Source organism: Neofelis nebulosa, chromosome 3 (assembly GCF_028018385.1).
Source record: "Neofelis nebulosa isolate mNeoNeb1 chromosome 3, mNeoNeb1.pri, whole genome shotgun sequence".
Classification (NCBI taxonomy): Eukaryota; Metazoa; Chordata; class Mammalia; order Carnivora; family Felidae; genus Neofelis; species Neofelis nebulosa.
Window position 1 is genome coordinate 168,489,725 of NC_080784.1, and position 144,179 is coordinate 168,633,903.

The following is a 144,179-nucleotide window of genomic DNA, read 5'->3' on the forward strand; positions in this document are numbered from 1 at the left end:
AAGTAACTTCCGTGGTTTTTACATGCGGTTCACCCTGAATCTGGTCAATTCCAGGTAGTGGTGGGGTGATTAATGAGACCGCCAAAGACCTCCACCCCAGTTGGCTTCAGTGGGAAGCAGGGATTGAGGAAGGCATAAAGGTAGAAGATGGCTGGGCAGAGCGAGACTGCTTTCCACCACCACCACTGTCTTCGTCTGTACAGTTGTTCAATCTGCCAGAGGCTTCTGGTTGCCATGGTAACTGTTGGGCTCTGCTGCAAACTCAAAGCAGAGCCTCTGAAGTTAGGTACCAAACACTGGAGCTCCACAAACGCTAAGCCAACTGGGGAGGGAGCAGAGAGCAAGGACTAACCATGTAATAGGTCTCCAACTCCTATGGCTAAGAGGACCTTTTTAAAATAGAATTTTTGCTTATGTTTTTGTAAAATGAGATTGTTCTTGCCGGGGATTATTCATGAGCATCATTTTTGGTGCCCTGGGAGAGGCGACTGCCAATCCTCTCACTCATAAGGGCAGCGGAAGGGGGCGGGGGGTTGGAAACGTGATTACCAGGAATGCACCAAGCCCGCTCATTCATTCATTCAATTATATATTCAGCATCTCCCGAGAGCTCATCTGTGCCGGGCATTGTGCCAGCTGCTGGGTCTGCGAAGAGAAACGAGACACCGGCCGACACTCCAAATTACCAACGATGATTAACAAAAAATAGCAGAACCTTCGTGAGCCTGGGGAAACGGATTAGGTACTGCCTTCCCTTGGAAGGCAGATTCAGAATCCAAACGCGGGAGAGAAAAAGGCAGCAGCCCCCGAAATAGAGTCAGGCAGGAGGGAAGGTCAGGGGGAAGAGGGAGACTTCTTTTCCCAGGGAGGGAATCTGTCAAGGCCACTCAAACGTTTCTCCAAGGCTGCGTGAGAGAAGAGGTTTGTTTTTCTTTTGGAAAGACGGAGCCCTTTTCCCTACTGGGCTCCGATTTCTAGTAGGAGAAGCCCCGCCTCTCAGGGCCGGAGATTGGCCCAACTCGTTCTCAGATAATTTATGCCAGCATCCTCTCGGTCTTATTGGCTCCCCTGCTCCATTCCGCTGGGAGTCGCATCCTACCTGGTTGGGAGGTGTACTGCCTTCCCACACTCTCCCTTCTCGTACTCACTCACCCGGCTGCTGCTGAGGTGGGAGAAAAAGTCCTGGCTGGGAGAACTGAGCGGAAAAAGCAATCCTGATGGGTTCTTGGAAAGCTGCTCTCTTCTCCCCTTTTCTTTTGTGGAGCCAAAGTAGAGTGGTGAGGCTGATGTTCTTGTTACTGACCCTGCATTTGGGAAACTGGTGAGTACATTCAAGGACTTGAAACTATTCTGTGGTATCCACCCCCTCCCCCCTCATTTCTCTTTCTTAGAAAAAAAAAAATCATTCTAAGTTAAGTAATTTGCATTCCCCTGGGCACAAGTGCGATCTTTTACCGTCCTTTTATTTTCCGATTAGATCTACTTGTTTTCAGATAGAATGAAAGGAACCTATGTGTGAAAGCGCAGAGGGGAGTTGAGTTTGGGTTTGTTTTGTTTTGTTTTGTGTGACTTGCCACAGTGGAAACTAGTAAAGGGTCAGTTACTGGGAGCAGGGAGGGGGAGTAGAAATGATTTTGCTACTAAATTTAGTGAATGGATGTCACTGATGAACTTTCTGGATAATTCTGCATTTTAAAGAGAAAGTTATTTTAGAAACTTGTTACACAACATGGTATGCATGATGCTTTTCTATAAAGTAACGTTGATTTTTCCCTTATCTTTTTTTTTTTTTTTTTGGTATTCTGGAAAAACCAAAGTTTTATATCAAGAGAGATTATACATATGGCTTAAAAATCTTTTGGGTTTGAGGGTGTGCTATATTTAATTTGGAGATAACCATGTATATTTTATTGAGGTATGTAAATAATTTTTATTTTAATTGGTTGTCTACAAGTAAGAAAAAAATGTATGGATGTGAATGTGGTGTGTGTGTGTGTGTGTGTGTGTGTGTGTGACAGAGAAAGAGAGACAGAGAGGCAAAGAGAGAGACAGTAGCATCCCCAAGCCTCCAATTTAACAGGAACAAGACTTGAGCTTCTTGGATTGTAATATCTTCCAATAAAACTTTGAAATAATTCTGGTAGAAAAATAAAATGGTCAGGTATAGAGGAGTAGTGGCTGAATGGAATTAAAATATATTAACAGACACTATTTAGGTCTTGGATATACAATACATATCATGTAAATGTATTTTGTATAAATACATATTTAAAATTATATTATTATATTATGTTATCCTGTTTAGAACTCCAGAATAAAATCACTATGCAGATGGAAACATGCCTCTATACTTGTGTCATTACTGAAATAAATTATTATGATGATTAATTTTAGTATATAGCTAGAGTGAATATTGTTGTCATTACCAGCAGATAGAACAACTGTATTTTCTCTCCAAAAACAGGAAATGGATTAAGCTATACTAAGCAATATTAGGCTTGTCAGAAAATGTTTGACATGCAATGTTTTTTTTAAGTATTGCAGTTTTAGTTTATTTACCTTTTTCCCTTAGAAACTTAAATGTTCTGCATGGGCACAAACATACTACCGACTAATTATTTGTGGTATATAAGTTGTACCATGATGGCTTATTTCTGTGAATATATTATAAAATTATAGGAGATATTTTGATAGATCATGTATCAGTGTTTTCACGAATCTTCATAATACTACAAATGAATCTGTGTTCTCATAAGTAAAAACAAATTTACCCAGTGGCTTTCTGAAATAACAACCTGTATGCTCCTTTACCTTTGTAAGTAGGACTTTCCCTTGCAACCTAATAGGCTGATCCTTAAAGGACATACCGTCTATCTACAAAGATGTTTTATTTAAGTAATATCTTTTGTTTTTGAGGATATTTACATTGCAATCCTCATAATTTGCTCCAGAAGTCTCTTCACGCTGCTCAGAATTAAAGAGTTGTGCAGTGTAGTTGACAGGGATGGGTTCTAGAAGTCTGGAGACATGATCACCTGTGTCAAGAGTCCCTAACCTCCTTGAACAGGTTCTTCATCTAGGAAATGAAGGGTGGTTTGAGATCATTAATGATTTCTACACATTCTCGTAGTCAATATGTTTACTATTTGAACTGAAACTTAAAATACCTCAGTGGTTGCTCTACTGGGTTTTCTTTGCAGTTTTCAAGAGTGGAATTCTAATTGAAATTCCATGTACTTTGTTTTACCTTATGTATGAGTCAGAGAGAAGGCTTATGCAGTTAAAATTATATATAGATAAATAATTATATATAGATATATATAGATAGATAGATATAGATATATATAGATAAATAATATGTATATATAAATAATTCATTTTATCACAAGACTACAGATAATTTGGATTATTCTGGCCAATAAATAAAAGAATATTAAAAAATAAAGCTATATATTGCTGTTATAATTAGCTCTCAGGGCCTCCATAATGAGAGTTTGTGTCTTCACTTTAAAGTAGCTACAGTTGTGGTGAAGTTTTCATCCTTTTAATATTTAGTTGGAGATAATTGGTTTCAGCATGTATAAACCATTTACATTCATATTTCCTTCTCCCTTTCTCCTTCTTTTGAGGGGCCTTTCTAAAACTAATCACAGTTCTGTTTTTAAGAATTTTGATATGCTGGTTTCTAAAATAAATCTTTAGAGTCATCTATTTGGGGATTTACCAAATTGGGGGTTATTATTTCTTATATCTAATCAGAAACAATAGCTTGCTTCCTCATTAGTTTCCATCAAGTGCACAGAGAAGAGACACTATATTGATTTTTATATTGCTGAACTCTGAAAGCCTATCCTCTTATTGTAACTAAAAGCTGTAGTCATGGTACCTGTGTTTCATTCTCTGTGAGGCTCTATGGCATCTTGATAAGTTGGTTAAAATCTCTTAAGCCTGATTTGACTTATTTGTAATGTTGAGAAAAGCTAATTATAATCCGATTTTTAACAAGAGTTGAAAAAGTAGTCGGAGGTTTTAGTTGTTTTAAAAAGTAATTTATGATAAGCTTTGACTAAGAAGTTATATTCCGGAAGAGCCCAGGGAAAATAACTTGTTTTGTTTTTTTTTTTTTTCAAACAATTTCATGAGTCAATAATCATACAGTTTAGCGTTCAGTTGCCCAAATGAAAATATTCAAATACATTTGCTTTATAAGATATATTATTTTCAAGTAATTTCAGTAATATATTTTATGGAGGTACTAGTGAATGATTTTTCTTTAGGCATTTACATTTTTGACTTAATTTTCTAATACAATACAATGCAAACCTGAAGACAAAATTACTGAGTAATGATATTCCATGATCATAAAATATTCAAAGAAAGACTAAGAGACAAATGCTTTTGAAGCTAAAATGCAAATATCATTATTGATAAATCTCTTGTGTTTAGACTCTTTTAGTTATGCCCTTCTTCCATTTTATTCCATAATATATTATGAGACACGCTTTTGCCTAAGCAACAAAAGGACATGTTTGACTTTTCATTCAATCATTAAATAGGCTAACCTAATATTTTATAGTTATATAAAGGTGATTAAAATTTGTCTAAGGAAATATTAATGAAGGCAGGGTCCCAAAGGAGAGGAGCCAAGGTAGGGTGGAAAACCAAAAAAAAAAAAAAAAAAAAAAAAAAAAGGGCTCTTAAGATTTATTTATTTAATTATTTATATCAAAATATAATAAATGACTGCCATGAGAGAATGAGGAAAGGTGGGCATAAATTAAATGTATGGACCTCAAGAGAATAATTCACAGGTACACACGGTACCAGTTGAGAATCCTGGACTTGGCCATTAGAATGTAAATCCTAGTTTTAGCTCCACCATTTCCCACTAGGGTGATTTCAGGAAAATCTTTGAGACAGAGTCCTCATTTGTGAAAATAGAAATGACACTCTCCTTTCCAGCTTGTTTCAAGACCAAGAGAGAAAATTTGTGCAAAGTACATAGCATTTAAAATTTTAACTGAAAAGATATAACGATGGATATTCTGGGAATTACAGTGATTCTAGTATAATTTATACTGGTTAAAGTTGTCTCAAGTACGGTAAAGTCCTTCAACCCTTATGCATTATTAGGTATCTTTGGGATTCCAGTGAGATCATTCATAATTTCGTTCAACAAATACTTCTTGAATGCCTGTTACATGCCAAACAAAGTGCAACGTGCTGTGTTTGCAGTGGCAAATAGACTAGATATGCGTACAACCTATATGCAGCTTTTACTCATGGTAACGCCTGGATTTATGGTATTAATCAAAGCAAAACATCTTATAGTCACAATAAGGAAATATATACTCAGAAGGCCAATGATAAACAGAAGAGTCTGCTGTTGGAACAGATCTCAATCAAGGAAAGAGAATTAAAGAGCCAACAGATTTCTCACCAGCCATACCCGAAGGGGGAAATGTCTCCAGAATTCTAAAGCCACATGTTCAACATAGAACATTATACTTAGCCAAATTACCAATCAAGTATGAAGGGAGAATAATATTTGCTTCTATTATTCTCCCCGTTTTACAGATGGGAAAACTGGGGCACAGCAATTTTTAAACTCGCTAAACATCTTGCTAATAAGTGCTGAATCCAACACTCAAATCCATGTAATTCTATGCCCAGAGCCTGCATTCTTAACCACCACACTTCTCAGATTACAAATGCAATTTAAGTCAAAGCAATTAGCATGACTGTAGATGGAGGGGGGAAGAAAGGAAGAGAGGAATGAAAAGAATGATGAAAAGAAAGGACAGACCATGCAGTTGATGGAAGCATAGTAAGTATAAAAATTTGTGTCGCTATCACATAATCTGGAATACTATGTATAGTGCCAGATTAATTATTTTAAGAAAACCTTTAACAAAGTGGAACACTTGATCTAGAAAAAAACACCATAGGATAAAGAGTTAATAGCAAGAATTTGGAATCCAGAAAAGGTTTCTTGAGGACTCGGAATGGCAACTTATTTTTAAGGATGCTAAATAAAATCATGGTTGAATTTATTACACATAGGTATAATAGACATACCATCACTGACTAGTGGAAGCTACGTGAAGTCACATTTTCTTTCAACACAAAAGGCCTCTAACAAAATTATGGATGCCTTATCACCAGACTTCTTCAAGCAGAAGCTTGTTAGAGTTCTTGTGCTCTGTGGGAGGCAGATGAAATTTATGTCTCTTTCTATTTTTAAATATCTCAGAATCTAATTCTATCTACACTAAAATAGTGTAACCAATTGAAGCCTCATGTTTCAGGAAATAGTCTTAGCTATTAATTCACTCAGTAAACATCTATGGAGCATTAGCACTCATTCAACAAATATTTACTCAGGGCCCACGGCGTGTTAAGCAGAGTTCTGACAGCTGGAGATGCACTGGTAAGTAAGACAGAATCCTTGCCCTAATAACATTTGTGTCCTGTGTATGGGGCATATATGGAACAGAATATATGCTCAATGTACAGAACAAAGAAGGCAGAGTCCCTGTCCTCAGTGAACCTGCATTCTGGTAGTTTATGTTGATGATAAAATGCTATATAATTGGTATTCCGAATTCTAGATGAACTAACTATAGTGCGGACATCATAGAGGCTGGCATCAACTGCAACTCTGGGAAAGGACTCAATGTCATGGGCATAAGTTTGGGTCAGTATTAGTGAAGAAGAAAGAGTGGGAGAGACAGAGAGTGAGAACATTTCCTTAGTAACAGTTCTTTTTGAAAAACCTTCAAATTGTCAGAACCGGAATGACTAGAAAGATATTTTTCTTGTTTCAGTTCTACCCATTTGTATTCTCTTCTTTTTTAAGTGAATGGTCTGAGAGGATCCTTATGTCAATGAATATATTTTAATTTCTCATTTTGTGATTCTAAGAGTTAGGGAAAAAAGGTATATTTTTCTGCGTTCAGAGGAACTCATTGCCATATCTTTATTCCACTCGATTTTAAGATATTTTAATATGTTTTATAATTTAATAAGCTTCAATATTATGCCTCCACTTTGTAAAATTTTTAGCAGAATTATAGATTCTATCTGATGCATAAGAACATCAAAGGCGTAGAGAATGTGAGTGTCATGAAGAATTGTACTGTTTCTATTGTATGTTCTCTCAGGGTCTATGTATATAAATTCGAACAATAGAGAATTTGGTGTTAATTTTAATATACTTTTAACCCAATGGTCACTTTTTTAATAGATTATAATGAAAATTATGGTTTATTTTCCTTCTTGTAAGAATATGTTTTCTTTTTATTCTGGCAGGGCAAACTTCATCTAATAATTCTTTTTTCGATAATTTCCTATAAACTCCCATACTGATTCTTCTATTTAGTTATGAGGATTTTAACCTCATACATGTGAACTATGGGATTCTGATTAAAACTTCATTAAATTTACAAGCTAATTTGGGGATTATATATTAACGGTAGTGTCTTGTAGCAAAAATATATACTTTGCCTTTGTGTTTTGTTTCTGTTCCGATAGTCTTCTGTTTTTTTTCACATAAGACTTGTACCTTCCCTGTTACGTTTCCTCTTACTAATTTTATGTCAATTTTATAAGTCTGACAGTAGTACTAGTATCAGAAAGTTACTTTGTTCTTTGAAATTAATTTTATATTAGGTTAGCTACATTAGTAAGTTCTATTAAGGCCAATGATTTTTGTTTTCATTTGTTTTCTTGATTCACTTTAATTTTACTTGCAAACAGCAAGATGGGCTCGAATATTCTTTCCATTCATTCAGTGAATTTTTTTTGTGGGACACCTACTGGGTGTCAGGCACTGGTCTGGGTGCCAATGATAGAACATTGAAAACCTTAACCGCTGCCTTCAAGGAGTTTAGGGATGTCCATAAATAAATAAGGTAGTTAAGAGGCCCCTGGGTGGCCCAGTCGATTTAGCGTCTGATTTGGGCTTGTGTCACGGTGTTGGGGTTCATGAGTTTGAGCCGCGTCAGGCTCTGTGCTGACAGCTCGGAGCCTGGAGCCTGCTTCCGATTCTGTGTCTCCCTGTCTCTCTGCCCCTTCCCTGCTCGCACTCTGTCTCTCTCTCTCTCTCTCCAAAATAAACATAAATAAATAAATAAAGTAGTTAATTAAGATGCAGTGTGGTCAATTTTATGGGAGAATTAGATACTGGACACTTTGGAAACAGAGTGGAACACACTTAATGTTCCAGGTTAGGGTCCCTTCTCCTTCCTCAAATTTCCTAAGTATTCCTCTTTGTGTGTGTTAAGTGATGAGTCTTACATTCTCTTGTGCTAAAAGGAAAATCATAGAATTGAGTGGGCTATCATTTCACCTCTCTAAACCTCCGAAAGTTCAGATCTGTAACCCTGTTACCTACCAGGCTTTTACTTCTTCTGCTTCCCTACTAACTTGTACAAACAATAAAAATGATTCAGAGCTGCAATTGTAGAAGGGAGCTTTGTCTAAAAAAAAAATTAGCGGCTAGAATATAGAGGAAAAAAGAAAGCAAGAAAATTCGCTTTTTTAGTTTACTTTCATTTTCTTTGAATTTCAGATCTAAAATCAATATCTAGTCTCTAAAAACTAGCTCCTGTAGGCTTTGGCATTAGGATATCTCCTACTCAGAAACATGAGAACAGGTATGTTTCTTTCCTGGAACTTATCACTTGTCTTATGCTTATAAAAACATATTTGAAATTTATAAACAAAGGCTAATCTGTCATGCATAACAGATCACAGATGAGGCCTGGCTTTGAAGTATCATCTTGACCCTCTAAACAGATTAATGGAAGAGTTTTCCCCAGGTGTCAGAACCAGGGCATTTGAAGTCACCTTTATATGCACTATATACAGGGTGACTATATAATTTATCATCCAAATTAGGTCATTTTGTGAGTAAAAGTGGGTGCAATTATTATTCTAGGACAACAGATAGAAACCACGGCCATCCTGGGCAAACTCTGATGAATGTTTAGCCTATGTATGAAAGACAGGTTATATTACTTGATTGACTGGCTATAGACCTATATTATTTTTCTCTGTCTCCTTGAAATTATCAAGGAATCTCTGATTCCTTGAAATTATTATTCTATAAAGATGATATAGCATATATAGCATTACAATTCTGTTTGTAATTCTCCTTATAATTATAGGGTATAGCATACTTTGGTTTACTTAGTCTGTTTGAATTATTATTAGTTCAAAGCTTTTGCTTGTTTTATTAAGAATAGTAATAACTCATTAGAGTAGTTTTTCACAAACAGTAAGTATATAAACTGATCGATTTGTATAATGTATTAAAATAGCCTAGTAAAACAAAAACAAAAACAAAAACAAGAAAACCCAACACTGATGTATGTGACTCAAAATTTTTCTTTAGTAAATAGTTAGCAGTGTCAGTTAAAAAATATGTGGGAGGCAGAAGCTTTGGAGAAGCAGATACCAAGCTGAGATTAGACACGTAAGAGAGTTTTTAATTTTTTTTTCTTACATTTATTTATTTTTGCGAGACAGAGAGAGACAGAGCATGAGCAGGGGAGGGGCAGAGAGAGAGAGGGAGATACAGAATCAGAAGCAGGGCTCCAGGCTCTGAGCTGTCATCACAGAGCGGACGCCAGGCTCAAACTCATGAACCACGAGACCATGACCTGCGCTGAAATCAGATGCTCATCCGACTGAGCCCAGGGGCCCCAAGAGATTTTTGAGAGAAATGCCTATGTAAGGTAAGCAGGAGGAAGTGGACATAAGGAAAGAGAGGCTTCAGATAATAATGGAAGTCTGACACCTGTGAACACGGGGGAGAAAGAAAGTTTGTGTCAAAAGAGTCTCAGACTTCTAATCAAGTTTTGCGCAGGCTAGTGAGAATTGTCTCACATAAGCTGCCCTTTAGAGGAGTCCCTGGTCCTGTAGGAATGGAGCTATACAACTAGGATTTCTACTACGTTCAGTTATTGCTACGAGCCCCCCAAGGGAACCTTGGGTCTCCTGTAGATGCAGGTCTGGTCCAGAGGGCCGGCAGCTGGGCCATCAGTCAACCACGTTCCCATGGAGGGAAAACTGAGGAGTGAATTTTCATGGCTGCCCCTGCTGTTTTCTTGGCAGAGTATAAAGCCCCGCTTCTCTCTATAAAACGCTCTGTTGAATTACTTAGGTTTATGATTAGAAATTTATTTCCGAACACTATCTGATGTATAGGGAAAGGCAGTTCATTTTTTAGGTAGGCGTTAATGACAAATTAACTCCTTTTCATGTCTTTGTATTATAAAATTCCTCAGAAAGGTCATAGCATACTATTAATATACAAACAAAATTTAATTTTCTATAGCTCCACTAGTGTAGAATACTTAGAATACTCATTATGCAGCTTTCCCACCAAATCTTCAGCCATTTTATACATAGGCTTTGAAAAAAGCAAATTGTTATATGTTATATATAACATTAAATCATGAAAATAATGTTCTATTTTTTACAGACGGTTCAATCTGTATGGTACATCAGTCAAATGGGTACAATCAATCAAATCAATCAAGTGGGTACATTCATTACATCATAGGGCTCTATAATTATTTACTTAAATATCCTCTTAGTATTTAAAATTTGTGCTATTTAAAATTTTTTTAACGTTTTTATTTATTTTTGAGACAGAGAGAGACAGAGCATGAATGGGGAGGGGCAGGGAGAGAGGGAGACACAGAATCAGAAGCAGGCTCCAGGCTCTGAGCCATCAGCCCAGAGCCTGACGCGGGGCTCGAACTCCGGACCATGAGATCGTGACCTGAGCCGAAGTCGGACGCTTAACCGACTGAGCCACCCAGGTGCCCCTAAAATTTGTGCTATTATAAATAATACTGTAATAAATATCTTTATATGTTATGGCTTTCTGTGTCATTTGTTTAAATAGGTTTCTCCTTTATTAAAAAAATAAGATAATCTAGATCAGTAAAGGAACTTTGTCTTATTTTCAGGACTTAGCACATTTGTAGTACATGATATTTACTCTATAAATGAGTTAAAGCATTGGATTGGAAGTTGAGCACACATGTTAGAAAGTCTTTTTCATCAGAGCATGTGTTTGTGATTCCTTGAAATTATTATTCTAACCCTTTGGAATTCAAGGATGGAGATTAAGCATCCTATTCATGCACAATCCAAATATACTAATTACTTACCGTAAGAGTTGCTGTGTTCTTATGAATTAGAAAACTCACAGTCCAACCACCCTGAAATTTTTAATGAAGATAAAATGTGATGATATTATGGAAAATTCAAAAAAAAAAACCAAAAAACAAAAAAGAAAAAAAGTGAGAGAGACAAAACAAGTCTTCAAATTAATCAATATTCCTGGTTCTATTTTTTAAAAGGGTGTATCCTGGAAATTCTAGGAATTTATTTTTTCTTATCTGTAAAATAGAAACATTAATATTTATTTCATGGGATTACTCTGGATTAAATGACATAAAATGTGGAAAGAACCTAGCACACAATTACTAAAACATGGTAAGAACTTAATGATGCACTATAGGTATTCAGTAGTTGATAGTAACAATAAAAATGTCAATCATTAAGATAATAATTATTAAAATTTTATACTCAGTGGTCTAAATGTATTTCCACTAACTATAAAATTATACTTAGTTAAATTATTTAAAAGAAGTACTTGAGCATGAGTCAAGAAATTCTCAGTGTTACCTAAGAAAATCATACTTCTTTCCCCTATGTGAATAGTCACTCAACATATGTAAACATTACAAATATCCCCCAGCCTGTGAAAGATATCGAGACATCAGATCAACTATGTGAATTATTTTTAAAATTATGACAAGTACTTTTTAATCACCAAAATAATACCAATAAGGTCTTCACATACTTAATGAATATTCCGAAGGTAATTTAGAAAGCTTGGAGGGAAGATACAGAAAAATTAACCATAATGAAATTTCCTTTCTATTAGTGCCAAAAATGAGGACAGTTAGCTTTGTGATAGCACTGAGAGTCTCATATTACCTTCAAGCCAGCTGGGAAAAGAGGACTATAAATCACTATGAACTTGTACTTTGGGATTATCAGGACATTGCTACTGTTAAAAAATAGAAAAGGCTTTTTTTTTTTCATGGAAACTTCCATTTGACTACAATCATATTTCAAAGAAAGATCGACTGCTTCTATGTTCAGTGGCCTGCTTCAAACCACCAGATGTTTCACTCCATAAACTGGGAGTTTAAGCGAAATGGATGCTCTAGAATTTGGGTTGTTGCCAATATCTTAGCAATTCTAATTGGATAAGATAATGTTCCTGGAGGACACACCAGCAGGGACTCTTAATACTTCACTATTTTTAGTGATTTCGTTTATGAATGAATGTAGGTGTGTGTATATTTCATTGAGAGAAAATAAATTATTTTAAAGATGATCATATAGCTAGATTTCAGTAGTGTATACTTTTTGAAGTTAAATACAGCAATACAAATAATATAAATGGGTGCTTCATTGAAAACCTGTTAACTAAATGTACCATTGGAGTTTACGTAGGAATTTAAGTTGTATACAGTGGTAATAAAGTACCCCCAAATCTCAGTGGCTTACAACACTCAGTGTTTCTCACTGAGGATGCATGTCCCTTGTAGATCAGCTGTGGCTCTGTCCGTGTTGCCTTCGCTGTGGGAGTGAAGTAATGGAGTAGCTTCTACATGTTTCTGGTCATTTGGCAGAAAGACAAGAGAGATATGATGAACTGTGCTCTGACATCAAATCTGCTCCGTAGTGATGCAGGCCACATATATTCCATTAGCTAAAGCAGACCACAGGGCCACCCCTGAATTCAGTAGAACAGGGAAGTACAATCCTCCAGCAAGGAAGGAGCATTTCAAGTCACATGACCAAATTAGAAGTCAGTGGAGTGAGTATAATTTTCTGACAGGAAGGAGAGAAGAAATACTGAGAATAATAGTCCTCTCCATTATCTGTTGATAATAACCATCAATAGAATTACAATGGAGAAGAAATGACTAGTCGATACTTTAAAGATGAAGTTTTCATTTATAATGTTAATTTGTACTCATTAAGAATAAAAAGGGTGGATGTTAATTAAGCTTATTGTGGTAATTATCTTTAAATATACATACAATTATGTTGTACACCTTAAATTTGTACTATAATATACATTGGTTATATCTCAATCAAACTGGAAAAAGGTTTTAAAAGATAAAGAGGGGGAAGGCTGCATTAGCGAAGATGTTTTAGGTCCAAAGCAAAAGAAATCAAAATGGATAGTGTGGAAAATTAAACTAAAGATACTGAGATAAATTTGCATGTTTACTGCTAGAGGGAAGCCTATCTCTGAAATATTTGGAAATAACTGATGTATTTTGGATTTACCTAATTTCACCAATGTGTTTATCCTTTTGACCCTTTTTCACTGGAAGGCTGAGATTTGCTGGAGTAGGTGTTAAGTCTAGGATGATCATACTCATTTGAGGATGGCATTCTTTATGAATAATGAAGAGTAGTTTGTTAATTCTGATGAATTGTAGATGAATATCTATATTGCTGCATTTTCTACCACAACGCAGGATTAAGCTGCATCCTTATGCTTGTTAAACACAGGGGTGTAGTAGGAAGCATTAACTGAAGAGTTAGTTAGGACTTGTTTTTCAGTTTTCCTAATAAAAGTGAGTTTGTGCATTGGCTAGTTCCCTACTGTCTTCAGTTATCTCATTTACAAAATGAAAGCAATGGTGTTATTTGGTTTCTAAAGTTTCACTTCTGTTCATAAAACTTGATAGTCGTGTCCCCCTACATATATGTCAGGTGAGTCACCCATTCAAGATTTGATGACAAGACAATCTTTGAAAAAGTTCTTAGAATATGATATCTAGGTTCTTCTGAATTGAAAGAAGAGGCATAGATGTATTGAATACTTTTTCCTTTATTCTTCTTTTCTACACATGAATTTTTAAATATCTCACTACAGCAATTATTACAACTTTTCCTGTATTTATTTACCTTTTAATTTTTTGGGGGGATGTGTTGTGATTGAGTCACCATAAACAGTTGTGCAGATTCTATACTGTGCAAATCTAAGACCATCATTCACATTTCCAGTGCATAATCTCTATGACCTTAAATGACAACTGTGGATGTGGTCAAGATTTAACTTATTATTTAAAAATTATGTGCTACACTTCTTGTACTGAATTCTTAATTTTTGAGTATTATTATATCAGCATGATTCATCTGAAGAAAGTATCAGTCTTACTGAATGTAAAATATTTTTAATGCTTTTTTTCTCCTCTTACTATTTCCTAACAAAGAAATAAGAATTATGATTATCTTAAACTGTGTTTTTAAGTACACAATTTGTTGAAATTTCTATCATTTTTGAATTATTTAGTGTTGATAAAGTGGATGACGAAGATGATGAGGATTTAACAGTGAACAAAACTTGGGTCTTGGCACCAAAGATTCATGAAGGAGATATAACACAAATTCTCAACTCATTGCTTCAAGGCTATGACAATAAACTTCGCCCAGATATAGGAGGTAAGTTTGAATTATCTGTTTGGGATTTTGGTGACTATGAAAATCTTATTTACTGATGTCATTTTAATCATGTAACTCATATTCCTTGAGTGTCTGATGTATGTCAGAGACTGTTAAGTTTGATAATTTATTAGTTAAATTGGCAGTGTTAAGAATTCACAGTCTGATGTGGGAAGAAAGACATAAATATTTTTGATATAATTATTTTACAACTGCTACAATAAAGAGTACAACAGCAAAGTTTTGATAAAACTGCCTGAAAAGCTGAGAGATATTTCCTAAAAGAGATTATTTGAAAGGTAGGTAGGGATCTAGTTTTGTGCCCGTGCAGCACTGTTTTAATTAATGAATTCTAAGCCAGTAATAGTGCAGGTAATCTTACTTTGTTCTTCTCAGTCATTTGTATTTAAGTGTAAGTTTTATAATAATTAACTTCTAAGTGCCCCCCATGACTTTTTTAAAACAAACAAAAAATATAGATCAGCCAACATTTTCATTGGGATTGCATTAAATCTATGGTCAATATAGAGAAATTGAAATCTTTACCGTATTGAATTTTTACCATACCAAGTTCATAAGCATCATCCCTCTCTCTCTCTCTCTCTCTCTCTCTCCATATATATACACATATGCATGTATGTATATATACATATATATATATATAATACACATATGCATATATACATACATGCATATATATACATATATACACATATGCATATGAATATGTGTATATATGTATATATATGTATATATGTATATATATGTATATATAGTTTCCTGTGAAGAAATGTTGAATATATTTTACTAGATTTAATTCTATATATTTGGATTTTGTGTTGTAAGTGTAAATACATTTTTAAAAATTTATTTTCTAATTTTACATTAGCAATATATATAAAAATGGCTAAATTGCATATTTTTTGTCTTCAGAAGCCTTGTGAAATTTCTGTATCAATTTTAATCATTTATTGTTATATTCTTCTAGATTTTCTATAAAGATAGTTGACCATTACAAATAATTACTGCATTGCAAATAGTGTCTACTTTGCAAATAAAGAATATTTTACTTTATTTCCAAAATTATGCTTTTTTTCATGCCATGTTGAATTGGGTAGGACTAGAGTACATTTTGAATAGTCTTGGACTGTTCCTGGTATCAGAGAGAGCAATTCATACTTCACTATTAGGTATGATTGCTGTAGGATTCTTTTTTAAGATGCTTGTTAGTTTCTCTTATTTGCTAGAATTCTTTTTTTCCTCTATGTTTTGAATAATTTCTGTGCAACCACTGAAACAATCATATTGATTGTGTTTTGCCCTTTATTCTACTTATTGTTTGTTCTATAAGTAGCTTTGTCTGATTTTTAAAACTTTGCAGTTCTGTAACAAATACCAGTTGGTTGTGATATGGTAACTACAAAATATCACTAGATTCAATTTGATGCTATTTTGTGTTGGAATTTTGTATCTGTTCATGAAAGACATTAGCCATTTATTTTTACTTTCTTTAATGTCTCTTTTAGTTGCAGAACTGAGATCATGATAGCATCTACAAATGAGTTATGGTTTACCTCCCTTTTCATCTCTGAGTTTATCTAAAATGGATGATATTATTTCCTTAAATATTCAGGAAAATTATTTGGGGAAGTCATGCTGGTCTAGAGTTTGATTTGGGAAAAAATTTTTAACAGTTCAATTACTGTATTTTATTTTTTTAATGTTTATTTATCATTTTATTTTGAGAGAGAGAGAGAGAGAGAGAGAGAGAGTGCAAGCACAAGCGGGGGAGGGGCAGAGAGAGAGAGGGAGAAAGAGAGAGAGAATCCAAAGCAATCTCCACGCTATCAGCACATAGCCCAACTCAGAGCTTGATCCCACAGATCATGAACTGAGCCCATATCAAGAGTCAGACGCTAAACCAGCTCAACGGAGTGTGAGCCATCCAGGTGTGCCGGTTGGTTCAATGAATTTAATAATCAGGTTTAGTAGGCTGAACCTCTTAAGGAATATAAATTTTCAAATTTACTAGTGTTAAGTTGTTTCATAATAACATTTGCGATATTTTTTGTATTTAAGATCTGAGGTTTTTTCCCTTTTTTGTCATTTCTTTTTTTAAAACTTTTAAAAGTGTTTATTTATTTTGAGAGAGAGAGAGAGAGAGAGAGAGAGAGAGAACGAGAACGCACAAGTGAGAGCCAGTATGTGAACAGGGGAGGGGCAGAGAAAGAGGGAGAGGTAGAATCTCAAGCAGGCTCCATGCTGTCAGTGCAAAACCAAAACTGTATCTCATGAACCACGAGATCATGACCTGAGCCGAAATAAAGAGTCAGACATTTAACTGACTGAGTCACCCAAGTGCCCCAAATATCCATGTATTTTTATTTTATATTTTGAAATACCAAAATTCACTCTTATTATCAAAGTGTTTAAAAGCAATTAGTTTTTACCATCAAATTATCCCATTTGTTATTCTTTACTTTCTTCAGTACTGTGTCCCCATTTAGAAAAAATATTCCTTACAGTGTTTGTTTTGGTGTAAATTTCAGGGCAAAAAATTACTTCTGTTTTTACATGAAAAATATTTTCATGTTGCCTTCATTTGAATGATATTTTCAGTTAACATTTAAACCCAGGATAGTTGCTGTTTCCTTTTCAAATTTTATAAACCTTACTCCATTTTATTCTATATTCTATTATTTCTGTTGAAAATCACTTTTCAACAACAATGTTGCTGTTCTAGAAATAAACTATCTTTTATCTCTGCAGGTTTTTTTTTTTTGTCTTTGGGTTTCTGCAGTTTTATGTAAGGTCCCCAGACTTTTTGTTTTGTTTTTGGTATTTGGGAGAGTTCATAGGGCTTCTTGAATCTATTTGTTGGAATCTTTGATTGCTTTTGGAAAATTCTTGGTGAATATTTCTTCAAATATTTTTTCTATGTCAATTTCTTTGTGACTCCATTGCACATATGTTTGACGTTTTCCCTAAGTCTTTTTTTTTAAATTAATGTTTATTTTATTTTTGAGAGAGAGTGGGGGAGAGAGTGTGAATGGTGGAAGAGCAGAGAGAGAGGGAGAGAGAGAATCCCAAGAAGGCTCTGTGCTGTCAGTGCAGAGCTCACTGTGGTGCTCGACTCCATGAACCATGAGATCATGACCTGAACCAAAAATCAAGAGTCAGAGGCTTAAGTGACTGAGCCACCTAGGTGCCCCTCATTCTCTTTTATTATTGGCCTCTTTTCTGGATCAATAATTCTTACTTGCAGTATTTGCAAATGATTTTTAAAGTATTTCAAGTATTTATCAAATTTGCCATCTTTTTATCTATTTTCTTATACATATTAGCTGTAATTATTTTAGTCTTTGATAATCACAGTATCTTGATCACTTGTGTAACTTTTTAACAAATTTCTTTTTCATTTTATATCTTGGTTTAAGTTGATTTGCTTGTTTCATTAATTGTATGTTAATTTTTTATTGAATGCCAGTAGAGTATATTAAAAATAATGGAGACTTAGATGATGTTATTTCCTTCCAGAGAGGATTCTAATTTTGTTTTAGTAGTCAAGTTAAGGAAATTGCCTTTATTTGGCCCAAACTGGTGTATTTCTTTTTGTAAAACTTTGCTTTTCCTCAGGGCATAACCATTTGAAGTGTTTCCACTGACAGCCTGGGGTTTGTACTAGGAACCCCTCTCCTTGATGGCCCCACATATGCCAGAAATAGCTGAAATCTCTACATATTATTTTAGATTCTGATTTATATTTGGTTTCTTAGCATCACACTGTGCATATGCACAATTTAGGAGTTAGTAAATACCTTGAGGAGAAATTGCAGGTAGAATGTTTGATTAAATTCTTCTCTGTTGGTTCCTTTTTTTCTTTTTTTAATATGAAATTTACTCTCAAATTGGTTTTCATACAATACCCAGTGCTCATCCCAACAGATGCCATCCTCAATGCCCATCACCCACTTTCCCCTCCCTCCCACCCACATCAACCCTCAGTTTATTCTCAGTTTTTAGGAGTCTCTTATGGTTTGCCTCCCTCCCTCTCTAACTTTTTTTTCCCCTTCCCCTCCCCCATGGTCTTCTGTTAAGTTTCTCAGGATCCACATAAGAGTGAAAACATATGGTATCTGTCTTTCTCTGTATGACTTATTTCACTTAGCATAACACTCTCCAGTTCCATCCATGTTGCTACAAAAGGCCATATGTCATTCTTTCTCATTGCCAAGTAGTATTCCATTGTGCATATAAACCACATTTTCTTTATCCATTCATCAGTTGATGGACATTTAGGCTCTTTCCATAATTTGGCTATTGTTGAAAGTGCTGCTATAAACATTGGGGTACTAGTGCCCCTATGCATCAGCACTCCTGTATCCCTTGGGTAAATTCTTTGAAGTGCTATTGCTGGGTCAGAGGGTAGATCTATTTTTAATTTTTTTGAGGAACCTCCACACTGTTTTCCAAGAGCGGCTGCACCAGTTTGCATTCCCACCAACAGTGCAAGAGTGTTCCCATTTCTCCACATCCTCTCCAGCATCTATAGTCTCCTGATTTGTTCATTGTAGCCACTCTGACTGGCAGAGAAGTCATAGCTGTTTGGACAGACATTAACTTCAATTTTTGTTTCTCCAGCCCAATGCGCCAGATGCAAATTCTAAGCCATTTCTGTGCAGTAAAACAGCAAATGCACCAATGGGGAAAAGTGGCCAGCATAATGTAGAGCTTACATCACTGCATTTCCATTCCTTCAAGGAAATTGTTGCATCAAATCCTGATTTTGTTAGCTGCTGTGTGATTCTTTCAATAATTTTAAAATTTTTAAATAAATTTTATAGTTATGTTCATTGGGGAGATTAATTTGATACCAAATATTTATCACAAGAAGCAGAAAACTGTAGTTCCATTTTACTTATCATACTTCACTATTATTAGTTGATTGTCTGTTTTCTTCCAATAAATAAATTCCCTGAAAGTAGAAATCACCATATCCCTAGTTGTTAAAGCAATGCCTGAAGCATAAGGTTCACTTAATATTTGCTGAATGTATATTTTCTGAATAGAAGCCAGTATGTAAAGTCTTTTTTTATTCCATATGTAGGTATTTTGATAGCTGTATTTCATCAATTTACATTTTAAGTATATTATTTCAGATCAAGATACGGGCTTTCAAATTCTATGTACATCTGTGACATCATCACTTTGCTTAGTAGTGTAGATTAAACATGCCCCAAGAACCTTGATAATCGTACCATGCACAGTGGCACTTTATCTGTGTACCTCAGAGTATACATAATGAATAGCTGACTTGTTTAGGTCACCTTTGCAGGCATTCCTCTCTGTCCAGAGTTTCATTGCTATCTTTACTCTTCATTGATGCTATGAAAATTTATACAGTCAACTTATTGAGGACTTCTAAGCTTAATGGCAAATTAACATTAAAAAGTTGTCTAATTCTAGTGAATTTTCAACTACTCTATGTTGAATCTTCTTTTTTTTTTTTTATTTCTTAACAACTATTAGGGTAGAGTCTATGGCTTTCCAAGGAGTTTTAGTGATTCAAATAGTTTGAGCTAATCTAAAAATTAATATCTGAACAGAATCAATGCCATCACTCTCCTAGGTCATGGGGTAGGCAAGTGCTACTAGAGAGGAACTTGGTGGGGTGAGGTGGTGAGGAGGTGTGATCTGCTCTTTTATTCCATCTGCTTAAGTCTTTGAGGTTTCTAGTGATGGGAACATGCAGGAACTACCAAGGGGGATGGTCTTCCTGTTCATTTCATTGGGTGCAGTTGAAACCTTTGTCTTGTTAGTTTCCACTTCATTTCAGGCAAATCCTAATTAGCCCTTGATATCCTTTGAGAGGCATTTGTATAAATAACATCGTTTATGAGTAGGAGGGTAGGATTGTTTTCTGTTGTTTGTTCATAGGCGTTTTATACTGTTTACTTCCTTGACCTGGGAAACCTAGATGGTTCTACCTTTCACCAGCATTAGCCCTTCCATCAGTAGATATGAGATGTGTGCTGCTGGTGCACAACTTTCTTGGGTCAAAGACCTAGTGAGATCCTTCCAGCCCAGTCAACTTCTTTTGATGTGAATTATGCCCACAAGAAATTAAAATATCCTAGACACACAAAAGAGTGAGTGTGAAGATACTCCACTGCTTTTCTCTCTAGAACCCATGGCTCCTCTGTTTCTTTTACCCTGATCAGGTGTAGGAGCAGGAGCAGGTTGCTAAGTCTGCTGCCTACAGAGATGTTTAACTACAGAACAAGAGGCCCATCTTATATTTTCCCAAGAAGACAATTTCAGTAAATAAATAAATAAATAAATATGCCTACTTAAATATATATAAATTAGGTTATATTAAAAAATTTAATGTTTATTTATTTTTGAGAGAGAGACAGAGCATGGGGGGAGGGCAGAGAGAGACAGAGACACAGAATCTGAAGCAGGCCCAGGCTCTGAGCTGTCAGCACAGAACTCGTATGGGGCTCGAACCTGCCAATTGTGAGATCATGACCTGAGCTGAAGTCAGATGCTTAAACAACTGAGCCACCTTAATTTATAGGTGCCCCCATAAATTAAGTTATATTAAAATAGATAATTAAATATATATTAAAATTGTCATATATGTGCATTGGATACTTAAATTGGTTCTTGGCTATTGAGTATTGAAATGTTGTTTGGCCAAGAGAATACAGTTTTACTTTAATTTGATTAATTTCTATTTAAGTAAGCATATGTACCATGCATAGTTGCATTTTACCTGTATCCATAATAAATGACTTGACTGTTGAAGTGCTCTTTGTAGGCATTTTTTTCTATCCAAAATTTGTGTTAGTATTTTTTCTGGATTTTTGTGTTAGTATTGTGGCTACAGTATTAGGCTCACTTAAGTACTTATTTACCCATGTGTACCTTTTCATCCACACATAGCCAAATACCTATGTGCCCATATGTAACCTGCAGAGGGAAATGGTGAGTGTTAGTTGACATTTCCCTGTTAGCAAGTCCTGGAAAGAAGTATCTGGACCCAAACCCAAAAAAGTATCTGGGTTGAGAACCCCTGCTGTCTTTTCTATGGCAAGAAAAACATTAATTATGGTTCTTTCAGAGTCAGTATGTTATAATGGTATCATATGAATCAATGGGTTTCTTTCTTTTTTTAATGGAAAAGACTGTTAAACTTATGTTCTAGGATTAGAGTTTTTAATTGACCAGAATTAATTTTTAATTAACCTTAATTAATTAATCAGAATTAATATAAAAAAGTGACCCAGAAGCTACATAATCTGCTAAAGATATCTTTGTTTGAATATGTCATCCAAGAAAGCATGGTTAAAAATGATTATGAAGAAAATATTTTTTAAATCCATTTTATTTTATGTCTGGAAAATAGGTATCTGGTTTTAGCTATCTGGAAGCTGAACATGGAAATTTCATTGACCTCACTGCTTCCTTTTTTTTTTTTTTAATTCTTTTTCCTTCTTCATACTATTCTCTGCACTTTCTTTAAGGTGCCCAAAATGTCCATTCTTTCCATATATTCACTCCCACGAAGAGTTTATATTCTGGTGAGATACTTAAAGCAAAGTACTTAGAATCACAATGTGGAGAGGGGCTTTGCAAAAATAATCCAGTGTCATCTACCTGCCTTCCATCTATGAAAAATGTAATTTGCTATGGAAGTACATGTTTTTTCAGCATTGTTATGTTGTCACAAAAAAGGAGATCTCTCATTTCCATGTGTGTTGAAGAATTAAACATAGTCTATGGCCACTTTCTAACGATCACTTAATGAGCCTGGAATGACAATGTCCTTTTAGTTTTCTTTTTTAAATACCACCCCTGCAATTAAACAAACTTTGGACTGAGAAAATCATGTGCTAAGAAAAAATATTTACTCTTCCAAGAAGCCTATATTTTCAGTGATTTCACCCACAAGTATTGTTTATAGTATGAAGCGATAAAAGTGGTAATGAGTCACTATTAAGGAACAATGCAGATTTCTGTTGTTTTCCTCATTACTGTATATTTTGAAGGATATCATCTCTAGCTGTAGTTTCAAAATTAATCTGAAATATTTTAGTCCACCTTCAGGCTTATTCTTCCTCATGTTTTGGGCCTGAAGTTTAAAGAACCGAATGAAATACAAAGAGCCCAAAGATATAAAATAGAAGACACAATAACTTTAAAAATACTCCTGGTATGCAAATATATATTTGTTAAGTTATTTATTGAATATCTTCATCAATAGCAATGTTCTACATGGGACTCACTAAGTGTGATTCTTCATTCATCCCATCCCAGATGGACTTGTTTTATGTTGCTCATGAAATATTTCTGTGTGGCTATGCCCTAATGCAAGAGTTAATACTTTTATGGTATACATATATTTGTCTTATAATTGGTTAAGGAAATATTGATATCAGGAAACCAGGATAGATCACTCAAATCTAAAATGTTCTACACTGTAAATGTGAAAAGTACATCCTGTATATAGAAATGTCTTCAGGAATCTTATTTCTTGGCATAGACAATGTTCAGCCCTTACTATCATGCAGTAAAGAGATGTTTAGTGTTTGTTGATTTATCAGATGAGCTGAAAAATAATCTAATTAAATAAGTTTGAACGTTGCCCTTAATTGCTTTAACTGGTAATATATATACTTACATATGGAACGAATCAACCTATTTTTTATTAATTGGGTTTCATAAAATCCATTACTGTAAATCTGACCAAAATTATCTTAATTTTGTATGGTATTTATTGGCTTCATTTCATAGTCAAAAATAAATGGCAAATCATCTCAGAAGTCATCAGGCTTTATAAAGCCTTCTATAAATCATGTGACCTTATGTTTATACAAAATATAATTATTGGCTAGCAGATTGAATAACACAGTCATGTATTGGACAGATCTACAGACCTATAGTTTTGCATACTAAATCTACTTTTAGCAAATCTCATTTATCTTTCTAGTAAGGAAATATGTATGCCACCTACTAAAATCTTTATTTGAGGAAAAACAAACTATGTAAATGTTATTATGTTTTTCTAAGTGTAGTTTAGTTTTGGTAAAATTTAACATTGTTTCAAAATTCTCTAGGCACTGTTTTTGCCAAATGCCTCAAGTATTCCATTGAATCTTGCTGGCGTGGGAGACCCTCTAGCTTGGAAGTTTCCAATACAGGGGCCTTGGAGCTGGATAGAGACTCTGACAGGTGGACTCAGCTATGTGTTAGAGGTGGAGGTGTGTCCAGACAGGTTGACATAGTGTCAGAATTGTAAGAATGATAAATATTAGGCCAGAAATGGGAAATCAGATAAAATTTAGCAAGGGGAGCCGAGTAAATATTACTAAACATGCCACTTTGGTATAGAAACTTTCAATCTACAAGGTGTTTTTTTTCTGTTTTCTTTTGTTTGCATCATCTCTCTATAAATCTCTGGGAGGTATCTAATAGGTTTTATTCTTGAAATGGTTTTCTTCTTATCTACTTTTTGAACCCTTTACATTCACTCCTCAACAAGTATTGGCTAAATCAATAAATGAATCCTTTATCTTTTATTTAGTAGGATAAGGAGAATAAAAGAAACTATGTGACAATGTTTTTCATGGCAAACAAAAAAGCACAATTAAATATGGCGGCATTGCAGGTGTTTATTTAATCATGTCATTTGACAACATTTAAAAGGCTGACCTGCACTACATTTTGATAGAATATAAAAACAATGATATACAGTATATACCATTTAAGACCAATTGGAAAGACAGAAATGGTTATGTATGAAACACAATAGATGAACTCTATAGTGACATCTCTACAATATACTCTGAAAGTTAGATAAAAATACACTTAACTCGGGCACCTGGGTGGCTCAGTCGGTTGAGCGTCCGACTTCGGCTCAGGTCATGATCTCACAGTCTGTGAGTTTGAGCCCCGCATCGGGCTCTGTGCTGATGGCTCAGAGCCTGGAGCCTGCTTCTGATTCTGTGTCTCCCTCTCTGTCCCTTCCCTGCTCATGCTCTGTCTCTCTCTGTCTCAAAAATAAATAAAAACATAAAAAAAAAAATACACCTAACTCTGGAGCCAATTTAAACAACCTAAAGGAATGTTGTTAACACGGGAGAAAGAAGGAACAGCAAATATTTATGAAGCTCCCCGTAAGAATCAGACCTGAACGTAGATGCTTGACAGACATTATCTCTTTAATCCTCAGAACCATGCTTCAAGTCCATTGTGTGCTAGAACATGCTTATATTTGCTCACAATAGCTACTTGATATTGTCCCAAGTCTGCTTTCAGCAACTTCACATTGGTATCCTTAAATGGGTCTCTGTGGGAATAGTCACCCATGGATATCTGTAAGAACGATAAATCAGGGCTTCCTCCCCATCCACTACTGGAGCAAGGCTGTTGTTAAACATTTACCAGCACACCATTGATATGCATTAAGTGGGATTATTTTATATTTAGCTTCTAATACCCATTCCAATTCTAAAATCCTATAATATTGCAGAAAGCAAATTATCTAGCAATTTATATTGAATTAACTTTGTTAATTTTAATGAATGATTTAAATATTTATAACACTTTTAGGTTGTACATTAAAATATTTTAGTTAAAAGTGTTAATATTTACGTACATAATTGATTAGTAAACTGAAAAGGTGTTTGTGTTTTTGTAATGGGGTATGTTTCCTCATTTTCTAATGAGGAATATTTTATTACTTAAATGGTAAATGTTATTATTTATGAAGATTTATTAAAGCTAGGATTTCTTTAACACAACTTCTGTTCTTACCTTTGACCACTCCTTGTGTTGGTATTTTGCAGTGAGGCCCACAGTAATTGAAACTGATGTTTATGTAAACAGCATTGGACCAGTTGACCCCATAAATATGGTGAGTAATGAATATTAAATAATTGTCTGTCATAGAGTTCTTGAGTATATACCTTCACAATAAAATGGTTATGTGACTAATTCTGATAGCTAATTCTGAATGAGTTCAGGGCAACTTGTGAAATTACTGTGTGTCATGTTTAGGGACTAGAGCTAGAATATTCCATATCTATGACTGTGTAGTCTGTTATTCCGAAGTGCTGTGTTTGGTAGGAGCGATGCCAAGGCATAAAAAATTATCTGTAGAAATCTGGAAAGAGAACCAGAAGGACTGAAGGGAAAACAGAGAAGAAAAGGACTTATTGGCAGAGTGGAGAGCACACACAGAGTCATGGAGAAATGAAACAACCTAACAAGATCAGGGGAACTTCCAGCAGTTTGATAACACTGGAACATAAGGTGATATGTGAGGAAGTGAGGCTGAAAGATGCTTAAGGTCTTTATTAAAGATGATCTTCCAAGCCATAACAGAAGGCTGTGTGTTGCATGAATTATATCCACTTGGATCAGAGAATTGACTGGAAGCTTTTCATCAGGAAGGTATCATAGGTGGATGTATATTTTAATAGATCACTATTATAACAGTGTAGAAGATGGGTAAGACCAGTTAAGAGAGTTAGAGAGACCACTTGAGAGGTTGCTTTAGTCTGGGCAACAGATCTTCTATTCTGGGGCAATCTAAAATTCATATTCTGAGGGAGTAGGGCTTAGGGCTTTAACATATAAATTTTAGGGTGACACAATTCAGTCCATAACACCACCTAAAGATAATTCTTAAGACTGCTGATTTACTCTCTTACTTCATTTATCCATTAGTACAACAGTCAAATCATGTCTTTATTATAGATCTTAACCACTTTTTTATCTGAATAACCATCATGCCTAACAATTGCCTGTGTCTGCTGATTCCTACAGTATTACTGTGAGCCCCAGGTTTTCTCTCACTTAATATGATGTTCACGCAATTGTCATTAGCTTTCACAGCTGCCTGCATTGACTACTGTACTGACAGTATTTTGGCCACACCATAACTGACATCCTTGTCTCCTTGGTGCAAATGAATATGAATTGGCTGTGGAAAGAAGTTGAATGTGAGAATCTGAAAAGAGGAGCTAACTCTCAGGAGAAAGAGCTAGAACAAGTATTTGTCAGAAATTAGCTAAACCTCTGAGAGATGGGAAAAACAATCTTAAAGAGAAGGAAAAAAGGAATAAATATCAGACCGTAAGGAACACATACGTTGAAAGACCTGAAAAATGAAGTTGAGGTAGTAAATGCAACATCAAGGCTGGCAACAAAAAGAAGATAAAACAGTGGCAAAGAAACCAAGGAAAAAGGAAGCTCTAATAAGTTTTTGAGTATTAGCTCTGCCCAAATCGAATTCCTAAACAAATAGTTGATTTTTGTAAAGATGAAGCATTCTATATACTTGTGTGTATCAACATTATGTAAATTTGATTACCAAAATGCTCATTTTCTCCTTAGGAGAATCTTACATACTGTTTAATTCTAATTAACCAATGCTTAAAGAAAACAACCCTACTGCAGTTTATGGAAGACTACATTTTCTGAACTGTGTGTGTTTTGTCTTGGGCTCTTGTTTTCAATTTGTTGAATTCATTTAAAAAATGTGGTCATTAAAATAAAGAGAAATAGGATTTAAGGCTGTATTAGTATTCCAGAGATGTTTTGACAAGAATGGCTACTGAGAGGCTTCTATGGTGTTTTAGTGTAGAAAAGTTTCATAGGATTAAAGATTTAGTTTTCCCAGTAGGGCAAACTACACACTTGTAACCCTGGCCAGTGATAGTTTTTTAAAAAGCTAATTAAATGAAGTTGCTATTTAAACTGATGATACTAAAAGCACATACGAGGGAAAAAAAAACACATGGAATAATTGATAATGTTTATTAAAAGGGAAACATTGTCATACCGGGGATTAATAAGAAACAGTTTACCTGGAAGTCTGTTTTAACTAAACAATGCAGGAAAATTAGAATTCAGTTTTCATAAAATGAACAAAATTGCTTTGAATGTGAGTGTCATTGAGCAAGCAGACTTGAGTGTAATTAAGCAAGTAGGAGGAGAGGATGTTCTTTTTTTCCCCCTGTTAACTACTCACAAATTTAAGTTACTGGTAAGGAACAAAATTAATGTAATAGTTTAATGGTTTTATTTGTTTTAATTAGCCAAAATTTGGTTTCATGTACAATGGTTATTTCTTTTTCAGCTTGGCTATATAAAATGGTATCTCTGTAAATTACTGAGAAGACCTAAAACATTATTCTACAGTAGGATATATTTTTCCTTTTTTTTTTTTCATGGTTAGATTAATGGTTTCAATTTTGGTTTCACTATCAAAACTTAGGATATTCAGTAATTGACCACCGAAGAAATTAGTCAATAAATAGATTATTTCTATAGTTTACATTTAAATTCAAAATGAGTAACAGAGGCATTAATGAAGACTGAACAAAAATAAAGTAACTTGGATAAAGGCTGTTCAACTACTTGTGCTCTAATTAAAACTCTGAGTAATTTATGAGCACAACAGTGTATAAAATTGTTGAATCACTATATTGTACACTTGAAACTAATATAACACCATATATTAACTATACTGGAGTTAAAATTAAAAAAAAAACCTGAATAATAATAAACAACTTTAAAAAGAAAGAGAACAAAAACATACAATTGGAATTAAAGGAAAAATAATGTTAAAAGAGGTTATTAGCCTGGAATTAAAATGTATTTTAACCTCTTCATTTTGGGGGCTTTGGGAAAATTATGAGTTGTTACTCTTCTGAATAAATATCTCAGGATAATGTAACAATACCAGCTTACCCTCTGATAGCTAAGACAGCATTCAATGCGTGTAGCAATTCTCCGACTCAAATGGCAATCACTAAGAGTTCTAGGCAATCCAGGATGACGTTATGGGTATCTAACAAGAGGGTAAGCACAAGGGGAGTAAGTACAGAAACAGTCATAGGTGAAAATTCCAGGTATAGTTTGGAGGGAAAGACCAAGCAGGCACTGCACCAGGCAGTGGAGATGGGCTGGGGAATTGCGCAGGCAGGCACCATGATCTCCCTGGAAAACAAGCTCACTTTTTTCACCGAGGACCACTCCCACATCTTCACCTTTGGCAGATACAACCTCCAGCCCCTGTGGCGACTCTATCTTTGGTCTGGCCCCCATGGCGAGCAACACGGACCAGAAGCCCTCCGCTGCCATCCTGTGTGGCAATGGGCCTGGCTACAAGGTGAGGGCGTGAGTAAGAGAATGTTTCCATAGTGGATTATACTCACAACAAACACCAGGCTCAATCTGCCGTGCCCCTGTGCCCTTAGACCCATGGCAGGGAAGATGTAGCGGTCTTCGCCAAGGGCCCCACCTGCTGCATGGCAATCATAAGCAGAACTACTTTCCCCACACAATGGTTTATGTGGCCTGTGTCGGTAACAACCACGACCACTGTGCTTTGGCCAGCTGGAGAAGCAGATCCTCTCCAAGCCTCCTGCTCCTTCTGCTGGCCCTGCTCCCCTGGGCATTTTATTTTGAGGGCCTAGGGCCTGGGCCCCCACCAGCCTGTGACAGATGGCCAGTCTTCCTCTCTCAATGCTGCCCACTGCCTGGGAGTCCACACCTCAAGGACCAGGTAGGCGGGAGGCTTCACAGCCTCTACAGCTGCCAGGAAGAGGACCCAGGAAACCAAAGACTGCTGCCTGCCTCACTCTCCTCTGGAATTTTTCACTGGGGTCAGACCAGTTCCTGGCCTCCAGCCTTTGCTCCCCTCCCTCCCTGCTGCCCCTTTGACCAACAGAGTAGGTTTCTCTTGGGTAGTCAGAGAATACAGACTGCAGAAATTCTCAAAGCATCTTATTTTTCTAGCAAACATATTTCTCCAGACCTGGAAGCCCTGGAGATTCCATGGAACATTTCAGATCTGACCGTTCCACTCCCCTCACCTCTAGAACCACCAGGTCTCACCATACTCATGTCCCAACCTGCAGGGGAGAGAAAATCCTTCTCTGCAGGATGGGCAGTTTGCTCCCTCACTTTCCAAGGCCCAGGAATGAGTGAACTCCTGGGACTGGCCATCCAACCCCAGAGTGGCACGGCTGGGAAGAGCAGCCTGGAGAAGCAGGCACTGCCCAGCTCTTAACATCCATGCCCACTCCTCTCTGAAGCGACACTCGTGTTTGGAATGGCAGTAACTTATTTTCTCTTTTTGGTGTTGGTTAAAAGGGAACACAAACCATTTAAATAAAACTTTCCAAATATTTCTGAGGCAAAAAAAAAAAAAAAAAAAAAAGGAAAGAAAATTACAGGTATACTTTGGATGTGACTTTACTTATAGAAACTGGTGCATCCTTATATAGTTCAATATTAAGAGATAACCGAGATTAGTATTTTGATACCCTGGGCCAGAGAAACAGACTCAACATGGATGGACCTAGAGGGTAGGGCCTTAAGGCTAAGAAAAATAAGTCAGTCAGAGAAAGAGAAATATCACATGATTTCACTTGCATGTGGAATTCGAGAACAAAACAAATGAGCAAAGGAAAAAAAGAAGAGGAAGACAAAGCAAGAAACAGACTCTTAACTACAGAGAACAAACTGAACCGAATTTAAATAAAAACTTAAAAAAATATATATGTAAAGAATGAGGTCCTAGTTCATGTGTGAAAAAATTACTTTATATCATTCTAATTGCCAGAGTAGTACACCACACAGTCTTAGGATATAGAGCTGAAGCTGAATAGATTCTTCCTGCATTAAATGGCGATTGGTCTTGGTAATGGAGACAGAGCGGAGGAGTAAGGGCACCCATCCTGAGGAGTGTGAGTTAGAAAGTAGCTAGAGCGCCAGCCAGACTGGATTGCAAAATAACTACCTGCTGGAGATGACTACAAGGGGGTGAGCAGGACACAAACAGAGTTGAGTGAACTTAGCAAGAATCAGGATGCTTTCTTTCTGATCAGTATAGACATATTTAAAAATAATGCTCCCTTACAGACTCCTTTTACCAGAAAAGGAAAATCCAAATGTTCCCCATAAAAGAAAAAAAAATACTCTTAAACAAAAGTATATGTGGAACCACAAAAGTAATAAACATGATTCATTATGGACCAGAAATAAGGGATTTTCCCAGCAATCAAATTTTGTTTTACTCATTTAAGTGGAACAGCCAAGTATCAAATGTGTGTATCGAGGGGGGAGGGGGGGTTGAGAAGTTAGGGATTATAGTTAATAATCTATGTGAAAATGGTGAGAGCTAACTTTTAAGTCTTTCATTACTTTATCTTATCAGACTCATTTTTGATAATAAACTCCCCATGCATATAACTTGTGTCTAAACATTCTAAATATATTGAGAAAGCTGCTGCTCAGATAGAGCTTTTTCTTGAAGAATTTCTTTCACTGCAAGGAATATATTTCTTTAGTATGTTTCATGCAATTGGTGCTAATAATCAACTGATTTCCCTCCTTCTCTCTCTCTCATTCCCTCTCTTTTGTCCCTGTTGCTTCTAGATTCCAGGAGATAATGCTTTAGGCATAGCTTCAACATATCAAAGAAACCCTGTTTATTCCTTTTGCTATATTAACAGGAATTAGTCACTCCTTGCCAAGTACATTAAGTTGAGGAATTATGAAACTGAAACAACAAAGGCATAGAAACAATATACATATATTTGTATCTGGATAATTGACCTGGATATGCTAATGGAGAGGAAGATAAAGGGTTTTTCTTTTTTTGGCCATGGCAAACTAACGTACTTGAAGAAATATATGTATATTTAACAATTTTAAGTTTATTTGTTTGGTTTGTATGATATTTTAAGGCTTGTTTCCATGGTTTTAATTTTTTAACTTCTGCATATTATGTTAATTTTTTGGCATTTGTTAGTCTAAAATCTATTTATTTTCATAAGCTTTGTCTTAAAAACAATATAAAATTTAGGAACTTTTTGATTGAACACTAGTAAATATAAAATTATAAACAAACAAATGTTATTCTCATCTTTATGCTTCTTTGATCCAGTGTGCTCATTTGCCCCATAAGTAAGAAGTTAAAGCTCTAAGATTAAGAAATTAAATTAATAGCTGAATATCTAAAAGTTATTAAAATAATATTATTATTATTTGATGTAAACAAATACATTTTCATTTTTATTTTGTGGTTTTGTTTATCATGCATTTATTTCCTGCCTGTATTATGCCAGTTGGTGCATTGGCTACTAAGTTATAAAAGATAAGACTGTCTTCCTTCAGAGAAGCATAAATCCTAATGGAGAAGATGGCTAAAAAATGCAAATCAGATCAATACAGAAGAGGGAGTACCCAAAAGAATGCTATGTATGAACCCATATGTATTTAAGTTACAAATGGTGACCTTATACTATTTATGTATGTATGTGTGTATGTATTTGTTTATTGTTATTTATTTATTTTTGAGAGAGAGAGAGAAAGAGAGAGAGAGCAGGGGAGGAGCACAGAGCAAGGGGGCTTTATGTACATAGTATTACCAAATGCTACAATATTATATATATTGTTTTATAACTTTGTATATTTGCATTTATTATATCATGACTGTTATTCCATTAATTATTTTTTTAAATACCATTAAATGTCGCATAATATTTGGGAATGTATTTGTGCCATAATATATTAATAATCCATTATTTAACATTTGGAATGTTCCCACTTTATTGTGATTAAGGAGGTGCATATTTTGAATTCTTTTCTAATGATATGCCTCATGGTAGAGACTCTGGGCTAGTTACAATTTGAGTGCTTTATGAATTAGTAAATACAGAATGTTGTAGAATGTGCCTGTACTTCTTGGTAGTTCTGGCCTCAAGCTAGGTTTTAAGAGGGAAAGTTCTGGCAGAAGGAGGGTCTAGATAGTATGTTTCAACTTGTGACTTTCACACATGTGATTAAAAGCTGGTTTTGGCCTTGCTTTCTTCTTCCCAGCTGCTCTAAGGCACTTTTTCATTTGTTATGGTAGATTCAAACATACCTCTGGATTCCTCCTTTTTTCACCCCTTTGTTTAAAACTGAATTATTTGGGTTATTTGGTACCTACCAAGGGCTTTCAATACTGAACCCAAAGTTAACAGGCAACCACTTGAAAAACATTGTTTTGTATCTCAATATAAAATGTATTTATAGGAGGACAGTGATATGTGTTAATGCTTTGCTAATAATATAAAAACATAACCAAACAATAAACATCTAGGAAAAGGCAGTTTTGTACATGTAGTGGTACTTTAGCATGGCCTATGTTAACTTCAAGGGGTTACTATTTCCTCATTTTAGAAGATTACTTTCTAAAATTGTGTAGAGGTACATATTTTAGTTGAATGTTAAAAACCATACTTCTCTTAAATACACACACACACAAGTTCTGCTATGCTGTTTAATAAAGGGAGCTTGTATTTAGAAAGATGGCAGTCTACATGGTTCAGTTTGAGAGAAAACTACACAAATCTTCCCATTTGTAGATATCAACTCCAAAGTGTGTCCAAATGTCCTCAGCTTCTGCAATTAAAGATCTATTATTCTGTATAGCAAGGGTGTCTCTCTTTCCTTCATTTTCTTATTTTCTTCTACTTTTTTCTTCCCTATGCAAAAGCCTAATCAATATAGTATAGAAATGCATTGAGGAAGGGCTAGAATCTTGTCAATATTTTCCAACCCTGTATTACCCAAACTGTATATAAATACATTTTTTAAAGAAAAATCCAAATTCTCAGCCATTGTTCCAAGAGACTTTGGTTAAGTAATTCATGACAGGGATCTGGAATCAGAAATTTGAAGTGTTCTTCAAAGACTTCTAGTCAACCAGGTTTGGCAGCCACAGCCTGAAGCCATATCCAACAATCAGAAATTAAATGGGATTAAATGAAAGTAACAAAAACACCTACAGAACTATTTTTATGGGAGGAAGGGTCATTGAAAGACGACATGTCCATTTCAGTCTTTATCTTAGCTTATGTTTAAAAATTTTAAAGTTAATTTCTAACATTTTATAACATTCTCATGATCAACAATGTTCTCATGATCACTGGACGTTAGAGGTCAGAAAGATCATAATAATGATCTTGCCTTGTGCCCTCATTTTTCCAGTGAGACAGAATAAGTGACTTGGTCAGCATTATATTCTAGAAAGTCACAGCTTTGGGACTATAGTATGATTTCCTGATTCCATCCAGCCAGTGTTCTTTACAACGACTTCTCACTGCAATATACCCTTTCAGTATCAGTATCCATTCTGTTATCTAACATGTATTTAAAATTGTGCATATAATTAAAAGAAATGCCTTATCTCTTATTCAATGTGTTATTTGTTCATTTTTTAGTGGAAAGGATTTTAATAAAATACTAAAGCTTTAGGTCTTAAATTGGCAGTGAATATGAACTAACATCAATTGCTCTACAATTTAATTAAAATGTGAAAGGAGAAAAACTTGTATAAATGTCTTGACATTTGATGTTTTGCTAAAATGGAAATGATGGCAAATTTCTATAATGGGAATTCTGCAAATTATGTGCTAAGCCTTGGATTTTCTAATAACACTCAGCTTTGTGATATGCACAATTATACCCAAACTATTGAGGTAAACACTGGAAGTCAGTGCTTCTAAAACAGTACATACAATGCCATTCTAGCAGCATATGACAGTGTCAGAAAATTCATTTTCTGCATTAAGACTATGGACAATGGAAATAATCTATAAAGTGGTAATTAATATAAATAATTTAAGACATGAGACATGTAGATTCTTTCTAAATACAGTATTCCATCTTGCTTAGATAGGAAGAATAATTCTTACAGCAAGAAATGCTTTTTTCAGCTTTATTGAGGTGTAATTGACAAAAATGTATATATTTAAGGTGCACCACTTGGTGTTTTGATATATATATATACCTTGTGAAGTGATCAGCATAATCAAGCTAATTGACATATCCATCACCTCAGAGTTACTTTTTTTCTTTTTCTTTTTTTCCTTTTCCTTTTCCTTTTTTTTTTCTTTTCCTTTTCCTTTTCCTTTTCCTTTCCTTTTCCTTTTCCTTTTCCTTCTCCTTCTCCTTCTCTTTCTTCTTTTTCTTTTTCCTTTACTCTTTCCTTTTCTCTCTGTGTGTGTGTGTGTGTGTGTGTGTGTGTGTGTGTACGTGTTGAGAGCATTTAAGATCTACCCTTTTGGGGCACCAGGGTGGCTCAGTCCATTAAGTGTCTAATTCTTGGTTTCAGCTCAGGTCATGATCTCACAATTTCATGAGTTGAACCCCTATGTGGGGCTCCTACACTGGCAGCAGAGGGCCTGCTTGCAATCCTCAGCCTCTCTCTCTGCCACTGCCCCACTTGCACTGTCTCTGTCTCTCTCAAAATAAATAAATAAACTTAAAAAAAGAGAGAGATCTATCCTCTTGGGTTGTCTGGGTGGCTCAGTCAGTTAAATGTTCATCTCTTGATTTGGGCTTAGGTCATGATCTCAGAGTTCCTGAGATTGAGCCCCACGTCAGGCTCTGCATTGATCGCCTGTAGCCTGCTTGGGATTCTCTCTCCCCTTCTATCTCTGCCCCTTCCCATCTTGTGCTCACTCTCTCACTCTCTCAAAATAAATGAATAAACTTAAAACAAAACCTATCTTCTTAACAAATTTCAAGTATACTATTGTTAATGAATATATTTTTAATACAGTGTAGTTACAGATGCAGTAATACTTGTCACACTCAGACCACAGACAAAAAATCTAGCCATCTAGCATTGAACCAATCAATGGCATTTTGCACATGCAGATGGAAAACAGATGGTTCATTGGTGATAGGGCTTCTCTAGGAAGCAGAGCCCTCATTTGAATTCCAATCCTCTGTTGCAGGGAATTCCTTACCATGCTTTTAAATGTTTATTTTTGAGAGAGAAAGAGAGAGAGGGAGAGAGAAAGTGTGTGTGTGGGGGGTGAGGGGCAGAGAGAGAGTGAGACACAGAATTCAAAGCAGGTCAAGCACTGACAGCAAAGAACAGAGAGCCTGATGCAGGGCTCAAACTCATGAGCTGTGAGATCATGACTTTAGCCAAAACTGGACACTTAACCTACTGAGCCATCCAGGTGCCCCTACCATGCTTTTAAGAGTACCCATGATGATTATTTCTTTCCAGATGTCATGATATGTATTTATAGGTTTCCCATTTAGAATGTAACCTTCTCTCACATGTTGACTTATATTTGTATGACTTTAGATCATAGACCTGTAATTATGAACTTAGCCATGAATTTATGAGATTTTGGCCTAATTCTTGAAGATTAATTCAAATGCATTGTAGACACCAGGGAGGATGGATATATATATATATATATATATATATATATATATATATTCCATTTATTCCATAAACAACTATTTATTGTCTTTTATATGCCAGATGCTATTTTTCAGCTTTGAGTTTACAGGTCTGATTCTGCTTTTTATTGTTTGTTTATTCATTTCTTTTGTTTTTTAGAGTCCACATCTAAGTGAAATCATATGATATCTTGTCTTTCTCTGTCTGGCTTATTTCACTTAGTATACCTTTTAGTCCCACCCATATTGTCACAAATAGCAAGATTTCATCCTTTATATATGGCTAGGTAGCATTCCATAGTGTGTGTGTGTGTGTGTGTGTGTGTGTGTGTGTGTGTATACATATATATACATATGACATCTTTATTCATTCATCATTCAATGACACAAGCTGCTTGTATATCTTGGCTATTGTAAATAATGCTGCAATAAGCATAGAGGTGCATATGTCTTTTCAAATTAGTGTTTTCATTTTCTTTGGGTAAATACCTAGGGGTGGAATTATGAGATCATATGGTATATCTATTTTTAATTTTTTGAAGAAGCTCCATATTATTTCTACAGTGGCTATACCAATTTAGATTCTTGCCAACAATGCACAAGGGTGGGAGGTATATAGAGGTTGGACAAAATGAGTAAAGCGGAGTGAGAGATATAGTCTTCCAGTTTTGGAATGAATATGACATGGGAATAAAAGGTACTACATAGGGAATATAGTCAATGGTATTGTAATAGCATTGCATGGTGACAGAAGGTATCTACACTTGTGTTGAGCATAGCAAATTATATACAGGCGTTAAATCATTATGTGGTATGCTTGCAATTAGTGTACTACTGTGTGTCAACTGTACTTCAATTAAAAAATAAAAAAAAATAAAAGAAGAATGCATGCTAAACAAGAGTTTAGGTTATAGTATTGGATAATCAAACACCCTTTGTCCTCATGGAGCTTACATTCTAGTTGGGGCAACACTATAAAATAAGTAAATATATAACATATTAAGTGATAATTAATAAAATATAGAGAAGTGAAGCAAAGCACTCGGTAGAGAGGGTCAGGATGGTGGGAAGGTTTTAGTGTACTCAGTATACAAGGGAAACATCACTCATTAGGTGACATTTGAATAGAAATCAACAGTGTTCAAGGAGAAAGTCATGCAGATATCTGGAGAGTGCTTTGTCAGAGGCAATAGCAGGAGTAAAGGCTCTGAGATGTGCATGGAACACCAAGGAGAACAGTAGTGTTTGTAGTAAAATTAAGAAGGTTAAAAGAGGTAGGAGAAGTTGTTGTAATTAGGGTTCAGATCATCTGGAATTCTAAGTACATTTAAAGGTTGTAGCGTATTTTTTTTTGTCTGAATGAGTGTGAGAATGTGATAGAAAAGTGTTGATCCACAGGAGTGATAATGATATGACTTAATGTTTTCAGTGAGACCACTATCCTTCTGAATGAAGGACTAAGTATAAGAGAACAGTTGTGGAAGCAGGGAAATTAGTTACAAGTAATTGCAATAATTAAGGAAAAAGTTGGTGGTGAAGCAAATCAGAAGTTACCAGATCCTGGAAGTAATTTGAAAATGGTGATTCCAGGGTATTTTGATAGACCAGATGTGGAGTTTTAGAGAAAAAGAGGAGTCAAGTATAACTCCAAGATTTTTTTTACTTTAACTCAGAAGGATAAAGTTGTCACTTGATGAGATGGAGAAAAGATACAAGATTTTTTGTTTTGTTTTGTAAGATAATGGAGATCAAGAGTTCTGTTTTGAAACTTTAAACATGAGGTGTCTATTAACCAATCCAGATGAAAATGTTAAGGAGGCAGTTACACATACACGTTGGGATGTCAGGGGAAGCAGCTGTATATGGAATGTAGCTTTTGCAATTTTCAGGCGATATACGTGATACTTATAGTCACGAGATTGGATGAGACCTTGGGAGTAAAGCGAAGGGAACAGAGTGCTAAACTAGGGCACGGCATTGCTCAGGCAGATTAAAGATGTAGAGGGACTAGCAAAGGAGACTGAGAAAGAGTGGCTACTGAAATAGGAAAAAAACAACTCAAATGGTGTCCCAAGTTTTGAGTGGGCCAGATGCTTCATGAAACAGAAACTGATTAACTGATTCAAATTCTGCAAATGAACTAATAATATGAATATTTAGAATAAATTAGCTTTCCAGAAGCTAGAGACTTTTTACGACTTGGAATATTGGTATTAGAACGGGCAGTCTCTATACATGAAGAAATTTCTTCAAAAATAAAACTATGTCTATAAAATGTTCACATCTTCCAGAGGAGGCATTGCATGGCTGTGTCTTATAATCCCTGTAAATTGGAATGTTTGCAAAAGCCCTGTTGCCCCCTTTTAAAAATGCTAAGAAGAGGGTGCCTGGGTGGCTCAGTTGGTTAAGCATCCAAATCTCAGTTTCCGCTCAGGTCATGAGCTCACAGTTCTGTGAGTTTGAGCCCTGCATCAGGCTCTGCACTGATGGTGTGGAGCCTACTTGGGATTCTCTCTCTCCCTCTCTCTGTCTTTTTCTCTCTCAAAATAAATAAATAAATAAACTTTTAAAAAATAAAAATGCTATGAAGTCTTTCCTTTATTATTATGACCATAATATTATAGTATGCTTACCGTGTGTGAAATCATTGTTTTAAGTAATTTACATTAAATAGTAGCAAGAACTTTATGTACTAAACTCTGTATTATCCCGATTCAAGAGGAGGAAAGAGAGCCATAAAGAGCTGAGAAATTTGGAGTACCTGGATAGCTCAGTCAATTAAATGCATCTAACTCCTGATTTTGGCTGGAGTCATGATCTCATGAATGTGAGAGTGAGCCCTGCGTTAGGCTGGGCCCTGGGTGTGGAGGTTGATTGAGATTCTCTCTCTCTCCTTCTGCCCCCCGCCCCAGCTCACACACGTGCGCGTGCGCGCGCACACACACACACACACACACACACACACACACACTTCCTCTCTCTCAAACAAACAAGCAAAAAAGAAAAAAGAAAGAAAAGAAAAAAAAAAGAAAAGAAAAAGCTGAGAAATTTACTTAAGGTCAACTAAAAATTGTTATATTCAGAATTCAAGCCCTAGAAGTCTTCCCCAAAGTGCCATTCACCCCACAATCACTACACCAAATTGCCCCTTTTTAAATGCAGTCTCACCTCATGGGTTCAGAATAGTCCAATTATGCATACTGAAAATAATTTGGGTTTCTCTTGACAATATATCAGATTCACTTGGCTGCTTTTTCTCCAGCCATTTATGTTTCTGTTTTGGTGCTCGATGCAGTGCTATAGTGAATCTGGAGAGTCTTTCTTTTGCCTTCCAGATTGTCTTTGTATCTCACTTCAGCTCCCTGTGTGGCAGACATGTCTGTTCCTCTTTTATATCCATCTCAGAAAAACGTGGTGATGTTCAACATCGTTTTGAGGCCTATGCATTGGGGAAGTTCCTAGAATTTTTTCAAGAAATTGTCCTTCCATGTGATATTTGGTATCAGTTGCTCATAATTTTGATAAAATTTCACAAGACATGCATAACTATGGAAGGTTGAATTCACAAATTTATAAATGTTTAGGGGACCTTATTGTTTAAAGATCTGAGGTAATGGATTGCTCATGGTGTTCTGATAGAAGGAGATATTGACATGTCCAGAACTTTTCCTGTTCTACCAGTAGATGCCCTGGAAGAGGACAGTCCGTACTTCTTATTCTCCTATGAATGTTGCAGGGAATAGGCAATATTGTATGTTTGATCCCATGCAGTGACCTTAATGTAGGTAACATTTTGGAATTACTCTGCAAATAATCATGTATCTTATTTTGGGAGACCTCCAGTTGAACACTAGAATTTCAAATTTCATTATCTTTATGCAATACCAAAATTGAATCTGAAAACTTAACAAATGAGTATCTGTATGGAAAAAAATGGTAATCTATATTTTCTGGAGCATATTTTGTGTTTGAAAGGACCAATAAATAATTCTCCCATTTTTATCCCTCTGCATCGATTCTGAATCTACTGACAAATATTCATAGAAGACAGGCAAATGGAGATAAAATAAACAAAAAAAACCCCCAAATTTCTCCTACTAGTAATTAAAATGGGGCTGTAGAATAGGGTTGGGAAGGTGAGACTCAAATCGCTTTGACGGCACTCCTGTGCGCCTACCTGACTCCCACCTTCCAGTAAGATCTTGAGACATTTCATTCAGATCAAGTTCAGGGTGCAGCACATGAAAAAGAGATTAGAACTTATTAATAAATGATTTTTAATATATCCAATTTAGTCATTTAAGAAATATGGAACAAACTTCTCTGAGAGGTAGAGTGAGTAAGAGATGGGACAAAAAGGAGAGTGTAGATTTATATAGAAAACATGAGTTGAGGAAATGTGATTCTTCCTACCACAAAAACTAGTTATTGTAATTTATCTAGCAAATAAACACATGCATAATTTTTGTTAAAGCCTCCTGAATCCATGAATATCCCACTCCTACTGCTATAACTGTATAACGATGGTCTATTTTATGTGTCATGTTGGCTATTGTATAGTACCCAGATATTTGTCTAGATGTTGCTGTGAAGGTACCTTTTAGATGTGACTGACACTGAGATTAGTAGACTTTGGGTAAGTCAGCTCATGCTTTGTAACGTGGATGGGCTTCATTCAATCAGATAAGACTTTAAGGAGAAAGGACTGAGGTCCCTCAAGGAAGAAGAGATTCTGCCACCAGGCTGACTCTGATTCAAGACTGAAACATCAACTCTTCTCTGTTTCTTCAGCCTGCTGGCCTGCTTTGCCAGTTTTTGCCTTGAAAGACCCCAGAATTTCATCAGTTACTACCTTTAAGTAAATCTATCGATCCTTTCTGGCTATCTCTCTGTCTGTCCAACCATCCATTGACCCATCCATCCATCTTAAGGGGTCTGTTTCTCTGGAGAACCCTGACTGAAACAGGTTCATAAGGGTTGTAAGGATCTTTCCCATGCCAGATTATTGGTTATTTATTATATACATCTAGAATCTAACTCTTTCTTTACTAGTATATATTATACATTTTTTGAGGAGTGGGAATTTTGTTTTATTTGTATCCTTTGTAGGGTTTAGCTGTCTGTGATCATATTAAGATTGATGTCTTACTCTTTGAAATTGTACATCGAATATTATAGAATAAATATTTAGCAGGAAATGTATGATTAAGCATGATGCATAAAATTAACACACGGAGTATTAGGGCTTTCAGTTCATAACACTCAGTTCAGTAGTACATGGGGATGGAGTGGTGTCTAGGTTCCAAGTCAATTATTGGTAATTGTTGTCAAAAACTCTTATAGATGTAGAATTTTCTGTGTGTCTGAGGTATGCACATTTCCTGATGGACACAAAATACACTACTTTTTTCATTGTATATGACTTAAATTTTTTTCCCCATTATGCCTTACACTTTACTACCTTTTTACTTCCTCCCCACTTCTATTATTCGACCCCAGCATGTATCTGAATGTTCATATATCCTTCAGTGTTTGGGTAAAATACTACTTCTGTCATGAAGTCTTCCTCAAATTTCCCTAGCTGAAAATCACCTCTACTGTCTCCATTTCTCTTTATCTGTACATTTCCTAAGTTTTATTAATTTCTAATTTTTTATTTTTCGTATATAGTATATTCATAACGGGAAGGCTCTATTTTCATCTTTGTAAACCCAGAACAATATAGAAGTAACTTAATCACTGAAAAATATGTTTAAAAAGTTAATCAGTGAATGCACATGATGTTATGTTCTTTTGAAAATCTACATTTAGAGTCATAAAAATAAGAGCCCAAAGGGTTGGTAACAGAACCCAGGATTCATGTCTACTTTTTGATTCTCTCTCAGTATATTTCTGGATGACTTCAATGATTTACCATGACATATCCTCTTTGTTCCTTATCTCTTTTTCTAGTTGAAAAATAGAATAGCACCAAGCTTTATACTTAACCATATTGTGATAGTATTAAGGATTGGTGTTTTTATAATAACTGAGCAAAGTGGAGCAACTACCTATGAACTTTTACCACTAAAGCTCTTTGTCCTGTGGATTATGCCTGTACCTTTTGTCTACATGTCTGTAGCCTTCACATCTAATATATTGATAACCATTATTTGGCCCAGTATACTACTATTTTGACCACGGGAATAGATGGTTTAGGGACAGATTGATGCCAAGGTGTGAAGACCAGATCAGGATCAAACAAACTTCATGATGAAATTATACACCTACATTAGTTACGTAGGTCTGCATTTTGTGTGAAGTTTCTTCCATTACTAGGACAATAGTATTGAAAACTAGTACTTTTAACTGTGAGACACAGTGCATAACTGCAAGTCTGACCACGTGGTAAGAAGACTACAAGACATATACTTTCATCAACTATGCTTTGATTCAATTGAGTTAAAAATAAAATGACTCACTTCTTCGCTTTTATTCATGAATGCTGTTTTCTCAGCTAACTTGCAAGGAACAAAGTAAGTCTCATAATGTACATTGGATCTCAAATGTTAAATGTACTGTGCCTTATTTCAAATTGTTTATCCTAGAAGCTATTGTACTTGTCTTGAGTGAATGGACATTCCTTTTCATGTGTTTGGTTTTGTTTTTTTTTTTTTTTTTTTTTTTTTTTTTTTTTTTTACTTATTTATTATCCAGTTAATTATAGCTTCTAAATAAGAACATGAAGAACAATAACACAGTTTGATCACTTTCTGGAAGTTATACTAATACAAATGAGTAAACGAAATTGGATTTTTCGATTACATATAAAGTAGCAGAAACTTTAATGACCTTCTTATCTCAGTGAGGCACTTATTAAGGATTAGCAGTTTAAAAGAGCTTGAAAGTATTAGCATCTGCAACGGGTTTAGGAAGGTTGAATTATCAAGACATATGCTCTGTATCTTTCTCTTCTTGGTCCTCGCTTGAGGGAATAATTATGAGTAGAAAAATTTTCCCATTTCCCCCAAGACTCTCTCCTGGGAGAGTTTACTCTTTAGAAATCATAACTCTTTCCATGGCAATTAGCAGTTTTATCAACAGGTATTCTAAAGAAGATTCTGTCAGCTGCCAAGCAGGGTTTTCAGCTGCTTGCTAAATCCCACCCCTAGACATGTTAGTTCTCAAGTGCAGCCTTTAATGCCCTGTTAGTTAGGAATACTGCAGCCAAGTATATATCAGGTAGCATGATGTCCCCTTTACCAACCAATGTTGGAGCTTTGCGAAGCCATAATCCTGGCAGGAATGTAAGCCTTATCCATTATCTTAAGCAGTTAATACTGTTTGATTCCATACAAAGATACAAAATAATTCTGGCACATAATGTTATTAAATACTCTTTTTCGGATCCACCAGAGAAGAGACATGAGCATTCTTCTATTTGCATTTGCTATTAAAACCAGAAACCATGTCATTAACACAAGTTACACTGTTAGACTCTGAGTGGTTAATTATTTGTGTCAGTCGAAGAGGCTGCTTCGATAAATCATAATTTATTCTAAAGAAAAGACATCTGGCCTGAGAAGCAGGAGGTCAGAATAGGGGTTAAAGATAACTGTTGTAAAGCTGGCCAAGGATTTTCCACAAGATTTAGGGAGAAAGTACCACTGATATTGTCTGGAAGGACCCATTTTCGCCACCCACCCCCAATAATCATGCCTAATCCATTAATATTCCTTAGTGAGTTGATTAAGCATCTACAGAGTAAATATACTTCAGTATTATGTATTATGAGATATGTCTTGCGTTACAACTCAGCTTGAGTTGTGAACATCAGCAAGTTTGTGGCTATGGAAGGTACTTGGTTGGAAAAGAAACCTCAGCCTATATTCCACAGTACAATTTGATCCTGTGCCATTCCATACTCAGTTGGAAAAAACTAAATCTCAGTCCTCTCTCCCTCTCTAAATTTCTCTGGCAACCTCATGGCAATCAAAACTATGTGAAGGGGAGATCATAATGCGAGTGTTTTTGTGCCTAAGGACTTCAAATCTTCACATCCATGCAAAACAATTGACTGGCTAGATGCTAGATGATACTAGATGCTAAATATATGGGTAGAGTATTGAATGATCACATATTACATCATTATATGGACAAATTATCCGGAGTAATTTATCTATATTTCTTAACCCCTTTTTAAAGGACATTTCAACTGTGTAATGTTTAGGCCCCTGTTGGATTTTAAATACAATAAGACCTTGGATTGCAAGTAACTTGTTCTGTGAGTGTTCTGCAAGACAAGAAAACATTTCTAATAAATTTTAACTTGACAAACGAGCGATGTCCTGCAATACGAGTGGTACGTGATGTCAAACATCACAGGATCACAACTGATCCAATGGCTCTTGAAATTTGCTTTGATATACAGGTGCTTTGGATTATCAGCATGCTTCCAGAATGAATATGCTCACAAACCAAAGTTTTATTTTAACTATTAATATGTACGTGCCTTCCCCAAATTGCAACACTGTTCATCTAAAATAGATAAGATGATGGTGGTTAAGGTGGTTAAGGGTACAAACTTGTAGTAAGTAGTAAGTAAGCCATAGACGTCAAATGTACAATATAATTAATATAGACAATAATATACCATAATTATGTAATATGATAAATATTGCTACATTGGCAATCTTTGACAGTACAGAAATATATCAAAGTAACTTTACGTATGCTGTATGCCTTCGAATCATACAATGATGGGGTCACCTGGGTGGCTCAGTCAGTTGAGCGTCTGACTTTGGCTTGGTTCATGATCTCGCGGTCTGCGAGCTCGAGCCTCGCTTAGGCCTCTGTGCTGGCAGTTCCGAGCCTGGAGCCTGCTTCGAATTCTGTGTCTCCCTCCTTCTCTCTCTGCCCCTCCCCTGCTCATGCTCTGTCTTTCTCTCTCTCTGTCAAAAATAAATAAACATTAAAACAATTTTAAATTATACAATGTTACATGTCAAATTTATTCAGTAAATAAAAACAAAACGCCAAAATACATAAAATAAGGTTTTCCTTTCTATTCTATATTCCTTATCTATTCTATTTCCTCTATATTCTAGTCAAATAAATTATAAATATTCTGCTGGGAATTAGGATTTGATACAACTTTCCTAATAACAAGTTAACTCCTAGTCTGTGTACTTATTATTCTCTCTACCTTTTTAAAAAATTTTCATTCAATTGGTCAAACTCCTAATTACACTTCTCTTTCTTACACTAAACATGTCCGTCCATGTAAATTGGCCAATTGCTAGCCTTACATCGAGAGGGGGGAACCAATCTCTCCCACAACAAGTAATTCATATACTATTTCATATTTTTCAATTTACTCTTTTCTGTCTCTCTTAATATCAAAGTTGTACACATACATAATTACTTTCCTCAACAGCATCGATAATTACCGCATTCTTATTCATTAATTTTATCAAATCAATTTTCGTGCTTATAATATGGCAGACATTTTGTCAGGATACAAAGGCAGGTAATACCTAATCACTTCCTCCAGGGTTCTCTCATAACCCTGGAATTTCTTATCTACAGTCACTTGCTGATAATGGGCACAGCCTGTGCTCTAATACCAGCACCTATCAGGCTCCACTATGACCACCATTATGTATGGTTGTCGTGGATGTGGATTTTGGATTCAGCCTGTGGTGATTCAGTCTCCCTATCATTTACTTATTACCTCTGTGATGTGGGGAGAATTATTTTACTTCTGTATTGCTCAGTAAATGCGACTTAAAAATAAAGGTTATAGCAGTACCTATTTCACAGGGTTGCAGTAAGGATTTAATGACATGATACATCCAAAACTCAACATACAGTGCTTGGCATGTTAAAAGCGCTTAATAAGGGTGTGTGTGTGTGCTTTGAAAATTTTGAGAACAGCGGATCTAAATAATTGTAATTAATTTTTTGGACAAAAGAAAATGTAAGGGATTTTAGGTAATTTGGTATTTGCATCTTGATTTTGTATTTATTTGTGATTTTTTTAACCGATGCTCCATGTGAATGTCACAAAAATTGATACAATTGTTGACATTAAGGTAATTTGCTTTTGTATTAAATGACTATATACTACATATTATAAAATCTCGAATAAAATTTACAAAACAATTATGAAGCCGCACTAGGAAGCAGTTATTACTAGAAATCTTGGACTTCATCTTATATGACTCAGGCAAATAATTAAAAATGAAAATTAAGGTAATGGCATATTTCTTATTTGAAAACACTAAGTTTCAGTGCTATTCACTTACAGAAATTTTATAATGTAAAAATGAAACATCTAAAAAAAGTCTAAGTAGTGACTTTACTATAAGTTGTTACCTTTCTTTTTATCTTTCAGGAATACACAATAGATATAATTTTTGCCCAAACCTGGTTTGATAGTCGTTTAAAATTCAATAGTACCATGAAAGTGCTTATGCTTAACAGTAATATGGTAGGAAAAATTTGGATTCCTGACACTTTCTTCAGAAACTCAAGAAAATCTGATGCACATTGGATAACAACTCCTAATCGTCTGCTTCGAATTTGGAATGATGGACGAGTTTTATATACTTTAAGGTAATACTGTTTTAAAAAATATAGCTGCTTTAATTTATTTCCCATACTAATATTTGGTCAAGTCATAAATTTTCCTTTTTCAGTATTACAAAGAAAGAAATGTGGAGTTCCTTTCATACACTAAAATCTAAAATAGCGGTATACTTTGGAAACTTTTTTTAAAGCTCAGAGTAACTAGCATATGAAAGGAATGAAAAGCAAACAAGAAAAATCTCTTGATTCCTCCCTCCTTCCCTCCCCAACTCTGCAACAAAAGAGGGTGTGGTGTGAACATTATGTGCTTTAACCTATGGTGCAAATAGTTGAGATTTTCTCTAGGAGCCCAATCTACTATAAAATTTTCAATAATGTAATAAAGCATCCTTAAGAAAGGATTAAATGAAGGTTGATGTATATAAGATTCAAGTTTATTTAATTCGTTGTCTTGAACATATCTTAACATATCTTATCAAGGATCATCCTAATCTTAAGAATCATCCTTAGTGAAAAGATGTTCATGAAAACTTAAGAGAGAACAATCACCTTACATAACCATGTATACTCAGTTAATTGTGTGTGTGAGTGTGTGTGTGTGTGTGTGTGTGCAATGTGTTTTTGTGATCCTGAAGTATAAAGTTTTAACTGTAAGCAGATTTACTGAAATGTATATAGTGGTAGCTTAATTGGCTGGAAAGGAAAATGTTAGAATTTTCATACTCACTTATGAATGTTACAATATTAACATTTAAAACTTTGAAGTATTATAATTATTATTATTTTCTAATATATCACAGACTGCTATTACAGGCCAAAATCATTCTTGAATATTAGACAAAGGATTTTTAATGCTTGAAACTACTTATTATTTAATGTTTATTTTTTCATTTAAATAGATTGACAATTAATGCAGAATGTTATCTTCAGCTTCATAACTTTCCTATGGATGAACATTCCTGTCCGCTGGAATTTTCAAGCTGTAAGTGACAAAATGCATGATAAGTTCATAGAATTTTAGCCTCAGACCTGTTTATTTAAAAATGTAAAATAAAGTGAGATAAATGCAATTTATATAATTTTCTGAGGTGGGGATTATATTCTTCTCTCAGATAAAATAATTACAAATGACATATTTGTTTCTGGCTTTTAAATTAAAAAGTGACAATGAATGCATAGTAAATGTATATTTTATTATTTCATTCCTTACAAATTTTGGTTTTATCCCAGTGCCTTTTCCTATTTTGATTAAATAAAGTAGTCCTGAAGATAGTGTTCAAATGTTTTAATACTCCCATGAATAAAATGTTGATTCAAATTTTATTCGTCTCCCTGAGGCAAGATTTAACTTTATTACATTGGATTTTAAGATATGTTTCAAAGATTGGTTTGTGAATAATATTTACTACATGAATACTAAATCTTTGAGACTTTAATGAGTTGGAAAAGCCAAGGTAGAAATAAGTTTATTTTATTTGAAAGAAATATTGAAATACAGAGAAATGATTAGAACTAAGTAATTTTGATATAAAAAATATTTTATTTCAAGAAAATAATTGTTACCTTTCTATATGAATATCAATTCTATTTCATAATTACTGACATATTTACATATATATCTTATAAAGGTTTTTCTAGACAATATATAAATGAGTAAGTCTTAAAAACATGTAAAATGATTTTAAGAAATATAATTGCCTATATCCACAAATTGTCTAGTGCTATTTTCCTTCTATTGAAATTTGACTTCTTTGTATATTACATACTAAAATCTATTCACACTACGTTTTATGTATTCACAAGTATTATCCTGCTTCTTCACTCACAAAAATCCCCAAATATCTCTTGTTGTTTTTATTGAATTTTCTTGACTTTTCTTAATGATTTGTGTCATATTAAAATATCCTTTTAAAGTTATAATCTATCCCACTGTTTTGATTTTCTAACATTAACTTCTTAATGAATAAAATGGCCAAAGCATACCAAAGACTTGATGAATACAACATTCAAAGAGTAGTTGATATGAAAGTATTTGAAAATGTAGCAAATTTTGTACTTGCCTCTGGATACCATGACTACATCTTTGGTGTGATATCTCTTTGACTATGATTTGGAAATTAATTGTTGGAAATTAATATTCTATCCTTGTGAATTCAATTGGTTATCACCTATATAAACATAATGATCACAGCTAACTTTTTTCAGGTATTCCATATCGATCCAGTAGAGAATTAAGTTTTCTATTCCTAATGTTTTACAACAAATATATTCAAAATATTTCAATATATCCCCATTTCAACAGTCAATATCATGAAATTTAGAGTAATTAAGTAATGAGCTCACTGTTTTTATTTCTACCCACACTCCTATATACTATATTGCATCAACAATGATAATTAAAAAAAATAGAGATTATGGAAAAGCAAGATGGTTAGAGCCTATCAAACAAGACAGAACGCGAAAAAAAAAAAAAGAGAAAACAGATTTTTAAAACAAATTAGTGGAGAGATGACAGCTATTTTATCATGGCTGATGAAGAGATCCTAGTACAAAATGACATAATGTTCTGGAAATTTTTAAAGTTGATAGTGGATTCTATCGGTAGACCAACTCTTCTGGTTGGTCTATGGTAGACCAACTCTTCTGTTGAAAACAATTTAAAACTTATATTATTAAAAACATTCTCAAAAACATGTGAGTAATCACCAGGAAAGAATTGAAGCAATAAAAATGAAACCAGAAAGTTGAGCTTTGAATTTGACAGATTTGTGGATTAGAGATCTATTAGAACATAATTTGTACGTACAGCTGGGTTACAAAGCCTGGGAGCTTAGGGTAAAATGAATAACCTCCCCTTCCCCCATATACACTCTCTCTCTCTCTCTCTCTCTCTCTCTCTCACACACACACACACACACACACACACACAACCACTAAAGTCTAAAAGAACAGTTGCCTCTGCAATCAGCATACTAGGGGTGAAATAACTCCTTGAGAGGATATAATTGCAGACCCACCCTCACGTGAATTTTCAGCCTGAATTTCCTTCACTCGATTACTTTAAAAAGCCCTTGTGGATTTTCCTGACCTGTGTCAGAAACAAAAATTTTTTGAAAGAATGCACCTCTATGTTAGGCAACTACATTTCAACACAAGTAACTAACAAAAACCTAGTATTCAGAGTATGTAGATAACAGACTAAAAAAAGCGGGGCGGGGGGGGGGGGGGGGAGAAAATCCAATAAAAGAACAGGTAACAGAACAAGCAGTTCTCCAAAGTAGAAACCCAAGAATCTAATAAACATATGAAAAAATTACGAAATTTCATTCATAATAAGGAAAATGTGAAATAAAATATACTTAGAGACCAGTAAAAATAGGCTGTCCACATCAAGTTAAATGAGACTGTGGATCCACGTGTATTTTCACACACTGGCTGGTGAGAGAATATATGGTATGCTCTCTATGAATAGAAGATTGGCACTCTTTCATAAAGTGGAAATTCTATGCCATCCATGACCTAGCTCTTCCATACATAGATATATGTCCCAGGGAAATTTTGTGTATCTGTATTTTGTGAGGCATGCATGGTAATGGTACAAACAACACTGTTAGTAATAGTCAACAAGAAACATTATAAGCATCTACAATAGCAAAATGGATAAGCAAATTTCAGTACATCTTTACAATGGAAGAAATTTACTAAAGCTACGTACATTGGCATGGATGACTACTACAAATATCACATCAAAAGAAGTAAAATATAAAGTAATGCATCTAGTATGGCACCAATCAAGTTGAAAAAGAACCTAAAATAAGCTATATGTTTCAGAAATGCATATCAGAACATCTATTTTCTGATTTCAGAAATCAGGTTAGTGGTTACATTTAGTTGGGTGAGGGACTACTACATTGGGATGGGGACATGAATTTCCCTAAGAAACTAGCATGATTCTGTTTTTTGATTTAAGTGGAGTGGCATGGATTATCATTACTGGATCATTATATGGTTAATTTTAAACGGTACACATATATTTTATGCTGTATTTTCTATATTTGACATATCCTATCATACAAAAATGAATTTCAAAGAACTTGCCTTTGAATAATGGTATTGCAACAGTAACAGATTTGGATCTTGCTAAACTCTATATGTTTATTTTAATTTTTTTATCTAGATGGGTACCCTAAAAATGAAATTGAGTATAAGTGGAAAAAACCTTCTGTAGAAGTGGCTGATCCTAAATACTGGAGATTATATCAGTTTGCATTTGTAGGGTTACGGAACTCCACTGAAATTTCTCACACCATCTCTGGTAAGGAAACACCAATCAGTGAATGATGCTAGCATCAAACGGCTTTGTATTTATTTTTTTATTTATTTATTTATTTTCAACGTTTTTTATTTATTTTTGGGACAGAGAGAGACAGAGCTGAACGGGGGAGGGGCAGAGAGAGAGGGAGACACAGAATCGGAAACAGGCTCCAGGCTCCGAGCCATCAGCCCAGAGCCTGACGCGGGGCTCGAACTCACGGACCGCGAGATCGTGACCTGGCTGAAGTCGGACGCTTAACCGACTGCGCCACCCAGGCGCCCCAAACGGCTTTGTATTTAAATCTATTGGTTCAAACCTATGCTTTTATGTATTTTAATAGCAAAAATAAAACTTTTTTTTTCTTCTAGGGGATTATATTATTATGACAATTTTTTTTGACCTGAGCAGACGAATGGGATATTTCACTATTCAGACCTACATTCCGTGTATTCTGACAGTTGTTCTTTCTTGGGTGTCTTTTTGGATCAATAAAGATGCGGTACCTGCAAGAACATCACTCGGTATGATATGTAATATTATGCTATAAGTATCCTAGGACTGTTGCAATATTTCAATGTGAAAAAGTTTGTAGTTGAATATATTCGAATATCCCTCTACATTACAATCAAGCAAAAATTTAAAAAAATACTCCAGTGCAATACAATGTTGAAAGGAATATACGAAAAACAAGTAGTAAATTGACTCACAAAGAATTTAATTTCAGAAAATTTTATATTTTTCCTGTCCATGGAGTTCAAGGGAAGCATAAATACTCAGCAAGAATTAATAAGCGAAAACCATGCAGAATTCCTGAATCTTCATTTGGTCGATATTTTCAGTCACTTTTCATCAAGATTTTTATTCTTTTGCTGAATCATTGATAGCCAGCATTTATTGACTGATGTGTGTTTAGAAGGCTTCGGAATCTCCCGCTCTTACAATGGTGCTAATCAACAGCCAACTTTTCTAAAGGGCAAGTCGCTGAAAGGGACAAAAACTGCCAGGCTTCTGTGATCTATGAAATGTGTAATTAGTGTATGAATATTTTGAGAGTTGCCTGTACAATAACACTGATTAAAAGGGCAATTTGTGATTCATACTTGATAAAATAGACCTTTGGTTTCTTTCTTTAGCAGTCAATTGCAATAATCAAAATCATATAAGAAAATATGCCTAATTACTATACCTTTGTTTAAAAGAAAATAACATCCATTTATGTATTGATATACAAAGATATCTTATTGATCAATTTAATTCCCAAGATCAGTGCAAAACATGATCATACTACTGAAAATTGTGTCTTAAAAAATATAAAGTTGGGATAGTCTATTTTCAACAAAGGAGGTTTTCATGCGGTTTCTATGATAGCTGGTGAATAACTACATTTAATAAATACAGTAAAATGCAAATCACACAAAAGTGGCAAGATAAAACCCGAGGCACCCAGCTCTGTATTTGAAAATTCAGTGCCCTTGAGAGTCTAAAGAGAGGTGTAGATATAGCCAGTGAATAAAATGTACTCATACCTGAGTTTCGTTTCCCTATTTAAACTAGTATTATAATTTCAAATTATTTTATGTCCTAAAGTAAGTAAAGTATTTCAGATTCTTTGTATGCTACCATGAGTTGTTTTAAGAAAATTGGAATGGGTTGTTTCTATTCTACTATTATATTTTTATAAAGCCAAAAAACATGCCGTAGTTTCAGAAAGGGTATAGCCAATTGTGGAATTGTGTTGTTATGTGAATCCATAGTTTTAAGTTTTAGCATATCAACTGTGAAGCCATAGCCAGATCTATCTTGAAGAATATCTCTTATAATTGTGGGCCCTATGTGTTTGGAGGACCAAGATTTTTCTTAAAACGAGTGTAGGTACATACATACATACATACGCACATAATTGAAGGACAATTTCCTGAGTTTATTTATGTCACATTTATCAAATGTTTTTTAATGAAACAGGCAGTGTTTTGGGGGCTTTAGTGTTAACAGTGAACAGTAGTTCTAAAATCCTCATGTTTATGGCATTTATGTTTTAGTGGGGTATGCAGGTAATGTACAAATATAAAAAAGCATATAATATCAGTGAGTAATAAAGGTTATGAAGAGAAAGCAAAATAAATATAAGAGAATGTCAGGGGATGTGCGTAAATATGCTGTTTGCTATTTTGTGTTATGGAGTCAGGCCAGACTTGTTTGAGGAGGGAGCAGAGACCCAGTCAAGTGTGGGAGCTAACCTGGTGGGTATCTGGTAGAACGATAATCCAGGCAGGGAGAACCACCAGGTCCTAACGTGGGATCTTCTTTGCCATGCCATGCTTGAAGGCCCGAAAAAAAAAAAAAAAAACAAAAAGCAACAATGGCTAGACTGACTGAGAGGTGGTAGAAAATGAGATTGGAGACATGCCAGTAGTTAGATCATATTTGTAACAGGTCATTTTACAGACTTTGGATTTTATTCTCAATGTGATGTGGAAGACTTGTAGGATTTTGAGCAAGGGAAACCAAGGAGGCAATATCAATGAATCTGCTTAATAACCCAAATATTTTTTTATTATTATGGATTCAAAGATATTTTATAGGAAATCCACTATCTTATTTTTATGTGAAAGACTGTGATATTAATTACTAAATTAAAGACATAAATATCTGAAAGCTAAGTTCTGTAGTTTTCATTGATTTACGAATAGAAATGTAATAGTACTTTAGTAAAGTGAAATTTAATGCAGTCACTGATATTGAAATCAAAGCACACATTGTCTTTAATTTTTTTTTGAGTCAATTGGGACAAAAGTATGGAAGCCAGGAATACATTTGGAAATCTATCGTTTTCTGAGTGTGGCAATGTTGTGATTTGATAAGTTACCAGAAAAAAAGGTGTAAGGTGAGGAAGAGGAAAGACTTGTTTATTCGTGGTAATTGTTGAGCACTTCCTGTATGCCTAGCCTTAATAAACAGTTTTGGTTTAAAAATCATTGCAGCAAAATTGTCAGGAATAATAGAGTAAAAAAGAAATCTGTTATCATATTTGGATATTTTAACATTCTTTCTCACTCATGGTAGAACAATTACGTGGGAGAAAGATCAATGAAGATGTAAAAAATCTGAATGAAATTATCAACTACTTGACCTGATTAATATTCATAGAAGACTATCCCTAACTACAAAACATACTATACTTTCACGTGCATATGGAAGTAAATTAAGAATTAATATACATAATATAGATAATAGTGGCCTTATCTATTTGGAAATTTTAAAATGACCTTTTAGATAACCCTTGGGTCAAAATGGAAATTAGAAAATATTTCAAACTAAATTTTAATAAGAATTTAACAAATAAATATCTGTAGATGCAACTAAAGCATTGCTCAGAGAGGAAGTTATAGTTTTACAATGCTAATGTTAGAAAGGAAGATATAAAATCAATATTCTAAGTATCTACTTTAAGAACTAATAAATAAAATAAATACCTCATGTGTAAATTCATTATAAGTAGTAAGATATTACTGTGCCAGTTTTTTAGATGAAAGGCATAGAGACGTTAAGAAACTTCCTTAAGGTCACAGAACTAAAGGAAGAGTCAGAATTTGGGGCCATGTCTGGTGGACATAGAATGAGAATTGTAGCGGTTTAGGTAAGAAGAGATATGGTATGTGCAGCTGTGAGTTAAGGGTGCCAAGATGAGCCGTGGTAAGAACCACAAGAAAGCCATAACTAAAAACAAACAGATACTCCCAGAGATACATACACAGGGCTGGGGCCCAGGGTGACATCCCAATTTTATATGCTGAATTCTTCAAAATATGAAAATTTTCTCTGTGCTTTTTAGGTATTCCATTGACATAATCTTGCTACTATTCTTTTTTTTTTTTTTTTAATTTTTTTAATGTTTTTTTTTTATTTATTTTTGGGACAGACAGAGACAGAGCATGAACGGGGGAGGGGCAGAGAGAGAGGGAGACACAGAATCGGAAACAGGCCCCAGGCTCCGAGCCATCAGCCCAGAGCCTGACGCGGGGCTCGAACTCACGGACCGCGAGATCGTGACCTGGCTGAAGTCGGACGCTTAACCGACTGCGCCACCCAGGCGCCCCTACTATTCTTTACTTAAACTTGAGATTAAAAAATAACTTTAATTCAAGTTATTGTGTAAGAAAACACTGTACTAGTTTGGATTAATTTTAATTGTTTGTGACAGAAAACCTCAAATCTCTATAGCTTAAATTAGGTGGAAGAGGATTTGTTTCTCATGTGAGAAGCCCAGAGGTAGGTAGTGGAAGGGCGATTGCAGTGTGAGGGGCTCAGGCTCCTTCTAGTTTTTTGCTGTGTTGTGGATGATTTTAATCCTCATGATTATCTAATGTTCTAAGATGGCTGCTGGTGCTCTAGCCATTGTATTCCTGCAGAAAGCTCTGAGGAAGAGGGAAAGATGGGCATTTCCTATCTCTTTAATGCCATCTTTTATTTTTATTGAAATACAATTGACATTATATTAGTTCTAGAAGTACAACATAATGATTCAATATTTGTGTGTATTGCAGATCGATTACCGCTGTAGGTCTGGTTAACATCCATCATTATACAGTTACAAAATGTATTTTCTTGTGACGAAAATTTTTTTTAAGTTTATTTATTTTGAGAGAGAGAGAGAGAGAGAGCAGAGGAGGAGCAGAGAGGAGGGAAAGAATCCTCTAAGTAGGCTCCAAGGTGTCAGCGTGGCCAGACCTCACAAATCGTGAGCTGAAATCGAACGTGAGTTGCTTAACTGACTGAGCCATCCAGGTGCCCCTGTGATGAGAACTTTTAAGATCTACTCTCAGCAACTTTTAGATATACAACACAGTATTGCTAACTATAATCACCATGCTTTATATTACATCTCCGTGACTTACTTTATACCTGGAAATTTGACATTTTTGACTCCCTTTTTGCATTTTTAATGCCATCCATTGGCCATTGTTTACACCCTTGACTTACTTCTCCTCAGCTGTGTCCACACATGACTGAGAGAAGGGGGCAAAGAAGTTCTTCCAGGCAGCCACATGCCAGCTAAAACTTGGAGAATTTATTGCTGTGGAGGAATGGAAGAATGAGTACAGGGAGTCAGATATCTGCAGTCACAAATTTAGATGAGGAAAACTCATACAGACACATGGGTCTCCTGGGTGGCTCAGTCAGCTAAGCATATGACTCTTGATTTCTGCTCATCGTAATCTCATGGTTCCTGAGATCGAGTCCCAAGTTGCGTTCTGCACTAACAGCACAAAGCCCACTTGGGATTCTCTCTCTTTTTCTCTCTCTGTCCCTCTCTCACTCACTGTCTCACTACAAAATAAATAAATAAGCTTAAAAAGAAAAATAAAATTCATACAGACACAAAGAGCACATTGTACATAATGTAGCTATGGTTACCAGTAATTTTTTGTGTAAATCAGGAGTAATCATATCCTTTTGTTTCCATTGTTTGTGACCGCTTACAGCATTGCCAAATCAGATGGCAGAACTAAAATAGTCTGTTACTTTTTATCTCCTATTTTCCCCTCCCTCCGCAGGTATCACCACAGTCCTGACTATGACAACTCTGAGCACAATCGCCAGGAAGTCATTACCTAAGGTTTCTTATGTGACTGCGATGGACCTCTTTGTTTCTGTTTGTTTCATTTTTGTTTTTGCAGCCTTAATGGAATATGGCACCTTGCATTATTTTACCAGCAACAAAAAAGGAAAGACTACTAGAGACAGAAAGCAAAAAAATAAGAGCTCGGTATGTTATAAAAATCTGTATTTTATAAACATCAACTTATCATAATAGAGATAGTGTTCTGAATACTCATGTTATACTTGCTTAGACAAATATGGATTCTTGAAGTACCCAGCAAGAGATAAATAACATTAAGATGACACCGGAGTACCTAACATGGCCTACCAGGAGAGGTATATTGATAGTGCCCCTTAGGAAAGACTCTAAATCCTCTTGTAAAGAGTGGTTTCTTATTGTGGATTTTCCCCAACTGGGAGATTTTTTGTACCCCCAAAATTATTTAAGATCTCTCTTTGATGCTATTTTTGTGTTAGGATTTTCACTTCTAACTAAAGGTGGCCCACAAAATTACTTAATTTTTAGAGATAAAGAACCCTCTTTAATATTAGTATTCAGCTGTGTTTGAAAGTCATAGCTATGAAGTGTTTTTGATTCGCCTATATTTGTGCTCTCTTACTCCCCCTTCCCTATCATGTATCTACCCCAACATACATCACATCAAATTGATATATTAGAAGTGGCTCTATTAATTTCAATATACTTAAGTATTGGATGATCAACTATAATCTATTATAATGGCAATTGTAACAACCTTCAAGTAATATCCAGCACTTACTGAGTATGCCAGGTGTTTTATGTGCATGATTTCATTTATGTTGCTATGAGGACAAGTGCAGCGATTTGCAGGACAGACCGCCTTAGGAACTGAAGAATCCAAGACTCAAACCTAGGTCTTTTTTGGTGCCAGAGCTGAAGCTTGTAATCACTCCTTGGTGTTTCCTGTTCTTATAGGACTCAGAAAAGTCAACATCTGTTCCTCCAGTATTGACCAAAAAAAAGGCCACTTTTTTGCTGATTCCAGGAAATGTTTTTTTTTTTTTTCAAAGTGGATTTGTTCCCAAATACCTAAATTAACGAGAACAGCTATCCTGAATGGCAAGCTTGTAAGCCTACCATAGAGCATATATAATAAGTCACGGAGTTTTTTATATTATCTCCTAACTTAGCAAGTTCTAAGATTCAATGCTTTTCTTCCCTGCTCCCAGTTTTCATTAATTTCTTTATCAAACTTTGACATCATTTTCAATTGTATTTTACTTTTCATATTACACTCCAAGGACCAAACCCTATGTGTATTTGCTTTCAGTTTCCTGCAATATTCCAAGAAAGTGGAGCACATTGATGGCAGTACACATTTGATAACCTACATTGCAGAATTAGTCTGTGACTTTCTCAATTTGACTTATTTTAGCTTACCCATAGGATATAATATAACCCCTGAATGGATAAACCATTAGGGAGCCATAATGTCAATGTTAATATCCATTTGCTAAATTTTTAGGTAAAGAAAAATGCAGGTTTTCTACCATTTTCCTTTAATCAAAGCCAAGCATCCTCTCTGGATTTTCCATTTCATCATTTACTCATCCATAGCTATGTTCAATGACTACTTTGAAAATTTTACTTTTGGAAACTGAATAAAAGGCAGGAAATCTATAATCTCACATAGGTTCTCTAATTTCATTATAAAAATATACAATGTAGCGACTACTATTATATTATCAAAGACATTCAACCAAAAAGTGGCTACTCTACGACTATAGCAAATCAGTTTGGCTATCACATTCACTCAGTAAACTTAACCATTGGAGTGCAAATTTTAAAATTATGATTTTTTAAAATAATTCATTCACCAAATATTTGTTAGGGACACCCATATCCTAGGCAATGTTCTAGAATTTAAGGGAAAAAAATCTATACATTGGGTATTTAAAATTTAGCATCAGGTCCAGGAGGCAAAATAATAAACATGAAAAGATAAGGAATAAAAATTAAATAAGAGCTTTGAAGCACTAAATTTCAAACATTAAAAGTTAAATTGATATCTATTGTTGACTACCTAGGTACAAAAATATTTTTATTAGAGCTATCCAGAATAAAGTTCTATAGTCTCTCCTTTCTGTTCAGTTATGTGATTTATGAGCTCTTTTAATAGTAAATGGCATTTTGATTGAAAAACCAGGATCAGTAATCAAATCTGACTCCCTGCTTGGTTTTGTGTTCAACCATATGGTCTTGCTAATTGAGTAAATCAGATTGCACTTTCATGAAGAATAAACAGCTTTGCTTGTTGTCTCGAGTGCTCTACTTAATGGTTTTGTGGAGTCTGTTCTTTCTTCTGCCAGCCAGGACAAAAAATTGCATAACCTAGACCCAGAAGTCTTGAAGCATCTTGGCTTTACACCTTTTCAAATGTTTCGGTTGTTGTTGTTGTCGTTGTTGTTACTGTTCTCATCTTCCTGTTTTTCTTTTCCTTCCTCTTGCTCTTCTTCCTCCTTCCCTCTCCCTCCTCCTCCTTCTCCCACTTCTCCTTCTCCCTCCCCAGATTCTCTCTCTCTTCCTTCCATACCCCCACTTTCTTTCATAAACTCAAAATTCTGAGTAGTTTAAAACATAGCATTTTTCCCTTTTTGTTCTCTGAATGACTTATAGGAACAGTCAAGTCAGAACCAAAGACCTCGACTAGAGTCACTGAAAGATCAACATGTCTATTATTAAGCAAAACCAAAACCCCCTTCTTGAGGTCTCTTTGCTTCACTGAGAATCTCAGATTATTTCAATTTATTTAAAAAAGCGATAATATTTGAATACAATAGATTTTTAGCTCCAATGACCCTCTTAAAAAAACAAATTAATAAAAATACTTTTTACCTTACTCTCCATGTGATATATTAGGCCTTTTCTCTATTTCCCTTCCTTTTTCTGTTCTCTCTCTCTCTCTCCCCCTCTCTCTCTCACTCTCTCTGTCTCCCCCGTTACCTCCCATCTTCCTTCCTTTCTTCCGCCCCCTGCTTCCGTCTTTCCATATCTATTTCTTTCCTCTTTATTTTTTGTTATTGTGAATATCATTGACATTTTAATTTGGCCCATATTTCCATGCCATATAATACATATTATTGTGTTTTTACTCATACTCATTAAGAACATGCTTCAGGTGTGTTTATGTCAACATCTGTTTTTTTGTTTTTTTTTAAAATCTAAGTTAAGAGTGTTGTAGCATGGAATCCAGACTCTACGAAACAGGTAAAGGTCATAGAAATACAATTGTAGTAAGCCATTCATTATTAACTAAAGAGTAGTTCGTGTTGAAACTAGAATATTCATCCCATGGATGATTAGAAATCTCAGAAAACCATATTATACCTATATCAGGAGCCTGGTATACCCATCTGAGGAGAGACTTACTTATTTGTAATCTCTTAACTTGGTTAAAGTATGCAATCATGGAAATGTATTTCACCGATCATGGACAAGGCACTTTGGAGAGAAAAAACAATAGAATGTGTTCTTTGCTTTCATAGATCTTAAATGTCATTATGGAAAAATATAATATACATGTAAACATAAGATAAAGTATAATACAAATTAAAAATAAAAATAAAGATAATAAGAGAATTAGCTCAGAAGACTGGGTTCAAATACTTTTTCAGAAGCAGTGTTTTCTATAGTAAATATATATTAGCATATTTTAAAGGAAATGTTCATATTGAAATAGAGACAAGTACAATGAAGCCTGACCTATGTGGTTTATCCCTCGCATTGAGGAAGTCCAGAAACACCAGGTGATGTGGTCTGTGAAACACTGACTTCAGCACACAGTGCCGAGAGGAGGTTATGTTAATGTGAGTCACGATGGAGTGGGTGGTTTCCTTTCATTTCAGGTGTAAATAACTCACTCAGAAAGTTGTAAAGTAATGCTTTCAAAGGGGATTTGACAGAGAAAAATTCATAGGAAGTGTGATATCATCGAATTTGTTCTTTCCAGAGTAAGTTACAAAGTTCAGGAGAACAAATTAGGAAGAATATTTAAGATAGAGAAAGAACCATGTGAGCCAAGCTGAGTCTTACGTGAGAATAAGATATAGATAGACTTATGAGACTTATGAGAATAAGATATAGATAGACTGATATATGTTCCAAGCTGTATTGTCCAGTGCAGTAGCCATTGGCCATATATCGCTAGGTTGATTTAAATTGATTAAAATTAACCCAAATTTAAAATTCAGTATCTTAGTATCATTAGTCATATTTCAAGTGCTCAATAGCTGCATCTGACTAGTGAGTACCATGTTGAACAGTGCAGACACAGGACATTTTTGTCATCATAGAAAATTGTACTGGACAGTGCTGGTCTAGAAAATAGGAATCTTAGGAAAGAAAATAACCTAGGTTGAGGATAGAAAAGTGGTATATGGCCAAGTTGTGGAAAGTCTCCAGTACCAAGCTAAAGAATTTATATTTTGTACTGTCAGGACTGTTAAGCCATGAATGTTTTTAGGCAACTTGGCATATTTGTATCTATGTTTCTGAAAGACGATTAGAGGTAGCCTGGAATATACACTTGAATGACAAACAAGGCAGGGAGATAAATTTGGAAACTATTGCAATAGTTCAAGAAGTAATATATCACAGACAGCAGGACCCAGGATATTAGAGTGAAGATAATGTGTGGGAAAGTTTTTGTTTGTTTTGCCCATAATCCCCACCCCTCAGTTCCTTCTCTTCAAATAAATGATCTTATTTTCAGTTAATGCATATCTATATAAATAAACATTCATCTACCTTTGAGAATACTGAAATAAAAGCCATATAAATACGCAGTTTCACAAATTATAAATCTTTCCCTTAATGGCATTTGGCAAAGCCTCTAGGAGAGATCATTTGATATTGATGAGATGTGAAATACAAGGTTATTTAAATAACTGTAAGGTGTCAGTAGGTGTGGGATGTTGTCAACAGACGGCATAGCCATTTAATATCAGCTGTGACAATGGTCGTATAAAGATCCTCGGGAGGTATATAAATACCAACAACAGTGGCTCTTTGTTTTTTTAACCTTGATTTCCAAATAACACTAATATTTCTCTACCAACTTAAACCATCATAGATTATTATAGCTGAAAGGGACCAGATTAGTCCCAAGTAAAAAAAAATCTCATTGAAAAAATTAATTTTAGGAGTGCCTGGGTGGCTCAGTCAATTAAACATGGAACTCTTGACTTCGGCTCAGATCATGATCTCACTGTCCATGGGATGGAGCGCCATGCTGTCAGCACAGAGCCTGCTTGCGATTCTCTCTCTCCCTTTCTCTCCGTCCCTTACCCACTCGTGCGTGCACATGCTCTTTCTCTCTCTCTCTCTCTCAAAAAATAAACTTAAAAAGTTAAGTTTAATAATAAGTGCACAGTTGAACAAGTCAAGAAGTATAAAATGTACAAGTGAAGAATAAAATTCTGTACCGTGAACATTTGCTCCTAGTCTTTAGAATTAACCACATTTTATCATTTTGCTCTTACTTTCCTCTGATGATTGTTTCCATTATATATCCGATTCTTAAGGTACCAAGTTTATTAAAGTTGTGACTCTTTGGTATAAAAGAAAAATATAGCTTTCCCACCATCTCTGTCTTATGCTTTCCTTTAATATTTTATCTTCCCTTTAATAACTATTGTTGATTACTTTTCAAATTTCAAATAATACACTTAAATATCTACCTCTTAATTCATTATCACTAATTATAATGCCAATCTGATTATTATTTTTGATAGTAAATCTTTCTCTTTCTGACCTGAAAATTTTCATCTCATCTCTTTTTCCGTGGTGTTAACATTTCTGAGGGCCAGTACACTCTCTGTTTTTTTTTACCTCATTCATTTCATTACTTAATATTCCTATCTTCTATTTCTGAGAATTTCCTTGATTCTTTATTTCAATTATTTTCTGTTTTCTCCTAAATTCCTCATAGAATTCTTATTAGATACCTGTAGGCCTCCTAGGTTAATTATCCATGTGTTGCAGATATTCTTTTTTTATCCTATTTTTTACTATCCTATTTGTTATTGATACATTCTTTGTCTGTATATTGTGGGCAACTTCCTTAAGATTTTATTTCACAATGTTTTGATTTTTTTTCCTGAATTTACAATGTTTTCCTTAATTTCCGAGAGCTTTTATTTTCTAACTGTTCTCTATCCTGTTTTCCTTAAATGGATACAACTTATCTCTTTAAGTATTTCTGAGTGAACTAATTACAAAGGTTAATATTCTCTTATGTTTCCTGAATTATTAGAATCAGTAATTCTAGCTGTTCATCTCCATGTTTTTCTTTTGTAGTGTTAGTACCTTGAAAGTTCACCTCGGAAGTTCTTGGCGATTTTTCTCCAATAGGCCCTGCAAGCTTGGCATGCCACTCTTGAATTTCAAAGTGTCAGATTTCACTTCCGTGGTGGGGGTGGGGATGGGGACCGCGACATCTTGGTGCTTCCAAACATGCACACATACACTCTAAACGATGATGATGAGGGTTTTACTAGGACATTCCAATACCAACTTCAGGAGCCCTAATCCTCCGTGGAGTGGCATGGGATGATCTGATGGTCGAAGTTTCAAGGTTCTAAACGTGAGCAGACATCAACCTGTCAGCATCTCTACTTTCTACATGCGTGGATGAGTGATGGTTCAGACCGCGGTAGCTATTCCGGAGATGGACATTTCACAAAAGCCATGTTTTCCATCCTGTTTTATCATTCCCATTCTTCCTGCTTTAGAGTAGCATCTCTGGAGCTTTGATGGGAAGAACAGCTCTTCCCCTCATGCTTCCATTTCCTGAGCCTCTTCCAAAATGTGACTTCCTTTGGTCCACTTCGCTTGTTGGCTTGTTTTCACCTGTTCTTTGTCTTTCAGGAACAGCACAAACTCTGACATGCTGATTGACCACTCAGCATCACTAAGATCCATCTCACGTCTGTTGTTAACACTGATGTGGATTTTTGTAGGTTTTGAAATGGATTTTATGAAAGTACAGTGTCTTGAGAAAACCTGTGCTCAGGCTGGCATTCTCGCATGTAAAGTTTTAAATGGGAGATTAAGGACAGTAATATTAGTGTTTCATAATATTGATAACATGACCTAATAATATTTCATATTCACGTAATTGATATTTAATAACATTAATGATGTTAGTGTATGATACAAATAATAATATATAAACATACATAAATATAATTTGTACATAAATGTTTTATTTACTACTTAATAATATTTATTTGACATTAATGTGTCTTGATGCTTGAAATATATTTTGTATACCTATCTCCTTTATTAATATCTACATAGTGTAGTCCTTAATATATAACCAGACATACATATCTTTAATAATGAGACCGTGATCAATTTATTGTGATGTTAAGTTCAGCTATATTCTTAGTGACATTTTCAAATAACAATATAATGGTATATTCTCAAAACTATATTATTTAAAGTAAAAAAATAACTTTGATTACGTAGTTTATTTTTCTATCACTTACCTGATTTATTTTTTTTTTTATTTTTTCAATGCTTGCTATTTTGGGGGGGAACGGGACCTTTACTTGAGAAATTATAAGATGGGTAATAAAGTTGCACTTCAGATAAATGAGGTTTGGAATGTGCATATTCTACTGATTAATTTTTTAGTGGTTTCCAGGTCACAATCTGTGTGTCAAAATATTTTATTTTATTGCTACTGTGTCAGCTCTTGGGATATTTTTCTCAGCACATATAAAATATATTTCTGTTCACATCCATCATTCATTAAAGTGTAGCTTCTTTCAGTTTATGGACTTGTGGTGTTTTGAGGGACAGCAGGAAACTGGAAAATTGTCCATTTAAAGTGTCACTGCAATAGAAGCTCTCCATGATTTTGAACACTACAGATTAGTCCATTTTTAAAATGAACCACTTACAGTTTTTCTCCACCTTTGTGCACTTTAATGTTTAATCATCCCCTCATACACAACTGATATCTTCTAACAAACACACCATCTTCCTATTTATGGCAGTGCTGAGGGATATTTGGAATGTGTTTTGTGCCATATAACCTTGAAATTGCCTGTTAACGAAGTTGTATTTAATGTTTTAACATATCTATCTATTTATTTATTTATTTATTTATTTATTTATTTATTTATTTATTTTGAGAGACAGAGCGTGGGCAGGGGAAGGGCAGAGAGAGAGGGAGACACAGAATCCAAAGCAGGCTCCAGGCTCCAAGCTGTCAGAACAGAACCTGACGCGGGGCTCGAACTCCCGAACTGCCCAGGTGCCCCAAACAAACTTGTATTTTAATCACTTTCCACTCTGATTAGCACTTGAACATATGTTATGTAAGTGCTAAGTGACAAAGAAATGAATACCAATTTGCCTCATTTTGTACATAATTTTAGTGCTCCATTAAAGTTTCAGAGTCTTATTCAAGTATCCCCAAGTGTCAACCTGAAAAGATATGTCATTAACATTTAATAATATACTACTTCTGCTTTTTATGATACATCCAGGCAAGTGGAGTCATGAATTGATTTGTGTTTAGGGCATTGCTCTTTATCTTTAGGCTGCACATTTTGTTTCTAATATTATGACTTGTGTGATGCATTTATCTTTTTATTTTTTTTTTTATTTTATTTTATTTTTTTTTTCAACGTTTTTTATTTATTTTTGGGACAGAGAGAGACATAGCATGAACGGGGGAGGGGCAGAGAGAGAGGGAGACACAGAATCGGAAACAGGCTCCAGGCTCTGAGCCATCAGCCCAAAGCCTGACGCGGGGCTCGAACTCACGGACCGCGAGATCGTGACCTGGCTGAAGTCGGACGCTTAACCGACTGCGCCACCCAGGCGCCCCTGCATTTATCTTTTTAAAATATCACTCTATGTAATTATTTGCTACTTTTTACATCTACTGAATTTTAACATTTAGTAGTTTGGTTTCTATGTTTCTGTTGAAATAAAATGGATTTTAGTATAGGTCCAAATTTTTTAAAATTCTCTTTTGTTTAATTTTTAAAATCTTTTCCATACAATATTTAATATTCAAGGCTTTGAGATTTGTCTCTTTCAAAATGCAGGATGAAAAAATGTAAACATTTTCATTAGGAAGAATTTAGGATCAGGTTAAAATAATTTTTGTGATCTCAGCATTGTATTTAGTGTTTAGGTAATAAAATCAATGATTCTTACAAGTCGTAGGATTCGCATTTTAAGATAATCCCTAAATATGGAGAAGTTCTGAAGGAAGAGTTATGAAAACTGGAATCTTCATTAATATTTTAATTGCTGTTTTATTCAAGGGTTCATTAATTTTTTTTCCAGTAACATTAAAAATTTTTTTTTGACATTTATTTATTATTGAGAGGCAGAGAGAGAAAGAGCATGAGCAGGGGAGGGGCAGAGAGAAGGGGAGACACAGAATCCAAAGCAGGGTCTAGGCTCTGAGCTGTCAGCACAGAACCTATTGGGGGCTCAAACTCACAAACCAGGAGATCATGACCTGAGCCAAAGTCAGAAGCTCAACTGACTGAGCCATCCAGGTGCCCCTCCAGTAACATTTTTTATAAGGTCCATGTTGTTATTGTTACTGTTATTGTTGCTTAGCACGTCTTTTATACCAAATTGTGATGTATCTCCCACAGGCATCAACACTAGCAATGGCAACAAGATTACCTATTGGCAGCTGAATACTTGTATGTTTCATATTTTGCTTTGTGCTTTATGCACATCATCTCATTTAATCACCAAATGGATCTGTGTATTACTGTGACTTTTGTACAGAAGACACGGAGACAGAAGGAAGAGCACTAACAATTCCTGTTCGAGGTGACATAACTCTGCTGGGCAGAAATGGAATTGTTGACCTAACCTGTCTGACTCCAACGTGATTGCTTTAATGTCTCACAGTATCCTGGACTTGCTTGATTTTAAAATATTAAAAATTTTTTTATTATATAAGTATTATTCAGAACCTGGTATCATAAAAAATTAGTTTCATATGGGTCCCACATGATCCTGATAAAAGTAGCTGCTATAAGTGGGCAAGATGGAGCACTTATCATTTAAATAAGTCATGTAATATACTCATCACAGCCATCACAAAAATCAGGTGCTGATATAATTCCAACTATGAGGCTAGCTATATTGGTAGAATGTACCAAATTTTGGACACAGTTGTTCTCAAACAAAAACCTGAGTTTTTAACTCCTGCATGTTGTCTCTTCCAAATATGATGCCTTGCACTTATCCTCTACTACAAACCCTATCCATGCCTTTTTTTTATTCATTCACAGTTCTTCAAAGCTTTTCTGCATTATCAAAATTCCATCTTTGCTATTTGCTCTCATTATCACCAAAATAAATAAATTATGTAATATAATAGTAGCAAACAGACACTTAGAGAATTATAAATGTTTTAGTGTAAAATATATATTTTTGTTTTAGAATTAGATTCATGGTTAACCATATTTTGGTGGGCCAGTTTTCTAAAGGTATACAATATATTCCACATTTGAGCGTTTTTTTCCCTGAAAGGTCTTTGGAATGTGTAATAATATGAAGTTATGTGTTACAAAGTAAGTTATAACCTAAAAACGCATTAGGATTGAACACCTCTCTGATTTCTAAAAACTAAGATTATTTTTATCGCAGAGTTTGCCTTGAGGAGCCATACTGATCTTTCTTTATGAGATTTTTTTTTCTGAAAAGCTCATTTATTATTTTACTCAGATGTCCCCTGGACTCCATCCTGGATCCACTCTGATTCCAATGAATAGCATTTCTCTGCCACATGGAGAAGAGGATTATGGGTACCAGTGTTTGGAGGGCAAAGATTGTGCCAGTTTCTTCTGCTGCTTTGAAGACTGCAGAACAGGATCATGGAGGGAAGGAAGGATACACATACGCATTGCCAAAATTGACTCCTATTCTCGAATATTTTTCCCAACAGCTTTTGCCCTATTCAATTTGGTTTATTGGGTTGGCTACCTTTATTTATAAATTCTGTTCACTAGGCAAAAATCATAAGAAGTTTAACTAAATCCGATAAAATTTACTGCACTTCAGTAACAGGAAGTTTTAAATTTAAAATGCAGAAAACCAATGTAAAATTAAAACTATTAAAATGTAAAACTATCGAACCATTCTATGGCTTCAAAGGTAAATAAAGTAGCAGCTTTCATATTAATTTACTTAAATGTATGTAAAATAGATTAGTTGCAAAATTCAGTATATAAAATACTATTATATATTTTTACTTTAATCTTATTTATTTTACTTATATCCCATTAGGATTTTGAATTTGTTAAGTTCTGTGGTTCATATTTTAAAGATGGATTACTTTAATTATTTTAATAATATTATATTTAAATATAATCTGTCCCTTTTTGTAATGGGAGCATAATCTCATGCCTAATATTTATATAGTAATTTTTTGCTTGGAAAATATTGTTATTTTGATTTTTCTCTTACTTTTTATTTGTATGCCCTGTTTGCAATAGAGCTAGTGAAAACCATGATTTCCTGGCATTTCTATCCAGATGTTTTACTCCCAAGAACAAATTAAGTTAGAAGAAAAGGCCAGTTTTTACCTTATTATAAGACCAGTTTTTAATCTGTATTTTAGTCAAGTCCATTTCCTGACACAATATTAAATAGAACTCTAGTTACATTTAGTTTTGGTGATTTACCAACTAGGATGGGAACCACCAAGGTCATTTCTTTTAAATACAAGGGGAAAATAAAATGTTACACTTATCATTTTATTCTCTGCCTCACAGCATTTATGAAGTATGAAGAAGTTAACACAGAAATGTTTGGATCTACCAAGACTGAAATTAAATACAGAAAGAATTGATTTTTTTCTTTATGCTCTACAAAAGCATACATTCTCTAAATTAACAAAACGTTGAAGAATAGTGCTTGTATATACTTATTGTGGATAAAGAATTATTATGTAACAAAGTGAGTAACAGTTCATATTGAGGATATGGGCTTAAATATGTATCATTAATAATTGCCGGACTAAAAACATTCTAGAAATATAGTTTTAGGTGCGTGTCATATATTGTCTTTTCCAGCTCCTACGTTTGGCTCCTGTCAGTTTTACATCTTTGTTATAAATTGTAATGATGTTCTCTTTTTTAAAAAATGAAAGCAGGCTCAAAAATCACGTTAAAAGTAAAATTCTATTATAGGCATCTCTAAGGAACATGAGTGCGGGAGCCCTCTAACTTCTTAGACATAAAAGCAGAGAAAGCCTCACTGTAGTGTAAAACCTGTTGGTTAATAGTTTCCCAAATGCCTCTTTCATGAAGAGGAGAGTTAAATTTAGGCTTTAATCATTACGTTCTTGTAAATAGTTCGGCATATCAGTTGTTTATTAAGAACTCCATACTCATTCATCTAATTTTGGGGGAAATCACCAAAGTGATCTTGGCAATAACCTTTAAAAATAGATTCCATTGCCAGGAGCAAGTATGAGGATAAAGAGTGCTGTGATCAAAGCCTAGCCTACGGAATGTGGAGGAAGCTCACACCTGTGCATTTGACACTAGTTTTTAGTACAGTAATTCCCCCAACTGGTTAGTGAATACATGAGTGAGGCTTTGACATGGTTATGCTTATCTTTTTAGAATAGTTTTTTTTTAATCTAAATACATTTCATTGTGTGTTCCTTAGCTAAATCAGATTTTTTTTTTACTTTGATTATAAACCTCTGAAAAAAAAGTAAGCATGAATTGACTGATAATGCCCAAAATATCCACCGACACTACTTTTTTTGAATGGAGAGCCAAATTAAACTTTGGCCATGTATATATTCACGTACAAATTATTCACGCATTCATTTTTATAACATTGAGTATTGATGGATATTCTTAATGTGAACATTCATTTATGGATAAATGAAAAATGAAGTATCCATGGAGAATAAAACACTTCACTAAAATGTACTATGGCTATTTCCGTGTATTAAGCTATAACCTGTTCATTTTCATGAAGGCAATTTTAATTCTGGGATTTCTCAACTCTATCTGAGCATGATTGTATTTTAAAATACTTTAAAATGCTTAATATAAATAGCTTGGATGTTCTCATTGGTGTTCCATGAACTTGGCTTTAAATGTTGGCAATATTAAGAAGCGGAAATAAAATTGATGAAAATATGAAAGATGCTTTACTATATACATTCATTGTATATGTCATGGAAACAAGTACTTTGCTTTCAAAGCAAGTGGCATTTTGAGCAGTTTGATTTAAACATGTAGATCAGAAAGAGAGGTGTACAAATCTTGGCATTTCTAAAAATGAGAATAAAAAGGGGAAGATGCAGCTAGTCTCTTTTTACAAGAATTCGGGACAAACTTATTTTCAAAGGGAATGCAGTCTAATTCCTGATGGTCTCTTCCTCCAGGAAGTTTGACAATCTTGAAAAACAATTTTCGGGGGCTCCTGGGTGGCTCAGTCAGTTAAGCGTCAGACTTCAGCTCAGGTCATGATCTCACAATTCCTGAGTTTTGAGACCTGCATTGGGCTCTGATCTGACAGCCTAGAGCCTGCTTCGGATTTTGTGTCTTCCTCTCTCTCTGCCCCTTGCCTGCTTGCACTCTGCCTCTCTCTCAAAGATAAATAAACATTAAAAAAAAAGAAGAAGAAGAATGATCGATAGTACTCTCACATCAAGGGGCCCATAATTGTAAAATGTGAAATTGTATTCCAAGTCAATATTGTTGACTGTTATGGAACCCTTGACAAGCCACTGTAAAGTCACAGAAACCATTACCAAATCACCGTCAAAAGCATTCCAGATGGAGTTTTCAGACACAATTGACATGGTTCTAGTAAATACAAGGTCAGTTGTGCCTCTTTTGTGTTTGCATTTTAGAAGTGACATAACCTAATTCAAAATGTTTATGCAGCACTTTCTATTGACAAGGTCCTGATTTAAATACAATGGGGAAGGTATAAAGATGAACTACCAAGAAACATACATGAGAGGATTAGTTATATAATTTAAGGGGGGAGGGTAACTGGGAAACTTTCTAGAGATGGGAGCTTGCGAATTCACTATGTCAGTAGGTATGGGTAACTAGAGATCACACTCTCCAGTTGAGTAACCAACTCAATTAAAACTTATTTTCATTGAAAGTTAAGATGCATACGTAGACAATTAAAGATGAGGCTACAAAGCTAGGTCGGGCCCTATGGTAAAGGGGCAAGAATACAAATCTCAGGAGGCTGCATGACATTCTAAATTCATGGAGAGTTCACAAAGATACCCAAGTACAAGAGACAGTATTAATACTGCAGAAGTTTCATCTTACCAGGGTCTGATGTTTGGAGTAGGAAAAGCCAAAGCCAGTTCTAAAGCAACTATAAAACATGAGGTGAGGGAGGATGAAGGTTAGTACTGCAGGGATAGACATTCAGGGGAGGAGGGGGAAGATAGCCCCTAAGAAAGGACAAATGGAGACATGAAGCTGTAATTAACAGGCAACATTAACAGTGACACCGTGTGTGTGTGTGTGTGTGTGTGTGTGTGTGTGTGTGTGTGAGGGGAGCAGGGGTCCTGTATTGAAGAGTACGGAATTGTATGTAAATAAATACTAAATCACTACAAGGATGCATTACAATCTTGTTTGCTGTTACTTTAAACATTTTAATCAAATGTCATTTTTTCCTATTGATCTATGTTTTTACCATATTAGGGATGAAGAACAAGAATAATCTCCTGACGTACATATCACAAAGAAGGTCTACTAAGATTTATTACTATTGTTATTATTTAAATCTGTTTCTCATTAAAAGGGATTTCTCTTCAGATAATTTTCTCTTCTTTCTGAGGAAAAAAAATGTATTTGGACAAAGAATGGAGGAAAACGGGGAATAGAACTAGGCTGCTGTGGGACCAGACAAATCCAGGAAGTTGATTTGTATTCTCAATTTCTGAAATATTTGTCTCAAAATGAATAAATACATTTTTATTGTTGGACAATGACATGTACCTGGACCATGAATAGTGTGAATGTGAATAGTTAAGATAAGCCTGTGATAATTATAATGCAATTAAGCAGAAAGGACTAATTAACAGATTTACAGACATGGCTGACCTAAATGGAAATAGTTTGGATTTCAGTAAGTTCCTGTAATAACAGCTATTTGAATCCATTAAGTGTATGCAGTCACTCCATACAATAAAAGTTTTATGGCTTGTGGTTGTAATGGCTCCTGTTGTCTGTCTCTGCTTTATCATTTTGGGGAGCATTTTGTGAGTGTAAGGCAAAGTTATCTCAACTTTTCAAAGTATTGTGTGGTTTCATGATCCTAAGCGCAAAAAAAAGTCAGTAACTTGTAATAAAAAAAAGTTACTTTCTCTTAAAATGTGTTTTATAAAAATAGTTTTCATATAGATACATCCCTTTATTGTTTTATAGTATATAATCATGACTTTAGCAATGAAATTAATTTCTGATCAATGTTGTTTCATATTTTTCCAATTAGGAAATTAAATGTAAGGGTTTCCCTTTGATAGAGAGTTCTGAAAATGAATTGAACTTTAAAAAAGTAGATAAGGAGAGCTCGTATTTATGCATGCTTTTCACTGCAAAGGCTATGAATTTCTGGATTCTTCTAAACAACTTGTGACTTCACCCTAATATGAACTGCCTGATATGCTTCCCCAGGTGAGTCAGTGAGAGCAATATATATTGCATGGATTGATACCCAGGCCTTTCCAAATACCCCATGTTATGAAAATGTCTTATGTTATTTGAGGAAATAGTGCAGGAAAATTAAAAGCCAGAAAATCAGCAAAGCGGGTATTTCCTGCTGCATCTTGCAGTCCTCTGTTCTCTGCCACCATGGTCCAGTACTTTTTTTTTTTTTTTTGAAGATTTTTTTTATGAGTCTTCCTTCAAGGCCAATGTTGTTTCCATAAAATGCTGAAGAAGATGGAGAAGGACTTTTTTTAAAGCTTCTTTTCTGTTATTTAAATTTTATTTTATTTTATTTTACTTTAAATATTAAATTTATTGTCAAATTGGTTTCCATACAACACCCGGTGCTCATCCCAACAGGTGCCCAAAGATGGAGGACGATTTAATGTTACCTGAGCACCTGCCATTGTCTGGAACTTCAAGCATTATATATTAATAATATAGTATTCACAGCGAAGAGCTCTATTTCATAGATGGGAAAAACAAGCTAAGAATATTAGATTCATACTGTAACCTGAAGTTAAATTCAGGGACCTTTATCTTTCAATTACATGGAACTACTCTGATGACAAAATGGTTGTTCATATTCCAACACTATAGCGGGTTTCCTTCTCCAAAGAGGAGTTTAGATCTAAAGCACAGCCGCTCACCTCTTCAAAGCACAGAAATACCCTATAATTTAGTAGGAGCATGATCTTCATCAGCTTATTTGTTATTTCTAATGTAAACTTCATTTCGGCTGAAATGTTTGAAATATGTACTGAAAGTGTTCTGAAAAAGTCTCCGGCCATCCAGTCAACTATAATACAGAGTACTGACTTTTTAGAAAAGGAGTTGGCAGACGATGGTCACAGCACTGGTGATTTGAACACAGCCTTTCCCATCCGTGTACATATCGTCTACGGTTACATTTGCACTGTAATAGCAGAGGTAGGTAGCTGTAACAGAAACCAAGTGGCCCATATAGTGTAAATATTTTTCTCTGGCACTTTACAGAGAAGGTTGGCCAACTTGTATTTTTGAATAACTTTACTTGAGGCATTTAAAAAAGGACCACATTTTAAAAAAGGCCTTTTCTTAATTTTCTTTTTAATTTTAATTTTAAAGGAAAATAGTCTTGGCTGAAAAGAGTTTTATGGGAAATAAATGCAATTAATCGCCCTCCAGTGCACTTTAAAGTTTCAGCTCCTCTCAAAGAGACACTAATCGAAGCTATGTTCTCTTATTTAGAATTTGTAAAAAAAAATGTTGTAAATCTGTTTTATTAATGGAAATACATGCTTCCTCATAATTGTGTCAATGTTATTTGAAACAGATAAAGTAGATTAATCTAGAAAGAAGATTGCTGTTTCCGCTAAAATTGACACAAGATGCTTTAAGTAAAAGAAAAGTGATAAATGCAAATCTTAAAGTAATTTTAATATTTTCCCTCTTGAGACAACATGAAGTATGTTTCCTCATTAAAATTGTTTGTGTCAATATAAAATCTTGCTTTTAACATTTTTCACAGTATTAAAAATCTAAGAAGCCCTTCTGAATAATTTCACTGGAATAAATATTTAATTTACTTTGCACATTACTCATGTACTTTCCCTCCACATTTCAGGATGTGCACTTCAATTATTAAAATTTACATTTCAAATAGTCACAAGGAGTAGTTTGTTAAAAAGTGCACATTCTGAATAAAATAGGAAAGCTTCTTTAAGATAATACTATAAGAAACCTTAAGATAAGAAACTTTAGTAACCTACTACATGTTGACATACTCAACATTTACCATAAACCAAATTCTTAATATTGTTTCAAGTACACCACTAAAGTTTTCTTATATTCATACTAAGATTGAGATTTTTAATTATTTTTTAGCTTCTAACCTTCAAATTATTGTGCCAACATTTCTTCATTCTGATTTGTCTTTTTAAATGATTACTCATAGTAAACATTTTGACAACCTCACTTTGCACTAATATGAATAATTAATATTAGCCTACTGCTTTACTGCACAAGCTTCTTTATATTAATGATCTCAGCTGACCATTAGCAAAGTCTATGGGATATGAGAGACCAATAGTAAGCACTCCATTTGGCAAACAAAACAACAGCGAACCAGACACTGTGGGAGATCTAGTCAATAACACACATCAAGTTCAAGCCTTTTTCTTATAAATTCTGTGTTACAATGTAAATTCCAAATTTTAAGAAATGTAAGAATATTTATTTTAAGAATAAATACAATATTTAAGAAATATTGTAAAAGAAATTGAAACATTTGTACAGCATGCATAATCTCACCCATCTTCCTTAACTCTGTCTCTCTTTTTGTAGGAAAATGTATTTCCACCTCAGTGTTTTTGATGTGTTTTTTTCATTATGGTCCCAAAAAGAGAATAATGAGATATTGGAGTTGTGTCATGTGAGGAGGATTTAATAAAAGGATAATTTATGAAAGTATGGACAAGTATTAGAAAAGTTCCCAAGCATCTTCTAGAATCCTGAAACTAATTATAGAAGGAGGAGCTGGTGCTAAAGGACCAACAGTAGGGGAAAAGGCAGGAAGCTAGAAAGAAATATCTGTGGGCCAAAAGACATTTGACAGGCATTGTGACCTTCAGCTGAAGGACACTGACAACTCATGGCATCTTTGCTGGAGGGAACTTGTAGAATAAAAATCTCATGGCATCTCTTCCCTCTGATTTTCTGCTAGTGTTCATCATTGGCAAACCCTACTAGAAGCCAGGGGTCAAGGGCGATTTTGGTATCATCCTTACAGGTCAGTTTTCTGGGATACAGAGCAGACAGCAGAAGGCTAGAGAGATTTAAAGGGAATATGGAAAATACCAAGAATAACATTTGAGGACACAACTGGGAGATTCTGAATTGATTACAATTAATACACCTTATATATTAATATTAAGAAATTAATATTTATTTTCTCTCTACCTGGAAAATAACAGGTAGAGGCACCCCAGGCAATTCTGAGGTCTGTGCTTCCCACTGCAGGGTCAGCAGCCATGATTGGGTCAGGATGTCTTGGCAAGCTAGACTCATGCATCCAGGAAGCTTCTCTGTCTCTCTGGCTCCATTTTCTATGATATTGCCATGTAAAATTTTTGGCACATTGTTGCAGTAAATATCTAAGTATATATTTGCTCTAAGAACCAAGGACTATTTTGCTAGATTTTTTAAATTTTCATTTGTTGCCCAAGTTCCAATAATAATGTCTTCTTTTTTTTTTATTTTTTGTCTCCATTGTACATTTTTTTTTTCTTGACAGTTTGAATGGAGAAAGAGAAGCTGGACTAAGAACAACTAGATCTGGATATTCCTACTTCCTCCTTTCTTGCTAAGATTACAATGAAGTGACATACTTTCTGACTTTGATAGTTGTTATAAAGCAGAAGAAAATAATATATGCTGAGCTTTTACTCTGTGCATAGAATTATTTACAAAAATTCAATCATGCATGAGTGTGCAAGTTTAAAATGTATTGACAGTATTGGCTGCTCTCACAATTGAATATCTGTGATTCAACATGAGCACACCATATAGTTCAATTCTAATGTAACCACTTTTGACAAATAATCAATATAGGAAATTGCAGGTGGCCCGTTGAATAACTATGGCGGGACTAAGAGCCATGTTTTTTTTATCATGACTTATGAGACAGAATGGCTTCTGAGAATAAAAAATGAGTGTGCAATAACAAATATCATGACAGTAAGAAAAGTAATTATAGTTAGCACATAATATTTACTTGGTATTATCCGAAGAACTTTCTTCATAATAACTAGCCTAATCCTTAAAACATCCTAAGAAGTAGCTAGTATTATTATCCCCAATTTACACAAAGGGAAGCTGAGGCACAGGGTGGTTGAGATACTTGCCCAAAGACACAGAGAAAATGAGTAGTACAAACAGGATTAAACCCAGGTGTCCCAGCCTGTTCTCTGTATCACACTACAAAACTGTCTCTCTAGGCAGCCAGGCTCCATATACCACCCCCCCGCCCCCAAGCCCTAAAGTATTACTGTAAATGCATTTCTTCTGTGGTCACTGACATTGAAGGATAGAATCAGCAGGACATGCATGTCCAGAATGGGATTAAAAGCAGAAGATTTCATTAAGAGTCTGACAATCTTGAGAAACAAGATTATATGTATGGATCCATATAACTGGAGAGTCAAAGGCCACAGGTTAATTCTTGTAACATAAAACTACAAGGATGCAGGGGAATGATTTCCAAATGAAATATATATATACATATATATTTTTAAATTATTTTATTGATTAAAATTACTTCCAGAATGATCCAGCAATGCTGTCTATGTCCAAAAAAATTGAAAGCAGGATCCCAAATGGATTATTTGCACACCCATGTTCATTGCAGCATTATTCACAATAACAGGTGGAAACAACATGATGACCATCGATAGAAAAATGGATAAAGAAAATGTAGTATATACATGCAATGGAATATTCTTAAGCTTTTAAAAAGGAGTAAATTATATGGCATGCTACACCATGGGGAAACTTGAGGACAATATGCCAAGTAAAATAAACCAGTGACAAAAACACAAATACCGTAGATTCTATTACCATGAGGTATGTATGTATGGTGGTCAAATTCATAGAAACAGAAAATTGAGTGGTAGTTGTCATGAATGGGGGAAATTCAAAGTTGTTCAATAGGTATAAAATTTCAGTTTTGCAAGCTGAAAAGTTCTAAAGATCTGTTGCAAAATAATGAAAATATAATTAACACAATTATACATTTAAAAATGGTTAAACTGATAAATTTTATATTCTGTGCTTTTACCACAATTAAATATATATCTGTTAGTAGATTGGTAGATGATAGATAGATGATAGAGAGATGATAGATAAATTAGATAGAGATGATACATTAGTTTTAAAATCTTTTACAGAATGGATATAGATGGGTGGCATCTGGAATAGTCATTATATTTAGGAAAATTGAAACCCTTTTTGTATAGTATAAAAAGAAACAGCTTTTGAAATTATGTAGAATTGGAATAAAATTCTAGCCCTCTCTTATTTTGTGTGGCCATGGACAGATTCCTTACACTTATAAGCCTTGCCATTTTGTTTTAACTGATTTAAGAAAGATTACTTTTACAGAAACTTATGGCATCTTTCAGATGCTCCAAAACTATTAATATCTTCCCTGATGATTATGTGAGGAGAAAGACTTATGAAAAGGAGGTTTCTCGAAATAATGACTTTCTGATCCAGGATGATAATAAGAAGCATCATCGTACCCCTGCTGAAAATGTGATGCCGATTCAGATGCCCAGTTTGTAGCCCAGCTCTATTAGCTACTGACCATAGGGCACTGGGAAAACTGCTTAACACTTCCAAGCCACCCTCATCTCGATTATAAAACATGGACAATAAATGCGGTGACTTTATAGGCTATGTGTAGACAAGGTGAAGTGAGTGCTAAAAAAGAATATTAACAGGTCCTTTCTTCCCCCAGCCTTTCTATTCTACAGAGTCAAAAGAAGAAAATAAATATTTGTCTCCTTATACTTTTTTATAATTTAAAGATGACCACGTGAGCCAATTCCCGGATTAGTTCCATTAATTTAAAGAGTATCTGAGTATTCTTTCTAGAAAACTCCTTTTTCTGTTAAAAATTATACTAGACTGGTGTGTGCATCCAGTCCCTAGATCTGTTAGCTTTTGGCCTTTCTTTCCTTCCTCCCTTGAATTCAGACACAAGACCTGGAGGTGTAAAAGTTGATGTTTGGGAAGAACAGGGATCATTGTACCACTTCTGTGTTGCCAAATAAGCCTTGGACTTCTTATTCCAGATTTCTTGTCTTCGTGAGTTAAAAAAAAATAATAAACCTCTATTTTTTAAGACACTGTACAGGCATATTGCAAGCAGTGAAAGAAACAAAGGAAATAAAGCACTTATCACAGTGACTTGCCTACAGCAAATTATTATTGAGAGACATATATGTCAAGTTGAATATACATCTCATGATGCTTCTATTTCATATTCTATGATGCAAAACACATGTTAGAAGAAGAATGCATTAGTATCAATTTCCTTGTAAGTGATAATTCAATATTTTTATCACTTTATTAACTTTTGCCAATAAATACATGATCATAAGAGGACAATTGTATTATGGGTTTCCTCAGTTTTTTACAGGGCTGGTGTCCAATATATTTTGATCGATTAGTTGAACAGTAAGAAAGGTAGACATTCAAGAATGTACGTGAACATATGGTAAGAACTTTCAAAGGGTTTGCAAAAATAATCATTTTTGGTAAGGACTTCATTTTGCATTAAAAATTTGCATGTGCGGGGCGCCTGGGTGGCGCAGTCGGTTAAGCATCCGACTTCAGCCAGGTCACGATCTCGCGGTCCGTGAGTTCGAGCCCCGCGTCAGGCTCTGGGCTGATGGCTCAGAGCCTGGAGCCTGTTTCCGATTCTGTGTCTCCCTCTCTCTCTCTCTGCCCCTCCCCCGTTCATGCTCTGTCTCTCTCTGTCCCAAAAATAAATTTAAAAAAAACGTTGAAAAAAAATTAAAAAAAAATTTGCATGTGCATCTATCTGGTTTGGACCATTTTAATGAGTTTAAAATATCTCGGGGGGAGTAGAGTGTCTATACCATATGCTGAAGCCTTAGTTCATTGATTAGTTTATTGAGCCGTGCTGACTTCCTAGTATAAAGCTGATTCATTTTGTGATTCATCATAGGAAAGTTAATAAGTTGAAATGCTTCTTTGACTGTTCAGAAAAATGTGTTTCCTAATGGTCTTTAAATGGTGTGGTTTTCAACCATGACCCACTCTCCTTAAACTATCAAGCTGAAAATTAAAATAACATTTAAAGTTAAGATGATACATTCAGTGAAGTAATGATGTGACTGACTCTTTGCAAGTAGCATATAAAGCAAATCATACTTGCAGAGTTCCATTATTTACTGAATCAATTGCACGGTGGATTGTGTTTTCCAGAAAGAGGTGTAACAACATTTACAATGCACATGCTCTTTTTACAATGTGATTTTGACTTTCCTCCAATTAAGAGGTAAGACTTATGTTATTTCTTTATAATCTAGAAAGGCTTTTAACTCTAGTGGAAGTAATGATGTGAGCATTCCAATGTTGGATTGTGAAAAGAATATAACTTTTACCTAGTTCTTTTGGGGTACTTGGTCCTACAACCTAGCTAGTCTGCTGTGAAGAAGCCCAAAATAGCCTACACAGAGAAATCACATGGAGAGATAATATGCGGGTGGTCTAGCCCTTAGTCCAGCTAAGGTCCCAGCTGACGGCATCAAATTACTAAACATGTGACTGAGATGTCAACAGATTAATTCCTGTCCTCAAGCACTGAATCACCTCTATCCAATCATCTTCCCTGAGGTTCCAGACATATTGGAATCAAGACAAATCATCTCCATTGTGCCATATCTGAATTCTTACTCTACAAAAACTGAGAGCATATTAACATGAATGTTTCATGTAGTAAGTTTTGAGGTATTTTAAGCAGTAATAGCAACTACTGAAACTTTTCTTCTTTAGAAATCATGTAGCTATGAGTGATAGAACCTAGGATTCTCACTATATCCTCTCTCCAATTATTCTGAATAATGTGAGCCTCACAAATTCAGGGATATGTATTTATCTTTTAATTTAAATACCCTCTAGGCCAGGTGGATTATCTAAATATACAATTTCTGAAACAACCTACCTAATACTGGTATTGGTAGATAGCGTAGCCACCCTAAAGCATATAGTCTAAGTAAGGCATTTAAATTAATATTTGCTTCAATATTCTGGGAAAACCTATATATACTATACACACTACATACCTATTGTTTCTACCTTCAGATTTCTTTCTTTTTTTAAATTTTTTTTTTACATTTATTTATTTTTGAGAGACAGAGAGAGAGCATGAGCAGGGGAGGGGCAGAGAGAGAGGGAGACACAGAATCTGAAGCAGGCTCCAGGCTCCACGCTGTCAGCACAAAGCCCAACGCGGGGCTGGAACCCACGAACCGGGAGATCATGACCTGAGTGAGCCTAAGTTGGACGCTTAACCTACTGAGCCACCCAGGCACCCCCAGATTTATTTCTTTATAGCTCTACTCATAAACACTATCTTCATTACGTCTCTTGAACTCCTAAATTGGCTCAAGACTCTGTTGTTACCCTTTCCACCCTTATTCATTACAATCTATTCTCCACACAGCAATTTGAGGATTGTTTGTTAATATAAATTCATTAGTTACTTATTTACTAGAAAGTCCTTTAATATATGGCCTTGCCAACAAGGCCAAACTAAACTATACAAGATTATTTAGTGCCATTTCAAAGATGCCAGGATATTCACAACTAAGAACTTTAGTATAATTTATCATTTCTGTTTAGATCATTCTTTTTCTTACAGTTTGCTTTGTTGACCCTTTGTTATATTTTAGATCTAAGCTTAATTGTAATCTAAAGGAAGCATCCTCTGACTTTTCTATAAATGTGGAATCCCACCATTATTTTCTGTCCTCTACATCTGACTGATCTGAGTCCATTTATTCACTTTATAGCACTTATTATAACCAGTAACTTTTATAAATTTATACACAAATATTGATTGATTAATTAATTGATTGTTTTCTGTGTTGTAAATTTCAGAAAGTCGGGGCCAAAATAGCTACCACATAAGAGGAAATCAATAACTATTATTTGAAAAAAATTATTGAAATAATGATTTAAACAGAGAAAAGCTGGAGTGTCTAGGTGGATCAGTCAGTTAAGTGTCTGACTCTTGATTTCAGCTCAGGTAATAATCCCACAATTGTGAGATTGAGGCCCATGTTAGGCTCCACACTGAGCATGGTATCTGCTTAAGATTCTCTCTCTCCCTCTCTGTCTCTCTCTCTTAAAATAAATAAATAAACAAACAAAAACAAAGAGAGAAAAACTATAATCATACTCCAAGTTGAATGCAACAAATTTGTGAAAAATTAAGTATGGAATGCAAGATATAGTCAGTCAAGTAAATAGACAATATTTAATGTTATCATCATCAACTAGAATAAAAGAAAACAGATTGAATGAAAATTCAGACAAATAATATAGCATGTGCAAGAAAACTGGAAAAGAAAATAATAAAGACAGAAAATTATAAATTGATGAACATGACATGAATTTAATGGATTAACACAAGCAAGCAACTAAAAAGTAAAGATGAAAAATCATGGTTAAATAAGTGAGAATAAAGAAGATAATTCATGTAATCAATATTGGAAATGTAAGGAAGATGAAACATCAGATAAAGACTTGAGACATCTTAGAATACTTTGTACAATTACACAATAGTAACAAGGCAACAAGAACTACCCAAGATTGACATGGAAATATTAACTATTGAAATAACAATGGGAATCAAGAATGAAAGGCACTAGAGCCAGAGAAATGTAACAAGGAACTATTTTACATTTAAAGGAAAAGATTAGAAATATTTTTTTAAATTTCTCAATTAAACTTTCCCAGAAAATTTATTTAAAATCTGAGAAAGGAAAAAGAGGAACTGGTAAAACTATAGCCCTGTTGCCTAAGTGTTAGTAATACACTTTATATAAAATTCTAGCCGGTAAAATTCAGCAATCATAATTCCATGACTGACAGAAAATGCTGGCTACATATCACTAAGATCTTCTGAAATGATAATCCAAGAGGGTTGTGATCACCAATATCTCACAGAAATCGTGAAGACATAGCTAAAATATATTATGATACATTCCTTATGCATTTCTATTATAGATGTGTATGTGTGTGTGTCTGTATATATATATACATATATAATATGTACATATATACATAATATATATGTATATATATATATACCTTATTTCACTTAATTTCTGCAGTTTCCCAATGAAGGGAAATTAAGTAGTGCAGGTTTTGGTACTAGCATTTTCTGTTCATATCATGTTGTTGGTAAATGGCAGAGTACGACTTGAAGTTCGATTAGCCTAATTACAGTGTGTGTGTGTGTGTGCGTGTGTGTGTTTCCTTCCTTCACAGTTTGATATAGAGAAAAATGAAAGAAATGTCGTTACCTCTATAAAAAGCAAAATAAATTAACAATCAAATCACAGAAACATTAGGAACAGTGGCTCTCAATGTGAAATATTATAAACATCATGGATTTTTTTCCCCAGATGGTATTGTTTTAGAATAATATTTCCAGCTTGCTGAAGTACCACAAACACAAACATGTTCTCATCTCAAAAGTACATTAATAAGTAATAAAAGCAAAGTGAAAGTAATAAAGTAAAGCCAAATTGCCCTCAGGATTGATGAGAGCACCTATTAATGAAATAAGACTTTTAAATGCCATAAAAATAACAAGTAACAAACTTAAACTTTTCTAGTAAATTGTAAAAAATGGAAATAATCAGGCTGTTTGCGATAATCATTAAGTGCTTGAGGAATATTGCTATTGTTTTAATGCTTATTTAAATTGATTGGAATCTCAATGTGATTTCTTTGGCAATGGATTTCAGTGTTCACAAACCATCCATAACAAAGAAAAAAACCATGGACTCAGCTTTCCTCTTCTGCCTCTATCAACTTTCCCATGGATCACTTAAAATTTTCAGTTCTACTAAATATAGAAATCCTTCACTAAATATTCAACATTGAATTTCAGTGGACATTTACTCAAGGGTATATTAACAAATTTCAACTTTGAAATGTTTTCTGTTATATTTGTTTTGTGAAATTCTGACTATAATTCTAAAGGTAACCATTTGATATATATTACACCTAGTCATTTCATATACCCCAGGAAAAAAAGGTGCAATTAGAGGCAAACAGACCACTATCCATCTATTCTATCCAATCACATTAAATAAATTACTTGAATTTTCCATTTACCAGTCTGGAACAATTAGATACAGTCCAAGTGTTTTGAATCTCATCTTTAATATCTGAATCAAAAGTCCTTCCAATGTATGAAAAACCATCTGTTACTCATTTCTGTTTCAGAAACTTCTTCCAGACACACCGCATGACATCTATTCGTCTTGAGAATTAGCGTGGAAATATTTGGAGACATAGATCTAACATTAGAAATTAAAAACCATCAAGCAATTTCAAATACAGTTGATGGTATTAAGAGTAACAAGACAGCCTCATCTTACCAGAGAATCAATATTTTTTCTCCCTGGTACTGGTTTCAAACTACAGGTGTATTTTATCCATTTTTTAATATGACCTTTTTGAAGTAATGTATGTGTGCAGGGTAGGGTAGTACATGTAAATGTATGGTGGGATGGTTGGTAGTTCTCTAAGAAAAAGAAAGCCATGATGGGATAAGTTATGTAAAATATTTATTAGGAGGGATGCTAGAGGAATTACCATTACCATTTCTACCTTGTATGGTTTTTTTTTAAAATAAAAATTAGACATAATGCAGTTAAATGGTATATTTCTGCACCTAGGTTATCAGTTTTTTAAATGGTATCCGTTTCTTAATATGGAAATGATATCTATATCTATATTTATCTCTTGACTAAATTTACCTCATTCCTAGGCAGTATTCCATGCCATTCCCATCATTTCAACAATAGAGGAGAGATCTCATCTCTGGAAACTTCTGATAAATATTCAAACACCTCTTCATAATGGCAGAAGGCTTCCAGGGAATTGTCACTGCCTTCCTTCCACTGGCATGGATATGTTTATCTGAATTGTAATATCTACTTGCTTTTTATGTGTTTTACTGTTTACAAGGCACCTTAGGGAACCTTATTTCATTTAATCTTCAAACATTAAAAATACAGCTGCAGAGAATTACTTAGCCCCACCACACAGTTAAGAAAACAAGAGCTAGTTGTTTTCTGAAAGTTAGGGAGGTAGTCAATGAAGGCCAAAGATTTGAGACCTTTCAGGGCTAATTCCAGAGTTCTTTCTGCCACGACACCATTCCTTTCTGATTAGTGACTTTCACTTTGTCCAGCCCAGAAAATCTAGCCTTGTGGGATGTGAGGAAGGACACAGAGGATTCTGGCTGAGATAAGGGACTGGGCCCACAAGAACAAACATCCTTTGCTAAAAGACTGAGGTCATTTGGCCTGGTGGGCAACAAGGAAGCAGAGTGGCGAAAAGCTGAAGGCATTGAGAAGTAGAAAAGGAAGACTACAAACTTCCCTAGGTGTGGTCTACCTATTGCCACATAGGAGATCCAGTACATTTCCCCAAGAAATTCTACAAATCTAATATTGTAATAAAAATATTACAGTGTTGAATAGTCACAATATATGTCATAATTAAACTATACCAACTAATTTGATTCATGAAATAATGTTTTGATATTTAATTTTAGAGCTAAGAAGATTGGAATTTAGAGACGTTTGGTGACTTTGATAGAACTCATCAGCCAGTAGTTTTCAGATTTGAAAACAGAACCAGCTATTGACAATCTATTCGTGCTTAATTTTCTCTACGTAAATCCCAGTGAACCGTGCTTGTCATGTATAAGACATTTTGGTCCTTTGAGTCCTAATGACAACATTAAGAATAGAATTAAGAATAATATTTAAATAATATTATAATTCCTTTGAAACATGAAGTACTAGGTAAAAGGTAAATCATCTGAATAGACAGATTTCACTTTTCATGATGATGCATGAGTAATCTTTATTTCTACATATCTAGAATCAAAATGGAATTGGCTTTGACTGAATTTTAGTATTTTGTCTTTTCAAGAAAATCTTAAAACATGTTACATATTTGGGTGTCTGGGTGGCTCAGTCAGTTAAGCGTCCAACTCTATTTCGGCTCTAGTCATGATCTCACAGTTCATGAGGTCAAGCCCCACCTTGGGCTCTGTGCTGATAGCATGGAGCCTGCTTGGGATTCTCTCTCCCTCTCTCTCTCCCCTCCCCAGCTCCTGTGCTCTCTATCTCCTCTCTCTAAATAAATAAATAAACTTTAACAGCAACAATAACAAAACCATGTTACATGTTCAATAATGAGAGATTTTCATACAGATTATTTCTTGTTTATCAATTATTGTACTGAGCAAGCAATAAAAAAAAGTTTGGGAAGATTAATTAATTATAGTTATACTCCAGTAATTTATATGAAACCAAATTTGTGGCTTACCATTAATTCATTGGGGGTATAATTATTTAACAGTGTTGCTAGAATAGTTAGCAGGAGAAAGAGCCTAGTGAGTAAAATATGATTTATTGATTTTAGTATCATTTTTTTGCGAAGGAATTCATGGGAACATAAAAGCATTAACATAAGGCCAGAGCAGTATTTGCCTACAAAAATAGTGCTTATAAGATTTTTGGAATAACTACCTGAACATCAAGAAATGTTACTTATGAAAGTCACTGCTTATAATATATTTCACTGCAGAAAAACACCTCACTATAAATTTAATCTACACAATGTTAGTAAAATGTACTAACTTTTTTCTGATAACATTTACAAAAAGATGATTTACACTGTTACGAGCTGAGTTAAACTGAGAAAGAGAACTGAGCCACCAGTGATAGAGTAACCCATTCAGGCAACAAACCAAAATGAAAGTGTTAAATCTGTAATTACTTACTGCTATAATTTATTTTATTTTATTTTATTTATTTTTGACAGAGAGAGAGAGTAAAGAGTCAGTGAGCACAGGGTAGGGACAGAGAGAGGGAGAGAGAAAATTCCAAGTAGCCTCCACACTGTGGAGCTGAGCCTGACATGGGGCCCAAACACATGAACCATGAGATCATGACTTGTGCTGAAATCAAGAGTTGGGCACTTAACCAACTAAGCCACCCAAGAACCCCTACTTACTGCTACAATTTAAGCAAAAGTTTGAAACTGGAAAAAGTTTCCATCCCCCCATTCCATTTCCCCACCTCAAACAGCACACCTGTCCAGTGTCAGGAGAATAGACAAAGACATTGGGGTTGGGTTGGTTCACTGTTGAGGAAGCCCTGAACAAGAGGTGCTGGCAGACTTATGGACTTGGGATTGGGGGAGAGACCAAAGAGGAAGGGCTAGGAGTGGAAAAGTACTGGGTCAGCCTGAGTAAATGTGCCATCAGGTTTTCTTCCCCCTTCCCGCATAAGGAGGCCTCAACAGAGGCACTCAAAGACCTCTGCCCCAGGCCTCAAGATAGAGACGTAAGGAAAGAAAGTCCTATAGATAGGAATGTACATATGAGAAGAGAATGTACATATGAGAAGAGAATGAGAAGTGGGTCCTGAGCTCTTGACTTCCCTCCCCCCCAGTGGCTGCAAAATAGCGGCTGTGCCCCAAATCTGCTATGGAGTCTGGTGTCCCCATAAGGTCTGCCATGTAAAGCCTTTGTAATTACCTGTGGTTGGGTCTGAAAAAATCACACAGGTTTGTAAACAGAAGCCATATTCCTCATACATATTTCTCTCTTTCTCCTTGTGGAGGCAAAATATACTCCATTTCTTTTTAATTCTAAAAAATAAAATAAATGATAATTCATGATGAGTGCAAATAATTATTCTTTATTTTCAAGACGTATCTTCATTTGTCAATTGTTGCAAATATGGTACTTGATAGGTCTGATTAAGGAACTTTAATCCTCTATTCTGTTTTTAGGGGATAGGAGTTGGTACTTAGGTCTTAACCATTAGACCATTTTCTTTACTAATTCACTCACATCCTAACTGATTTCATCCAGTAAACATTACTTAGTGCTAATGAGTCCCCAATTCATATCTCTTCCTTGAACTCTATACCCAGCTCCCAAAGTATCATATTTTGTTGGTTCTCCAGTAGACATCATCCTCTTGCCACAAGCTCTTGAGTTCCATCTCCTTAAACATGCCCCTCCTTTAGTCCTCTCCCTGTTAATAAAAGATATCTGCATCCTTCCGGTTAGTTGCTCTGGCTCAGTTTGGGCCTGACCAAACATTTAGCTTAGGCACAAATCATGCTGGTTCTTCCTAAAAACATGTCCAATTTATGGTCACTTTCTGGTTCTTCCAAAGCTCTTTCCATGGTGACAAGTTACTATCATATCTTGCCTGGATTGAATAGACCCTTCATTTGCCTCCTCTGTTCTCCACACACCACAGAGTGATCCCTTTGAAATGTATGTAAGACAGATCATGCAAGTCCTCTGCTTGAAATGTTTTCATGGCTTCCCATCTCTATCAAGTAAAAATCCAAAATTTTCAAGCCATAAGGTTACATGAACTGAGCTGGTATTACCCTCCAGACTTTATCTACTTTCACCCTCTTCCTCTTTTTTCCCCACCTCAGCTGCACTGGTTTCCTTGCAGTTTGCTCAAATACAACTTGCACACTCCAGGCCACACTTTGTACTTGTTGTTTCTTCTGCCTAAAAATGTCCTCCTTTGGATATCTTCATGATTAGCCTGCTCACATATCACTGCTTACATATCACCTTATCAAAGAGGCCTTCCCTAACCTACACAAAATAGCAACAACTCCTTTCCCCTGTCTCCACTGCAGTTGATAACCCCTCACTTTGCTTGACTTTTCTCCCTGAATTTTGGTGGCCATGGTGAATAAATCAAATGATTATTCCCTGATGTTTCTTTCTAAATATTCTATTAAAGTGTTACTAAGGTTAAGTATTTTTTACTTAGGATTTTTAATGGATAAAACTATTGTGTTACAACCCAGAACTGGCGCTCAACAAATCCTTTTGAAATTACATTCTTTCAGTATTCATTTTAACTAAGCTGAAGCCCTTTTTAATTTTCTTAACAAGTCAATATGTGGGGCTAGAGTTTACTATTATGTAAAAAAATATTATAGGGGATAATAAGTAATTTGTGAGATACTTTGTTCTGTTGAAACAAACTCCTCAAGCATTGTCATTCATTTTTCTTTTCATTTAACCATTTATATGTACAGAAAACTTTTACTTGGTTCCTTCTACATATATCAGGCTCTAAGTTAGCCATCCTATTTGCAAATCAAAAAAAAAAAAAGCATGGCCCCCACCTTTATCTTTTTCAGAAATGAAATGTCCGATTTAATCATAATTGTGACCTAATCAATAAAGCAGGTCCAGTTAAACTATCCTTACATGTCAACACCATTGAAAACGACTGCATCTTTTATTATCTTGGTAAAAGCTGATCATCTTTAACTAACTTCCCAAAGATTCTGGTTTTTCAGCAATTCGGGTAGTATTTCCTAATTCCACATCAGTGAAGTTTGATATTATCATTTATTTCTCCCTTGCCAGAAACTGTTTTGGGGCCATTTAAAAGAAGACTAATTTGTTCCTGCAATATCTTGCTGAGTTAATTGACATAATTTTCATCCACCTACATCCTTTGCAAGATGGATATACTCATATTTCAAGAAACTAAACTTATACAGTATCTGCTGTAATTCTTAAATCATGAAGAATAGGACTACTTACACTGTTTTATTCAAGGAGGGCTAAATTCACATCTAGATGACTTTGGATATACATAGACTAGTAGAAAATGTTTGCATTTTCTTCATTAACCAGAGTTTTCATTCTTGCTCCATAAAAGATTTCTTTAAAGCAGTGAGGTGTCCTAACAACAATTATCACATGGTATTACTTATTATAATAGATCCACATGCATATGAAGTTAGATGTTAGAACATCTAGGTTAGATGATTTTTATAATATATGTTCTAGTTATAGAGAATCTGTTTTTAAATGCCTTGATATCTGACTTTTCAACTTTAGAGAAGACAAGGAAATTTGATAAATCGAAGAATGATCTAGCAATTTTAATAAACCATCCATACTGTAATAATTGTTTTATACTTGTCAGTTTGTGACAGTAGCTTCAAGAGATATTTCAAATTAGATTTTTAAGTAGTGATCAAACAGATGTCCGTTATGACAGGATACCTGCCTACATCAAGGTTTGAATTACATCAAAAAATTACCAAATGACTTTCTGTTTCTATAACTAACTATTAGCTTTTAATCTTAAGTCAAAATGATCTCCTAGGCTCACGGTGCATACCTGCACCTTCCCAGAAACTAAGAAGGAAAGAAGAGATATAAAAAAAGGATAAAATAATGCCGCTTAATTGTAAAAACTTACAATTTTGTTAGTTATGACAAAGTCAGCTGACATTTCAATTACTTCAGGATATGAAAATCATGATATTTTTAGTCAGCATTATAAAATATGTTCAACTTGGGAAAAGTGATAAATACAGAAAGCTGCTAAATTTTTTTCTTATAAGGTCAATATTGTTTCTGATAGGTTTCTTTATTGCTTCCTTATTGTTTCCTTAATTTTCACCAACTTGGAAAATGTAACCAATGGAAAAAAAATTGAGGCAGAGAGAAAGTACTATGGATCAGGTGGTCAGCAAGGAAATATCTAAACAAACAATTATAAAAAATAAAGAAAAGAAACGGAATGTGTAGGTAAAATACTTTGATCTTATACTTTGATGTTAGCTGCAGTTTGCTGGAATGATACAAAAATAATTGAGAAAGAACATATGGTACATCAGAATTCATCAAGAAAAGGGTTAATGATTCTGAAGATTAGGGCCAGAAGTGGAGAAGAAGCTACTCAATTTAGATAATTGGTCAAAATATTGCTAAGAATTCTAAGTCACATCGCGGAATTCAGAATCATTTTGGGGAAAAAATAAAACCATCAGCACTGCATCCAGACTTTTAACATAACTTTCCTATAAAACCTCATTCTTTTATGTTTGTCAATCAGTGCTCATAGTTTCAGTTACAAAGAATTAAGCCAAAGGTAGTGTAGAAAAAGCACTGTATGAAATGTCATCCTGGCCTGAATTTAATCTTACTATGCTAGTTACAGAATAGTGATTTTTCTAAGTCCATCAATCTTTTGGCAATTATTAGTTGGCATTCTACTGTAAGAAAGAGCTTTCTCCTCTCCCTGAGTTTATTTGTTTGCTTGGTCTTTAGAGTAAATATGTGATTCATGAATTCTTTTGTGCTTGCTGTGGCTTTTTTGTTCATTGACAAAATTTCTTCTCACCTATTTTCACAGCATCCTTGGGTAGTAGGAAACTAATCCTTTAGAAAACTATAAATGAGTGAGGCACTTATTCAAAATATTTAGCATACTGTATATAAATAAACAATGTTTAGTTCTTCTCAAGATTTTTAATTTTACAAGATAATAGTCCCTGTGTAGCTTGATAGTTATATCTGAACCCTTGACAACACAAGGATTTGGGGCACCAACCCCTTGTGAAGTCAAAAATCTGCATAAAACTTTTGACTCCCTCAAAACTTACCTACTAATAGCCTAGTGCTGACCTGAAGTTTTGCTGATAACCAAGTTAATTAACTCATATTTTGTATGTTATATGCATTATTACAATAAAGTAACCTAGAGTGAAGAAAATGTTATTAAGAAAATCATAAAAAGAGAAAATATATACAAATTACAAAAATTTCCACTTTGTGCTGATGATACCAACTAAATACAGTAAGGTTTTACTTTCCCCATTCTGCATTTATTTGTGTTTTCTTCCATAGTAAGAACCCTGGCTCCCACAATATCAATGTATTTGCTCATTTGCTGAGTCTTACAATACACATGACATAATTCCTGTTTCTATATTCTTCTTTTTTAAAGTAGGACCCACGCTCAATATTCAGCTTGAACTCATAACCCTGGGATCAAGAGTCACATTATCTATGGCTGAGCCAGCCAAGCACCCCTCCTGTTTCTACATTCTGAAAGGATATAGAAGTAATGGAATACTAGTCTCAGTGAGCACACCTCACAGCTTATTTTCTAAATAAGTACTATACTTTATTTATATTTTTAAAAATCTGTGTGTAAGTGACCTATTAAGTTCACCAGTCCAAACCCCTGTTGTTTAAGGTCAACTGTATGTATGTGTGTGTGTGATATATATATATATATATATATATATATATATATATATATACACATTCCTGCTGCACATCTCAGCTTTCTGCAATACTTTTTAAAAATACTCCATTGTGTTCTGTGTGTTTTGATTCATGACAGTCATTCTTTATTTTGAAGATTTATTTTCCCAGATTTGGTCAGTGGCCCATTTGTCAAATTGGTTCTTGTATCATTTGTATGTGATCCCTCATTTTTGAGTGATTGCATCCTTTCTGGCTCAATAAGATATTCCAGAATCATCTTGTGATCAGCCGTAACTCTAAGTACTCCTGCACTTAATGAGACAGTATTTAGAAGACAAATTGTGAGGTGTGCTCACTGCGACAATAGTTCCGTTACTACCATATCCTTTTAGAATATAGAAATAGGAATTAAATCATGTTGTATTATAGAACTGAGCAAATGAGCAAACACAGTCGTACTGTTGGGAGCCAGGGTTCTTACTATGGAAGAAAAGACAAAGACAGAATGGAGAAAGAAAAAAATCTTACTGTATTTAGTTGGTGTTATCGCATAAAGTGATACTTTTTGTTTTTGTCATTTGAACTTATTTTCAGTTTCCTCAACTAATGGACTGTTGTTCTTTAACTTCCATTCTCATTGACATAAATACAAGTTTTGTAAGTGTTTTTAACGGAACACTATTCCCACAAGATGCTTGAGAGTTGAATAAAGATTCTGTAGTCATTAAGTTTGAAAAACACTGTGTTCTCCACCTCCTTTCTCGAGACAGATAACGTGTAACTGCATTTTAAACTCTTAAGAAATCCATCAGTAAAGGAACCTGTCTAATCAGTTTCCCTAAACTATTTGATCACAGAAGCCTTTTCCCCTTTTGAAAGGCAAACCTAATCAAACTTGTATTACACAGAATATATTTTAAGAATGCTTTTCTATATCCTTTCTACAGAAATATATCCACTAGTTTGTCAATGGGGCCCTTAAGCAGCAAGGGCAAAGCTAGAGGGAACATATTATTTTCACAGGTGCAAACTGTGAGGGATTCTTTGCTGCCTTGTAAAAGGAAGACATCCAAGCATCACTTTTTCTGGCAAGATCCAAAGGCAAATTTAACCAGAGTCTGCTGATGAGGCTCTTCACTGCCTCCTGTTTACGGCTTGTAGGTGATGGTTCAATATTTATTAGGCAGCTCTAGTCAGTGGCTTAATGATCATTTGTCCAAAGCCTCTTTTTAACACCAAATCCAGGAAACAAATTGCTGCCTCCTCAGTCCCAAAGAGATTGTCTTTCCTTATGTAACAGCGATGATTTAAGTGTAAAAAGACTTGGAATTACCATATGAGAAATGTTACTATATGTCTAAGATCCAATTACTACACATCTACCTCTGCTGTGGAAATATTTATGTCAGCCTGAAATGAACAAAGACTAGTTGAAAGTGTAAAAAGTGAAGTTAGCATATGTAATACAATTTTACTAGTCTTTAGCAAAATCATATTACATATGCTAACTTCATTTTTTATACAAATTATACATTTTTATACAAATTATACAAAAATTATACATTTTTATACAAATATGCTAATGTCATTACCTTATACAAATTAAAACTCAAAGAAACTCTTTGCAAACCCTAGATAGACATATAATTTTGTTTGTTTGAAATGATGGACCAGTTCAAGTCACTATTTCTTAAACTGCATAACCCTTTAATAAATGAGAGAATACACAATTTAAATGATCTAGCTTCTTTTACTATTTCTTTCCTGGTTGCATATAAGGAATTGGAATCATGTTAGAAGTTTCAAAAATCATTGTCTTCAGATTTGTATCATGCCTCCATAAGCATCAAAGCTCTAAAGATAAGATATCTTAAATAAAATTCATTGACATATATTTTTGCATGATTTTTATACTGCCTTTATTTCATATAGGTGACACTGTCTCTTCCGTTCAAAACTAAAGTTCTATTTACTCTGCAAATATTCACTCAGCCCTTTCTATTTGCTGGATACAATTTTAGAGGTTTAGAATACAAAAATAAAGAATACATGGGTCCTGCCATCAAGATGCTTACAGTATAAAAAGAAGACAGGCATGCAATGAGACACATGAGTGAACAGTGGCAGAGGAGCCCTAATATAATGAATGAAGCATTATGGGACGTCAAGAATAAATAGATCAATACTGCCTCTAGTGTTTATAAACACTGATGCTTTTCTGAATTAATTTTCATCAACAACTTCACCTGAACTATCAGGCTAAAATTCTGTAAAGGCAGGAACAGAATGAATTCTAGCATTCAGGAAAAACACTGATATGTGAATTAGAAAATTTCAGAAACAGAAATACCATTTTATTGCCTTTTATTGAGTTCAGAATGATGGCAAAGAGATTGCCGGCGTGGTAATAGAAGGAAGGAGTATTGTGGCTTGACATGAAGCATCCTTTTCCTATTTATTTGGTCCTGATTCAGAACAGGATTGAGAAGACACAGGATGCCAGAGACTTCCAACTCAGTTGTTCGAGCAGTCTGATGAACCTGTTGGATTATATGATTCTTAAAGGGCATTTGAAGTTTAAGATTTTATATATCTGGTCATAACACCATTAAGTACGAATAGAGCAGAATGTAAAAGAGGCACATCGGAGCAGGAGGTGGGCCAAGTAGATCACTGGACTGAAAAACTTCTGACAATCAGGGGGATCCAAAAGTGTGTGGGCCCCTCGTGGGGAAAGGCTATAAATGATGGAGAAGGTAGCAACAGAGTTGGGGCGTGGGGAGTGATGTGTAAGAAAGAGAAGGCCAGGTGAGAACTCTTGTCCAGTTCTTTCTCCATTACCACTACCAATGGCAGGAACCTGGTTTTGTTTTTTTTTTTTCTTTCAGGTATTATTAAAAAAAATGCTTGCTTTGATTTTCCATGTGGTAACTCGGAAAAGCCAAACACCTATATATTCGTCTCCACTCTTTGCTAGACTGCAAGCACACAGATCAGGGAGCTGGACAGCCAACCTGGAGAGAGCATCTTCTCTGGACAAGGTAACAGGTCTCTCTTTTTGCTCAGATGAAAGCTTCCTGGGCTAAGGGGAAAACATTCCCCAAATCTGAATGAAATCCCTTTGGTGTAACATTTATGCATAAACTGGAAGGAGGCAGTTTTCATGTGGTTTGGGGTTTTTCGATAAAAATTTCACACTGTTCTAGTTTGTTGGTTTCCCCTAGGAATCGTCACAAATGAGCCTGTGTGAAGCAGTTCCCAGCAGACATTTCACTTTATTAGCTTTCCTCTTTCTCTTGTGGCTGCTTTTTATCTTTCTCTTTCAAACTCTCACAGCCTAGTCCCTCACAGCTATGTGGTAAGTCAAATTTTCATGGCACTGCTCTCTGAAGGCCCCTGGTGGGGGTGAAATGCTCCTTTCAGTGTAACATGAGCTGAACACTCTGGGGTGTATTTTTCCAATGGAAAGCGAATGGGAGTCCATCCAACCCAACATCTTTATTTCCTAGAAGATGAACTTGAGGCTCAAGGAGGTTAAGTGAAATTGACTTCTCTACGTCTATGACCCTAGTGACTTGAAACTGCCACTATGCCTTCCCTTGTTCGCTGCTATACCTTAAGTGGTATCATTGTCTTTAGATTTGCCTTTTTCAATCCGCTCTCCACACCGATAAATGAGTGATCATTCAAAAATATTCTCTTCACGGCGATGTCATAAAATTTCTAAGGTTTACCATTGCCTTAAAATAACCCCTAACTCCATTACAAGTCTGTGACTCATCTGGCCACTTCTGATTTTCTGCTTGAACTTTTCTCATCTCTCCTTCTCAAGGGCTATCCTCCAGCCGTACTGACCTCAGCATGCTTTGGCATGCCTCTGCGATTTGTAAATGCTGCTCCCTTCTCTACATGGACTTCCACCTTCCCCTTAAATTTGACTCCTACAGATTACAGGTCAGAACTTGAATGTCACTAATATCTCCTACATACACACCCTCCCCCCACCCCTAGATACCACTTAGCAACTATAAGATATATTATAAATATTTTTTTAAAAAATGTATGTTTATCTGCTAGACTATGAGCTCCACTGGGACAGGGTTTTTATTTGTCTTTGCTAATTGCCATAAGCTCCAAAAGTAGTACGGTGTCTAGCACATAAAAGACTCATGATAATTGCTAATAACAAAGGCAAAATCGGAAACAAACATTTCTCCTTTTCAGTCTAATGTTCTTTTCACTACTCCATATATTTTAATCACACTTGAATCACCTATAATTCCACAGTAAGCTTGTTCATGTCCTAGCCCAATGCACTATTTTTTTCACACTGTGGTTGCAGCTTAGAGGATTACTTACTGTTCCTCTAAAGTGCCACCTGACTTGTGACTTTGTTTCTCTACTTCCTCTTCAATCTGGTGAAATCTAGTTCATAGATCACCATTTCTATGAAGCCTTTTCTGACTCCCCAGGTTGACATTCTTATGCCTCCACTATATTTTCATCGCAATAGGGACACACTTCCAAGATGATTTTTACTATGTGTATTTGGCACATACTTCCAAGATGACATTTTCTGTATTTGTTTCTTTGCTTGTCACCATAAAAGCCTCAAGATCCGTGTGTTTAGGGTTATGATTTACTTTTTTAAAGTTTTTTGATGTTTATTTATATTTGAGAGACAGAGAGAGACAGAGCGTAAGTGGGGGAGAGGCAGAGAGAGAGGGAGACACAGAATCTGAAGCAGGCTCCAGGCTCTGAGCTGTCAGCACAGAACCCGATGTGGGGCTTGAACTCATGAACATGGAGATGATGACCTGAACCGAAATCTGACACTTAACTGCTGAACCACCTAGGCACCCCTGATTTACTTTTTAATGTCAGTATTTATCACATGGTCTGATGCCAATTATACCCAATGAATACTTGTTGAATAAATAACAAAACTGGTATAGTATTTTACCTGTTTCTTGTCCCTTTAATTCTTACAAATAAGAGAGAAGCACCCACATAGTTTAAAGCAAAACATACATCTAATACCAGAATACCCCAGGGTTCCACTTTTACCATTTATGAGCTCAGTTACCTGGGGCTGTTCATCTCACTATTCTGAACTTCAACTTCCTGATTAATCAAATGGGTTGAGAATAAATAATTGAATAAATAAATAAAGCTTAAAATTAAGATATTTAGAGGGAATCCTTAGGAATCATTATGACAATGAATAAAGTTTTTTAAATCAGTGGCATGATATTCTGATGTTGTTATTATTAGAAATATACAGATTGAAATTGAGATCTGGAGGGGGAGGTAAGACCGTGGTGTAGTAAGAGGACACGAAGCTTGCCTCGTCCACCAAACACAGCTGGATAACTATCAAATCATTCCAAATATCCAAGACATTGACCTGAGGACTGGTTGAACAGACCGCACAACTAGAGAGAGGGAACAGGCCACATGGAGAAAGGTAGGAAGTGTAAAGACGTGGTTTGGGGAGAAACTGGTCCTGGGTGTTGTGGAGGGGAGGGAGCCCTGGTCATGGAGAAAGGCACGAGAGGGTAGGAGTGCACAAGGGGAACACTTCCCCAAAGCCATTGGCTGGGAAATGAGAGCATCTGATTTTCATGAGTCTTTGTTACTAGTGGGGCTCAACGACTAAAGTTTTAGATGTCTGTGGGCTTGGCTAGGATAGAGACCTGAGGACACTGCCCTACTTGGGGAAAGAAAGCACCCAAGCAACCCCAGGTAGATGGGCACAATCTGAGGATCACCTAACGTGTACGGGGAGAGAGTGTTCCTACTTCTTAATGTACATCTGTGAGAGGTGTCTTTGCCCCTCCTGGAATAAAATAGCCAGCAGGTGCCATTTCTTTCCCTACCCCTCAGCATAGGTACAGAGACACCCGCTGAGGGCGGCCAAACCAGACATTGGCTGTTCAGCTTGCTTTGCTCCCAAATCCATGCCCTATACTCTGGTGGGACTGCCCTTCTGGGTCAAACATATATTCATCTGAGCACAGTGAAACCCTCCCCCAGAAGAGCAGTGCAGGCCCCTGCCACACCAGGTTCCTAACGTTTGGAGGTTAAAAAGTCAGCAGACTTGGGGCACCTGGGTGGCTCAGTCAGTTAAGCATCTGACTTCGGCTCAGGTCATGCTCTAGAGGTTCGTGGGTTTGGGCCCCATGTTAGTTTCTGTGCGGACAGCTCAGAGCCTGGAGCCTGTTTCAGATTCTGTGTCTCCCTCTCTCTCTCTGCCCCTCCCCCCCTCATGCTCTGTCTCTCTGTCTCTCTCTTAAAAATTAATAAACGTTAAAAAGAATGTTTTTTAAAAAGTCGCCAGACTTGGCTAGTATACAGCCCAAAGTGCCCTGCACTGCTCTAGCAGGCAAGCAACCCAGACACAGACAGTGTGAAAACAGTGATCTGTAAAATGCCTAAGATGCATGGGGGGAAATTATTCACTCTTCTGAAAGTGCTTCTCTGAGATCAGCAAGCACAGACTCCCCTCAGAGGGGACAAATGGCTGGAGCCATTTTGCTCCCCTACCCCTCATCATAAACTAACTTCAGTAAACAGCACAGCGCCAACACTGGCTCCCTAACCTACTTACAACAAGTTCTGTCACCCTGCAGTCTGCTGGTACTCCTTTCCTTGGGCAAGCATGTCTAAAAACCAGTGCAGCAAGCCCCTTCCCTAGAAGACCAGGACAAACACCCACGCGCACCACATCTACTAAGCATAGAGTTCTGCAAAGCTTCACTTCTGGTGGAAAGAGCATCAGATCTCATTTAACAAACAGACCAGAGCACACCTAATTAAAAGTTGCCACACTCTGGACAAGGTCCAAACACTCCCCATTGCAGGCAAAGAAAAACTCAGCAGACAACTGACCTGAGGAAAAGAGCAGCCAAACACGGGTGCAGAATGCACACAGCACATACCAGAGACAATTCCTGAAGCACCAGGCAATAGACATTACATGACCTCTTCTTCATAAAGCCATTACTCTCAGGAGCATGAAACATAACAAGATATTCTAACACACGTTGGAAAACAGAGACTTAGACAAAATGCCAAGATGGAGGAATTCATCCCAAAAGAGAGAACAAGAAAAGGTCACAGCAAGAGATCTAATCCAAACAGATATAGTAATATGCTTGATGTTGAATTTAAAGCAACAATCATAAAGATTTTTGGGTAGGGGACTATCCAACAAGAATATCTAACAATTTTAACTGTTAATGCCCCCAACTCGAGAGACCTAAATATACGAAACAATTATTAACAAACATAAAGGAATTCATTAATAATAACAATAATAGTAGGGGACTCTAACATCCTACTTACATCAATAGACAGATCATCTAGGCAGAAAATCAACAAGAAAACAATGGCTTTGAATGACACACTGGACCAGGTGACTTAACATATATATTCATCCTAAAGCAGCTGAATAGAATAGACAGTCTTTTCAAGTGGACATGGACATTCTCCAGAATAGATCACATACTAGGTCACAAATCAAGCCTCAACAAGTACAAAAAGATTGAGATTATATCATACATCTTTTCTGACCACAATGCTGTGAAACTTGAAGTCAACCACAAGAAAAAATTTGGCAAGACCACAAATACATGGAGGCTAAAGAAGATGCTACTAAATTGGGGTGCCTGGGTGGCTCAGACATTTGAGTGTCCTATTCTTGGTTTTAGCTCAGGTCATGGTCTCAGGGTCATGGGATAGTGCCCCAACTTTGGCTCTGTGCTGTGCGTGGAACCTGATTAAGATTCCCTTTTTCTTTCAGGGTTCCCCGGGCGGCTTAGTCAGTTAAGTGTCCAACTTCAGCTCAGGTCATGATCTCACGCTTGGTGGGTTCAAACTCCACCTCCATGTCGGGCTCTGTGCTGACAGCTCAGAGCCTGAAGCTTGCTTTGGACTCTGTCTCCTTCTCTCTCTGCCCTTCCCTGCTCATGTTCTCTCTCTCTCTCTCTCTCTCTCAAATAAATTACAAACTCAAAAAATTTTTTTAAAATAAAAAAAATAGGTCGCCTGGGTGGCTCAGTCAGTTAGGCATCTGACTTTGGCTCAGGACTTGATCTCACAGTTCGTGGGTTCAAGCCCCACATTGGGCTCTGTGCTGACAGCTCGGAGCCTGGAGCCTGCTTTGGATTCTGTGTCTCCCTCTCTCTCTGTCCCTCCCCCACTCATGCTCTGTCTCTCTCTCTCTCTCAAAAATAAATTTAAAAAATATTAAAAGAAATTCTCTCTCTCTGTCTTTCTCTCTCTGTCTGCTCCTCTCCCCTGGTTGCACTTTCTCTCCCTCTGTCTAAAAAAAAAAAAGAAAAAGAAAGAAGGAAAGAATATTCTACTGAATAATGAATAGATCAAACAGGAAATTAATAAATAAATTTTAAAAAATACATGGAAACAAATGAAAATTTAAACACAAGGGAACAAAACCTTTGGGATTCAGCAACAGCAATCATAAGAGGGAAGGATATAGCAATAGAGACCTACCTCAAGAAGCTAGAAAAATCTCAAACACACAACCTAACCTTACACCTAAAGGAGTTAGAAAAAGTACAACACACAATGCCTAAAGCCGGCAGAAGAGAAATAAAGATTGGAGCAGAAATAAATGATAAGCAAACAAAAAACAGTAGAACAGATCAATGAAATCAGGAGCTGGTTCTTTGAAAGAATGAATAAAATTGATAAGCTCTTAGCCAGACTTATCAGAAAGCAAAGAGAAAGAGGCAAAATAAATAAATCACAGATGAGATAGGAGAAATAACAACCAACACCACAGAAATACAAATAATTATAAAAGAATATTATGAAAAATTATATGCCAACAAATTGGATAATCTGACTTCACAGGGGAAGTCTCCCAAACATTTATAGAAGAGTTAATATAATTTCTTCTCAAGTTATTCCACAAAGTAGAAATGGAAGGAAAACTTCTAAACCCATTCTATGGGGCCAGTATTCACCCTGATTCTAAAACAAGACAAAGACTCCGCTATAAAAGAGAACAAGCCAATGTTCCTGATAAACATGGATGCAAAAATTCCCTACAAAATACTAGCATTTGAACCCAACATTATATTAAAAGAATCATTCACCATGACCAAATGGGATTTATTCCTGGGCTGCAAGTGTGCTTCAATATTCATAAATCAATCAACCTGGTACACCACATTAATAAAAGAAAGGGTAAGAACCATATGGTCCTCTCAATAGATGCAGAAAGCATTTGACAAAGGACAACATCTATTCATGATAAAAACCTCAAAAAAGTAGATTTAGAGGGAACCTAACTCAACATAGTAAAAGCCATATATGAAAAAGCTATAGTTAGTATCATCCTCAATGGGGAAAAACTGAAAGCTTTTCCTCTACAGTGAGGAATAATACAGAAACGTCCACTCTCAACCCTGTTATTTAAATAGTACTGGAAGTACTAGCCTCAGCAACGAGACAACAAAAAAGACATAAAAGCCATCAGAATAGGCAAGGAAGAAGTCAAACTTTCACCATTTGCAGATGACATTATATAGAAAATCCAAAAGGATCCACCAAAAAATTGCTAGAACCGATACACGAATTTAGTAAAGTAGTAAGATACATAATCAATGTAATCAATGTATAGACATCTTTTGCATTTCTATACACCAATAATGAAGGAGCAGAAAGAGAAATCAAGTTATTGATCCCATGTACAATGACACCAAAAATAATAAAACACCTAGGAATAAACCTAACCAAAAAGGTGAAAGGCCAGTATTCTGAAAACTATAAAACATTGATGAAAGAAATTAAAAACACAAAAAAATGATAAAACATTCCATGCTTGTGTATTGGAAGAACAATTATTGTTAAAATGTATACACTGTCCAAAGCAATCTGCACATCTAATGCAATCCCTATCAAAATACCAACAGCATTTTTCACAGAACTAGAACAATCCTAAAATCTGTATGGAACCACAAAATACCCCGAATAGCTTAGCAATCTTGAAAATCTTTAAAAAGAAAAGCAAAGCTGGAGGCATCATAATTCTGGACTTCAAGTTATATTACAAAGCTGTAATGCTGAAGACAGTATGGTACTCACACAAAAATGAACGTATAGATCAATTGGGACAGAACAGAAAACCCAGAAATGAACCCACAACTATATGGCCAACCACTATTTGACAAAGTAGGAATCATTTGTAAATAATTATAATTATTTATAGATAATTTAAAATTCTACTTTGATGTATTTCTCTCAGCCTTGCTTCTGAGTACCCAATGGAAAAAAAGTCTCTTCAACAAATGGTGTTGGAAAAACTGGACAGCACATTCAAAATTGATGAAAGACCTTAATGCGAGACTTGAAACCATCAAAATCCTAGGGGAGAACACAGGCAGTAATCTCTTTGACATCAACGTTAGCAACTTCTTACTAAATATGTCTCCTGAGGCAAGGGAAACAAAAGCAAAAATGAACTATTGGGATTTCATCAGATAAAAAGTTTCTCACAATGAAGGAAACAACAAAACTAAAAGGCAGCCTATGGAAGGGAGAGGGTATTTGCAATGACATATCTGAAAAAGGGTTAGTATCCAAAAAATATGAAGAACTTATAAAACTCAACACCCCAAAAAACCCCCAAATAATCCAGTTAAAAAATAGGAGAAGATATGAATATACAGTTTTTTTCCAAATAAGACATACAGATGGCTAACAGACATATGAAAAGATACTCAACATCACTAATCATCAGGGAAATATAAATCAAAATTACAATGAAATATCACTTCACACCTGTCAGAGTGGCTAAAATCAACAACACAAGAAACAACAGATGTTGGTGAGGATGTAGAAAAAGGGGAACCCTCTTGCCCTGTTGGTGGAAGTGCAAACTGGTGCAGCCACTCTGGAAAACAGTATGAAGGTTGCTCAAAAAGTTAAAAATAGAACTACCCTACCATCAAGCAATTGCACTACTAGGTATTTACCCAAAGGATACAAAAATACTGTTTCAAAGGGATACATGCTTCCTAGTGTTTATAGCAGTACTATCAGCAATAGTCAAATGATGGAAAGAGCCCAAATGTCCACTGACTAATGAGTGGATAAAGAAGTGGTATATATACACAGAAGAATATTACTCAACCATCAAAAAGAATGAAATCTTGCTATTTGCAATGGCATGAATGGAGCTAGAATGTATGATGCTAAGCGAAATAAGTCAATCAGAGAAAGACAAATACCACACGTTTTAAGTTTTATGTGGAATTTAAGAAACAAAACCTATGAACATAGGAGGAAAAAGAGACAGAAGCAAATCAGAAAATAGACTTTTAACTATAACGAATAAACTGAGGGTTACTGGAGGGGAGATGGGCAGGGGGAATGGGTTAAAGGTTTCTGAGGGATTAAGGAGGGCACTTGTGATGAGCGTTAGGTGTGTAGTTAGTAATGAAACACTGAATTCTACATCTGAAACTAATACTGCATGGTATGTTAACTGTTAACTGTGTTTATAATAAAAACTTGTTCTTTCTGTTAAAAATAAAATAAAACAACATGAAGTAAATATAAAAATAAGATCTGAATTTTTCCTATAGCAATGAATTAATTTTATTTCAAATGCTCTTTTTAGTGATTTAAATGTCTTTGAATTATTTTCTTCCTAAAGCAAAGTTTGCTTTATTTTATAACATATCCTAATTATATAAATATGAAACATTTAGAAAGGTATAAATAACAAATCATATTTTGGTTTTTTATCTGTAAATAATTTAAAATCATACTTTGATGTATTTCTCTCAGCCTTGCTTCTGAGTACTTTTGATTTCCTTGTTTTACATAGCTGTGATCATAGCACATAGTGTACCTTTTATTCTTCTTTTTTAAATTAACAGTTCACCATAATCATAGCTCATGCTATGTTCCAAAATGCATCTTAAGAATTGAAATTAACATAATTAACAGTTACTTTTATAATTTTACATTGTTTAAAAAATTCACAGTTATGAATTATGTTATACTAAATTTTTGCCTACAGCTATTTTAACCTAATAGCAAAATTGCAAAATATCATTTTTAGGTCAAATAATAAAAACATTTTAACTCTCATGATAAATATTGCCAGATCGATTTCCAAAATGGTTATATGAATTCACATTCCCATTAGCAATATGCAAGAATGTTTTTAAGGGTAAACTTCCTGAATAATGTTTTCTTACATTTTCCCATATCTATGCTACTTTTTTTATTTTTTAAAGTTTATTTTTATTTATTTTGAGAGAGAGCAAGTCGGGGAGGGACAGAGAGAGAGGGAGACAGAATCCAAGCAGGCTCCAGGCCATCAGCACAGAGTCCGACGTGGGTCTCAAACTCACAAACGTGAGATCATGACCTGAGCTGAAGTCAAGAGTCAAACGCTCAACCAACTGAGCCACCCGGGGGCCCCTATACTACTTTAAAAGACAAAAAATATTTTATTTTTTTCAATGTATATTTCTTTGCTTACCAGTGAAGTTTGCATTTCTCATAAACAATCTATATTCTTTTTTTTGAGTTATGTATTTATGTCTTTTCTCCACTGATCTATTTTAAATATTTCTAATAGATTTATGAGAAAAATTAGTATAGCCAAATATCATCACATTTATTGAAAACATTCATTCTCCTTGTTCTTCATGATGACTTTTGATATTAAAAATTACTTGAGTGCTTATTTTATATCATGTGCTTTTTCAAAACAACCCATGCAGCTGGGCACTGTTACTATCCTTACTTTTGATAATGTATGAGTTTAATGCACAGAGAAGTTAAATAATTTGCAGTGGGAAGTTCGAATTCTTACCAGATGGTGTGCTTCAAAACCTATAGTGCTTGGCAGAGTGTTGTGCTGTGTCAAGATCCAAATTAATTTAAAGAATGTGATTATTTGAAAAAAATTCTTTCATCTTACAGTTTTCTACCATTCTTGATGTTATTCAAAACCTATTAGTTCTTTTTTGCTGAGTAGTAAACTATGTGGTTCCACCAATTTGGATTGTTATAATGTTGACATATAACATAAATATATATTTAAGTTCCAGATTCGGAACTCTACTAGTCCCAGAAGTCCATATGAAATTGCCAAGAATTCACATGCCTGCAATCACTTAACTGACTCTAGAAAAGCAAGAATCTTTCATCAGACACTGGGATATGAAAAAACGAAATCTCTTCTAAATTCACCATGCACTCCAATTTGATATACAGATCTGGCTTTGGTAAAGTGAAACTTTACCTGCTCAAAATGACCTGCTGAAATCTCATTTGACTTTTATTCTCCCTGGAGTGGAAATCAAAAATATCAACTATGGGTTTTTTTTGAAATGTCATTATTCATAAATATTGCATTTACTATTTCATAGAGATTCTCTGACTTCCCATGAGTTGCCTGAGAAATTATTTGCAATCTTGAGACAGCAGGTCCTATGTAAACATCAAACAATTTGATCTATTAGATAATATAGTGGCAGGGTAATTTACAATGTACATTAAATAAGCAAGAGAGCGCATAAAACAAACCTTCCAGCTTGAATTTTTGTACATGAGACAAAGGCTATATAATTAACATCAATATAAAAGATGGTACTTACAGCATTCTCACTGAAAAAGAAATAAAAGCGCAAAATCCGTCCTGATTTTTGAAAAAGCTGACCTTGGTTTTGAATAAAAGGACAAACTGCATTAAACAATACAACATGGAAACGAATCTTGTCATGTTAGTTTTCTATGTAGCATGAGGTGATAGGCATTGTGTTTTACGACCAGTGGTAGTATCTACCATCGGAGATGTCAGGAAGACATTTTATTCTGAAATTTCAACTCTAAAGTCCTGCTTAGTGTCTTTCAGATGAAATGAATTGTTTAAGAAAAACCCATAGGAAGATGCAATTATTCTTCTCTACTATTATCAGCAACGTAATTTCTGGACGAATACGATTACCACACATCACACTTGTTTTGCTGTTATATATTAATATAAAGCTATGCTGAATATTTTCTCTTATATGTTATATGGCACCATAGTATATATATAACATGTATTGAACACTTAATATGTACCAAATTTACTTCTTATAGGAATCCTTAGTGGTAGGTGTTGCTAGTATCTACTTTGAGAAAAATTAAGACATGCTCATAACACTTTCTGTTGATCCTAAAACATAATATTTGCTATATTTGTTGTCATCATTGCTATCATTCTATAATTAGTAACTAATACATATTGAAGGCACATGTGATTAATTTAATCACTAAGATTTATGCAGTGAGAAAATTTCAAAACCATGTTTTAAATTCTTAATAAATAGGAAGAAAAAGAGGAGATAAAGGGGCTGTTAATGAAGACATATTGTATACGGTACAAAGCAACATTTTATTAATATGTATTATTGAAGTGACTTAAAAAGAAGACTCTGAAGTTTTATGTCATTCAAATACCAAAGACAATGATCCTTCTCATTAGGGGGAGAATGCTGCTTACTGTAGTTACAAATCAAGACATAAACATATTCTTTGTCATATGTTCTGTTTTAATGAACAGAGTTCTGTTGGGGTTGCTAATCTTGGATAACTGAAAAGAAAATAGCAAACACATTTACACAGACAATGTATTATGTTAACATGTGGAAGCCCAATCACAGATCAGAATGGGAATCAGGCAGGCAGGAAGAGGGAAGTGGCTTGGGAATTGATCTGGCCAAGATTTGAGGAACACAAGAGAAGGACCCAGAGCACTACACCCAGAGATGTGGAATAAGTAAGCCTTGGTCTGATTCACATCCACTAAATATCTAGGGGCACTAGTCAGGCAGGTGGCACGCATCCATCATAGGAGTCTCTAAGCACAAAAGAGGGGATGATGAGCCTAAGTCTCACTGAGATCATAGTGAGTAGAATCTTCTCAACCACGGAGGACATACTGATGAGGATTTTAACCAGTTGCTATAGCTTCTGACAAGTTCAAGATGAAACGAAGGCATAATCAAAATGCTGTGGCAGAAATGTCCTCACACTGATTTACTACACTTGGCAGAGAGAAGGGAATGGGGAGCAGTTTGTTTCAGGCCTGGGGGCCTCGCTTTAACCATTTTAGATAATGGGCTGGAAACAGAAAACAAAACGCTGACTCTGACTATTGCATCCAAAGACTTCTAATATGCTATCAGGTTCATTGTTAGTTGCCTGGGGACAGAAAGGAACAGCGGCGTCATCTGTCAGGCTTCATTAATTGGGCAGCTCAGCGCAGGCACGAAGGGACAGAGATCATAAAGCATTAGGATTACATTTGTTATTTGTGAAGTAGTGACCATTGAATCCCTGGGAAAGAATAAGCTCTTAAATACACAAGCAAAATCCACCAATGAGAGAGGAGTGGACATCTCTGATTATAATATCTATTCATTACCTCAACAAATAATAACTGAGAATCTAAGTGTCAGACGACATGTTTACAGGTGCTAGGGTTAAAACTATTAAAAATAGTAGATGCTTATACTCCAGCAGGGCAAACTCGATTTCCCTTTCCCTTTATGCAAACCAAAAAATAATTTATTTTACAATCAGAAGTTCTGTATGTATATTATTGTTATGGTAAGACTGAGCAACACTGAATTTTGATTGTATGTCTTTATATGATTTCCTAGAAGGTTTTTAGGGTATTATTCTCTAGATGCATGATCAAATGTAAATTTCGTTAAGGATTTGTGCAAAAATGGTATTTTAACTAACTGTGACAAGTTGTCCTGAAAAAGCCTGAATACAGATGAAGTTGTTAAAATAGCAAGGTAGTTTTATTTAGATTTCAACTGAGAATAGGTTAGATCATGCTTCACTTCCACTCACGGGACTCTATCATCATCAATCTTTACAAGCCCTCTCTTGTACTTTATGTTTTATTTTATTTCTTTCCTGCATTTTATTTTATTTTATGCCTATCCTTCCTTTAAATAGATTCTCGCATTCATATGTCATCAGGGAAGTGCATAAAACTTTAAAAAATATACAGCATTGTTGAGTGTATGTACATGTTTTAAATACATTTTACAATAAATTATAAAATTTTAAGAATTATTCGGCTCTTATTACGTGCCAGGCACTTTTGAAAGTGGTTTTGAGGGGCACCTGGGTGGCTCAGTCAGTTAAGCATCCAACTCTTGGTTTCACTCAGGTCATGATCTTGTGGTTTGTGAGATTGAGTCCTGCATCAGGCTCTGTGCTGTCAGCTTGGGATACTCTGCTTGGGATTCTCTCCCTCTCTCTTTGCCCCTCCCCTGCTCATACTCTCTCTCTCTTTCTGTCTCAAAAATAAATAAATAAACTTAAAAAATAAAGAGAAAAGAAAGTGGCTTTCATATATACTGACTCATTTAATTATTACAACAATTTTATTGTGGTGTAAGTACTACCACAATAAAAATAGTACTATTTTTTTCTATTATTTACGGATGAGGAAACGGAGACACAGAGCTAGTGAGAGTTCCTCAAGTTTACACAGCTAACAAGAAGTCATATGCAGGTAATATGGCTATGGGATCTGGAAGTTTTAACTTGCCTCTATGCATGCTGCCTTCATATGTGTCGCATTGTGATGTAGCTCTATTTTCCATATCTTGATTTTCCACTTGACACTGTATTTTTAAGATCTGTCCACCTCAGTGTAAAAATGCTATTCATTGCTTCCAACTAGTACAGCTGCATGCCATTCTATAGTATATATTAAGTGCGTTTTTCTTTAACTTCTTGTTAGAGACACCTAGATTATTCCAACTTTGTTTCTTTTTTTCTTTTTTTTTAATTTTTTTTTAACATTTATTTATTTTTGAGACAGGGAGAGACAGAGCATGAACTGGGGAGGGTCAGAGAGAGGGAGACACAGAATCTGAAACAGGCTCCAGGCTCTGAGCTGTCAGCACAGAGCCCGACACGGGGCTCGAACCCACGGACCGCGAGATCACGACCTGAGCCGAAGTCAGCTGCTTAACCGACTGAGCCACCCAGGCGCTCCTCCAACTCTGTTTCTACAAACAATACTGTGGTAGACATTCTACAGGATTCTCTTTGGAGGCCAGCTTGTATGTTGGGATGTGGAATGGAATTGTTGGGTCATGCTACATACGCATGTTAAGTTGTACTACATCTTATTAAAGTGCTCTCCAAAATGGCTATACCAGTTTTCATTCCAAGAGGTAGACGTGCACATCACTGTTTTGTTACCTAATACACAATCCTTGATGTTTATCATAGCATTTGTCAGTTTGCCAGTCTGAGTGAAGGTATATCACCTCATTTGCTGTTTCTCCTTTCAGAGGAGTTGTCTTTTCATACGGGTTTAGCCATTGGAGTTTTTTGTTCGGTAAACGGATCCTGTTCTTCATCCATTTTTATAATGTGTTTAGCTGTATTTTCTTGTTGGACATTTTTTAGACTAATGTAGAAATCTTTAAAAATTTTTAAATTTAAACCCTTTTGATTTTTTTTTAACTGGCAGTTCTGGTATTAACAATCACAAATTGCAAGCAGATGTCTGTAGTGGAACCAAGAAATTCAGTGATAATCACAGATTATCATGACTGAAACAAAGAGAATAATGACAAGGACAGAAAATCCACAGCACAATGTTAGAGAAAACAGACTAGTGTACTGCATAAGAAGGTTTACTAAGCATAACAACCTGGGGAAGTGGGTGTTGTTATCCCAATTTTATTGATGATTAAACTGAAACTTTGGACAGTTAAGTTACTTAACAATAGGACTGGTAACTGAAGGTCAATAGTACTTGGGTAAAGTAAGATACAGTGGGTCCTGTATATTCATTTCTTATCAATAGAAAGAGTGATTCTGATGGATTCGTTCTTTGCTAGCACTTATGAAAGACTGTCTGTCTAGGGGAGCCTGGGTGGCTCAGTTGGTTAAGCGTCTGAGTCTAGATTTCAGATCAGGTCATGATCTCATGGTTCATGAGTTTAAGATCCACATTGGGCTCTACACTGACAGTGTGGAGCTTGCTTGAGAATCTCTCTCACCCTCTCTCTCTGCCTCTCCCCTGCTTGTGCTCTCTCTCAAAATAAATACATAAACATTAAAAAAAAAGAAAGAAACACTGTCTATCTAAATTCTATTTGTGTGAGATTTGGTGACTACTGCTTTATATACAGAGGAGAAAAAAATTATCAAAACATAAGTAAGGGGGAAATGCCAGCTGTCTTCTTTCTTCTCTCTAAAGCTATAAATGCCAGAGTATCTCTTGGTGCACATAGAAGGGAAAGGTAAGTTTTGGTAAAATATGATTGAAAACAAAATCTTCTGTCAATCCAGGAAACCTGTCCATAAATAGAGTAGAGAAAGAAAACAGTTTATTACTGAGGAAGCATTAAGTCAGAAGGTGATGTCCTTCACAGGCAGTTGGCTAGGAGGTTGCAAAGACAAAAAGAAATGTTATCCTTTCATATAGTCAAGAAGACACAACCTGTTGTGTATGTTTTGAAGATAAACAATAACTAGTCTTCCAGCAAAGGGCTTGACAGCCTCCTGATCACCCATAGGGTAATCACCTATGATCACCTGGCAATTGGGGTGACTCAAAGGAATGATAAACTTTTCATATCTCTGTGACAGAAGACAATTTTGCAGCTGGAAGCCAGCTGAAGTTAGTCTCCTAGACAGGGATCCTACCTTCCTTGGATGTTTATATTCCCAGGTCCTCAAGAAAGTCATTTCTGAGTATTCACACAGCTAACAAAACACTTCTTTAGTTTTAAAAATGATTTCCATACCTTTAAAAAGAGAATTTACGATGATGAATATTCTAAAGCAAGTTGTCAAAAGAAAAAAGGAGCAGAGGCAGAGGGAAATCTTTTTCCTTATTTCCAACAAGGAGAATTACATCTTTTATTTTTATTTATTATTTATTTATTTTTAAAAGTTTATTTATTTTGAGATAGTGTGCACGTGTGCACTAGCCAGCACAAGTCGGGGAGGGGGCAGAGAGGAAGTGGGGCAGAGAAAGAGGGAGAGAGACAGAAAGCTAAGCTGGCTCCATGTTGTCAGAGCAGAGCCCAACACAGGTCTCAAACTCACGAACCCTCACATCATGACCTGAGCCAAAATCAAGAGTCCCAAGCTTAACCAACTGAGCCACCCAGGCACCCCTGTCTCTTATTTTTAATTTGTACTTGCCTTTACAGCTGCTAATGTATTCTGCAGTTAATACTCATGGGTACTCTACAATGTCTGAGTGTCTTTTACCCGCTGGTAATTTTAGGCTAACAATGAATATATTAGGGTAGAACAAGGCATATGCTTTGATAAAGTGTTTTGTGTGTATTAAAGAGATTTGTTCTCACCACAACCTAGGAGAACAATACTATTACTATCTCCTTTTCTGGATGAGGAAGTAGAACACAGAACTGAAATAATAAATCCAGGGAGCCTGGTTCTGAAGTCTAGATAATTAGCCACTCTAATATTCTAGAATCTCTTTCAGCTCTAATTTTATCTCTCTCCTCACCCCCTTATATCTTACACCTTTCCTTAAGACAATTTTGATGACATTTTAATTCTGAAAAGCACTAACAGTTTCCTTCCACACATATACAAGCTTAATTTTCTGAAGGAACCAGACTACTGTTCTGACAGCAAATGACTGCTAATAATTTTAAATGTTTGGAATTTATGTGTTAATTTCTGCTCAACAAAACAAAAATGTATAAAGATTTAAGACATGGGATACAAAATCAAAAAGCGCTTGCCTCATAGTCTTTGTTTCTTCACATCATAAAGTATATAAGGTGTCTTCAAAAAATCTGAAATAGTTTATTATATTTCTATTAACGTGATTTTTTTTTTGTATAAGACAGTCATGCCTATGAGTATATAGGTACCAAAGCAAAATCTTGCCTTCCAAATATATGTTTCTTATTGAATCTCCAAGGTAAATTCACTGTAAGTATTGGGCTAAACACTGAGAATAGTTGAGGAGGATAAGGTCTTGGCCTTCAGACATTTACACACTAATGGGCAAGGTGGATCCATTAATGTTCCAAACAGTGTAGCAGTTCCAAACCTCTTTTACATTCATTAGCTCATATGATCTCCATTGTAACTAGCAATAGAGGTCTTATTTTCATTCTCGCTTTGCAGGTAAGGGAATTGAGGCTCAGAAAGGTTAATTAATTTGTTCAAATTTATACTCTAAATGAGAGCTGAAACCAGAACTTTCCCTTAAATTTTATGCTCAATAAAACTGCACAATAGCTGTTTCATTTTCTAATCCTGCCCTTTAAAATATAAAACCAGGATTTCTAGTATTAACCAATTAGCCAATATTTTACTAAGAGGTATTTTAGTTTGTTTCTAGAATTTGATTTGGAGAATGTAGTGGAGCTCTTTTGTTTTGTACTACACAGAACTCATTTTACCCATATTCTGGTAGCTGCAGCCTGGTTTTCAACAGGACGGAATCCCTAGCTACTCCTTGACCTTAGGGTTTGGAGTAAACACTGCTGCTCCAATCTTTTTCAGGTTCTTCATGTCCCTGCTCAGCACCCATGTGCATTTGCTTCCAGTGCCCTGAGTTTAAGACTTCTTTTCCAAAGAGTGCCCTCAGGACTGTGGACCGCTCTGCCCTCACACACAGGAGGCCTGGAGTTTTTGTTTACTTATGTCCAATAACTGAAAAGAGTAGGAATAAAATGGAGGAAAGGTTAAAGACATCTCCTTCTGGACAGTATCTGAAACACACTCTTATTCTAGACTCTGTCTTAAATTACACCCTTGTTTGGTTTCCTTCCCATCTCTATCCTCCTTTCTGGTTTCTCCCAGGAGTACTATCTTCATCAACTACAGAGGGTTCATTGCCTTTGGGATCAGATTCTGGAGAATCATGTGAGTGACCTGGCCCTCAGACAATTGAGGACTCATATTCTTCTGACATACGTTTGTGTTAAGGCTTGGTATCCAATTTAAACCAAAGAGATGCACTAAAATTGTCCCGATAACTCTATTGGAAAGAACATTGCCTCTTCCTAAGAGAAGTGAAGTTGAAAGAATATAAAACCTTGACCTCCTACAGCTAGTATTTCTAAGCCTGTTAGAGAGCAGAGCCAAAGCATGAAGAGTCAAGTTAAGCCAAGTGATGAAGAGAAAACAGATGCTTAAGGATGTCATTTATGCCAGTACATCAAGCTGTGCTCAAAGGCAGCCCTACCTCTGGACTTCTCAGTTACATGAGCCAAAAAATTTCCCTTTTTGTTTCTGCCAGATTGGCAACTGGCACAAATTCTCTGAGAAATAAAGAACTACTCCTTCTTTTTTTTAAAGTGTCAGGGGTGGGAGGGAGACTCTAAATACTCTATTTTTTTAAGTTTCTGTTTAAATTCCAGCTCTTTTCTTTTCTTTTCTTCTTCTCTTCTTTTCTTTTCTTTTTTTCTTTCTTTCTTTTTCTCTTTCCTTTTCTTTTCTTTCGCATTTTTGCGCATTTTTGAGAGAGAAACAGAGATAGAGACAGAGTGTGAGTGGGGGAGGGTCAGAGAGAGAGGGAGAGACAGAATCCAAAGGAACCTCCAGGCTCTGAGCTGTCAGCACAGAGCCCGACGCAGGGCTTGAACTCATGAGCTGTGAGATCATGACCTGAGCCGAAGTTGGATGCCCAACTGACTGAGCCACGCAGGCACTCCTCCAGCTCTTTCTTAATAGACAAAACTGAAATACACTTTTCAATTGGGATAAAGGAGAGTTGAATCCTCTTTTTCTCAGCAGTTAAAAAAAAAATCTTGATACCATTCAGTATACCCAAATTTAGGTCTATATAATAAAGACAAAGATCAGGTCACTGCCTTTTTAAGCTATTGGTACAAATGTTTTCCAGAAAAATAAAAAGCTTTCTCTGAAATATTGTTTCTGTGCTGAGAAAAATTCCATCTTTGGCAGTAAAACCAGGTTGTAAAGTTAGTGCAATACAAACGATTTTAGTAATTTTTCACTAAATTAACCCAAAGCTTTATATATTTTATGTAAATATACATAAATTTATATATATTATACTATCAATTACTATTTATAAATGTTGAGAGATAACGGGTGGTATGAGGTAGTACATCCTTACCAAAAAGAGATAATGTTGTTATTATTATTACTATTAATTTTTATTGGGGGTTCCTGACTGGCTTGGTTGGTACATGTGTGACTCTTGATCATGGGGTCGTGAGTTCAAGCCCCATGTTGGGTGTAGAGCTTACATTAAAAAGAAGTTATTATTATTATTTCTACTCTTATTAATTAGAAGCAATACATCACTGAGAGTATGGTTCTGAAATAGTATGAAAATTCTGACAGATTCTAGCTGTCTAGTTGTATAGTTTTTGGGAAGCATAACTTTTCTGAGACTGAGTAACCTTGACTGTAAAATGAGAATTATGATGGTATTTATATACTTAAGTTATCTGATGAATAAGTGAGATAATGTAAATTTAAATTCTTAGCACAATGTTGACCATGTAATAAAAATTTTAAATTAGCAATTGTCATTGTTTCCATGGGGGAAATAATTTACTCACATTTGTTATATACACAATTTTTACAAAAACTACTTTTTTTGCATGAAAAATATCTTAATATGTAAAAAGCTCACATAGCTAAAAGTAAAATATTTTGCTTTATATCATATCTCTAGAGAAGTTCTCCCTGCTGTATGTACAGTGATTAAAATTAGAAAATGTGTGATATGTTTTAAAAAGGTGCATTAGGAGTGTTTATTGAATTAATGAATGCCTCTTCACTGTGACGTTGTGCTTATGTGACATCAAAAAGGTGTGAACATTCAATTTTAACTGGTCGCTTGCTTTTTTATACATGTTTGAACAAAAAGCGTTATTAACTTTTAATGAATGTATTTATCTTACTCTATTAATAAACGTGCAATTAGTATTAATACAAATGGGCAAAAATCACAACTAACCAGTGTAGTGTTACAAAGCTTTTACAATTATGAAATAGTTTAAAATATATTAGCACATTTAACTCAAAATCTCTATGGTTAAGAGGTAGTAATACTACCTCCATATCACAAATTAATAAACTGATACTTATAGAAATACGATACATTGAATGAAGTTATGGAGTTGAGATACTGAATCTGCCACTTGACCCTAAATCTCATTTTGCTCCGAACACTTCTGCCATTTTGAATTACTCACTCATGGGGTCTATGAGAAAAGCTAATGAAGGAAAATTTGGTGATTAAATTTGTGGCAAGCAAAGGCAGGGGATCTCTGCATGATCTAAATCCAATCAAACCTGATACATAGCATATCTAGACTAGGGCGAAAGACGATGCCTTTATTCTGTGACGGGATGGTAAGCAGGGTTCTGACCTTCACAGTGTTCTCTCGGTAGGCATCCACCAAACTGGTAAAACCCTGCCTGTTATTTCAGCTGAGAAAGCTTAATAGAAGAAATGCTAAGCGAGAATTGATTTTTTTTTTTTAATTATAAAATTGTAAAAAAGCAGAAACGGAACACTAAAGCAGTGGTTATTAAAGTATTGTCCTGGGGATCACTAGGACTATTTTGGGAGGTCTGTGAGATATAAAAATATATATGTGATAATACTATGGCAAGGTTTCCTTTTTTTCACTCTCACTTTTGTCCCCTACCACTGGAATTTTTACAGAGAATATATAATGTGATGACATCATCAGTAATGATGAACAAAATATGTGGTGTGTATTATGTTTTCCAGAATTTCCAGTTAATAAGTTTGGAAATAATTAAATATGTACATACTTAAAGATTACCTCAGTTTTTTCTTCTATTATGATCTTTCTAGGGTATCTGTGGTCATACCTGTTATAATGTCTATAACATCCTTATTGTCTAAAAAATTATCTTGAAATCCAAAATAATTTCCTTATGCATATATGTAAGTAATAATGAAGAAAGTGCACTTTGTTATATTTTTTGCAATAATATTTTTATTTTTTCTAAACACTTCTATGAATTTACAAATTTCATGTATATCTGTTATTATTTTAGAATTTATAATATTTTACTTAAAGTAAGATAAAAATTTTAAGGTTTTTCAGTTGTAGGAGTTGTAAACTCCTAAAAAAGGTGTTTAAGTGTGCCTAGGTGACTCCGTCGGTTAAGCATCAACTCTTGATCTTGGCTCAGGTCACGATCTCACGGGTTCTTGAGTTTGAGCCCTGCATCGGGCTATGGACTGTCAGTGCAGAGGCTGCTTGGGATTCTCTCTCTCTGCCCCTCCCCTGCTCTCTCTCTCTCTCTCTCTCTCTCTCTTTCCGAATAAACTTTTCAAAGGGGGGAGTTTAGAAGAGGTGCTTTCTCAAAACACAGCATATCTTACTCTTAACTATAGAGAACAAATGGTTACCAGAGGGGAGGTAGGAAGGGGGATGGCTTAAATAAGTGATGGGGATTCTGGAGTGTGCTTGTGATGAGCACTGAGTGTTGTATGGAAGGTATATTATACACATGAAATAATATTACACTGAGGTAACTACCTAAAATTGAAATAAAAACCTAAATAAAAGTAAAGGAGCTAAAAAAGATGAAACTGATGCAAAGAACTTTTGGACTAAAAAAAAAAAAATCTAACAAAAACACTGGCACAAACTTAAACATAATGAAAACTGTTTTCCTCATGTTTATAGGTGTTAATAATTTCCCTGATTTTGTCTTATGAACCAACATTTTCTAAGAGTATTACTGAAATATTTAAGTTGTGTTGTTATCAGAGATAATGAATTTCTTCAATTGACATTTGAGAAGACTGGACACAGCAGAAGGAGAAAAATAAGTGAGCTTGAAAAGAGGCTCATTAAAATTATTCAAATCTAAAGGCAAAGAGAAAAATGAGTGAAAAAAAAAGCAAAACAAACCATTCAAGAAGTATGGGACATTATTAAATGTTCAGATATATGAATATGGTAATGGAGTCTTTAAAGGAAAAGAGTGAAAACTGGGCATAATAAATATTTGAAAAGACAATGGCCATTTTTTTCCCTTAATTAATGAGAAGCAGTGAACCATGGTCTTAAATCTTAGAGAAATCCAATGAGAGACACAAAGAAAGAAACCCTTAGTTATATCATAATCAAAGTGCTAAAAACCAAGGATTAAAAAAGTAAATAAGTCCAGAAAACAGAAAAAAAATATTAGAGAGGAAAAAAGAAATATAGGAGCTTTCAGAAACAATGCAAGCCAGAAAATAGTGGTGAGACTTATTTAAAATATTGAATAAAAAAATACATTCTCAAAACAGAAATCAATAACCATTGCGAATAACTTTAAAACAATCAAGATAAAATAATAGCAAGAGAATCTATTGCCAGCACACCTGCCCTCAAGAAAATATTAAAGGAGGTATTCAGGCAGAAGGAAATGATACTTGATCATTGATAATTTGGATGTATACAAAAAATGAAGATCAGTGAAGATAGTAAAAATAAGTGTAAATGTAAAGAATTTTTATTTTTAATCTCTTTAAAATACAATTTATTACTTAAGGGAAATTAACACAGTATTGTGATGTTTATAGCACATGTACAAATTAAATTTATAAAAATAATAGCACAATTGTAGGTAAGAAATAAAAATAAACTGTTTTGAGTTTTTCATTCTATACAGAAAATAATATTATTTTGAGGTAGACTATGGTAAGTTATATATATTTTGTTAACACAAAAGTATGCTGGAAAGTAATAAAATATTTTATAAAATAAAAATACCAATGTTTTAGATTTCAAAATTGGAAAATGATATTAGTTTCACATTTAAAAGATATAAAGAGAAAAGTCTGGGATTTTACTTTAAACTATATTCTAAAATTAATATGCACGGGCGCCTGGGTGGCTCAGTCGGTTAAGCGTCCGACTTCAGCTCAGGTCACGATCTCACCGTCCGTGAGTTCGAGCCCCGCGTCGGGCTCTGGGCTGATGGCTCAGAGCCTGGAGTCTGCTTCCGATTCTGTGTTTCCTGCTCTCTCTGCCCCTCCCCGTTCATGCTCTGTCTCTCTCTGTCGCAAAAAACAAACAAACAAAAAACCAAAAACCCCACAATTTCACAGGTATAGTTGGAGTTTTCAACATACATCTTTTTAATTTTTTTTTAAATACAAAAAAAGCAACTTTATCAATAATCACAAAAAAACTCTTCATCAAATGTTAAGTGGATAAGTAAGGCATGGGATGTCCATACAGAGCAGTACTATGTAACACAAAGGAATGAAGTACTGACAAATGCAACGAGAGGGATGATGTCGATTGCATTATGCTAAGAAACACAAGTAAAGAAACCAAACACTACATACAGTATAATTCTATTTATATGGCATCTGAAAATGCAAAACTATAGAGACAGCCTATCAGTTGTTGCCTGGAGCTGGATTCACCTTAAAGTGGGACAGGGGAACATTTGGGGATGATGGAAATGCTCTTATGTATTGATGCGGTAGTGTTTACATGACATACATTTGTAAAAAACCACTCAAACCATGACTCAAAAAGAAGTGGACTGTTGGGATATGTATACAAACATGAATAACTAAACCGGAGTTTAGACAAATTTTTAAGGTAAAAAATTCATCTGAAACTTTGTAGTGGGTAGCAAGTTACTTCTACTCAAGAGCCTGCTCTTTTTGTGTAAAGTGATAATAAAAATATGTAGCTTTGATCAGTGTTATGGGGCTGGCACTCAGTAAGCATGAAATCAATATTAGCTACCTTTATTATTTTTTTTATAAATTATGATATATTACAAGCCTTATAAATGTATAAATTCTCTGACTGCCACATCAAAAAAAAAAGAAAATCAATTAAAAATTTGTCTTTTTATCTCTAGACAATGGAAATAAATTAAATCTACTAGTTTAACAAGAATTTCCAAAGTCTAGTACTTAGTTCCTAATTTTAAAAATTATTTATATATAATTTTTCTTTTCTATTTTGAAGTAGTCTGTATAATGGAATATTTTTGAACCATTTAGCATAAATTTATGGAAGAATATTCACATTTAGAGATGTGGACATTATATATTTTAAGTCAAAGAATCAGGATAAAATTGTATTTATAGTAAGATCTCATATTTGTAAAAATGAATAATATATGTGGATTGAAAAATGTCTGGAAAGATGTACTCTGAAATTTGAATATTGGCCAATTCTGAGTTACAAGATACTAGTGTTATTTCAATCTTTTCTCTTAATCATATTGCCATTTTTCATATCATTACTATGTTTTACTTTTCAAATAGAAAACAAAAGAAAAAGACATAAAGAAAAAAGTAAGCAATAAAAAACATGGCTACCATTGCACATGCTCATCATAGCCAGAGAACACACTGAAGCAAGCAGAAATTTGTTGTTTCCCTAATTGCTGAGACTCATCTACACATGGCAAATTTCCTAAAAACCATCTATCTGTCAGAGTGTAAGTATGGGTTATAAAGAACACTTTCCCAAGTATTCCAGAGCCACCTAGGTCAGAAAATCTCAAGTACTGCCAATAGCCTTGTTTTCTATGGTTTAAGCCATGCCTGCTGGAAAGACATGCATTTAAATAATTTAGAATCCACACAGTTGAAAAACAGAGTTTATGGGCCATTTCTCTAAAGGGAGAAATAAATAAAAGCTGTCTCTTTAACAAGATTTTCAAAGTCTACCATTCAGTTTCTTAGATATTTTCTTGTTTAAATTTTTTTAATTTCCTTCCTCTGGTTCTAGTTTTGAAAATTCAGAGTGGAGAGAACATTAAAGCGGAAGCATACAGCAAAATAAGTACAAATGACTTAAGAGCTTTGGTCTTTGATTCAGAAGAAAGCCCTGGGTCTTAGCTGACTCTGAACTAGGGGAGACATGGGTCTTCAAGAGTCATATTAAGTGGGTGTTGGGTGGCTCAGTTGGTTAAGGATCTGACTCTTGGTTTCAGCTCAGCTCATGATCTCAAAGTCCTGTTAAGTATCTCTGAGACTTAATTGCCTTATGTAATAATTAAAGTTAGGATTAGGTGAATAAGAAGTTATTTTCAGTCCCTAAAATTACATTTATGCATTTATACATTTATAGCTAACGGCCTATGGTCAAAAATAAACACAAAAAATCTCAATACAGATTAATGTGTTAACTATTTGCACTATAAATTCTCATGTCTGCCAAGATCACATAAACAAAGTTTTCTTATGAGCAATACCTCAAAGCTTGACAATTAACTCTCCTAAGTGATATTCTGCTGCTTTCTCTATTGAGAGCAATAATATATATTTATCTGGAGGTTGGTTATGATATTAGCTCCATTTAGGGGCACCTGTGTGGCCCCATCGGTTAAGCATCCAATGTCTTGATTTTGGCTCAGGTCATGATCCCAAGGTCATGGGATCGAGCCCTGCTTTGGGTTCTGCTCTGAGCGTGGAACCTGCTTAAGATTCTCTCTCTCTCTCTCTCTCTCTCTCTCTCTCTCTCTCTCCCTCCACCCCTCTCCCCTGTTTGTGCTCTCTCTCACTCTAAAATAATAATAATAATAAAAATATCAGCTCTGTTTAAAGGAAAAAGCAGCATAACTTGTATTTCCTCCAAAAATTTATAAAATTGTTTTGGCTCTTTCTGAATTCATAGAATAGCTTAAACATTAGTTACAAAATTTAAATAAGAGACAAAAATTAGAGATGAAATAAGGAAAGAATATAGGAAAAAAAGAAGTAGGGATGTATGGAAATGGAAGAGAGAGAAGTACAACTGTTCTTGATTCCATTAAGAATATTTAAGTTATGGATGTCTCAGCTCAGGCTCTCTTAAAAACAAAACCTGAAGTGAAACCTTAAATGCTAACATTTTGTGGGTGAGTGAAATCTCAGGAAAACTGCAGTGAGGTAAAATGAGCTATGGATGGAGGAACACCCCATACAAAGGGGTGCATTTCTGAGCTGGCTATATAGCCAGAAACAAGCACAGCCACTTGTTCAGTGTGAGGGACATCTGAGACAACCACTGGGTGCAGAGTTACTTGGTTTCCTACCTCCTGCTGGCCAAGTTCACCCCATAGAGTTTTTTATACTCAGAGTTCTAGGCATTCCCATTCAGTATTACTGGGAAACTTCTGGGGAAGCTGAGCTCAAAGCCAATTTCCTGTGGGACTCATAGGAAAACTCATGGTATAGAAGGCAATTGGTGTGGCTAAAGGTGTGTGTGGTGAAATGCTGTCCATTTATGTCAATGAACAACATGGCAAACCAAGAACCACGGCTTGAGGGTGGCTTGAGGGTCTGGCCACCCAGCAGGTAGAGTACATGGGTCTCATCACAAGGCGGCATTGAAGCTCAGAGGGACTTCCTCTCAAGATTAAACCCATCATAATGAAGATAATTCCAGGCAATATTCTTGGAGGTGAATCACAAGCAAAGAACAGAAAGTGACGGCTGAGCAAACCTGGAGAGATACATAAACTGAGTCCCACATATGGGGTGAAAATTCTCCATTTCTGTACTTTGACTTAGAATTACAACTTTTGTGTTAACTCGTACACGTTTCTAATTTATGCATATTCTGAAGATAGGTGGTGTTCTGAAGGAGGCCTAATTCATGGCAAATCAGTCTGCAAGGAAGTTATTGATAACAGAAAAGAACAGATCTCCGTGATAGCCAGGTGTATTCACTGTCTGAAATATTCTGTCAGATTGTAAGGGGAAGCATAGTAATATAATTTCCACCAATTAGCTTTTATGTAATCCTTAGGCGACCAATGAAAGGATTTTTCTTTACAATGATTATCTAAGGATGAATTTCAACTAGACAAAAGATTTTTGGTAATGGTTGTCTTGTCTTTTTTAAAAATATCAAAAAAAGAAAACAATCAGCAACTGTCTCCCTTAAGTTGATTTTGATATAATTATAGGACTGGAACATTAGCTCTTGGTCCTGTCAAACTTGTGTCTTTTAAAGAATTGAGCCTTACTTGAGAGAGAAAAGAAGCCATCAACACTCTGCTGAGCAGTGTTAATGGATGACTGGTTTTTCCTTGTGTAACTGCAGAGAAATATAAACCACGAACCATAAATCTGTTTCATTTTTCCTTAATCTGTATTCAACTTCAGTTCACTGACATCCGAAAGATTCCTTGTCATTAAAAGCCTGCACGTTACTGAGTTAATTCAGAAGAAATTACTTATGAATAGGAAAAAAAATGGTATTTCAATAGATCAGTAGACTGTTTATTGATTTTAAAATAATTATTTTGGTGACACATATGAAGTACCTTAAGATGGCTTTGAATTCTGAATTTTTATTTATAACAGAATCCAGACCTTCAGATATTTCCTAAAAATGAACTGAACATATACAATTTTGTCCACAAATTTTGTACCTGAGACTGAAATTTTTTTTTACTCTTTTGAAAGTTTATTTATTAATTTTAGAGCGAGAGAGAGTTCAGAGGTGGGCAGACAGATAGGAGGGAGAATCCCAATCAGGCTCTGCACTGCTAGTGCAGAATCTGATGCAGGGCTTGAACCCACCAACCGTGAGATCATGACCTGAGTCAAAATCAAGAGTCAGACGCTTAACTTACTGAGCCACCCAGGTATCCTAAGACTGTAATTCTTATTTCAATATACATTCTCACTGCTTTTTAGGAATAGAATCCTTAAATATTAGCAAGATATGTGGTCGTCAGAATAAAGATCATATTGCATGGTGTTCCTTGCAGGTAGGTATAGCCACCTAATTGAGTTTGGCTCATGACTTGTGAATGAAAGTATATGTACACCTTCTAGATCTTGTTCTTGAAGAAAAGGAGAACACCCTCCACTTCTATTTTTATTTCTTGCCTCTGGCTGAAAGAGACTACAGTGGCAAGCCCTTTTAGAAAGTGTAGGCTGCAGCAGAGATAGTAATGCTCACAAAACATTCTATGCATTCCCAACATAGCTTAAGCCCATATAGTCCAATAAGACCAAATGACAACCTCTGTTCAATAAAATATGAGTGGAAGTTATCTATATCACTAACTGGCTTAGTTAGAGAAAAACTCTGGTAACAACCTTCACTCTCTTCCTCTCCAGGGTGACCAGGAAGCCTCATAATCCATCTGATGGTGCTCTAAAATGGTAGAGCGGCCATTGGCCCATGTCCCTAAGTGACTTTTGGGAGCAGAACCCTTTGCTGATGATATGTTATAGAGTGAGTAGACAATAACCTTATTTACATTAAGCCTCTGGGACTTAAACTGTTACATAAGGTAGTTTATCCTCACTAACAAATGGATAGAGACAACATCCCATGAAAGGCAGAACACAAAGTTGAAGGAACGTGGGTCTCCAGCATTGCAGATCTTCTGCATAAGTTTTGGTTCTCTTATATAGTTAGGCAAGAGGGAAATTAACATCATCTTTGTTTAAGTTCCTGCTGATGACCTTATATATGAAGTTCCACACTATCCCAAGGGTCATTTACCAAACATGAATTTAATTTCCCTTTGTTCACATTTTCTAACATAAGAATTATAATTGTACATAATAAAATAATAATTGTTAGGACTTTCCAAGCCACCATTTCGATATCTCCTTTGAATAATAGTCTGTGAAAATGTTCTCATCCAAGATTGCTGTATTTTAAAATATATATAACTTTGAACCTTTATTGCCTCTTTCACATAGAAATGAACTTTTATTGAACTATGACTACATTCTTGGAGTTACACTAAGTAATTTATGCCCATGAATTTGTTTACTCTTTACAAAACTATGCAGTAGATACTATAATTATAATCTCTATTTTAGGTGGATATGTATGTGTGTGTGTGTGTGTGTATATATATATATATATATATATATATATATATATAAAACTGACATATACAGAGGAAAGTAACTTGCTGAAAATCACATAGACAATAAATGACCAAGACAAGATGCAAACCAAGTTTTTAATTATTTCAGAACCTAATCTATATTCATATTCGTGATACTGTATTCATGTTCATGGTGAGATACATGCATACATGTTAAAAAAATCCTTTCTCTGTTGCTAATTTTATATTTATTTCTTCTCTCTTCTTTCCTCCCTCCCTCTCTTCCTCCCTCCCTTCCTCCCTCCCTCCCTTCCTTCCTTCCCTTTCATCCCTCCTTCTCCTACTTTTCCTTTCTTTCCTTCCTGTATTTTTGTGTCTTTTTTATCTTTCTTTGATTTTTTCTTCTTTTAAGAATGGAATGCACCCTATATTCAAGATTAGAAGTCTGTAGGATTGCTGTGTTTGTCTTTCACTGTATGACAATAAATCTGTTTGAGAAATCATGAGTTCTCTCTGCTTGCATCAAATCTCCCATGACTCCTGTAGCCATAATTTTATATCCAGGAAATTACTTTTTGAAGACAGCAAATTCATTCTGGAGGATTGTTGTGCCGGCAGTTCCAAGGGTGGGATCAATCTCCTTTTTATTGTCCCTTTCTCTCCATTTAGTAAAGGTGCCTGTGTTGCTCTTTGCATCCCAAGTGGCTGGATAGGCAGTCCCTCAGTGTACAGAAAGCAGCCTGCAAGTGGGGTTAGGGGCTTGCTTCTAGGTAGGCTCACAGGGTGAAACTTATGGCAATGTGAGAAGAAAAATTATTGCTACTGTCACTTCTAATATAATTTTTATATGTCAACATGTGAAATATATGGCAAGTGCTAAAGCTACAGGATTAAAAAGCATAATCTTACAAAAGGTATTTCAAGACTGAGAAATAAACAAAGAACACACGTAATTAAAGTTTGATAGAGATCTCTTCCCTGTACTGTAGTAACAAAATGAGATGTGGAACTGAATTTAGTCAGAAAGCAGAGGGTAAAGGGTTGGGGAGGCTCTGGGAGGAAGTGGTCATTGCTCTGAATCTTAACTAATGAGTGGTAGTTAGCGAGAGAGATAATAATAGTAATATTAAGTTGGGATGTATGGAACTGCTGACATGCAACCTTTTTTTTTAATTATAAAAATGACAGTTTCACGTGGTTTAACTTATCTAATCTATGCTTTTCACTGATCTAAGGTTCAATAATCATTCATTCCTGTAGTTCTCAGAAAAATCAAAGAAGGTAAGTCCTGCTGTTTTACATATGAAGAAATGGCCATAGGAAGGTTAAGTATATTCTTCAATATCAAAAAACTATTAAAAGAAAAATCACAATTCAAATTCATGCCTTTTTGCTCCAGAGGGCATCTTCTTAACAGCACTGATTTGTAGCAAGGACAGTAAGGGACATTCCATTCCTCTTTAAAAGTGGATGATTCTGTTTACACACATCCACATCCAGCTCATAAGCTTCCAGCATTCATGCTAGTCTAGAGCCCTCTTAAATAATAGAAAAGGGGAATGCTTATCTAAAATATCGATTCACAGAGAAGTGTCTACCTCTTGATGTCTTTTGGATTATGACATCAGCAAAGTGACATTATTAAGATGTTAAAATTTCTAAGATATAAAGCAAAAGTTTACTAAATTCTTTTTTTTAATGTTTATTCACTTTTTGAGAGAGAGAGTGCAAGCAGGGGAGGGGCAGAGAGAGAGGGACACACAGAATCTGAAGCAAGGCTCCAGGTCCTTAGCTATCAGCCCAGAGCCTGATGTAGGACTTGAACTCACAACCTGTGAGATCATGACCTGAGCAAAGTTGAACGCTCAACTGACCAAGCCACCCAGGGGCCCCTTACTAAATTCTTAACAGTTTAAAAAAATTGAAAATTGAAATATAATTGACATAGACATGGTATTAGTTTCAGGTATATAACACTATCATTCTATAAATGCATACATTGAGAAACGATCACTACAGCAAGTCTTGTTAACATTTGTCACAACAACATATAATCACAGATTTTTTTTTATTGCGATGAAAACTTTCAAAATCTACCCTCCCGACAACTCTCAATTATACAATGCAGTAATATCAACCATAGTCACAAGGGCTGTGCACTATACCCCCAGGGCTCATTTATTTTATAACTGGAAATTTGTACCTCCGGTGTTTTTTCCCCCAAATTAATTGTATCTGTTTTAAATACTTAAGAGTGTATAAGTTTCGGGGCGTCTGGGTGGCTCATTCAGTTAGGAATCCAACTTCGGCTCCCGTCATGATCTCGTGGGTTCGTGAGTTACAGCCCCGCCTCAGGCTCTGTGCTGACAGCTCAGAGCCTGGAGCCTGCTTCAGATTCTGTGTCTCCCCCTCTCTCTGCCCCTCCCCTGCTGGCGCTCTGTCTCTCTCCGTCTCTCAAAAATGAATAAATGTTAAAAAAAATTTTAAAAGAAGAGTGTGTAAGTTTCTGTTTGATTTCTTCAGTGTGCCTCAGATATAACCATTCCAGTGTGAAACTCTCTAGTCAAATGATGCCAAATTTTACTTTTTGTTTCAGACTTTTAAATATTAAATGTATTTATAGCTCAAAAATTCACCCAAAGTGACAGCTAATATTTCATAAACAAGGTTGAAAGCCAACTTCCGAAAATATTTTATTCATTTACTTTTATTGCAAGTCTAAACAATTTTAAATGAAGAAGGAAAATTCAATAAATGTACACATTTTATGCTCAGCCACTGAACTCAAATTGTGTGTAATCCGGGTAAAATCACAATGTCGCACTGTGACGGCTTATAGTATTGATATGACACAGTTATTCATAGGTAATTGCAATTCTCATATTCACATCTAGAAATGAAGGAAAAATATTAATAGAAAAGATTAACAGTAAGGGAATTTTAATTTGTTTCTGGTGTCACCACCACCACCACCACCATCATCATCAGTTAGCTAAGGAGAATGGCTAGTTTGCTACATTTGGAGTAAAATTAATAGATATTTCCTGTGTCCCTGAAACCTCTTTTCAATATCAATAATTTACCAGCCCTACGAAAGACCTCCTCAGGACTTCATCAACTTGTGCAACTTTTACGTAGTGTCTGTGTGTTTGCTTATCTTTATATCCATCCAGGATAGGCTTTCCACATATCCAAACTTTGTTGAGGCTTCCTGCTCTCATTGTTCCTTCCTGAGAAGGGGAAGCTAGGACCTTTGTCAGCTAGTATTAAGTGAGGAAAGACCTTGAACCATTTGCCTCCACACAACTGAATATCCTTATTCTAATAAACACTTCTAGTAAAAAATGAGTGTATTTCCCCAGTCAGGAGTATCTTCCCTTACCATTTCTCTTCAAATTCCGGGATTAGGTTTCCCAAAAATTCCTCCCAGGGTTAAAGAAAATCATGGGCTGGGGTGAAGGGGTCAGTGTCCCCTGCTCAGTAAACCCTGCTGGGTAAATAGCACCCCTTGATGATGAGCGTGAGCGTGAAGCTTGTGTGCCTAGCCATCTCACAATGGATTGAACTCGCTCAAGTTTACTCTATATCCTGGTCAGCACTGTTACCAATTTTACTGTTTGTCTCAGTCAAGCTCCCACTTTGTGCCAGGAACTTTGAGGAACCAGGTATATTCTGGGGATCAAAAAATCCTGGGTACTTATTGAATGATGCGGTTGGTGTCCTCACCTACTCAAAGACCTTTTTTGTTTAAATAATTTTTTTTTAATGTTTATTAATTTTGAGACAGAGAGAGACAGAGCATGAACAGGGGAGGGGCAGAGAGAGAGGGAGACACAGAATCAGAAGCAGGCTCCAGGCTCTGAGCCATCAGCCCAGAGCAGGATGCGGGGCTTGAACTCAAGGACCGTGAGATCGCGACCTGGGCGGAAGTCTGACGCTTAACCGACTGCGCCACCCAGGCGCCCCTGACCTTTTTTGTTTAGATGAAGGCAACTAAGTCACCTTCACTGCTGTGCCTGTTTCCTACAAAGAAGATAAGTCCCACTAGAGGTTCCTGAGGCCAACGAAAAAGCTGCTCTTTAGAGATGTTTCCTAGGTAGGGTTTTACCTTTTATAACTCCTTTTAAATGCCCCCTTATTTTTAGTGTATCCTAAGAGCTTAACATATGCTTGGAATAATGAAGCAGCCTATCTTACCGGGATAAGAGAAAGGAGAGAAATCTGTGGCATTCTTACCTACAAAAGTGTCAATGATTTAGGCCTTTGGTAATGTTTGAATCGCAGGTGTTTGAGAAAACTTGGATCATGAATCAAAAAATTGGATTGTAATTTGGAGAAAAGCAGAGTAGAAGACGTTCAGATAGGGAGCATGGATGTTAAAAGTTATTTTTTCCCCTCTCATTTCCATGTAGTTGAGTTTATTCCTCTCCTTTGAATTTGTTCAAAGAGCATGGAAGTCCAAGTCTCCTGGCTCAAAATTTGGAACGCTGCCTCAGGGACCTGCATTTTGACTGAGGAAGTTCTCTTCTCTAACCAAAGAGAACACATGTGACGCAAAGTCAAAACAGTGAACAGACAAATAAAAAAGTGAAAACATGAAAGTTTGAGCCAAAAGATCAGGGTTTATCTAGCTGCTGCTATTTAGTAAGTTGTATAGATAGATAGATAGATAGATAGATACATAGATATGATAGATAGATATCATACCAAAATATATTTAATTTTCTTATCCTGAAGTTTCTCATCTATGTAAAATGGGATTAAAATACTTGCCCTTCCAACATCACCTAATTTTCATGGCAATTCTATAAGATGGTGAACATTATAGGTATTTGGAAAAACAAATTGCATTTCGAGTGCAGTATGGCTGTAACAAAGTGTGTGTAGGAAAATTAGTAAAGTGCATGTACTTGGAAATCAGACAGATTCTGCTACTTATTATCTGTGCTATTCAGCAATTTCTTTAACCTTTCAAAACGCACTTTCCTCATTAGAAAAATGATGATAATCACTCCTCATAGGGTTTTATGATATTTCCGTGACATAGCGTATATTAATAGTCTCAACATAAAGCCTGGCATATATGAGCACTTAGAAAATGGCAGCTGGCATTTTTCTTCTTCTAGAGAAATGCATATATATTGCACCTTGATATAAATGATTTTTGATTCGACTAAAGCCCCATATATTTTAAATATCATGTCAAAGTTAAACCAGAAAGCCTCTGTAGGTTGGAGAGGTACAACATCCTTGGGACTCAGGATCCTAAATCAAACCAATGATGCATAAAATTATTTCTATCCTGTGATATTATTTATCATGCTACTGCATTCTCAGTCAAGTAGAGGCGATGAAACATGGCAGACTATGGTCTTATGATCTATCTCATCATTGCATGTTTGCTCCATTTGCGTAGTGTTAGACAAAGGACAGCTTGGAACACAAGAGCTTGTTTGTTCCGGATGGTGAGAGATTAGTTGGCTCTTGCATTTCTCAGCTTCTTTTTGTCTTTAGAGAACACTTTTGTCATGCAACCAGATTTTTTTTTGTCTAAACATCAAAAATTATACAGTTTATGGGCTATCAGTCTGTAAATCAGGTTTCCTTAATGGGTATAGGCTAATTATCGCCACTCTAAATGACTGTTAATAAAATGCAAATATAGACATTCACCGCAAGAAACTTGTTCAGTCCATTTTAACGTGTTTCTTGTTCAATTCATGGGAGTCATTCCTTAAATATGTTCATGTCCTTTGTTTATATTTAGCTAAATTAAAAAATTATATTTCATTTTAAAGTTCTCTTCAGGTAATGAAATATTTTTCATTAATAGAAAAGCTTGCTAGTTTGGGAAGGAAATGTGTACTTGTCATCATTTTTATAATTTACTTTGCTAATAAAATAAGTAATTTATGATTTCTACATTTCAAAGAATCCTAAAAGATATGTTCAATTATTTCAAAATTAATTTACATTCAAACTTAGTTTTCAGGTACGTCTACCTGAATATTTTTAAAAAGTCACTTAGCAGAATGAAACTTGAACTTTCTCCTATATGGAGTGCTATAGAACTCTGTGCTTATTGTGATCCTTATCACAATTTTAATTACTTGTTCTATGATTGCCTTACCCATCAGGCCAGAGACTATTTCCATTTTGTTCCCTGTTATATCATCCAATTTTCTAAGATAATGCCGGAATATAGTAGGAGCTCAATACTTATTTGTCACTGACTGAATGAAAGAATAAACTGAAGATACAATTTCAATTGTAAGTATTTATCTTATTCAATAAACAGAATGGCATCTTAAAAAACATAACAGGCTTTTCCTTTTCTATTTTTCCATGTAAGGATCTTGCTTCTACTTCACCAGAAGTATCCAATGCCTGAGGGGTAACTAGAATTGTCATAGAATGCAGAGAGGGGGAGAACAGTGATCAGCTGTTAACTTGGAAGAAATATAGTGTGTGTGTGTGTGTGTGTGTGTGTGTGTGCGTGCGTGTGTGTGTGTGTGCATGCTTGTAAAGCAAGATAATAACCTCAAGTAACAGGCTTTGGGTAGACAAACAAAGGATTTTTCAAATTTCATTTTTATGTCAAAAATGTCAGGCCACTAAAGACTATATAAGTCTCAAAGAAGACAGGGCTCAAAATGAGACAGAAGGGAATTCTCACCCACTGGAAGAAAAGAATGAGCACTTTTAAGACCTCAAGAAAAAGAAGATAAGACAGAGAAAGGAGAAAATAAGAAGTTAGATGACAGACAGTTCTTGATTCTTCCTCTACTTCTCATTTGGGGTTGAGCTTTATGGGGAATAACAGAAAGTACACAGCTAAGTTGGGGGGTGAAAGAGAGTCCAAAGCAGAAATATTTTTTAGCCTGTTTGAGTTCACCTACCTTCAGTGTAGACCACCACTGAAGGTGCACTTACTCCCTCATGGACATCATGGAGGAGGAAGGGAAGCATGTTCCAGTTGCAAAGGTCAACACTAGCACTCCACCATCGTTCGGTTCCATTATTTCCTCTTGGCTCCTTACGGAATGCAAGGTAGACTTTTCTCTCTTGTTCTTTTAAGAAGAAGCAGAAAAATAGGCTGGTTCTATCCTGCCTGCTGTTGTGACGAAGGGAAAGGAACATCATGAAGATGACAGCCCAGCCAGGAAGGGTAGGAGTGCCAGTGATCGCTGTGCTGGGACTACCGTCAATGCTGTGAGGGCAGATACAGGGGCCCTGGTAATTCACAAAGAATTGTTCTTTGAAGTTGCATCAAGAGGAAACTCTACAAATGTCTGCAGTAATGTATTTGCTCAGCAACTGCATAGGAGAAGATAACATTTCCTGGGGAATCCAGATTTGAGGACGGCAGACCAGGTAGACCCATCCCTGCTGCCGCGAGATCACCTATGTGTTCTCTGACACCCAGGAGTCTTTCTAGGTAAATGGAAAGAAGAAAAGTTACCAGTTGAGAGGAGAGAATTATCCCCACTAGACAGTTAACTTTGAATTGACTGAATATTTGCCCCCTAAGAGATCATTTTATATTGAGAGAGATTGTTTATATTCAGAGGGGACTAAACTTAGTTTTCTTGGCAAGTGAACCACATCCTCCTCTCACCTCTAAAAGGGATATGGACTTGAAAATAAGAAAACAGATGGACTCTGTTGTATCCCATGACTAATGTTTGACATAAATTTCTTCTTTAAATCTTTAGAATAATTTTATATAAAATACATTATTCTCATTTTGTAGATGAGGCAAATGACAGAGTAAAAGACAAATCTATGAGATTTCAAACACAGGTGTGCTTTTCTTTAAAAGCAGCCCTTGTAAATGTCATGACCCACTAGTTCACTCCTAAAGCAATAAACTTGTCAAGACCTCTCATATAGTTTATTATTCAAAGAGCCATTAATAAGCATTTGGTAGCCCCTTCTTGCTTCACATAATAATAATTGTTATTATTGCTATGATTATTGTTATTATTCTGTAGCACTATCTAAATATCTTACTAAGCAAAATTTGCATCCTCGTATTGTTACTAAATGTGATGCTTTTCTTCTTCCACCAGTGAATTTTTGCAACCGTGTGCACTGCTTGCTTTAAGAACGCCTACAGGCATTTGGAGAACTCCCTTACCTTATCAAGGTTTACTGTGACTCATCTAAACATCAGTATTCAACTAAAGATCTGTCATGGTTAGTGTTCTTGGTTAAAAACTACAGAAACCAAATCACATTAACTTACACAGAAAAGAGAATGTATTCAAAGTGTGCCCAGAGTTTTGTGGAAGTGATAGAATGTTTCAAACCAGAATGACCACGGACAAGGCAAAGCAAAGGTGCAGGTTGATACTAGTCAGGCACAGGACAATAGCCAATACTGGATACTTTGGCCAAGGGCACCCATCTAATCAGCTGTGGAAAGACTCTGGCTCTTAATTGTTATTTCATGTCTGTATTAGGTAGGGTTGCTATAATATAATGCCATAGATTGGGTCAACTGAAAAAATCAGAAATTTGTTTTCTCACAGTTCCAAAGGCTGGAAGTCCAAGATCAGGGCACTGGCAGGGCTGATTTCTTTTGAGACTTCTTCTTGGCCTGCGGTTGGCTGCCTTCTCACTGTGGCCTCACATGCCTTTCCTCTGTGCATGTGAGGAAAGATGCATGGGCATTGCTACTGTCTCTCAGATGTCCACATCTCTTCTTCATCTGATTTGATAAGGACCCTCCCTAAAGGCCTCATTTTAACTTAATCACCTCTTTAAAGGTCCTCATGTTCTGAGGTACTGAGGATTAGGACATCAACATATGAGATTGGGGTGATACATTTCAGTGCAAACACTGCCATAAGGTCCAAAGTCCTGGGTAGAATCTTTAACCTATGTGCCGGGGCGCCTGGGTGGCTCAGTTGGTTAAGCGGCCAACTTTGGCTCAGGTCTTGATCTCACGGTCTGTGAGTTCGAGCCCCGCGTCAGGCTCTGTACTGACAGCTCGGAGCCTGGAGCCTGTTTCAGATTCTGTGTCTCCCTCTCTCTGACCCTCCCCCGTTCATGCTCTGTCTCTCTCTGTCTCAAAAATAAAAAAACGTTAAAAAAAATTAAAAAAAAAAAGAATCTTTAACCTATGTGTAGATTTATTTACTTATTTATTTTAGCTTGTGTTAAGTTTGGTTATATTCTTAAATGTTTTTGGAGAAATCAGTCTAAAGTATCTATAAGTTACAATTACATTTTGTAACCAACAAAAGGTATTTTTTTCCATTTCTTTCAAATTAAGTATAAAAAAATGTTTTCTATTGTATTGCTGTATAACAGATCACCTTAAAAAACTGGCTTAAAGGGGCGCCTGGATGGCTAAATCAGTTAAGCGTCCGACTTCAGCTCAGGTCATGATCTCAAGGTTTGGTGCGTGAATTCGAGCCTCGCATCAGGCTCTGTGCTGACAGCTCGGAGCCTGGAGCCTGCTTCAGATTCTGTGTCTCCCTCTCTCTCTGCCCTTCCCCCGCTCATGGTCTGTCTCTCTCTCAAAAAAAAAAAAAAAAAGCTGGCTTAAAAATATGCTACTATCTTTTATGGTTCTATAGGTTAATTGGATTTATCTGAATGGCTTTCATTCAGAGTTCAAGTGTTGTTTTAGTACTTGAGTCATGGGCTTGTACTAGAGTCATCTGAAAGTATACCCGGGCTGGATGTCCAGATGGCTTCTTCGCTCACATATCTGGCACCTAAGCAGGAATGGCTGGAATAGCTGGAGACTGGCTGGCATATCTTTCTTTCCATATTGCCTCTCCACATGAGTAGCCTTGGTTTTCCTACAGGATGGCAGTTCAGGATAGCAGAACTTCATAAAAGGTCACCAGCTTTATTCATTATGCTTTCCAAGGTTCCCAGATAGATGCTGCAAGCCTTCTTATGAGTTTGCCTTTGAAATCACTATCACCACATTCTATTTGTTCCATGGGACCAGCCCAAATTCAACTCCAGAGGGGACTAAACCAGAGCATGACTATCAGAAGCATGGTTCAGTGGGAGAACATTTGGTATATGAACTACAACAATTATTTTATAATGGGATTAACAACAATGACTGCAATTAGATAGAGATAAGCAGAAATTTTCAACTATTCCCTAAAAACTGTATCGGTAAGTACAGAATCCACAGTGCCATAAATAAATTTTACCTAGTTGTTCAAGTAAAACTGAGTCGAAAAGTCTCTTAAATATTCTTTGTTGATAATGGCAATATCCTATATAATCATTTGCACACTGAATGCATAACTAAAGTACTCCCTTATAGGCACTTAACATAAGAGGAAGTCAGCAGCCACTAGGAAGTTGTCCTGCAAGCCCTTTCTACCCAATAGGAAATGACAATGAACAATAGATAACCATTAGCAGAAAAAATGAAATGTACCAGTAATTGTATAAGACTTTTTAAAACAAATTGCCTCATCATATCCTCATGGCAGCCTTTTGGAAAGAGCTATTATTATTCTCCCTCTACTGGTAAAGAAAAGGTAAGAGGAGAAATGGAGTAACTCTTCCTAGTTAGCGTATCTAGTCTAGGCCAGAGCTGGGATTTAACTGGGATTGATTGACACTATGTTTTCAACTAGGTACCAGCTCTAGGAATCTTTAAGGTAAATCTATGACACGCTTTCTAATCAATCTACCATTTTGGAATTAGTTGAATGGCCAGTGTAATAAAAAGTCCATGGTGGTAAGAGGAACGGACAGCTGTACTAAGAGATTTTCACCTGCTTTGCCAGTCATTGTCAAGGGAAGAAGAACCTTGTACTGAGGGTGACTTTACAGACACCCGGAGGCAAGAGGTGGCAAGCCTCTGAAGCAAGCTAAAGTTAAATGTTACCTCTTTTTTCTCTATAGACAATGCAGGCATATCATCCTTTGAATAGTAGACAGGTAGACAATAGAACAGTTACAATATTCCTGTAATTGTCTTTGTGGAGTCACAGCATCACATTCTCTCTTACCATTAGTGTTTTGACAAGCATTTAGTTGTTGTGATATTAGTGATCAATACAAGTATTTACAGGTTGATGTCGTGTTTGCTGATCACGGTGAAGACTTTTAAAGGCAAAAGTAATAAATAAAGAGTTAGCAAGGAAATCCACTCAATACTACAGATACTTTACAAATTACATATCTAGCTGGCAACTTCAAACCTAATAGTAAAAAACAAATCAGAAATTACCTCAAATATAATTTGAAACTTAAATGTAATTTAAAGTATTTTCTCATGTATTAAACACAAGATCCTAGACTAAGTTTATATTGTCAATTTAATGTTTTACAAACTTCAGAAGGAGAGATATTTAATTACATTCTTATGGTTTTGAAAAACCCTACGTTGAATCTGTTAATATAGGTGATATCTGAAAGCGAAAAATAGACACCATTTTTAATGGGATGGCAAATCAGAGAGTGCACGGATTACTTTGTATAGTCTATTTGGGGAAATACAATTAAAAACAAAATTTCCTACCAACCCAGGAAACCTCTCCACAAAGGCAGAAGAGAAAGAAAACCGTTTTGCTATTGAATAAGCAGTAAGTTGCAGTATGATGTGCTTCACGGGCAATCTGCTGAAAGACTGCAGAGAGAGATACCAATCTTAGCTTTTTATAGAGCCAGACACAACCTGTTACACACACATTCCCCAAACCAACACTGACCAGCGTTCAAGTAAGAGGGCATGACAAAACCATTTGTCACACATGGTTCATCCTAAATCCCCCTGGTAATTGAGGTGACCGTGAGGGTTAGTTAATTGACTTTAACCAAAGGAAAATAAACTTTTCATGTCTTCCTGACAGGAGGTTGTTTGGGAGCAGGCACCTGCTGCAGTTAGGTTCCTATTCTCCCACCGAAACTGGTAGATAAGGACAGAGTCTTTCTTGATGATTACATTTCAAAGAGATGGTTTCTGGGTCCTGGGGAAAGACATTCTGGTTCTTAAAGTTGGCAAGAGGCTTATTTAGCTTTTAAAAAATATCTTGGGGCACCTGGATGACTTAGTCAGTTGGGCATCGGACATCAGCTCGGGTCATGATCTCAGGGTCCTTAATTATAGCCCCGCATCTGGCTCTGTGCTGACAACTCAGAGCCTGGAGCCCGCTTCAGATTCTGTGTCTCCCTCTCTTCTGTCCCTTCCCCCACTTGTGTTCTGTCTCTCTCTGTGTCTGAAAAATAAATTAAAAACTTTAAAAAAATTTTAAAAAGAATACCTATATACATTTCAAAGAGACAGGAAAATAACTTACATTTGTGAGTTTTCTAAAGTAAATGCTTTAAGAAAAAAAGGGCAGGGAAGGAAAAGGAGTCCCTTATTTTTATCAGGGAGAATTAAATCTCTCATTTTTAATTTTTTATGGGTCCTGGAAGGAGTAAATCAATTTATGAGAGAAGACCAACATAAAGATTCTACGAGAATCAGGAATACTAGAAACTATTCATGTTTTTAGAAGAACATATTTGGGGGGTGCCTGGGTGGCACAGGGGGTTAAGTGTCCAACTCTTGATTTCAGATAAGGTCATGATCCCAGAGTCAGGCTCAGTGCTGAGCATGGAGCCTTCTTGAGATTCTTTCTCTCTCTCCCTCTCCCTCTGCTCCTCCTCCACTCACTCCCTCTAACTCTCTTTCTCTCTCTCTCAAAAAAAAAAAAAAAAAAAAAATTATACCAATGTTTTAGATTTCAAAATTGGAAAATGATATTAGTTTCACATTTAAAAGATATAAAGAGAAAAGTCCTGGGATTTTAATTTAAACTATATTCTAAAATTAATATGCAGGGGCGCCTGGGTGGCTCGGTCGGTTAAGCGTCCGACTTCAGCTCAGGTCACTATCTCGCCGTCCGTGTCTGTGAGTTCGAGCCCCGCATCCGGCTCTGGGCTGACGGCTCAGAGCCTGGAGCCTGCTTCCTATTCTGTGTCTCCCTCTCTCTCTGCCCCTCCCCCGTTCATGCTCTGTCTCTCTCTGTCTCAAAAATAAAATAAGCGTTAAAAAAATTTTTTTTAAATAATAAAATTAATATGCAAAATAATAAGGTATTTATGTGGTATTTTTTAAAAAATGCTTATCATTTTTAGTCTGTCTAACCTCTGACCTTTCAAGACAGAAATATTCATTTATCCCATGCCTAATAAGTCAATAAGTGAAAATGAATCTCCTTTGAGTTATGCTGTTATTCATAACTTCCTTTTATAGGACCTCTATAACTGCAACTTTATTAAGATATAGTAAGTAGATCTCATTGCTTAATACAGAAAAAAGAACAATGTTCCATTTTTTGTTTTACCACTTTGCTTTTTCATGATTCCTTCAATTACCCCAGGAGGGTTTTCTTTTTTTTTTTTTTAAGTAAATACTTTAATGACTTCATGAGACTTCTTTCAATAGCTAAATGAATAAAGAACAATAAAACTGTGTGAAGCTTGCATATTGGGAGTTTGTCCAGGCTCCCTTCATAGTGAAGGGAATTAATCATATATACAGGTTTTTCATGCAAAAAAATGTAATTTAAATCATTATTTCAGCAAAATCACAATTAGTACATCTGAAATTTTGAGATAACAGAGTGCCTGGGTAGTTACTTCATACTCAGTGGTCAGGCATGCCTCTCTGTGGAAGTAAACATTTAAGGTAAGGTTATTGTGGGATAAATCAGGGAGAAGAATGCTACCTTGACTTTCTTAGGTTGGTGATGGGGGAATGTTTGTTATATTCTCAAACCTAGAAGAAATTAAAAATGCTTATACTAATTGAATAGCGTTTCCCTCAAATTCATGTCCACCTGGAACCTCAGAATGTGACCTTATGTGGAAATAGTCTTTACTTATTAGTTACAGGAAGTCATACTGGATTGGGGGAAAGGGGTCCTAATCCAATGACTGGTGTCTACCAGAAAACAGAGACCTCCAGACTGGAGAAGAATGCCCTGTAATGAGATTGGGGTGAAGCACCTAAAGCCAGGGAATACCAATGATTGCAGGCCAGCCACCAACAGCTCAGAGAGATGCATGGAATGAATTCTTCTCAGAGCCTCTAGAAGGAAGCAATCCTGTTGACATCTTGATTCAGACTTCTGAATTCCAGAACTGTGAGAGAATCAATTTCTGTTGTTTTCAACTACCCAGTTTGCTGTCATTTGTTACAGCAGCCCCAGGAAACTAATACAATGTGTTATCCAGACGTTGACAAATTTTCCTGTGAAGTGCCAATCAAAAATATTTTAGGCTTTGTGGATCACATAAAATCATTGTTGCTTGTTCTTCTTTGTTTCATTTTTATTATCCCTTAACTGTAAAACCCATTCTTAGCTCTGTGGGCCACACCCAAATAGGCCCCGGGCTGGGTTGCCTCCCTGCCTTATTCTCTCAATCTATTGCTTGATGAGAAGAAGAGATTACATGGTCAAAAATACAAGGATAAAACTGATGTGGTTTGAAGTGGGGTTTGGGAGCCAAAGGCCTGGAAAGAATTCTTGAGATTTTGGTGCAAAAATAGTGTTTTTATTATAGCACTGGGGCAGGACCTGTGGGCAGAAAGAGCTGTACTGGGGTTGTGAGGACTGACTGATTATGTAAGATTTTCTATCCTATGGAGGAGATGGTGATGTTAGGGCCCTGGGAAAATTGAGTCTGTAGGTTTTTGGAGGCCTGTCTATTGATAAGATTGCTTTTTTTCTTGTAAATCAGTAAGACAGTTGCAAACTGATGGGGATTCCTGTTCTGCATGACTATTATCTCTATCAATTAACCATTTGTTTTTCCTCTTCCTTTGTTCTTGGGCAGGCAGGAATGCCTGAGGAATGTCATACATACCCACCTGGGGGTGGGGGTGTTGTGGGGTGCTAGCTTGTGCTTTGTTCTCAGCTTGCCTTTTGCTTTCTCTCAAAAAGGAGTCTGTTAGGAGGTGAAGTGTGTGTATGGGGGGGTGTGAATATAAACAAAGATGGATTTGGAAAACTCCTTTACGTAGTGAACGTTTTGTTGGATTTCTTTTTTCCCCTCACATTTATAGGACACTTCAGTGCAATGCCTGGTTCAGAATTAAAGTTTGAAGAATGGAAGCTGTTGCTAATTATGGTTGCCAACTTGAGGCATAAAGCATTATGAGCATTGGTACAAAATGAAAGAAGTTTGACTCGTTGCAATGATCAGAGTAGAATCACATTTGGATCATTGTCATTATCATCTCCTTGTTTTGCTGTTACACATCGCTTATTTCTGTTCAGTGTTTGATTGGAAAATTCAGCTGCTCAGCTCAGTTACAGATGATATGGAATGGGTGATGGTATTGTTTCTGGGATGATATCTCAGCCTAATGAGATAAAATTAATTTAAGCATGGCATCAACCTGGCCCTACTTGACCTTGAGATTGACAGAGATTAACTGATTTCCTATCTTTACAGAAACTCAGTAAACCATCTCTCCTCTGGTCAGTTCTTGAAGGACAGAACCTAAGAATCAAATAAGCCATCTTTCCCCTGGGTGCTGCGTTATAAGAAGTAGGATAAATACATTAATTTGGAACTAACTCTTCCTCTTGGAAGGTTGACTGTACTAGGCTTTTGCCCTTTCTAAACTCTCCTTGCCTATCAAGGTCATACTGTTTGTAGACCAAAGGAAAAAGCCTGCCAAGAATAATTCCTCATGTAGTTTGCATGATACACCATGACCAGATTATACATGAAACTGGCTTGGAATATGAAACAGTGTAATTTTTGTTCTGTGCATCCCTTCTGGATATCTCTGTCCAGTTCTTGTGGCTACTTTTTCTATTAATTGTTTGGCTAGCTTCTTACAGTGGAATGATTAACAGAAAAGATTAGATCAGTTTTCATAAACTTTGAAAACAAACTTTTTTGAAGTTAAGAGATTTAAATTCAGAATTTTCTTCTTATCATTTCATCTTTGCCTCATTTTTTGCTTCAGTGGCTGCTTACTAGTTAAAGGATTACAATAATTGAATTGGTAAAACTACATTTCTTATAGAAGTTATAGGAAAGGAAAGTTTTCTCAATAGTAGCGATAAATGTTTGAGCCAAACCATGTTCCCAAGATTCTTTTGAGATTGCCTTCTTTCCCATTAAATTAAAAGTATTCTGCAATGCCACTAAGCATGGAAAATACGACTACAGTTCAAAATAGTTACAAATCAGTAACAGCAATGTATTTCAAAGTTTCCTTCAAAGTCTGATCTTCATTAGTTTCAGAACTCCCCATGTAGAAACATTTCTAACACCAATTACAATGAAACATATAGACAAAAGGAGGATTTTTCTCTGCTTTTTAATTGATGTATTTGTTTATATTCTACCTTGTTTCAAAACAGAGTTAAGAAGGCGCTGCAGATGACTTAATCCCTTCCCAGTGAGATGCATGAATAGACAATATCGTTATCTAGCCTCGAGTACAAAGCTGATATATAAAATTGAATACGAAAATTGGAATGAGATTTTAAAATGGCTACTTAGAAATGCTGCATTTATTCAAATAATTATTAGAGGCAAGATTCTATGAGTCAAAAAAGGAAAAAAGGACCCTAAGCCAACATTTTGTCTCTTGGTAGATTTTTCTCAAATATATTCTGATAGAAATGTCTGGCTTTTAGATTTCTCAAGGGGAAATGGATTTCATAGCATCCCTAAATAACTTATTCTAAAGCTTAAAAACCTACTGTCAGAAAATATTGGTTAAGCAAGTTTGAAATCCCTTCTGTTGCTTTCTCTGTTCAAACTTAAGTATAGAGAAGCAAAACAAAAGGACAGTACTGTTCATATAAAAATACTTGTAATGTGCAGGTATGCCCCTCCGGTGATATGATCCCATCAACTTGTGTGTCTCCAGATACACGATAGGACATTGTAATTAGCGAGGCCTCAGATAATCTCCATACATAGGGAGGAAAATTTGTCATAGCCAGGGACATAATTACAAAGTCAGTATGAATACATGCATTAAACATTGCTCCAAAAGAGAATAGGGGAAAATCAGATGATCAGTATCATTTTAAAATTCTCTTGTCATTCATATATCACAGCACACATTTTCACAATTCTATAATGCTGCCATATGTTTGATCCATACAATCATTTTCTAGCTTGAATACATGGTTATTTTCCTTATTATTACTTTGCAGTTATTTCTGCTGTTGTATTCTGTAGGCAATCACTGTGGATTTTCCAAACTGTATTTGAAAATAAAACTTCCTCAAGGTTTGCACACACAGATAGAAGCAGACCTTTTAGCCACGAATAAGTACTTGTGGAGACGTTTTCAAAAATCAGAGAACTCTTTAAGACAATATGCATTTAGAGGTTGGTTATTTAGCACACAATTTAAGGTACACGGGAGTTCAGACAAGATGAAGATAAATGAACACAATTTCCTTTCCTTTCCTAACCCAGATGGAGAGATTCAAAAAGTTAAATTTCAGAGGGTTTTTTAGTTCTCCACATCAGGAAAACTAACCATGACATAGCAGGAACAAAGAAAAACAAAAACATACAAAAGCGAAGGACTTAGAAACCCAACAGATCTTGGATTATAATGTGACATTGATATTTAGCTATATGATCTTTGCACAACTAAACCCTTGGGTTCTCAGTATCTTTACTGTCCAAATGGGGGTAATGCTCCTTCACACGGTTTATTTAAGGATTGGAGAAAAATATCAAACACTATGTCACATAGAAGTTATTCGATACATGATAGCCACTAAACCATCACAGTTATTAGGGAAGTCAGGAAAAAAACAAACCGTTCCAACTCACAATTACCTAAACCTTTACACCTGAATAAAAGTCTCTCTTTTCATGATGCACAAAATTAGTGCCAATTTTGGAAATACACATGAAATAGGTCAGCTCCATTTCAGGCAAAGATACAGTGCTAATGGTTTTTGTGATTTTTTTCCCTCAACAATAAAAGGAATAACAGACGTCAAGCAGAATCAATACTTTCAGAGTTCTGTGACAGCAGTAACTTTTTACTCTGGACACTTTTAACGGGAGGATTTTGAATCTTAGACAACAACATCTTTTAGAGTTGCTCTTAGGTTTCTAGAAGGTGCTCTTTATCTGGTGAAAGACCTGGAACTTTTTCCAGGGGAAACAAAAAGTAACTGTAAACTGGAAGAGATGGTTGGCCTTCTGTTCTCACTTCAGGTCAGGGCCTTTAAGAGAAGAATGGTTGTTCGGAGACAAAAAGTGCTTGGCAGAATTCTACCTTTCTATGATTTCAGTTTAATTAAATGAAACTGATGAATCATGCAATGAGGAAATAGCATTATGGCGTCAGTGATTCAAAGCTGGAAATGAAAGCTTGTATATGAAATGAATAAAATTTCCCTTAGTGGAAACACAGATGGTGAATTCTAAATTCTGCTTCCCCATGTTAGTGAACCTGCACAGAGCAATGTGTCTTTTCCATCATTTTTACATACAGAAGATATAAGATGTGCTGAATTTGTCTCAAGTCACCATTACCCTTAAGGATCCATTATGAATTTCCAGGTTTTACACATGCAAATTTTAAGTCAGGTTTTCCCTCAGATGTCAGTAACAGACTGTAAAGCACAACTTATTTTATGCCTCGATGATTTCAATTAACTAGACCAAACCTGAACGTCCATTCCTCTCTGCTTGGTGTATCAGACAAGGATATATGCTTGAATATCATATAATTCTTATTCTCTGCAAGGATAGGGATAGCAGGATGGTGGGGATCAGTACAAGGAAAGAAAAATCAAAGCAAAAAGTGGATACCCTCAACTGATCTCCTCTGGAACTTTTGATCTATCCTTTCTACAAATCAAAAGATCTTGTTTCTGTAGCTGAAAAGTGACCTTTAGATCTTGTCAGATCATAGCCATGCTAGCCTCGGGGGAAAAGTGAGCCTATGGGTAAGTATCAGGATCAGCTTTCAGAGGCCAGGAAAGTTTAGATGCATGGCTTCCATGTTTCCAAACAAGTATACAGTTACTGTCCCATAGGGTCAACCAATTGTGATCTGCAGGCCAAATCTGGCCCACTGTCTGTTTTTATAAAGAAAATTTTATTGGAATTTGTATTTTAATTTGGAAGATCACCAAATGATCACATTTCTCCTGCCCAATCATCTTTAAAAATCTTATCAATCCGTGGGACACCTGCGTGGCTTGGTAGGTTAAGTATTTGACTTCCGCTCAGGTCATGATCTCACAGTTCATGGGTTTGAGCCCCGAGTTGGGCTCTGTGCTGACAGCTCAGAGCCTGGAGCCAGCTTCAGGTTCTGTGTCTCCTTCTCTAACTCTCTGTCCTTCCCTGCATATGCTATATCTCTCTCTGTCTCTCTCTCTCAAAAATAAGTAAACATTAAGAAAAATTTTTTAAAAATCTTATCAATCCATGTTTCTATATATTTCATTAGAGAAAACAGAAGACTTTTAGGCTGTGCTATACTCATAATAAAAACAGAGTATTGAGCATAGTAAACATAAACAACATTGCTTGATTTATTTTCTCTGGGTATATGAGGGTCATGTTAAAAATCAAAGCCGGGGCGCCTGGGTGGTGCAGTCGGTTAAGCGTCCGACTTCAGCCAGGTCACCATCTCGCGGTCCGTGAGTTTGAGCCCCGCGTCGGACTCTGGGCTGACGGCTCGGAGCCTGGAGCCTGTTTCCGATTCTGTGTCTCCCTCTCTCTCTGCCCCTCCCCCGTTCATGCTCTGTCTCTCTCTGTCCCAAAAATAAATAAAAAACGTTGAAAAAAAAATTAAAAATGAAAGCTGATCCTTTAAAAAAAAAATCAAAGCCAAATTCTTATCAAACCATCATAAAATGTGGCCAACTTCTCTTAAATAATTGCATTTTACACTTGGTATTTCCATTTGACCCCAGGGCTAAGCCAGGAGTGACTCACAGGTCATTGCAAATAAAACTCTGTAAACTAAGGGCAAGATTGAGTAAAAAAACCCATCCATCTTCTTCAACCCAGAAACCAATGTGATATAGATTTGTCCTGAGCTAGACCTAAAATATAACAAATTTCTTATTTGTCATCAAGGCACACACTTAAAAGTCTGTGGGAGTTTGAGCAGATTTGCAGAAAGATCCCTTCCTTGGTTGTATTTTATATAATGTGTGTTAAGGGGCGCCTGGGTGGCGCAGTCGGTTAAGCGTCCGACTTCAGCCAGGTCACGATCTCGCGGTCCGTGAGTTCGAGCCCCGCGTCAGGCTCTGGGCTGATGGCTCGGAGCCTGGAGCCTGTTTCCGATTCTGTGTCTCCCTCTCTCTCTCTGCCCCTCCCCCGTTCATGCTCTGTCTCTCTCTGTCCCAAAAATAAATAAAAAACGTTGAAAAAAAAATTTATAATGTGTGTTATCCCAGATATTTCATATTAATTTAAGCCTTCTAGTCCTCCCCCACTGCTCCATGTAAGAGGGATCCTAATGCCTTATCTTCATGAAAGCAAGAAACCAAGCACTATAGTATCCTGAGACCCCTTCTAGGTCTGAGATGAATGTGGCAGGTGCTCACTGACAATTAAGTCAATCATTATTTTTTGTTTCCACTGACAGCCTCTACTGCTGCTTTAATGAGAGAAAAAGAAAACACACACTCATTCATACACACAATTAAGTTTGTTTAAATGATTGATTGGACCCATTCATATTGAATATGTCATTGTCAGAATTTTCTAATCTGAATTCCTTAAAACACCAGTTGCAGCAGCCATTGGAGATATACCACTTGGATCTCCTGTCATGTAGTATCCACTGTTCAGTGGGAAGGAGGACAGTGGGCTGACAGCCTCCTGGTATTAATGCCTTCACAATTGCCTCAGCTTTCAAGTTATACCATGCTCTTTCTGGACCCCCCCCCCCCCCAAGCCAATTACCGAGAAGGCTAGAGGCACCAGGACAATGCATTTGTCCTCAACATAGGGTTCTTAGATCAACCTTTTTATTTTTTTATTTTTTACATTTTATTATTTATTTATTTATTTATTTATTTATTTAATCCAGAGCTGCCTGTGGTTTGGTGAAGATTCACGTCTTCATTGCCATCTGACACTCTCTCTGCCCAGTCTTACTATCTCAACCTTTCCCCCTTTCATAAGCATTGCCTCCTGGTGGGGAAGGCCATCAAGAAAACATGACCACTCGTTGACACACAAGCTGGACCCAGGCGATTGGAGGCTCTCCAACCCCTTCCTTGTCCTTGGAATGTGTACTCTGCCTGCTTTCCCTATTCCCCAAAGCTGTCCAAGAATATAATCTTAAGGTAGAAATACAGTCTTGAGAATCTCTGGATGTTATACGTGACTGAATCCAGTTAGAGCCTCTATCTCAACTTTTACAATCTG

The 144,179-nt window shown here is 35.6% G+C and overlaps 1 protein-coding gene across 1 annotated transcript; it reads left to right on the plus strand.

Moving 5' to 3' along the window:
* Nucleotides 1–605: 605 nt before the first annotated feature.
* Nucleotides 606–70,803, plus strand: GABRG1 (gamma-aminobutyric acid type A receptor subunit gamma1). Its single transcript, XM_058722708.1, has 9 exons — nucleotides 606–1,321; nucleotides 14,408–14,556; nucleotides 25,410–25,477; nucleotides 46,208–46,428; nucleotides 47,301–47,383; nucleotides 50,579–50,716; nucleotides 51,085–51,237; nucleotides 56,272–56,483; nucleotides 67,074–70,803. Exons 1-9 carry the CDS (start codon nucleotides 1,218–1,220, stop codon nucleotides 67,341–67,343), a joined length of 1,398 nt encoding a protein of 465 aa, XP_058578691.1. The 5' UTR covers nucleotides 606–1,217; the 3' UTR covers nucleotides 67,344–70,803.
* The last annotated feature ends 73,376 nt before the right edge of the window (nucleotides 70,804–144,179 follow it).

Excerpts from the sequence above, each read along its gene's own strand:
- GABRG1 (XM_058722708.1), top strand. The coding sequence starts at position 1,218 with ATGGGTTCTTGGAAAGCTGCTCTCTTCTCCCCTTTTCTTTTGTGGAGC. Across the intron at positions 47,384-50,578 it reads TCCGCTGGAATTTTCAAGCT|ATGGGTACCCTAAAAATGAA; the intron begins GTAAGTGACAAA and ends TTTTTTATCTAG. Across the intron at positions 51,238-56,271 it reads ACCTGCAAGAACATCACTCG|GTATCACCACAGTCCTGACT; the intron begins GTATGATATGTA and ends CTCCCTCCGCAG.